General features: G+C 35.8%; 5 protein-coding genes across 7 annotated transcripts; all 5 read left to right on the top strand.

Annotated features, from left to right (window-relative positions):
- Nucleotides 1–7,662: 7,662 nt before the first annotated feature.
- Nucleotides 7,663–11,744, top strand: LOC115705648 (DEAD-box ATP-dependent RNA helicase 18). Its single transcript, XM_030633049.2, has 11 exons — nt 7,663–8,002; nt 8,098–8,334; nt 8,661–8,921; nt 9,015–9,094; nt 9,181–9,286; nt 9,387–9,500; nt 9,657–9,755; nt 9,883–9,972; nt 10,124–10,230; nt 10,307–10,450; nt 10,935–11,744. The coding sequence occupies exons 1-11, from the start codon at nt 7,733–7,735 to the stop codon at nt 11,197–11,199; spliced, it is 1,773 nt and encodes a 590-aa protein (XP_030488909.1). The 5' UTR covers nt 7,663–7,732; the 3' UTR covers nt 11,200–11,744.
- An 8,717-nt stretch (nt 11,745–20,461) lies between these two features.
- LOC133035194 (uncharacterized) lies at nt 20,462–21,798 on the top strand. Its single transcript, XM_061111055.1, has 3 exons — nt 20,462–21,182; nt 21,274–21,722; nt 21,787–21,798. The coding sequence occupies exons 1-3, from the start codon at nt 20,462–20,464 to the stop codon at nt 21,796–21,798; spliced, it is 1,182 nt and encodes a 393-aa protein (XP_060967038.1).
- A 16,389-nt stretch (nt 21,799–38,187) lies between these two features.
- Nucleotides 38,188–43,880, top strand: LOC133033629 (cytosolic endo-beta-N-acetylglucosaminidase 1-like). The gene is made up of 11 exons (XM_061108615.1): nt 38,188–38,808; nt 39,722–39,859; nt 40,084–40,193; nt 40,401–40,512; nt 40,637–40,744; nt 41,040–41,152; nt 41,561–41,642; nt 41,767–41,847; nt 42,222–42,277; nt 42,653–42,788; nt 42,999–43,880. The coding sequence occupies exons 1-11, from the start codon at nt 38,278–38,280 to the stop codon at nt 43,686–43,688; spliced, it is 2,157 nt and encodes a 718-aa protein (XP_060964598.1). The 5' UTR covers nt 38,188–38,277; the 3' UTR covers nt 43,689–43,880.
- Nucleotides 43,881–45,479: 1,599 nt separating this feature from the next.
- On the top strand, nt 45,480–93,468 carry LOC133033628 (cytosolic endo-beta-N-acetylglucosaminidase 1-like). 3 transcript variants are annotated; one of them, XM_061108612.1, is made up of 5 exons: nt 45,480–46,960; nt 47,061–47,204; nt 56,579–56,688; nt 92,113–92,224; nt 92,344–93,468. In XM_061108612.1, the coding sequence occupies exons 1-5, from the start codon at nt 46,577–46,579 to the stop codon at nt 92,491–92,493; spliced, it is 900 nt and encodes a 299-aa protein (XP_060964595.1). In that variant the 5' UTR covers nt 45,480–46,576; the 3' UTR covers nt 92,494–93,468. The 3 variants fall into 3 exon arrangements, with proteins under 3 accessions (XP_060964595.1, XP_060964596.1, XP_060964597.1); XM_061108613.1 differs by having other exon boundaries at nt 92,361–92,443; XM_061108614.1 differs by lacking the exons at nt 92,113–92,224; nt 92,344–93,468 and adding an exon at nt 72,741–74,189.
- Nucleotides 93,469–122,428: 28,960 nt separating this feature from the next.
- Nucleotides 122,429–126,037, top strand: LOC133033627 (cytosolic endo-beta-N-acetylglucosaminidase 1-like). The gene is made up of 5 exons (XM_061108611.1): nt 122,429–122,984; nt 123,128–123,208; nt 123,574–123,629; nt 124,817–124,955; nt 125,152–126,037. The coding sequence occupies exons 1-5, from the start codon at nt 122,865–122,867 to the stop codon at nt 125,839–125,841; spliced, it is 1,086 nt and encodes a 361-aa protein (XP_060964594.1). The 5' UTR covers nt 122,429–122,864; the 3' UTR covers nt 125,842–126,037.
- The last annotated feature ends 18,142 nt before the right edge of the window (nt 126,038–144,179 follow it).

Raw genomic sequence — 144,179 nt, 5'->3', positions numbered from 1 at the left:
ATGGCCATAGAAGGGAAGTTTATCAGAGCTGTATGTATATTATTAAAAAAAAAAAAAAAGAACAGTTTAATATTTAATAAAAGAGAACTGCCTATCAATGCATAGTAACTTAAATTTGTACAGAATAATGAGATTTTTTTTTGGTTAGGGGGGGTTGTAAACCCCCGTTCATTAAAAACGGCAAAGCCGACTGAGTACAACAATAACTAGGAAGACTTAAACAAATTGAAATAACTGAAAATAAAATTAGACTGGAAAGAAAAAAAAAACAACAAACATACACCTCCACATGAGGGACATAACTAAGATCTTAACCAACATTAATCGGGGGACCATTCACGGACATTTGAAAAGATATTCGCATCCATGGTTCCCAAATCAAGAACGCCAAGTGCACTGACTGAAGCAGCCCATTTTGCTGAGTTGTGTGCCATGAAATTGCAATTCCTATCAATCTTTCTCAGCTTGAAATCATCCAATAACCGGACCGTGCTCTTGAAACGATCTGCCACTCCCTTGATGTCAATATTCTGGTTTGTATTGCAAATGTTAGAGCAATTTGCGACCACCACTTTGTTATCACAGTAGAAAACGACTTTCCCCTTCAAATTCACCCTTGCAAACTCTGCTGCACTAGCCAAAATGGTAGCTTCTGCTAACGTAGGGTTCGTAGTAGAGAACCTCTCCGAGTAGATTGCCACAATTCTGTCCATATGATCTCTAAACACAGCCGCTCCAAAAGATTGGTTTGGCTGAATTGAAACATCGGTACAACAGTTCCACCAACCTACTTCAGTAATCCGCTTGTTCACTCTCTTATTAGCATTCGATTTCCATCTGGACAGGTGATCATTGTATAACCGATTCACTGAATTGATGACCTCCATTATAGGGCGGAGTCTCGTTCCGTGAACCACTTCATTTCGAGCTTCCCAGATTACTTTGAATATACAGAGAGCACCTGTCATAAAATCATCAAACGACAAGTGTTGTGGTCTATGTTTTTTGTCATGGAACCAACTCATCCAATCATCGTCCGATTAAGACAAGCTTTAAATGATCAGCTCTCATTCCCCACAGACTGCCAGATTGCCTTTGCAAAATAGCATTCCCAGAACAGATGTAAAGTTGTCTCCTCTCCCTCTTCACAAATAGGACATTCACGTGATTGGAGAGATATAGCTATTCTAATCTTTTCTCTGGTTGGGAGAGCATCTCTCATCAGTTGCCACCAAAGCATCTTCAACCTCCCATGGATAGGAGAATTCCATAGAATCTTCCAATCCCAATTGGATTGGTCCTGCAAAGTTGAGTTCGTCACCAACTTATACGCTGATTTTACCGAGAAAGTGCCCTTAGGATCACCTAACCACCTCTAGGAGTCCGGTTGGTTTTGAGCAGGTAGCTAGCCCAATGTTCAGGATGTTTCTTGAGTCCCTTTCATTGAACCATTGTCTTACCCTTTCTTCATTCCATGACATATTCTCATTGATAAAATAGCTTACTAAATTTGCTCCTTGGGTTGCATCCAACAGGGGATGCGGCATGTGTTCTCCATTTGGCACCCAAGCATTAAACCAAATTGACGTAGATCTGTCGTCAATTTAATCAGATTTACTTATTAATATAGATCAGAAATAACATTTAATGTTGCATGGTTCACATGATTTATTTCATGATTATATGTACATAATGTATAGATTCATCTGAAACCCTTTTCACATACTTGATCCTGTTTATTGTGCCGTCAACACATTGGAAAGTAAACATGACTATGTGAATAAAGTTTCCTAGATTTATCAGACACAGGGTTTTACTGATATGATAATCTACAACAAGAGTTTACTTGTATTTGGAGAAATACTATGTTCTTTCCAGAACATTGGTTAAGGTAAAGCTCAGGTTGGATGCATGGAGTATGCATCGGAAGGGATCGATATTGAACTTTGACTTAGATTTAATTAAACTTACCGTAAACTCTATTCAAGTCAATATCGCCTAGTTGATCCTAGATCAAATGATCTTAATCCTGTTATGATTAAGCTCAATCTTGAAAGGCTATTCGTGTTCCTTGAATTGTTAGTTAAGCCTACTTTTAGGTCAGGGTGATACGTACATTTTGGGAACACGGTAGTGCAATTGAGTGGGAGTGCTAGCATAAACATGGAATCTATAGCTTCTATCTGGCGAATAGTAAGCAAAGGATGATCTCCTTCGAGCTTGACCAAACGAAAATAAATTGTGGAGATCTCATTTCACATAAGTTGAAATATCATTTATACGGGGTCAAGTGTTTTAAGGATAAAATACATAGTAGGGTGTTACGGTAATTTAATCCCTTTACTGTGTAGATCATTCATATAGAGGATAATTGATCAAATTAGGATTATAACAATGGATAACTAATGATGTGTCTATATGGTGGAACATATAGAGCATTCTATATACTGAGAGTGCAATTCTAAGTTCTATGCGTGGATTCAACGAAGAATTAATAAGTTAGTGAATTTTAGTGCTAAATTCTTGATCTACTTATTGGAAGCTCGGTTATATATACCCATGGTCCCCCCACTAGTTGAGATAATATTGCTTGTAAGACTCATGTAATTGATTTTGATTAATCAATTATAATTCACAAATTAGACTATGTCTATTTGTGAAATTTTCACTAAGTAAGGGCGAAATTGTAAAGAAAGAGTTTATAGGGGCATATTTGTTAATTATGATACTTTGTATGGTTCAATTAATAAATATGATAAATGACAATATTATTTAATAATTATTTATAGTTATTAAATAGTTAGAATTGGCATTTAAATGGTTGAATTAGGAAATTGGCATTTTTGAGAAAATCAGATACAAAAGGTGTTAAAATTGCAAAATTGCAAAACCCAAGGCCCAATCCACTAATGCTTGGCCGGCCACCTATTGTAGGTTTTTAAGTTGATTTTTTTTTATTATTTTAATGCCATATAATTCAAATCTAACCCTAGTGGAATGCTATAAATAGATAGTGAAGGCTTCAGGAAAAACACTTCTTCTGATTCAGAAAAACTGAGCCTTCTCTCTCCCTATCTTTAGCTGCCACTTCATCTTTCTCTTCCTCTTGAATTTCGAAATTCTTAGTGTATGAGTAGTGCCCACACACATCAAGTGATACCTCAATCATAGTGAGGAAGATCGTGAAGAAAGATCATCACCAAAGGAGTTTCAGCATCAAAGATTCAGAGAAAGAGATCCAGGTTCAGATATTGATAATGCTCTGCTACAGAAAGGAATCAAGGGCTAGATATCTGAACGGAAGGAGTCATTATATTCCCCTGCACCCAATGTAAGGTTTCTTAAACTTTATATGTGTTTAATTTATCGTTTTAGAAAGTTCTTATTTAGGATGTTAATAAACATACTTGTGAGTAGATCTAAGATCCTGGTAAAATAATTTCCAACAATTTCCACCCATCTATTCTTGCAAGCACTCTTTGCACCAAATATTGCACATCTTTTGATCGTTTCTTGGATCTAAAGAGGGGAATTCCAAGATATGAGTCTTCATTCTTCATCTTGCACATTCCCAGGAGACTTGTGATGTCATTAACTCGATTTCTAGGTACCCGTTTTGAAAAGTATACTGTCGATTTCCGAAGATTTATCGCTTGTCCCGACCAAGCACAATACTTCTGAATGCACTCCATGAAGGCCTGTGCTTCTTTGATAGTGGCTTGACCAAATAAGACTACGTCATCCGCAAACATAAGATGTGTAATTGAGGGAGCTGTAAGAGTAACTTTGAACCCCCCTAATCTTTCCTTTGTTTGTGTAGTCCTGTAGTAGCCGAGATAACAAGTCTGCAGCTAGGATGAAGAGAGTGGGGGATAGCGGGTCACCCTGCCTGAGTCCACTCGTGGGGGTGATAGTGCCTTGTTTCGCCCCATTAATCATCAAATTCATCTTCTTAATTCAGCTCTTGATCCACCCCAGCAGAGGGTTCTTAAAACCATGAAAGCTGAGAGCCTCCATTAAAAAGTCCCAGTCCATCTTGTCGTAAGCCTTCTCCATATCGAGCTTTATCATCATAAAACCTTTCGAACCTTTTTTCCGGGACATAGAATGAATGATTTCTTTGGCAATTGCAGTATTCTCAGTGATGCATCTCCCTTTGATGAAAGTCGTTTGCGTCGGGGAGATTATGGAAGGTAGGATATCTCGAAGCCGAGTGGCAATAATTTTTTATATACATTTGTACACCACATTGCACAAGGCTATTGGCCAAAAATCACAAACCATAGATGGACATTCCTTCTTCGGCACCAGCACTATATTTGTATCATTGATGTAGTGGGGTAATTCTGCAGATTCAAAGAAGTGTAATAAATTTGAGGAAGTCTTCTCTGATTGTGTCCCAATGAGACCGAAAAAAAAACAACTGGGGATCCATCCGGTCCAGGGGCTTTGTCGATTCCCATGGATGCTAAAGCTTTCAATACTTCCTCCTCAGAAGGAGCTTCCATTAGATCTTCCTTTAACATATTGTCCATCCGCATATGAGTCCACTCCTCAGCATCAAACTTAAGTCGTGAGCCATTCTTGGAGAAGGTACTGGTAAATTTCTCAATGAATAACTGGGCTATGTCTTTCATTTCTTCAATCGTCGTCCCCTGTTCATTCTTTAGAAATTAAATATAGTTGTGTCTTCTCCTTGTTACGGTGCTGGCCATGAAGAATTTCGTTGAACGGTCTCCATCTTTTAGCCAGGCCACTCTCGACTTTTGACGCCAAAAGATTTCTTCTCTTCTTAACCCCTCCTCTAGATTGGCTCTAGCTTCGGAGTGAGCCTTCTCATCAAAGTTTTGCGCCTCTTCAATAGACCTGAGTGTTATACGAGCCTCATTTATCTGTGTTGACAGCTTCTTGAATTGGAACTTATTCCACTTGGTTAGGTGAGCCTTTGTGTGTTTGATTTGCGTTATAAGTTAACCATCGGGTGCTCATGAATTATTTCTTTCCATGCTCTCTTTACCACCCAGAAAACCCGTGGGTCTCTTTCCCACATCAGGAATAATGAGATATAGTAATGAAGCTTTGTATAATAAAGCCACAAAGCTATATTGAAACAAAACATAGTATAACATAATTAATTCGATTCTCATTCACCAATGACTTTAAACCCCTTGCAAAATCTAATTTTGGAAAAATATATTTAGTTATTCTATTGTTTAGAAAAGAAAAAAAAACAATAAACAAACTAACTTACCGTTCATCATCCATATTAAAAATAGTCCCAGAACCATTAGTAAGTCATCATCCATATTAAAAATAGTCCCACAACCATTAGTAAGAAAGAGATAGAACAATCCTTTAGGTACATACCAAATCTTTATTGAGAGAGAGGAATTGGAATACCCAAATCAGAAAGAGGGAGAGAGAGTGGTAGGATTGAAAGTGTGAAATGGAAATGTAATATTACTATGCTTCGTGTAATTAAGTTATTGCCACTACCATAATAAATTTCGGTGGAATTTGTAAAACATCATTACTATTGGCACTAGTGGCCCTCAACATTTTTTATTAGAGGTAAGCAAGTTTGATAGGTTTTTTTTTTTTAAAAAAAAAAAAAAAAAAAATCTAAAATTCAGACGACCGACCATTATATAAATAAAAAAAACGACTGTTTTAATTTACGGTTTGGACAGTTTAAACCAACTAAACTGAGATTTATTTTTTTTTTTTAAAAAAAATTAAGTCTTTAAATTTGCTATAATTATTTGAAAACTAAAAAAAATTAGAGTATTGTATTAAATATCATATAATTTAAGAACAAAAACTTTCTTAGTTAAATAAATGATATAAAATAATTTTTTTTTTGAATTTGCTCAAATTATTAGTACTACTAATATGGTAATGAGTTATATTAAAAAACTCGTATTATTTTATAAATGTATGTATATAATACGTAAATACATCAAATTATAATAAAATAAAACAATGAATAATTGAGACAAAAAATAAAAAAGATAAGAAGTAAAACTAGTTTAATAAAATTGTACATTAAATATGTACAAAAATAATTATATTATATATGTATAGTGTATAATATATATGTTCGGTCGGTTCTCAGTTTAATCGGTCGGTTTGCCATTGACGCTAAAACCGACCGTGCAAAGGCAGTTTTTTCAATTTTCGATTTTTTCGATGTTTGGACGGTCGGTGTACTCAGTTTGGTCGATTTCTTGAATTTTTTGCTCAACCCTACTTTTTATGGGAAGCATCCTACGATTGGTTAGCGATATTCCCTAAAATATATTTTCTTAAGTTATATTTGACTTGATATTTAATTATACCAATACCAGTATGACACCTAGGCACTAGTGCCTTTTAGCAATTTTTTTTTTTTTTTTAAAAAAATATTATTTTTTGTTTTATTTATAATTTTACGTCTTCCAATTTTTGTTTACAAAAATATTTTTTTAAAATTTTAAAATTACAAAGATACAAAATTTTCAGCAAAAAGTAAAAAAACAACTACAAAACTATAAGAAATCAATCTCACAACAACTATAAATAAATTATAAAATAGGGTAAATACCATTTTGGACCTTCTGTTTTGCAAAAGTTACCAATTGGACCCTGTGTTTTGTTAAATGACAAAATGGACCCTGTATTTTCTAAAATAGTACAAATAGGACCCTGAATTGATTTTTTGTCAAAATAAAGTTTAATTATAATCCGATCTAAAAGTGTTATGACAAAACTGTTTACATTTTTTGTATCTGTTTGTATTAAGCATTATCTTCAAGTTGGTTGTATTAAAAAAAAAGTTGTCAAATTAAGCTCAGGGTCCTATTTTTACTATTTTAGAAAATACAGGGTCCATTTTGTCATTTAACAAAACACAGGGTCCAATCTGTAACTTTTGCAAAACACAGAGTCCAAAATGATATTTACCCTATAAAATAACTAAAAAAATAATCTAATGACAACTATAAACAAACAATTTATTAATTTTGATGAGAAAGTATTTTTGTAAATAATAAAATTTAAAGGGTAAAAAAAAAATTATTGACTTATTTTTTTAAATATTTTTAATTTTTGTTTTTTTTTTGTCTATTTTGTAAAAAAATCATTCTTATATTTGTAATATTAACATCGCCTTATTGTAGAATAAGTGTTGATAGTGAAATTTCACGTTTTACATCGCCTTCACATTAAATTTACAGGGTGATTCTACAATGCATCCCCTTAAAAGGGATGTAATGATACACTCTTGACTTATTTCAGCATCTAGAAAAATTTTTTAGTCTAATTTTTTTTCAAATTTATGTACGTTATAACTATTTAAGATAACCTACAAAATTTTGAGAAATTCCGAATAATTTACAATATAGAAAACAATGTTCAAACAGTATATTTTACACGCGTATAAAATAAAATAGTCACGCATGCAATACACTGTTTGAACGTAGTTTTCGGCATGTTAAACTTTTCTAAATTTTTTAAAATTTTGCGGGATGTCTTAAATAACTATAACGTACATGACCATGAGAAAAAATTTGATTAAAAAATTATTTCAGATGCTAAAACAGATAAGAGTATATCAATGTATCTATTTTAAGTGGATACATCGTAGAATTTCCCAAATTTACATATAATCTAGTTTTATTTTTAAAACAGAAATAAAACCCTAAAACTAACTGCCTCTGAACCTACCGCCAAAAGAGAGCAGTGAAGTGTTGCCATGGGCGCCGACCCCGAAAACCTTAACCGGGCGCTGACAGAGACCCGCTTTTCCGACCTCAGGCCCGAGCTCTCTGAGTCCGTTCTCGAAGCCTTATCTCAAACAGGGTTCGAGTTCTGCACTCCAGTTCAAGCCGCTACAATCCCTTTGCTATGCAAATTCAAAGACGTAGCAGTAGACGCCGCCACCGGCTCAGGAAAAACTCTAGCCTTCGTAGTTCCACTCGTCGAGATTATCCGTCGCGTTTCCACCCCTCCAAAACCTCACCAGGTTCGTCTTATTCCGCTACTCGTTTCTTAACCTCTGTTTGGATGCCGAGAAAAATAACAGAGAATAATACACTCTTTTTGGTTTGGATTGTGCAGGTAATGGGAGTAATTATTTCTCCCACAAGAGAACTAGCGTCTCAAATATATAAAGTTGCGCAGCCATTCATTGCGACGCTTTCGAATTTCAAGTCCATACTTTTAGTTGGGGGAACCGATGTGAAAGCAGACATGACAATGATAGACGAGGAAGGAGCTAACTTGTTGATTGGCACTCCTGGAAGACTAAACGATATTATGGAAAGAATGGAAATTTTGGACTATAAGAGCTTTGAGGTATATATTTGGTTTCTCTACAGCCCAAGTTCTGTGCTTTTTCGTTTATTCATTCGGTTCAACTTCTAGATTTTAATCTAAATATGTTAAGGAGCTATGCAAAATAGGCGATTAGTTATTCCTTTTTAATTGAATGCTGTAGTGTACGCTTTGTTTGTAGTTGATTTTTTAGGAGAATTGAATTTAGTTTGTAGGTTTGGTTCAATGTCATTTAAATTTCTGAAGAGAACTTTGTGTTTGTTTTGTTGATGGCATTGCGTTGTGGTATGCTGCAATAGTATGAAACATGTGCTTTAAAATGCTATGGTTTTTGTTGCTTTTCACAGGTTTTAATTCTAGATGAGGCAGATAGGCTATTGGATTTGGGATTCCAAACGCAGATAAATGCAATTATATCTCGCTTACCCAAGCTTCGTAGAACTGGCCTCTTTTCAGCAACTCAAACTGAGGCGGTTGAAGAGCTTGCCAAGGCAGGGATGAGAAATCCTGTGAGAGTTGAAGTACGGGCCGAAACAAAGCCGGCAAATGGTACAGTATCATCGGAACAAGCTGCATCTTCAAGAACACCTTCCAGTCTTCACCTTGAGGTATGCTGGATCGTGTTTTGGAAACTTGGAGTGTAGTTGGTGAATGATAATGGTAAATTACAGCACCCACATGCCTTTATTTTTTTCCTGCAGTACTTGGAGTGTGAAGCAGACAAAAAATCATCACAGCTTGTGGATCTTCTTGTTAAGAACAAGAGTCAAAAGATTATAGTGTAAGTTTGATGGAAGTGTTCAAGCGTATTCTTATTATGATGGGGAATGAACTACTCTAGTATGCTAATCGACACTCCTTTTGTAGATACTTCATGACTTGTGCTTGTGTTCAATATTGGGGCCTTGTTCTTCCGCGTCTTGCTCCTCTCAAGGGTTTCAATCTTATTCCACTATGTGGGGATATGAAGCAGGTAAAGTTTTGGAGTTTGGAATACTTGATCAAAAGTAAATTCCACATTCATCATCTTCTAATCATTTATTCTTCTTCTTTGTAACTTTTGTGTCCAATAGGTTGCAAGGGAGAAAGCCTTGGATCGTTTTAGATCACTTTCGAGTGGTATTCTTCTATGCACTGATGTTGCAGCACGTGGGCTGGACATCCCAGGTGTTGATTTTGTGATTCAGGTAATTTCATTTCATAAGTACACAAATACTGTAGGTTATGTTTGTTTACGTTGTCTTCTAAGTTGGGCATGCAACTCATCTATCATATTAATTTCATTTCCATTGCATTGGCTATCTATCTATCTATGCATTTATTTCAACATTCTGCTTTTGCAGTATGATCCCCCTCAAGATCCCAATGTTTTTGTACATAGAGTTGGACGAACAGCTCGCATGGGCAGAGAAGGAAATTCAATCGTTTTCTTATTGCCAAAGGTATGTTCCTCGCTCCTATATCCATTTGAAATGGTTCATTCTTTTGAGTAAAATTTAATTTTGTTCTTAGGGTTACGGGTGTCATTTCAATGATGATGGTTTTCGTGGTTGTTTTCTTTCATTCCAGGAGGAAGCTTATGTAGAATTCCTACGTCTGAGAAGGATTCCTCTTCAAGAAAGAGAAATTTCTGAAGATGCTTCTGATATTATTCCTCAGGTCAACTCAAATCATTCTTATCTTTATTATATAGCCTGACATTTGCATTTATCAAATTATGAATTGTTTTAGATTTTCTTTTTTTTTTTTGAAATGTTCGGTGGTTGTAATTTGTTCTTTCCTGATATTTTTGCTTAATAACTTTGTTTAGATACGATCTGCAGCAACAAAGGACCGTGATGTCATGGAAAAGGGAGTGAGAGCATTTGTTTCTTTTGTTTGTGGATATAAAAATCATAATTGCTCATACATTTTCAGGTGCCTATCTTCTCATACTCTCTCTTTCCCCCTCTCTCTGAATTAAGATTATTTTAAAGTGTTTATTTTAATGCAGGTGGAAAGAACTTGAAATCGGGAGGTTGGCCATGGGATTTGGTCTCTTGAAGCTTCCTTCAATGCCTGAGGTGAAGAGGTTTTCACTTTCCATTGAGGGTTTCACTCCTGCTGAAGATGTCAAATGGGAGGACATTAAGTTCAAGTAAGATAATTTACTCTTTTAGCAATTCAATAGGTTATAAGATGCTTCAATTTGCGTGTGGCATTAGTTGCCGGATGTGGTGCCATTGATAAATCAACTTTTTTTTACTCTCTAAATCTTGATGGTTTCTTAATGCTCTTAAATGTCAGTTTAGTTTTCAAGCTGAATATTTATGAAACAGCTTCATTCCGTAACTAAGCTTGAAGTTCTGACTTACAGGTTTCTTATAGTAGAAGAAGATAAGTATTAAATTTTTTTAAAAAATTATTCATTATATTGTGTAAATGGAAAATTCAATCCACCAGTTTTAGAATTAGAAAGGGAACTATGTATTTTGTGTCACAATCATCAAACGAATATTTTGACTAGTAATTGCAAATTATTTTCCTTATTTGCCTTTGGCAAAACTGCTTTTAGTAGTGAGTTTTCTCATCTTCCAAAATAAATAAATTGATGCTGACTAGAGACAAAAATTATAATTTAGGGATAAATCTCGGGAGAAACAAAGAAAGAAAAATTTGCAAGCAAAGAAAGAAAAGCAGTTGCATGAGCAACCTCGAAAGCCCAGCAAAAGTTCAAATGCTGAACCTAGTGCAATGAGGAAGAAAACAGCTAAACAGAGACGTGCTGTGCAGACAGTTGAAGATGACGATGAGTTGACACGAGATTACCGCCTCCTGAAGAAGCTGAAAAAGGGGACTATTGATGAAAGTGAGTTTGCAAAATTATCAGGGATTGAAGACTTTTGAAATTCATGATACATGATACAGAGGTGATTTTGCAAATACATTCAGAGCCCACCAAAAGAGCAGCTCCAAAGATGAAATGAATCATAACCAGTGGTTGCAAAATTTACCTGAATTAAAGAAATACTTTAAAGTTTACGGGATGAGTATGAAGTTTTCGGAGGATATTAAACCTTGGATCTTCATAGTTTTGAAGGCTAACCAGGTACAACGAACCACCATATTCTATTCTGCTGGGTACCTTGCTGCTGGTGATGAAGAATTATAAATTTATAATTTGTCCTTCTCTGCTCATGCATAGGTTTTTGATATTGCCTTTTGGCTTTGTAATTCAGTTTTTTTCCCTTCCCTATTTAATTCGTTGTTTTTCCGTTGATTTTGATGAATTGATATTTTGCTTAGCTTGACAACAAAAAAAGAAGAGACATTAGTGAATTTGTATTCTGATACAGTGGTAGTGGAAAAAAAACAACATATTTAAAGTTTTACTATATGGTTAGCACTGGAGCAGTTCACTGTATATGGAACCTTAAATTTGTTAGCTGAAATTTCTGTGTATTTGGCTCGACCGGTTAGAAGACGTTAAATGAAGAATAAAGGGGTTACATTGTAGTATAGCATTGTGTTTAAGGTAAACATATACTAGATCATCTGAAAATGTGGTAATAAGATCTATGAATGGACTTCAAAGTATATGAACGTGTCTCATCACAGAATCTAAAGAAACCAATCCAATACTGCCTGCTACTGTTAAGATCCAACTTGATTATGGCTAGGTAATACAAAGGCTATTGTCTTTTTAGCTGGATTAGGCTTGAGGCTATTTGATCTAACATAGAAATGGGAAGAAACATGATTTTTCGCTTGGCTATATAACCACATATTGTGAACTATAAGAGAAACTAACTATTCAATTCTTATAGTAGTAGCATGCAAAGGTCAGAGCACATTAATACATAATTAAATTTTGTCTTATTCAAATAAGTAGTATCCATTTGGTGTGGCATAATAAAATTGGGGTCACATCTAGCGTGGAAGAGCACTAGAAGTTTATTTTCATGTAATTTTGGACGAGGATTTCTGGAAGGTTTTTTTTTTTTTTTTTTTTTTTTGAGGATGAGGATATCTGGAAGTTGCGCTTTTTCCTTTTTGAACGAAAAGGAATATCTCATAGAAAGGCAAACTTGCCAAGAGAGTACAAACTAGGGTCAAAGTGCACTACCATCACACTAGCTAGCTTTAACAAGAGAGTGAGTTATAGCCTAAATATGTTTGTTAGCAAGGAAATAAAATAAGGAAAGAAAGAAAGTCTTGAATGGATAGAAAAGTGTTGTCACAAAATTTGGACAGTACATGTGGTGCTTGAGGGTTGTGCCAGGTGGCAGGAAGAACTTAAGCTCACTAATAATTTAACTTGCTATCAACAATAAAAAAGATTAGCTCTGAGAGCTCCTCACAATTCTTAAAGGTAACTCTCGCCCCTGAGCGAAATAACTTGAGCATCTAGGAGGGAAGGTTTGGGAGGGGCTTGACCCTCAGGATGCCTCCCTAGCCATGTGTGGTCCCCACTTGTCAGCGCACAAGAAGGAAAAAACAGTGTAGCTTGTCCCTTCTGTACCAACGACAAAACGAGTTTCTCATAAAATAAATTGTTGTGAGAATTTCCCCTTACCTTTTCTAACACGTACCGTTCCCATGCGCTTGTAGGCAACTCACGACCTCGCTTGTCACATCACTAGCAAACAAGTCTTGCCCCACGCACCTACTTCTGGACTATAGCCCATTAGCAGAATATACCCTTTTTACCAAGGGAAATATACCTTAAAGATATTACATTTAGGATAACTTTCAGCGAAGGGCTAAATTCAAAAAAAAAAATAATATATTTTTAATTTTCTATAAATAGAAGCATTATGTTCATTGTAAAAGGATCAGAGAATTTTGGACCAAGCCAAAATCCTATTAGATTCTCTAAGTAATTTGCCATTGTTGTAACCTTCAACATCAATACAAGTAATTTGTGGACTAGTACTTATTAACGTTTGAACTTCGTAAAAACTCTCATCTTAAACACATTTTATCATTATTAATTATATATTAAATTAGTTGCTAAAAATTTTCGGTTAACAAAAAAATGTAAAACCTCGCTTCAATTTGAGGTTTGAGATCTTTCACATGGGACAAAGAATTTATAAATGACTTGCTAAAATAGGTTTTGACAACTGGATAGTACACAACTTTTAGTGAGTGAAACAAATTTTTAATATTCTTTCTGTTTTGGATATTAAGTACATTGATGTGTAATTTAATTTTATTGGGTAGATGTATTTACCATTTATAAGAGAGAGTATCTTCCATTAAGGAGTTTGTACATTGATGTGTAATTTAATTTTATTGGGTAGATGTATTTACCATTTATAAGAGAGAGTATTTTCCATTAAGGAGTTTGTATTCTTTGCATATTAGATAGTAATTGCACGTCAACTATAAACTGATATAGTACAAAATTGTGTTTAATTGATAATTTTTTTTATTCTATTTGTTGACTCAGAAATCTAGATTAAATTTTTAAGCCACACTCACTCGCTAAATTGGCGAAAATAAAAAAAAAAGTAGTCAAGAAATTAAGAGAGACACATCTAATTTATAGTAACTCACCCCTATGTCATGATAGTAATGAGATTACGTCTACTTCGAATTTTTATTTCTCATGAGATGGTAATTACATCAATAGACTAATTATCAGAAATTTTCTCACATTGTGGGTAGTTTTCTGAATATGAAAAATGAGCTAAGGGAGCTCTCTTTTTTTATAGGCAAAAGAGATCCACAAAAATTGGAAAAAATTACAAATAAGATAATTTTGACCGTTGATGATGATCTAACAGTAAAAATTAGCTTCTGGTGGTGATGGCCAATTTATGGTACCCGACGAGTCCGGCTGCGGGTAACCCAGAGCTTATTTTTCATAACTCACTTGGGGAGAATTTTGAAAACAATAGCTTCAGAATTACGTTTGGAGTTTGAGGCATAACTTGATAGATCATTGAATTAGCTTTGAAATGCAAGTTGAATCATATCAATTTGATAAAAATTGAGTGAGTTATGGTTGTTTTACTGTAGGTAGTTCATGACCTAGCGTCCAAGTTGACATCCAGCGCCCAAGTTGACATCCCAACGCCTATGTTGACATATGACATCAACCTGGATGTTGGGTAAGTGTATAAACGTACAAGGGATGTCCTTTAAGATGCCTAAGTGATAGTCTGACACTAGTTAGTCCATTTATATGCTCTGGCGAAGCTGATCACTGATTTTCAGAGATGTCGATGTTTTGCAGAATTGAGAGACTGGAAACTCTTCATTTATGGGTGTGTTGGGAATAAGAAATGAAAAGTTGTGAATGTGATTCCTTTGACTTCATATATCATTGTAATTATGAAAAACTAGACGGATGGTCGAAACGACATCAAATTTGGATAAGCAGAACCCAACGCACCAGGCCTGTTGTCAACTTGGGCATTGGGCTATTTCTCTCGAGCTCCCGGGATTTCATTTTTGATACTTTCAAGGCTTTTGAACTTGAGGAAGATGTCTCCTACCCTATTTTTGACCATTCCTACTTCAATGGTTTCATCAGAGTTGACATTTAAGCAATTGAAGGTAGTGTCCTAGGTTGATAGTCAACCTGGGCACTGGGCCCAACCCTAGGTCAACCTAGGCACTGGGCATTATTTCCAGGTTCTCAAGATTATGGTTTTCTCCCTGAGTTTACTTGAATCTTCATTATTTTTTATGACAAAAAAAAAATGCCCGGAACGCTTTCTGCTGAACTTGATCAGAAATAGCCTAGGTTGACAATATGTCAACCTGGGCGCAGGGCCCAACCCCATGTGTCAACCTGGGTGCTGGGCCCCGTTTTTGGCCCTTCAAAAATTCTGTTTGGTCAGCATAAATAGTTGAATATCAATTTTTTTTTTGAAGATGGAGAAGTTGCTCGAAAGAATTCCTGAAAAACTCCATTTTAAATGGCCTAGGTTGACAAAATATCAACCTAGACCCAAGGCCAGTCCCAAGTGTCCACTTGGGCATTGGGCCCTGTTATTTGTACCCAGGAATTGTTGTTTTTCTCCCAGAAGGACTTATTTCCCCGTTTTTGATGAAGAATAATACAATGCAAAAGTCAAATCTTTGATCAGACACTTGAAAGGCACCCAGATTGATAGATTGTCAACTTGGGCGCTTAGTGCTCGGGGTCCCGAGTGCTCAAAAATTAACTTGCTCATATTCTAATTCTCATGCCTCAATATGTATGTGGTATGTCTATTTGATGTCTTAATGAAAGTTTTTACCATTTCGCACTAAGACGGTCCCATATGAAACCCTAGTTGAGGATGTCAACCTGGGTGCCAGGTGAAACCCTAGGTGCCCAAGTTGACTTTCGAGTTTCATGTTTGTGTAATTTTAGCTCCTAGGGCTTAGATTAGGTTGCTTCATGCCTTCATGATACAAAATACTAAAACATAATGGGCTAGATTCAAGTTATTGAAATTTGAATTTCCATCTTGGAGATCCCGGAGAAACCTGGGCGCAGGGCTAGGGTCCCCTCCCAAGTCGACTGCTATGACTCTGGTCTACTCAACTCTGTGATGTCATCCTTCATGCCACATGTCAAACATTGATGTCTATATCACCAGGTAAAATTTTTGGGTTAACACCATTGATTAAGAATTTACATAAAAATTACTTAATATAATTTTAGGTTATATACACTTTATGCAAATTTCCAACATAAAAACGATTAATCCAAGTTCTTCTTTTGTCTTAATCAAGAAAACAAAAAATCGAGGAAATAATAAATTTTACTTTCGGAGAACTATGTAAATATGGGTCGGGTTTTTTGACACTGTACGAAATCGGTACGAATTTGAGAGTTGCGAGCATGACTCGACACGAGAAAAATATGTGCTTAGGCATAACATAGCACGACTTGAAAAAATATGGACTTAGGCACAATGTTGTTAGGATTTTATGCCCTAAATAAAACTCATTTCAATATAATTAGATTTACTAATTAACAAAAGATCAGAAATTATTTTATGTTGCATGGTTCACATGATTGCTTTCATGATTATATGTTTAATGTATAAATTCTACTAAATCCAGATGACATAGTTATTCGTGATTATAGTATTGTAACCACAGTGGAATATAATCATGATTATATTTTTCAAAAGTTTATGTCCCATGATTTGTCAGTACACTGGATTTACATTGACATGATAATCAGCGATAAAATTTACTTACACCTTGGATAAGTGTTATGTCTTTTCCAGGACATTGGCAAAGTATGCTAGTATCAGATGTATGGAGTATACATCGGACTGGACCGATATTGACATTAGATAAGATATCATAAACTTACCATTATATCTATCTAAGGCAATATCAGTTACTTAATCTTAGGTCAATAGATCTTAATCTTGATATGATTAGGTTCGATCTCAACTATATTATTTATGTTCTTAGAGTTATTCGTTAAAGCTGACCAATGGATCGACCCAATACTTACAACTTAGGAACATGATAGTATAATTGAGTGGGAGCGCTAATCATAGATATAGAATCTATAGCTTCTATAAGTATTTAGAAGTGAAACAATGATTTTCTTCGAGCTTGGCTTAATAGAGATAAATGATTGAGATCTCATTCAGGAATTATATTAGTTTACTGAAATATCATTTATAGATAGCTAAGTATTCTAAGAATATAATAAATTGAAGGGTAGAACGGTAAATTTACTATCGTGTCGGGTCAGCAGTACGGGCATAGTATTGGATTTGACTAATATCTAATTTGAGAAAGTATTGATTGATGCTATCATAGCGGTACGAGCACAGTTTTGGGTCGGCAGTACGAGCATAGTACTTGTTAAGAGTGATATTATGGTCAATTGTACCTTACGGTATTATTGATGCTATCATAGCGGTACGTGTTGGAATTAATTTTACCAGGATCTTAGATCTATTCACAAGTATGTTGATTAACAACCTAAATATGAACTTCTAAAACGATAAAAGGAAAACACATATAAAGTTAAGAAAACCTTACATTGATTGCAGCGGAATAATATGTCTCGTTCCACTCAGATCTCTAACTCTTGATTCCTTTCTGTTGCAGAGTATAATCAAGATCTGAGCCCGAATGTCCTTCAGATGGATGTGATCCTTCACAATCTTCCAATCTATGATTGAGGTACTATTTGCTGTGTGTGGGCACTACTCTCTCACTAGGAAATTCGAAATTGTATCTCTCTCTCTCTCTCTCTTGTGTGTTGTGTTGATTTCGTGTGTCACAAGAGGAAGAGGAGAGGGCGGCTATATATAGAGAAAATTGTAATAACCAAAATATTTGATTATTATTAGAATAGTCTAGATATCTCGATGTGGAAGTAGTGAATGGATTAATAAATTAGTAAAAGAGTGACCTTCTTTAAATTTATGATAATAAAGTTATAGTGATTTTATGCTATGCATGAAAAGCATGCACGTGTAGCATGTTATAGTAAACTAAAATGAATTATTAATTAAGAAATTGTTGGGTTTATTTGATGAATTGGGGTTAGTTACTTGTAAGCTACTTCCATACTGTATATGTGTGTAATATAAGTAATGGGGTTGGTTAGTAATTAATTAAGCATAAAATTAAAATCTTACTAGTGGCAATCTATGAATAAGTCTTGCTTTAGCATTAAGTCCTTCTTATAACTTTTATTATTTAAAATTATTATGTGCTTAGTCATATACGATGTGGTCATATTATTAAGTTAAGAAAAAAATTTTATAATTATTCTTATTATTATTGAGTAGCAATATTAGTAGTTGTACAATTGCTTAGGAATAATTATTTTAGAAGATATGATACACGTGGGATAAATGAGTGAAGTTACTAAAAATTGTTAGAAGTTTAAGGAAGTTCGTATATAACCTACTCTAGTAAGCTTGTATACGTGTGGGCTAGAGAGGATAAAGCTCTCAACAATTAACAAGATCAAAACTATTTGTCAGCTTAAATTTGATTCATATAGGGAAATCATTAAAGCTTTGACCGAATAGTCTGGGGCTTAGTTATTTAATTGTTTAATTTAATAGCTTTATAAAGCTTAACCATATTTAGATGGGGATCGTGGCATAGATTAAGGGATATAGTTTAAGGTGTGTTAGCTAAAGCTTAAGGCTATAAATAGGGGTCATTAGTGTAATCATAGCTCACACCAATCTCTATTACAGATTTACATACAAAAATTCCCTTGCAATCACCCTCATATATTCACTTATTTCATTTTAGAATAAAGCCTTAACTCCTTAGCTCGGCTTAATATGTCACCATAAAACCAAACACCACCCACAAACTATTATTTTCTTGTCCCTCATTAAATCAAGGCTAAGACTCTAAGTTAACATCATCCTCTCATATATCTTACATCATATTGGCCTCACCATATATCTATCATTTTAAGTTCAAGTTTTGGTGCCCAACTAGATCTCATTGGAAGCTAATTAAGGTATATCATTCTATGATTTTGGGTTTATAGATTCAACAGTCAAGTTCTCATATATATATATATATATATATTTATATATACCATTGTAATATGTTCTAATTAATAAGTATGAAATTTAGGTTTTTCATAAGATAATTGTTTCTCAAGGGTCACTTTCATTGCAATCAAGGCTAGGACTCCACAATCGAGGTAAGGAAATTAAGTAGAAAAACATAAGTTTTCTGTATGTAATAACATTCATAGGAAGAGTGGGAATAGTAAAAGAGAAGTTAACTAAGGTCTTCTGCCTGACTCTTTATTGTTTGTTATTTAATGTTCTGTATAATATATATTTAAATAATATGTTTATAAGATTCATGTTATTTATGTATGTTTACAGTATTAGAGCATGGCCATTGCCAGATGTATATATTTAAATAATGTGTTTATAAGATTCATGTTATTTAAGTATGTATGTAAATAGTGTGTTTATAAGATTCACATTATTTAATTATGATTGTTATGTTGTTTAAATAATGTATAGTAGTTTGCCATTATTTAAATTAGATAGATTATAGTTTATGTGACATGGTTTGACCGAGAAGATAATGGTTAAATACTTGACTGTTGGGTCTATATGGTAGACAGGGGGCCATTTAGTAGTGGGTACGATTTTACTGAACCCAGCCCTCCGCCATTTAGTCCAATAGCTCAAGTTTATTTGCCAAAATTGGACTCGGGCGTAATCATTATTATGTGAATTAGCTTAGAACCTAATTATTAGTGACTAGTGATATGATTAAGTTTATGTTTTGCTATCTGCCTAAATGTTTGCATGTGCATTTTAATTAAGTTTTGTTTTTATTTATGTGACTACCTGACACACATTTCCTTACTGAGTTTAGTAACTCACCCTTATTAAATTACCATGTGCAGACCAAAGTAATTAAAATTCTAGAATGCCGGTGGCGCGTGGAACTTTGGATGCTTGTGTGTGTGAACTCGCTGAGGGCCATATAACTGCGGGCGGTCTAGGACACTCTATTTATTTATTTACGCTATTAAGTTTATGTCGCAATTATTTTAGTTATTACTTATTATGTTTTTTTTTACGAAAACTGGCCAGTTGTGAACATTTTCAAGTATTAAATAAAAATGCGACATTATAATTTTCCGCATTTAACGCTTGTAAATAAAATTAGTATTTTTATAAAAGTACGGGCGTTACAGTTTGGTATCAGAGCCACAGTTATATCGGTCCCGAACGTTCTCACGAGTTACACACATCAGCCAAAAAGTTTCTGCTTGCCACCAAGTAAGTCCATTATATATACTTGCATTTTATGTGTATTTTTTTGTAATTTTTAAATTTGCATTTTACTTTTTTTTTTTTTTTTTAAAAAAAAAAAAAAAAACCTTAGTACCAATATCCAAGTTTAGGTACTACCCATATGAAATAATTTTTTTTCAAGTTAGTTTAAAATAAAATTTTTGGGTAAAATTTTAGAACTTGATGTTAGATAGCACCATATGACTCTTGAAAAAAAAAAAAAATGTGTGTCTTATTATTTTATGTGATTATTTATTTTATCTTTGAATAAATAGAAATTATTTGTGAACTAGTTATGTAAGTATGGGCTTTTTTTTTAAAATAGTGATATCTTATTTAAGTTTATCTTCTTTTAGAAATTCTTAGAAACAAACAAGGAACATTAGGAAATAATGTCTCCAAGAAGATCAGTTCGAATCAACGGCAATAGAAACATCCACGTGGATGCAGCTCCAGCACCCGCAAGGGGCGGAGGCCGAGGTGATGGTCGACGCGGAGGCCGATGTGGAGGCCAAAGCGGTAGGGGAGGTAGACAAGGAGCATCGGTAGCACCGGTAGATGAAGTAGCACTTGAACAACAACAACCTCCCAATGCTCAAGCTGAGATACTCCGAGAAAACGCTCGTATACGTGAGGAGCTAACTCAAGAAATTTCAAGGCTACGAGCTCAGAATGAGGAGTTACGCCGGAATCAAAATCCACCCGTTAGAAACCTAGCTCTTCAACCAGCTGCAATGAATCCAGAACCAATACAACGTTTTGAACCTGTGTACGAGCGATTCAGGAAACAACAACCACCAATATTCAATGGGAGCTCGGACTCACTTGAAGCTGAGGAATGGTTGCGCTCAGTGGAGTCCATATTGGAATATATGGACCTCAATGATAGGGAAAGAGTATCCTGTGCTGCCAGCCTACTTAAAAAGGATGCACGGATCTGGTGGGAAGTAGTAAGACAGAGTCGCAACATAACAACTATGACCTGGTTGGACTTTGTTGATGTGTTCAACAGGAAGTACTACAGTGCCGCCATACTGGCTGCAAAAGAAGATGAGTTTATGAATCTGAGGCAGAACAATCTCACTGTCACGGAGTATGCTAGGCAATTTGACCGTCTGGCAAAGTTTGCACAAGAGATCGTACCAACCGAGACCCTTCGGGTCAAAAGGTTTTTGAAGGGGATGAACCCCATGATAAAAAAAAGATGTGAAAATCATGGTGGGGACCAACACAGTTTATGCTGAGGTGTTAGAGAAAGCTCTCGAAGCTGAGTTGCTCGAAAATGATATAAAGAAGGAGAATGCTGCTAAGTGGGAAGCCCGAAGAAACAATGGAGGAAATCAAGAGAATAAGAGAAAACACGAGGGAAATCACGGTAATGATCGTGATAAAAAGGGGAAAGCAGTGGTCCAAAATAACAACAATGGGGTGAAAAGGTCCTATGTAGAATTTCCAATTTGCCCCACATGCAATAGAAAACATCTTGGGGAGTGTAAGATGAAGTCAGGGGTGTGCTACAATTGTGGGCAGCCAGGCCATCTGAAGAAAAATTGCCCAAAGGGACAAAAGAAGGAGAACCAAGCCGCTCCCGCTCGAGTGTTTGCTCTCACCAGAGGAGAAGCGGCCACAAGCAACACTGTTGTCTCAGGTCAGGTTTCTATTTACGGATTGCCTTGTAATGTTCTCTTTGATTCTGGAGCTACTCATTCTTATATAGCTACTAGGTTGATTTATAGTATAGATAAGCCATGTGACCTACTTAGATGTGGTATTGTAACGGAATTACCCTCGGGAGAAACCATGTTATCAACAAGAAGAATGCGAGATGTACCTATCATGATCGAAAGCAAAGAACTCATGGGCGACCTAATAGAGCTGGAAATGAAGGAATATGATGTTATACTTGGGATGGATTGGCTATCTAGTCACGGTGCGACAATCAATTGCCGAAAGAAACTGGTCGTTTTTGAAACAAAGGCTGGGGATCGGTTTACTTTCAAGGGCGACAAGCTGGCCTTGAGGACTCCATTAATCTCTTCCCTAAAAGCTAGTCAGCTAATGAAGGCGGGGTGTCTGGCATTCTTGGTCAGCGTAGTGGATCAAGCAATAGAGACGCAACTAAATGTGGAGAATGTGCACATAGTCTGTGAGTTTCCAGAGGTCTTTCCAGAAGATTTACCGGGACTACCTCCAGACAGAGAGATGGCGTTCATCATCGAATTAGCCCCAGGGACTAATCCAATTTCAAAGGCTCCATACAGAATGGCACCTAATGAGTTAAAAGAGCTTAAAATACAACTACAAGAGCTCTTAGACAAAGGGTTCATTAGACCGAGTTACTCACCTTGGGGTGCGCCGGTACTCTTTGTCAAGAAGAAAGATGGAAGTATGAGGATGTGCGTAGACTACCGTGAGCTCAACAAGGTGACCATCAAGAATAAGTATCCTTTGCCAAGGATTGACGATCTCTTTGATCAATTGCAAGGCTCGGCTGTGTTCTCAAAGATAGATCTAAGATCTGGGTATCACCAGCTGAAGGTCCGGAAGGAAGATATACCCAAGACTGCATTCAGAACACGGTATGGACACTATGAGTTCTTAGTAATGTCTTTCGGACTAACTAACGCCCCAGCAGCCTTCATGGATATGATGAATAGGGTGTTCAAGGAGTACCTAGATAAGTTTGTTGTTGTATTCATTGATGACATTCTTATCTACTCCAAAACTATGGAGGAACATGAGGAACACCTGAGGATGACTCTAAACCGACTTAAGGAGAACCAACTATATGCCAAATTCAAGAAATGTGAATTCTGGTTAGAGAAGGTGGCATTCCTAGGCCATATAGTTTCCAAAGATGGAGTCGAGGTGGATCCTACAAAGATTGAAGCGGTCAAGAGCTGGCCAACACCTAAGACTGCAAGTGAAGTAAGAAGCTTCTTGGGTCTAGCTGGTTACTATAGACGCTTTGTTGAAGGATTTTCCAAGATCGCAACTCCTCTAACCAACTTGACTCGAAAGACGCAGAAGTTTGTCTGGTCAGAAAAGTGTGAGGGTAGCTTCCAAACACTTAAGGACAAACTAATAACAGCCCCTGTATTATGTGTTCCCAATAACAAGGATAAGTTTGTGGTGTACTGCGATGCATCGAAACAAGGGCTGGGATGCGTGTTGATGCAAAATGACAAAGTAGTAGCGTATGCCTCAAGACAACTTAAGGAGTATGAACAAAGGTACCCAACACACGATCTGGAGTTGGCAGCAGTAGTTTTTGCGCTAAAAATATGGAGACACTATCTCTACGGGGAGAAATGTGAAATTTATACCGACCATAAGAGTCTGAAGTACTTCTTTACGCAAAAGGAACTCAACATGAGGCAGAGGCGATGGCTAGAGCTTGTTAAGGACTATGATTGTGAAATCCACTACCATCCGGGGAAGGCCAACGTAGTAGCAGACGCGCTAAGTAGACGCAGTTATGCCAGCTTGGCAATACTGGCACAAATGGAAATGCCACTACAACAGGAACTCCAAAGAAGTGGTATAGAGATCATTACACAAAAACTAGCTAACCTAACCATTGTCTCAACGCTGCTACAGGAACTTAAAGATGCACAGATTGTTGATGAGTTCTTACAGAAGAAAAGAGCAGGCTTGCCAGAGAAAGAGGCAGAAAATTTCTCCGAAGGTACAGACAGCATGTTGAGGTATAAGGGAAGAGTGTGTGTAGCCAACGACAAAGAGCTTAGAAGAAAGATCATGATGGAAGCACACACTACACCCTACTCAATGCATCCAGGGTCAACCAAAATGTACAATGACTTAAAAACCTTGTATTGGTGGCCAGGGATGAAGAAGGATGTAGCTGAATTTGTAGCTAGATGCCTCACATGTCAACAAGTTAAGGCTGAACATCAAAGACCAGCAGGGATGTTGCAACCCCTGGAAATCCCTGAATGGAAGTGGGAAGATATAGCCATGGATTTTGTGACAGGACTACCTCGAACAACCAAGCAACACGACTCAATTTGGGTAATTATAGATAGACTCACAAAGTCAGCACACTTTGTTCCAGTAAAGTCTACTTACAACGCAGAGCAGTACGCTGACTTGTACGTGCAGGAGATATTGAGGTTGCATGGAGTTCCAAAGACAATAGTCTCTGATAGAGGTTCAGTATTCACCTCCAAGTTCTGGGAGAGTCTACATAAGGCAATGGGGACACGATTGAAATTAAGTACAGCATTTCATCCCCAAACAGATGGACAATCTGAACGCACCATCCAAATACTCGAGGATATGCTTCGAGCGTGTGCACTGGACTTCACTGGCTCGTGGAGTAAATATTTACCCCTAATGGAGTTCTCCTACAATAATAGCTATCAAGCCACAATCAAAATGGCCCCATATGAGATGTTGTATGGACGAAAATGTAGATCACCGCTTCATTGGGATGAAGTAGGAGAAAGACGCTACTTAGGTCCAGAAGCAGTAAAAGAAGCTTCAGAAGCAGTTGAAAAGATACGACAAAGGATGCTCACCGCCCAAAGTAGACAGAAAAGTTATGCAGATTTGAAAAGACGGGAGGTTGAGTTTTCCGTAGGGGACTTAGTGTTCTTGAAGGTATCACCTATGAAGGGGATTATGCGTTTCGGAAAAAGGGGAAAGTTAAGCCCAAGATTTATAGGTCCTTTTGAAATACTGGACAGAGTTGGTCAGGTAGCTTACCGTTTGGCCCTACCGCCAACATTAGCAGAAACGCATAATGTTTTCCACATTTCCATGTTACGGAAGTATGTACCTGATCCGACACATGTGCTTAAATACGAGAACTTGAACTTGCGGCAGGACATGAGTTATATGGCACGCCCTGTGCGCATGATAGAAAAAGGAATAAAAGTCTTAAGAAATAAGACTATACCCTTAGTCAAAATCCTGTGGAGTGATAGTTCTGATAGAGAAGCGACATGGGAGTTGGAAAAGGACATGCAGAATCAGTACCCAGAGTTATTCTCAAGTAAGTAAATTTCGAGGACGAAATTCCTTTAAGGAGGGTAGATTGTAATAACCAAAATATTTGATTATTATTAGAATAGTCTAGATATCTCGATGTGGAAGTAGTGAATGGATTAATAAATTAGTAAAAGAGTGACCTTCTTTAAATTTATGATAATAAAGTTATAGTGATTTTATGCTATGCATGAAAAGCATGCACGTGTAGCATGTTATAGTAAACTAAAATGAATTATTAATTAAGAAATTGTTGGGTTTATTTGATGAATTGGGGTTAGTTACTTGTAAGCTACTTCCATACTGTATATGTGTGTAATATAAGTAATGGGGTTGGTTAGTAATTAATTAAGCATAAAATTAAAATCTTACTAGTGGCAATCTATGAATAAGTCTTGCTTTAGCATTAAGTCCTTCTTATAACTTTTATTATTTAAAATTATTATGTGCTTAGTCATATACGATGTGGTCATATTATTAAGTTAAGAAAAGATTTTTATAATTATTCTTATTATTATTGAGTAGCAATATTAGTAGTTGTACAATTGCTTAGGAATAATTATTTTAGAAGATATGATACACGTGGGATAAATGAGTGAAGTTACTAAAAATTGTTAGAAGTTTAAGGAAGTTCGTATATAACCTACTCTAGTAAGCTTGTATACGTGTGGGCTAGAGAGGATAAAGCTCTCAACAATTAACAAGATCAAAACTATTTGTCAGCTTAAATTTGATTCATATAGGGAAATCATTGAAGCTTTGACCGAATAGTCTGGGGCTTAGTTATTTAATTGTTTAATTTAATAGCTTTATAAAGCTTAACCATATTTAGATGGGGATCGTGGCATAGATTAAGGGATATAGTTTAAGGTGTGTTAGCTAAAGCTTAAGGCTATAAATAGGGGTCATTAGTGTAATCATAGCTCACACCAATCTCTATTACAGATTTACATACAAAAATTCCCTTGCAATCACCCTCATATATTCACTTATTTCATTTTAGAATAAAGCCTTAACTCCTTAGCTCGGCTTAATATGTCACCATAAAACCAAACACCACCCACAAACTATTGTTTTCTTGTCCCTCATTAACTCAAGGCTAAGACTCTAAGTTAACATCATCCTCTCATATATCTTACATCATATTGGCCTCACCATATATCTATCATTTTAAGTTCAAGTTTTGGTGCCCAACTAGATCTCATTGGAAGCTAATTAAGGTATATCATTCTATGATTTTGGGTTTATAGATTCAACAGTCAAGTTCTCATATATATATTTATATATACCATTGTAATATGTTCTAATTAATAAGTATGAAATTTAGGTTTTTTATAAGATAATTGTTTCTCAAGGGTCACTTTCATTGCAATCAAGGCTAGGACTCCACAATCGAGGTAAGGAAATTAAGTAGAAAAACATAAGTTTTCTGTATGTAATAACATTCATAGGAAGAGTGGGAATAGTAAAAGAGAAGTTAACTAAGGTCTTCTGCCTGACTCTTTATTGTTTGTTATTTAATGTTCTGTATAATATATATTTAAATAATATGTTTATAAGATTCATGTTATTTATGTATGTTTACAGTATTAGAGCATGGCCATTGCTAGATGTATATATTTAAATAATGTGTTTATAAGATTCATGTTATTTAAGTATGTATGTAAATAGTGTGTTTATAAGATTCACATTATTTAATTATGATTGTTATGTTGTTTAAATAATGTATAGTAGTTTGCCATTATTTAAATTAGATAGATTATAGTTTATGTGACATGGTTTGACCGAGAAGATAATGGTTAAATACTTGACTGTTGGGTCTATATGGTAGACAGGGGGCCATTTAGTAGTGGGTACGATTTTACTGAACCCGACCCTCCGCCATTTAGTCCAATAGCTCAAGTTTATTTGCCAAAATTGGACTCGGGCGTAATCATTATTATGTGAATTAGCTTAGAACCTAATTATTAGTGACTAGTGATATGATTAAGTTTATGTTTTGCTATCTGCCTAAATGTTTGCATGTGCATTTTAATTAAGTTTTGTTTTTATTTATGTGACTACCTGACACACATTTCCTTACTGAGTTTAGTAACTCACCCTTATTAAATTACCATGTGCAGACCAAAGTAATTAAAATTCTAGAATGCCGGTGGCGCGTGGAACTTTGGATGCTTGTGTGTGTGAACTCGCTGAGGGCCATATAACTGCGGGCGGTCTAGAACACTCTATTTATTTAATTACGCTATTAAGTTTATGTCGCAATTATTTTAGTTATTAATTATTATGTTTTTTTTTACGAAAACTGGCCAGTTGTGAACATTTTCAAGTATTAAATAAAAATGCGACATTATAATTTTCCGCATTTAACGCTTGTAAATAAAATTAGTATTTTTATAAAAGTACGGGCGTTACAAAAATGGAAGCTCAACTTTCTAAAAGAGGCAGTTTCCTGAATTACAGAGTAATTGATTAATTGCCTTATTTAGTGTGAGCCACCACTTTCCACTTATAGATAACTGCTAGGTTGAGGTTAGTAATTATTTTTCATTTAAAAATTGAAAAAAATAATTGGGAAACACAATCAAGTGGCCGACCATAGGTGTGATGGGCCTCACTTGGATTTTGCAGTTTCCACAATTTTATTTCTATTTTCCCAAAAATGCCAATTTTTCAATTCTAACCATTTAAATACCAAGACTAATTATTGAACAACTAAAATAGATTATTAAATAATATTGTCATTTAACATAATTATTAATTAGACATATAGAGTCTCTTAATTAATAAATAAACCTAGAATCTCTTTTCTTTACAATTTCACCCCTGCTTAGTGAAAATTCACAAATTAGACACAGTCTAACTTTTAGAATTATAATTGATTAAACATAAATCAATTATTGAGTCTTACAAACAGTATGGTCTCAACTAGAATGGGGACCATGGATCTATATTGCTGAGCTTTCAATAAGTTGAACCGAATTTACCAAGTAAATCCCTAACTTATTAATTCCTTGTTGAATCCACTCTTAGAACTTGGAATTGCACTCTCAGACTTATACAGAGCATTCTATATGTTCCACGATATAGATATGCTATCTCATTTAACCATTGTTATCATCTTGATGTGATCAAAGATCCTCTATATAGATGATTTACATCGAGATGGGATAAATTTACCGTTTTCACCCCTCAATGTATTTGGCCCCTTAAAACACTTAGCTACCTGTAAATGATGTTTTAGTGATCTAAGATAAATAGTCACTGAAACACGAGCTCATCCATTTACTTCTATTTAGCTAAGCTCGAAGGGAATCATCACTTGACTTCTATACATCAGTAGAAGCTATAGATTCCATATTTATGTTCAGCGCTCCCACTCAATCATACTATCATGTTCCCAAAATATACGTATCACCCTGACCCAAAAGTAGGCTTAACTAATAAATCAAAGAACATGAATAGCACTCCTGAGATTGAGCCTAAGCATATCAAGATTTAGATTCTTTTAATCTAAGATCAACTACTAATATTGACTTGGAAAGATACAACGGTAAGTTTATAATATCTTGACCAAGTTCAATATCGGTCCAGTCCAATGCATACTCCATACATTCAAAACTAGTATACTTTACCAATGTCCTGGAAAGAACATAACACTTACTCCAAGTGTAAGTATACTTCATCGCTGATTATCACATTAGTGTAAATCCGAAACTCTGATGAACAGGGACTTAGTCTTTTGAATCATATAATCACAATCACTTTCCACTGTGTTGACAATACTGTAATTGTGAATAAATATATGTTCTGGACTTAACTGATTTTATGCACATATTAAATATATATATATTAAACCATAAGCATGTAAAATACATGTTAACATAATCACTTCAAAACTCTTAAATTGATAACTAATCAGATTGTAATGGGTTTTATTTAGGGCACAAAACCCAACAGTACGAACATAGTACTGGGCCTGTAGTGCGATCACAGCACTGGTAGTGACTGACTGATATCATGGTCGATAATACCAAATGTAAAGAATGTTCTTACTCATCTGTTAAGCCTTGTGGATAGGTGTATGGGCGCCTAAATACAAGTCGGTGATATATTATGTGTTATGTAATTTTCTTACTGAGTTTGTTGACTCACAAATATTATTTTTGTGTGTAGGTAAAGGAAATGCGAAGACTGAACATGAGTGAATTTTGAGCTCGGGGGATGATTGTACATGCCGAGACGACGCGACCTGGACTATTTAGTCTCGGGACCACTTGGGTTGTATTTTGTAGTCACTGTGCGACAAGTTTGTAAAAGTATTTTTGCAAAGATTGTAAAAATTTATACACGAGATCTCGGTTTATGTAAAAAAAATATATATGTCTATAAAGTTTATATAAATTTGCATATTTTTGAGGAAAACCTTTTGATTAGAAGAGGTGGTACATTGATTAAAAAATTATTATAACGAGTCTAAGTATCAGGGCATCACAATTTCGGTATCAAAGCCACCAAGGTGTCTACCGAGGATCGTCAAGACATGTACAATCATCGTCAGAGAAAAGCTTGACTCATGGTTCAGTAAGCCTTTACTTGTTTAGCAATTTATGTATTAGAAAACAATGTTAGGAAGCATGCTAGTTTTAAATAATTTATTTAAGTGCATTGTCTTAAAATCCCTAAGTGCAGTACATAGAGTTTATGTGATCGCTATCTGACCTACTTAACTTATGAGTTCGCAGGCTAGTCCTATTAAATGGACGCCCAACATAATACAAAGAGTTAGGATAACATGGTCGAGACCGGAGGCAGTTGGGGAGATTAAATGTTGGGTTTTGTGCCCTAAATAAAAACCATTTCAATATAATCATATTTACTAATAAAGATCAGAAATAATATTTTATGTTGCATGGTTCACATGATTTATTTCATGATTATATATATATAATGTATAAATTCTATTTAAGTCCAGAACATATATTTTAGTTAATGATTATAGTGTTGTCAGCACAGTGGAATATAATCTTGATTATATGTTCAAAAGTTTATTCCCTGATTTGTCAGTTCACTGGATTTAGACTGGCATGATAATCAGCGATAGGTATTCTTACACCCTGGATAAGTGGTATGTCCTTTCTAGGGCATTGGCAAAGTTTACCAGTATCGGATGTATGGAGTATACATCGGAAGGTACCGATATTGAACTTTGATTAGATATGTTAAAATTTACCGTAATATCTATTCAATTCAATATTACCTGTTGATCCTAGATCAAATGATCTTAATCTTGATATGGTTAGGTTCGATCTCAAGAGTATTATACATGTTCTTTGATTTGTTAGTTAAGCCTACTTTTCGGTCAGGGTGATACGTACATTTTGGGAACATGATAGTATAATTGAGTGGGAGCGCTAACATAAATATGGAATCTATAACTTCTATAGGAATTTAGAAGTGAAACGATGATATCCTTCGAGCTTCGCTAAACAGAGATAAATGGTTGAGATCTCATTTCACTTCGCTGAAATATCATTTATACGGAGCTAAGTGTTTTAAGGATAAAATACATTTAAGGTGTAACGGTAATTTAGTCCCTATTCAATGTAGATCATCTATTAGAGGGTCATTGATCAAATTAGGATTATAACAATGGATAATTAATAGCGTATCTATATCGTGGAACATATAGAGCGTTCTATATAACTGAGAGTGCAATTCTAAGTTCTAAGAGTGGATTCAATAAGGAATTAATAAGTTAGGGAATTTACTTGGTAAATTTGGTTCAGATTATTGGAAGCTCGGTTATATAGGCCCATGGTCCCCATACTAGTTGAGACCATACTTCTTGTAAGACTCAGTGAATTGATTTTGATTAATCAATTATAATTCTAAAGTTAGACTATGTCTAGTTTATGAATTTTCACTAAGCAAGGGCAAAATTGTGAAGGAAAAGTTTTTAGGGTACATTTGTTAATTAAGAGACTTTGATTAGTCTAATTAATAAATATATTAAATGAAATTATTATTTAATAATTAATTTTTAGTTATTAAATAATTGGAACTAGCATTTAAATGGTTAAATTGAAAAATTGGCGTTTTTGAGAAAATGAGATGCAAAAATGATAAAACAGCAAATTGCAAAAGTGGGACCCATTATCCACTAATATGGCCGGCCACTCTTATAGGGTTTTATCATTTATTTTTTCATTATTTTAATGCCAAATAATTCTAACCTAAACCTACGTGGTTACCTATAAATAGATAGTGATGGCTCACATTCACACTTAACTCTGTCAGATGAAAGTTGAGCCTCCTATTCTATACCATAGCCGCCACCCTCTTCTTCTCTTTTCTTCTCTAAATTTTCGAACCTTGAGTGAATGAGTGAGTGCCCACACACATCAAGTGATATCTCAATCATAGTGTGGAAGATTGTGAAGAATCCAATCAACAAGAAGGAGAATCAACATCAAGGAAGGAGAGAAAGAGATCCAGGTTCAGATCTTGGTGATGCTCTGCTACAGAAAGGAATCAAGGGCTAGAGATCTGAACGGAAGGAGTCATTATATTCCGCTGCACCCAATGTAAGGTTTCCTAAACTTTATATGTGTTTATTTCATTGTTTTAGAATTCATATTAGGATGTTAATGAAACATACATGGTAGTAAATCTAGATCCTGGTAAAATATTTCCAACAATAAATTCCCCCAAAACCTCGTGTACACAACAGAAGTTGTGGAAGGTTTCAAGAAGATGGTTATGAAATCTCCCACAGGCTCTGCTAGATTCGGAGTAAAGGTTTGTAGAGATGGAAGCTAGGATTCAATGTCAAGATGAGGAGATTCAGAGGTTGAGACAACAAGGATCTCCTGACGTACCTTTACCTCATATGCCAATCATTTTTGTTCTATTGTTACCAGCAGAATAATGTATGGCTGGTAACCAAGTGGGACCTTTGCATGGGAGAATTTGGATGCAAGGACCCCTAGCCCTTTAAGGAGACTTAGATGTGAAGGATGCTCTTTGGGTCGAGAGCCCTACAGAATTTGTTTTAAGGTCTTAGAAGATTATAGCAGATGGTGGGATCATTGTTCCTTTTATTTCCAATTATGGCAGAGGTTGTAGTGTCTCCTTGGTTGAGCAAAAGAGGAAACCTGCATTGACATTGGTGGGTTCAAGATGGAACAAGAGGTTTCAGGGGACCCAAGGTCAAGGTGGTTCGTGGTCAAGGTGGTTCGCAGGGTGGTTTTTGGAGACGTTATACTTATCTATAGAGCTTTCACTATAAGAAGCATCATCTAGGAGAATGTAATCGTAAGGCATGTTTTCAATGCGGTCTGGTAGGCCACTACAAGAAAGATTGTCCTTTACTGAAAGGAGAGGAATTAGAACAAGAGACAAAGTCCGTACCTTCTCGAGTGCTTATCATTACTCAAATAGATGTTGCAGCCAGTCTTTCTATGGTAACAGGTTAGCTTCTTGTCAACGACTCCTATTTTTACTGTATTGTTTGACTTTGGGGCTACAAACTCATATGTGGTGTCACGAGTAATTAATCAATTGGGTAGACCTTATGATTACATTAAGAGAGGGTTTGGAACCCTAATGCCTAGAGGGAAATTAGTTATCTCTAAAGGGCAGATTATGTCTATGCCAATTAGGGTGAAAATAGGGAGTTGTGTGTTGACTTAGTAGAGCTAGAACCAACAGAGTTTGATATCATACTTGGGATGGATTTTCTGTCCAAGTATTCAGTCAGTATTGACTGTAAGCAAAAAATAGTAATTTTTCAACCTGAGGACGAAGATCCATTTGTTTATGTTAGATTTGTTCAGGGTCTCGAATCCCGATTATTTCAATTTTAAGGGCTAAAGATTTATGACACAATGGATGTGTAGGATTCTTGGCGGTTGTAATTAATTCTAGAAAATCTGAAACATTTGGCCCCGAGGAGGTCAAAGTTGTAAAAAAATTTCTTGATGTTTTTCCTTAGGAGTTACCGGGATCACCGCCATAGCGAGTGATAGATTTTGTAATTGATCTGGCACCTAGGGACAAAACCTGTTTCAAAGGCACCATATAGAATGACTCCAACAGAACTTAAGGAGCTAAAAATACAACTTCAAGGGATGGTGGATTTAAGGTTTACCCAACCCAGTGTGTTGCCCTGGGGAGCTCTGATTTTGTTTGTGAGAAAGAAGGATGGGCCCCTCTGAATGTGCATTGATTACCGGGAATCAAACAAGCTGACAATCAAAAATAAGTATGCATTGCCTAAGATTGATGATTTGTTCGATCAACTCCAGGGGAAGACTGAATTTTCAAAGATTGACTTGCAATTTGATTATCATCAACTGAGAATTCAAGAGGAAGATATTTCAAAAAATACATTTCGGACCAAGTATGGTCATTATGAGTTTTTGGTGATGTCATTCGGATTGACTAATGCTCCAACCACCTTTATAGATCTCATGAATAGAGTATTCAAGGATTTCCTCGATAACTGCATCATCGACGACATCCTTGTGTACTCACAGATAGAAGAAGAACATGAGCAACATCTCCAAATGGTATTACATCGACTCAACAATCACAAGCTGTATGCAAAATTTAAAATGTGTAAATTTATGTTGTCGGAAGTGTCCTTCCTAGGGCATATTGCCGGAAAAGATGGAATTATGGTTGATTTCCGAAAGATCGATCAGTCAAAAATTGGCCAAGGCCAAGAACAGTGACTGAAGTGCAAAGTTTTCTCAGATTGGTAGGGTATTATTGATGTTTTGTCGAAGGATTTTCTAAGATTTGAATACCACTAACAGTTTAACTAAGAAAAACTAACGGGTTGTATGGTCCAAAAAATGTGAAACAAGTTTCCAAGAATTAAATCAACGGTTGATCACAACACCAGTGTTAGCTTTGTCATCAGACCAAAAAAAGTTCATCGTTTACTATGATGGACCCAGACAGGGTCTGGGATGTGTTCTGATGCAAGCTGACATGCTTATAGCATATTCTTCCTGGCCACTAAAGGAATATGAACAACATTACCCAACGCATAATTTAGAGCTTGCTACTTTAGTATTCACTCTAAAGATATGGCGACACTACTTGTATGGAGAAAAATGTGAGATTTACACGGATCACAAGAGTCTCAAGTATTTCTTCACTCAAAAGGATTTGAATATGAGTTAGAGGCGGTGGCTGGAATTAGTCAAGGATTATTATTGTGAGATTCTAAATCATCTCAGGAAGGTCAATGTTGGGCGAATGCTTTGAACAGAAAAAGTCTCGGACATGTCTTAAATACTGTAATGATAGCTCCTTAGTTAGCCTCAGAAATGGTTAAGTCTGAAATTGAATTTGTGGTTGAAAAGTTACATAACATGATACTTCAATCAGATTTGTTGGAAAGGATCAGAAAAACACAATTGGAAGATGCTGAGTTAGTTAAAATTTGAGATGAGGTATTGGCCTGTCGACCTAAGGACTTTTCAGTCTCGAATAACAGAATGTTACTTTACAAAGCTCGAGTTTGTGTTCAAAATAGGGTTGAGCTCAGAATAGAAATACTTGATGAAGCTCATACTATACCTATTCGTTGCACTCAAGAACCACAAAAATGTATCATGATGTGAAACCCTTTTATTGGTGGTGTTGAATGAAGAAAGATGTAGTGGATTACGTGTCTAAATGTCTAACATGTCATCATATCAACCTGAGAACTAGACGCTGACAGGGTTACTACAACCATTAGCACTCCTGAATGGAAGTGGGAGGATATTACAATGGACATTGTGGGTTCGCTTAGAATCACTGAAATGTATGACTCAATATGGGTCATAGTGGAATGTTTCATGAAGTCAACACATTTTCTGCCAGTAAAAAGCAACCTATACGGTGGATCAGTATGCAGAGTTGTATGTGAAAGAGATAGTTCACCTCCATATAGCTCCAAAATCCATTGTTTCAGACAGGGATCCAAAGTTTATATTGAAATTCTGGGTAAATCTTCGGAGAGCTATGGGTACAAAGCTAAAATTCAGTACAACTTTTCACCCTCAGACTGATGGACAATCAGAGAGAATAATTCAAATATTAGAAGACTTACCACGAGCCTGTGTCATGGACTTTGAGGGTTCATGGAGAAAATACTTACCTTTGATAGAATCTTCCTACAACAACTACCAAAGTATAATAGGAATGGCTCCCTATTAAATGATGTACGGTAGGAAGTGTCGTTCTCCAATTCATTGGGACAAAATAGGAGAAAAGAAGTATCTGGATCCTTAGTTAGTTTAAAGGACCAATGAAGCAATAGACAAGATCTAGGCTCGGATGTTTGCTTTACAAACTAGGCAGAAAAGTTACGCTGATCTGAAGCGTAGAGACATTGCATTTCAAGTAGGAGAACATGTTTTCCTGCAAGTTGCACCAATTTGGAAAGAGGGGCAAGTTAAGCCCTAAGTTTATAAGGCCATTTGAGATACTTGAGAAGGTCGGGCAAGTAGCGTATAGGCTAGCCATACCACCAACGTTATCGGCTGTTCATAATGTATTTCATATTTCAAAAATGTTTTAGACCCAACTCATGTCTTGAGTTACGAAGCCCTAGAACTAACTTGTCTTATGAGGAACGGTCAGTTCAAATCCTTGATAGTAAAGAAAAAGTTCTTCGAAACAAGACCATAGTTTTGGTCAAGGTACTCTGGAGGAACAGTAAGGTAGAAGAAGCCACCTGGGAATTAGAGTCCAACATGAAGGCTCAATACCCAAAATTATTCAGGTTAGATTTCGAGGACAAAATCCTTTTAATAGGGGAATAATTGTAATGACCGCATATTAGATTATAGATAAGTAAAGGCAAATAGCGTTAATTATTAATATTTTATAATTATGCATGATTATATATTGTTGTGGGCCCCATTTTAGAAATGAGCATTAGAGTTATAATTTCTTAATTTTGGAGATTTTATTAAACTGTAAGAATATTATTTAAGCTTAATATGAAATATGTAATTTTTATGATTTTTGCTCGGTGACGACGAAAAAATGCGATGGATGGCCGTATGTGTCACATGGGTAAGTTTAGAACCTATTTCTTAGCGGGGCAAATATTTGAGATATTTAGAATGTTGGGTTTAAGCGGAGTTATGGTTTTGGACCATTTTACCCCTAAGCTTATAAGTTGCTTAAATTGGACATAAGGGTCTTTTGGACATTTATTTTTGGAGGTTTAGGTGGCTAGCTTTTATTTTGATAGCTGGCACTAATATATTTCAGCCTATGCTATTGTTTGATGTTGGATTTTATCTAATTAAGGAAAAGACAAGAACAATTAGGAAGTTCTAGCTTGTTCCCCATCTCTCTTTCGACCCTAGCAAAAACCAAGAGACATCTTGGTGTTTTTCTGCTGTTCTTTGAGGATTTTTGAAGGATTGGGGTAGTTCAAGCCAAAAGTAAGCTCTAGAAACCCTTAATCTTTATTTTCTCTAGGTTGTAGTTGGTTGTGGCTTGCAATATGTGGTTTTAGGTGCTATTAGATTTAGGTTTGATTTTATGTCGAATTCTGAGTTTGTTTTAAATTAATTTTGGTTGTTAAATGTTGGTGTTGTTGGTTTGAAAAGAGATTGTTTGAGTTTGAAAACTCAAACTTGACTCATTAATGGCACTTTTGGTTTTAGCTTGTTTCTCTTTCTGCTATTGTTTGGAAATCATTTTCGGATGTTAGCACATGTATTTTGGAAAGTTTGGTGGAAATTGGGTTTAATTTGAGTGAGTTTTGAACTGATTTGTGGAGCCTGGTATGAACCGATTAACTGGTTCTACATGTCCTGTAGATCGGTTAACCGGATCAGTGGCAGGATTCTCAAAAAATCTATTTTGTCGATTCGTGTTATTTTCAGAGCCTTAGTTTGTTGTTTCCTCAATAAATAGGATATTTTTATGTTATTTATCGATAGCAGAATTTATAGTTGTGAGTTTAGGTCCTTGGTTCGGGTTTTAGCGTATTATTTACCTATTTACGTAAATGTGACATAGGGCATTCATCCAGCACATGATTTTCTGTTCAAGTCGACCAACACACTTGAATTCCAAAATGAGATAAGATTAGCATTGAACATATTTATATATGAATATATGTATGTATGTAAGTTGCATAAAATTATGAACTGATATCACAACGGCACAACTATCGTGTCAGGTCAGCAGTACGGGTATAGTACTAGGTTTGACTGATATCCAATTCTAGAAAGTATTAATTGACGCTATCATAGCGGTACGAGCATAGTACAAGGTCGGTAGTATGAGCATAGTACTTGTTAAGAGTGATATTATGGTTAATTATACTTTTGGATATTATTAATGCTATCATGGCGGTATGAACATAGTACCGGACCCGCAGTGCGATCATAGCACTGGTAGTGGCTGATATCATGGTCGATAGTACCAAATGTAAAGAACGTTCTTACTCATCTGTTAAGCCTTGTGGATTGGTGTATGGGCGCCTAAATACAAGGCGGTGATATATTATGTGTTATGTGCTTTTCTTACTAAGTTTGTCGACTCACAGATATTATTTCTGTGTGCTAGTAAAGGAAAGACGAAAGCTGAACAGGAGTGAGTTCTGATCTCGAGGGATAATTGTACATGTCGAGACGGCGCGACCTAAAGTATTTAGCCTTGGGATGACTTGAGCTATATTTTTTAGTTGCTGTGCGATATGTTTGTAAAAGTATTTTGATAAAAATTGTAAAAATTTAAACACGGGATCGCAATTCATGTAAATATATATGTTTATAAAATATAATAGACATGATTTTTAAGGAAAACCATTTAATTAACAAAGACATACATTAATTAGAAAATCAAATTTAGTGCACCTAAATATCAAATATCAGGGCGTCACACAAACATTAATTACTTATTTACTATTTACTCATTTTACTTTAATAAAAATTATAATTTACCCCTAACCTATGCTAGGCAGCCCATGGCTTAACTGAGTTTATTGTTTTGAATAATAAAAAAAATATTAAAAGTGCCTTTTTCAATTTATATATGGCGAAGTAAAAAAAGCAACTACTAATAACTGATTTTTCATAAAATCCAAACTGCGGTTCCCGACGTAGAAGTTGACTCATCGACTTAGTTACATTATATACTTGTTCAATCCTATTTAAACCCACCATCAACAATGTTCTTGCAGAAACTTCTTACTCTAATTCACCAAACTCTTAAAAAGCTCTTCTTATTCATCATCAGAAAAATGTCAACACCCACTTCAATTCCAGAGCTCAAATCACCCAATCCAGACCCAGAGCTCAAAACACCACCAAGTTCAGACCCACAGCCCAAGTCACTTGCTTCTGAGCCCCCATCCTTCGACCCCACTCGACCATCGGTGCCCGTGTCTTACCCGATCAAAACCCTTGAAGAGCTTGAGTCCAGATCTTACTTTGATTCATTTCACTACCCATTCAACAAAGCTTCGGTTCCATTTCCACGTGGAGCGACGTCATCGCCACCAGATAGACCTCAGCTGCTTGTGTGCCATGATATGGCTGGTGGGTATGGAGACGATAAATGGGTTCAGGGAGGGACTAATGGCGAGGCTTATTCTATATGGCATTGGCATCTCATCGATGTTTTTGTTTACTTCTCTCATAATCTTGTTGCTCTTCCTCCTGTTTCATGGGTTAATACAGCTCATCAGCATGGCGTTAAGGTAAAATATAAATTATTATCAGACAATTTTTGTTTATTTATTTGGTAAAATCCATGATTGATTTAGCTTATTCGGTGTAGATGAAATGTTTGATAAATTTGCTTTGAAGGACTTCTTGGGATATATGTGAATGATGATATTGTAGCTGGTGTTTGTGAAATTCAAGATGTTTAATTGGTGAGAGAAAGAATGTGATCTAACTAAGAATTGTGCAATGATGAACGTACGTTTAACCCAAAATTTGGTTTTCACGGTTGACTTAAACTTCTTAAAGAGAAAGACTGGTTGACCCAGTCAAGCTAATAAAATTTGGACTAATGGGGTTTGGCCCTGTGAATTTACCCTGTTTTTTGTTTTTATTAAATTTCACAGAAAGATAGTGCAAATGTTATATTTTACTAGATATTGCAGGCTAGTCATAGTCATAGTACTAACGTCTAGCTTTGTCTAATAAAGTTACAAGAATGGTTGGTGGAGAACATAAATGATTAAATTAAGAAAAAAATCAGTGCCAGTACTCTTGCTTTTCTTTTTTTGAACCAAGTACTATTACTCTTGTTGTTACTAGTGGGCCAATGGCTTTTATGGTACCAGTTAACGAAGATTAATTTTTCCAAAAAGCGAAATCCCTTCATGGTTTCAGAACATGATCTTAGTAATCTAATTTAACTGAAACTAACGAAACGAAAATACTGTGAGTAAAGTACTATGGTTGAGTTGTTGAATACACATTTACACGATTCTTATCAATTGATTTTTTTTTTTGGTTCTCCCTATTTGCTTAGCTTCAAGTTTCAATATAAATTTGATCCTAGTGGATTACTACACATTTTGGATTGAGCTCATTTATGAATTCATTAATAGAAGAATTTTTAAGTAACATTTTTTTTTTGTTTTTACAATTTAATTCAAGGTACTGGCGACTTTCATTGTCGAATGGGATGCAGGGATAGCTATTGCTGACAAGTTGCTTGAAACAGAAGAGTCATCTCAAATGTACGCTGAGAGGTTGACAGAGCTCGCTGTAGCTTTGGGCTTTGATGGATGGCTGGTAGATAAAAATTATTGTCACTAAAACTTGACATGTGGAAATGCATCTTAAAATGCTTTTCTCACCTCCATTAACTGCTGTTTTGTTGCTTCTTTCGTTATTCTGTAGTAACAAAAACTAAAAAAGACCTTCAACTTAAAAAATTTCCTTGGTATTTGGTTTTGGCAATTCAATATATTGTCCTCCCATTCTTTGTATTTGACATTAGAATGTGTTATTTGCAGCTCAATATGGAAGTTAAATTGAACGTGAACCAAATTCCTAATTTGAAAACATTTATCAGCCATTTGACCCAGACTATGCATTCGAAAATTCCAGGCTCTTTAGTCATATGGTGAGAATAAGATTTATCATGTTAAATTTATGTTTTTTCCTTGAATCTTTTGCGCCAAGCAACACGCTTGTTTCTTTTGTTTCCAGTTAGTCTTTTGTGCTTTTCTTTCTTTGAGGATAAAGCATCTTCTACTTTCTGTATCTTTGATTTATAAAAAGGTTTAGAGTACCTACTAAAATTTGTCCGAATATACCATTGGCTATATAGGTATGACAGTGTCACAGTTGACGGCTCTGTTCTTTATCAAAATCAACTGACTGAAAAAAATAAGCCTTTCTTTGATATTTGTGATGGAATCTTTCTCAATTACTGGTGGCGGGTATGGTTCTCTCTAACTTGCTTACATTTTCTTGGAAGGTCTTTTCTACCTTTCTTGAACTTGTAGTTAATATTTCCAGTTCATTATGCTTGAACGTCTGTTCTTTCATTGATGATCTATGCAGGAACACTATCCTAGTAGATCAGCTGCTGTTGCCGGGAATAGAAAGTACGATGTCTACTTCGGCATAGATGTGTTTGGAAGGAACACTTTTGGCGGTGGACATTGGAATGTATGAGTCTCATCTCCTCTCTGGCATTGTCATATATGCAAAGTTTCATGTATTACAAAAAAGAACTCCGTTGCTGTCTGTCTCACATCCATAACTTCTGACAGATTTAAAGCATTAACTTTTAAAGTTGCAATTATATGAACCTTTTCGATGGAATAAAAATAATGTCCTATCTTGCATGCTTTGTATAAATATGAGGTTGTGGTACTGTTTGTTAAGTGCTTTCTCTACACTTTTTTTCAATCTATTTCTCTTTTATGTATAGTCGTAAACTAACAACTTATAAACATAACAGACAAGTTTCGCACTTGATGTGCTGAAAAAGGGTGATGTGTCAGCAGCTGTTTTTGCTCCTGGATGGGTCTATGAGACTAACCAACCACCAGATTTTCAGACTGCTCAAAATCAGTAATGTCCTGATTGCATCTTTTCCCAAATTCTTGTTTATAATTGTTTCCATTTTCTTAGTTTTATTTTTTGAATCTCTATTTCTGATTGTATGAACCTTTTACTTGCTTCTTTTTAATTTCTTTAAGAAGAATTCTGCGAAACTGAAATTTGCTTGCATCCAGATCCTTTCCTGCTATTAATGCTGTGTCCCTTTCACTTTTTTGTATTCAAATCAGGTTTATAAATTAATGTTGTATTTGTACGTAGACTTTATTTGCATACCATTACTGTGAAAATACATGATTTTAATTCTCAAGTTCTCTATAATTAATCATAATAATGTACCTTCTGCTCTAGGCTCAGATACTTAAGCATTGTAATGTTATCTATAAGAGTACTTCATTGTCATGCATTTGTGTTCTGCAGTTGGTGGAGCCTTGTGGAGAAATCGTGGGGAATAGCACAACGTTATCCTAGAGTCCTACCATTCTACTCTAATTTCGATCAGGTTGCAGCCAACTTTAAACAAAATGTCTTTTGAGTTCTTACATCAATTTGTATGAATAGGTTCACCTGGTCAGCAGAAGAAGAAATCTAATTCCAGTAAAAAAAACTTGATATTTATTTTTCAGGGCCGGGGTCACCATTTCTCTGTCGATGGACTACAAGTTCTAGATTCTTCATGGAACAACCTTTCAAGTCAAGGTTTTCAGGTCTGTCTGTTACAATATAACCTTTTAGCCTTTTCTTCTACTGTGATATTTTCTAAACCTTCTCATGTAATTATTTCTAGACCTTATTTCAACATTTCAAGTCAAGGTTATGATGTGCTCAAATAGCCAAGGGTTTCAATGGTTGTTTTGGTAGATTTAGAATCATGGGATTACCTATTGGAAATAGTTCATTATGGTTTATCATTTGGTTACTGGTACAAAATTAAGCAATTAAATGAATCCACGCATTGAGTGAAACTGAAATCTGGATGGTAAATACTCTTATTATATGCGCTTCCTTTTCTCTGCACGATGTTAGAGTTTTGTTGTTCAATAAGCTTCAGTTTGCTTTTTAACTCATGCATTTGTTGCAGCCACTGCTTGAGTACAAGGACAGCTCTACCACAGATGGCATAAAAGTGCTTGTTGAGTAAGTTTGATGATTCTTTTGAGATTTTGTGCTCATTACTGTATTTTTCAAAGGGGAAGTGTCAAAAATAAATAGTATGTCGGTATTATTAATAGTATGCATGGATTTTCAGTTATTAGCTCTCTCTTTTGCTACTCTAATTATTCCAGTCATGAAAAATCTAAAAAAGTGCATGAATACCTGTTTACAAACTATTTTTTATGAATTTCTTATCGTGATGGGTAACCACAGTATAGACTCCATTTTAAAAGGGCTAGTCCACTCACTGTAGTAAGGAAAAAGATTGCAGCTAGACCTGAATTCCTGAACTTTTACGATTTATATTTCCTTGATTGTGTAACAAGCTTAATATACTAAACAAAAACTGTGAATTAGTCTCAAGGAAGGATCTTATAGAGGTGGAAGTAATATTACATTCAAAGGAAGTCTTAAAGGCAGTGGCGATTTCACAGCAAGACTCTTCCTGGGAGAGCTTCCTTTGGGGAACTCACCTCTTTACTTTACTTATTCCGTAAGCTTCTCATCTGTTGATTTGAACTTTGATTATTCAAGGAAGTCACTATGCATAAGTTGTTCAAATCCTGATATCAACTCGATCTGAATAAACTGTTTATAAACATGATATTACATTTCAAGCACAAATGCATAGCATTATCCAATCTGATAATATATTTTATAAATTCCATTTTTTTTCTGTACTGATCCAATTTTATCAATGCAGGTGAAATCTAAGGCAAATTCTCTGCTTGGCCTAAATCTCAATTTCTCTTCTGGGGCAGGAGAGAAAAAGTCTGTACTTCTTGCACCAGCAAAAGTAGATCATCTCTCAGGCAAATTTAGTACCGTGGTCACAACACGTCAACTAGAAAATCTTGGAGCTTCTTCAGAATGGACCATACAGGAGAGCAGCATCTCACTTAGTGGACACACATTAACAGAAATCTCTGCTTATTGCTACAGGTCTGACCATCGGATTGTGAAATTAGACGACGATAACACTTCAGATCAAAGTACAGCCTCAGCTGAGTACTATGCTGTGCTTGGCCACATAACAGTCAAAAGTTCAGAACAGAAATCAAATTTTCCACCCTCTTCTTCATGGGTTGTCGAAGGTGAACACATCAAATGGACTCCATCCTCTGAGGATTCTAAGACTGTGAGTGTAAAGATTATTTGGAAATTGAAAGATGGGAATGATTCTACATTCCCAAAATACAATATTTATGCAAAGAAAGCAGAATCAGCAAGTGAGTTCCTTGGAGTGGCGCGAGTTCAAGCGTTTTATGTTGGTGACTATGCAGTTCCCTCTGGTAGTTCTGGTGTCAAATTTTTCATTCAAGTGTGTGATGTTGATGGGAGCAGCCAGACACTAGATGATTCTCCTTCTCTCCTATTGGAACCAACCACCTAAAGATCACTGTCATTATTATGTGTTACTAGTTCTTTTATTATATCTTCAATAAGCAGCATTATCTAAAATAACAATAAAAATGCTTTAATAATAAGGACTTTAATAAAAAATATGATGGTTCACAAAACCCATCAATTTAAATTGTATCTTTCCCACCTTGTGAAAATAAAAAATTGTATCTTTCTTTCTTCATTATTGTGTTATTAGCATTACTAATTTCCCATCTTAAGGAGGTTGCTATGGTTGTTATACTTTCGGACACATATAGAGAAGAGGCACATGGTGAAAACTTTGAGAGTTAAAAAATTAGTTGCAACATAACATTGTCAAGAGGTCACTTTATGTAATCGATTGGAAATTTTAGGGTGTTGTAATTTATTGTTCTAAATTTTGAGCCTGCATTCAAAATGATCAAACCACACATGCACAGGGAACCATGGTAAAGGAATTTTAGTAGAGAATTTTAATTTTATATACTTAAAAAATTAAAAAAATTTATTATTAAACCAAAAATCTAAACCCTAAAAATTATGACATTTTTTTCAAAACCTCAAAAATATCCCCTCACAATTCACCCATTCTCTCTCTGCATCATCTCTCTCTCTATCTCGCATCCCAACCGCCCACCCTCACCACCACCTCCGACCTCCATCCTCCGACCTCCGACCCTCACCACCACCTCCGACCACCCGCACCAACACCCTCGACCCAGCCCCACTCTCTCGGACCACCCAAAAGTCGCACCCCCTCAGCCCAATCTCTCTTCCTCTTTCTGAAATCGTAGAAAAAAAAAAAAAATTTCCCCCAGGTCCGATGGTCGGACCCCATGGTCCGACCATCAGACCTTAAGCTCTCTTCCTCTCTCTGAAAACGCAATATATATATATATATATATATATTTATAGGTCCGATGGTCGGACCATGGGTCCGATCATCGAACCTGGGGAATTTTTTTTTTTTTCTGCGATTTCAGAGAGAGGAAGAGAGCTTAGGGTCCGATTGGTCGGACCCCATCGGACCCCATGGTCCGACCATCGAACCTGGGGGAAATATTTTTTTTTTCCTGCGATTTCAGAGAGAGGAAGAGAGATTGGGCGGAGGGGGTGCGACTTTTGGGTGGTCCGAGAGAGTGGGGCTGGGTCGAGGGTGTTGGTGCGGGTGGTCGGAGGTCGGAGGATGGAGGTCGGAGGTGGTGGTGAGGGTGGGCGGTTGGGATGAGAGAGAGAGAGAGAGAGAGAGAGAGAGAGAGAGAGAGAGAGAGAGAGAGAGAGAGAGAGAGAGAGAGAGAGAGATGATGCAGAGAGAGAATGGTTGAATTGTGAGGGGGTATTTTTGGGGTTTTAAAAAAAATGTCATAGTTTTTTTAGAGTTTAGAGTTTTGGTTTAATAATAAATTTTTTTAATTTTTTAAATATATAAAATCAAATGGGAAATTTGATTTTCTATACTTAGAAAATCTTAAATTTTTTTTCTAAACCAATAATTTAAACCCTAACAAAACTATACCTTTTTTTTCAAAACCCCAAAAATACCCTCAAACTCTCACAGCATCTCTCTTTCTCTCTCTATCTCGGCATCCCACACTCCAGGTCCGATGGTCGGACCATGGGGTCCGACCAATCGGACCCATCGGACCCCATGGTCCGACCATCGGACCTGTTTTTTTTTTTTTTTCATTCGATTTGAGAGAGACGAAGAGAGAGGGGGTCCGATGGTCGGACCATGCATCCGATTGGTTGGACCCCATGGTCCGACCATCGGACCTGGGGCTTTTTTTCCTTTTCCTTTTTTTTTTTGCTTTCGATTTGATGGACCGGCGGTGAAGAGGGGGCCTGGGATTCGTGGGCTTCGACCGCCGGTGATGGGGGGCCTGGGATTCGTGGGACCGGCGGTGAACTGGGCTTCGACCGTCGTTCGGGTTGGGGTTGGGATTCGTGGGTGAGGGTGGTTCGGGTTGGGGTTTTCGTGGGTGAGGGTGGTTCGGGTTGGGGTTGATCGTTGGTGAGGGTGGTCGACGGCCGTGGGTGAGGGTGGTTCGGGTTGGGGTTGATCGTGGGTGAGGGTTTTCGTGGGTGAGGGTGGTTCGGGTGAGGGTGGGCGGTTGGGGTGAGATAGAGAGAGAGAGAGATGATGCAGAGAGAGAATATTGTGAGGGGGGTATTTTTGGGGTTTTGAAAAAAAAGTATAGTTTTTTTAGGTTTTAAATTTTTGGTTTAGGGAAAAAATTTTAAGATTTTCTTAGTATAGAAAATCAAATTATTTCCCTTTTAGTAAAAGTAATTTAACATCAAAACACACATACATGCACACCATCAATATCTTGTGAATCCACTATGAAACAAGAAAAGAATACACCCATTGACAGTGGTGGCGGACCTTAGAATTTTCACCAGTGGGATGCAAAATTTAAATAAAAGGATTGTTTTTTTTTTTTTGAAAAGAATAAAAAGATTATTAATTGCGATATTTTATTACATTTTTTTTTTTTTAAATTTTATACATAGTAATAGTAGTGTTTGTTATATTTATAACATCTTTAAAGAATTGTCTTTAACAAGTTTTTTTGGAATTTTCTAAAAGTATATAGGATGTATCCTGTACGAGTACCCTAAAAAAAGGGTGTACTTACTACAGCGTACGACCATGAACTTTTACTAAAATTCTTCTTAACGAAACAAACAAAAGGGTGAACAATAGAATTTTTTTTTATATTATATACTATTTTTAGTAGTCGTATTTTTTGTTGATATACTTTTCGATCAAATCATAATTTAATTTATAACTTCCTTCCACTAAAGGAGGAATGACTTTCGGCAGAAACTTCTTAGTATAATTCACCAAAAACTAGAACATCTCTCTTCTTCTCCATCTTATTATTCTTCTTAAAAATGTTATCACTTGCTTCTGAACCCCCACCATTAATCAATCCCACACAACCATCGGTGCCCGTGTCTTACCCGATCAAAACCCTTGAAGAGCTTGAGTCGAGATCTTACTTTGACTCATTTCACTACCCATTCAACAAAGCTTCGGTTCCAGTAATTCAACATGGAACGACGTCGTCCGATAGGCCTCAGCTGCTTGTGTGCCATGATATGGCTGGTGGGTATGGAGACGATAAATGGGTCCAGGGGCAGGGAGGGACTAATGGCCGCAAGGCTTATTCTATATGGCATTGGCATCTCATCGATATTTTTGTCTACTTCTCCCATAATCTTGTTTCTCTTCCTCCTGTTTCATGGGTTAATACAGCTCACCAACATGGCGTTAAGGTAACATAATTATAAGTTTATTTAATTAATATCTATTAATTTCTTTTTGTTGTAATTAAATACAAATTTGTATATTACAATGGAATCCAATTATAAGTAGGTACTGGGGACTTTCATTGTTGAAGGGGATAGTGGTGAAGAGAGAGCTATTGTTGAGAAGTTGCTCGAAACAGAAGAATCATCTCAAATGTATGCTGACAGGTTGACAGAACTAGCTCTCAATTTGGGCTTTGATGGATGGCTGGTAATTATTGCTAATAATATTGCCACTTTATTAATTTACTTTCTTATCATTTTTTTTATTATTTTTTTTTTAAAAAATAATGATATTCATTAAAAACCAGCCTTAGCCAATAGAATGTTTTTCAAATCAATAGAAGCATTCAGCTTATTGAACATACAACCTGACATAAAACAAGACCTTCTAACAACACAGTGAATAGACTTAGCAGATTGATAAACAAAAAAATCTAAAACATTCTTTAAAGTAGATAAAACTAAGCGACAATCCTCCTCCAACAAACCAAACTAAGACGGCATATGAACGAAGCTATTAATTGCCTGAATCATAACTAAATCATCTGGTTCAATGATCACATCTTCCCAACCTTTTATTTTTATCCAACTCAACGCCTCCTTCATTGTAATTGCTTCAGCTATTTCAGGGAGAACAACACCACTTCAAGGTGCTGAAATAGCTTCAATAAGACCTCCATTCTCATCTAAGGACACACACCCAAAACCAAACTTTTGTTGAGCTTCAAAAATTGTACCGTCAACATTAATTTTGACCTTAAAATTAACCAGTTTACTCAAATGGTTGCTGCTAAAGGACACACCAATAGCAAATAGGGATCCTGACGAGTGAAACTTAGCAACCCTGCATTGGCCAAGGACTGACTTTGCTCACTTAACCACTTCTAAAGCAGAACAAGTTTTTTTGCTGCCAAAATATCTCATTTTGAGTCTTCCAAATGCTTTAACTAACCATAGCAGCATCAATACATTTTATTATTTGTTGATATGCACTTATAATAAAATATGATATATATTTATATATGAAAAAATATATAAATAAATATATATTATCACCATAATTAATTATTCTTTTGTAGTTATTTTGTAACTTTTATTTAAATAAAATTATTAGATTAATTTGTTCAAATAAAAAAATTATCTGATTAATGAAAATATAAAAGAAGGAGAACATATGACTGTGTGATTGGACAAGAATATTGGTTGCAATGGAATATTCTTGTTTTATGCTTTGTTTTGAAAAATTAAATTACTTAATATATATATATATATATCTTTATATATTAAAAGAATATTCTATTAAATTTAACGATTACGTTTGATCTCCCGTTAATAAATAAATCCAATAATTAAACCAAAAAAATTAAACAATCTTTTAAATATTAATAATCTCTTTTTAAATTAAAAAAATCATCTTACCCACATCTTTCTCTAACAAACTTATCTTGGAAGAATATTAATAATTTTTTTTATTTATCTTTTAAAAAAGAAAAATATAGATAAAATGTCTTGAAAAGATAATATAGATGTGAGACTGAGTATTTACCTTATATATTTGTGCTTATTTTTAGTTTTATTTTTAATTTTACCACCAAGAGGAGAAGGTTGAAAAATATTAGAATATGAAAATATTATTGGTGCTTATTAGTAATTTGCAAAGAATGTGAAAGTCTATAAATATATAGTTGTGTAACTATTATTAGATATGAAATGAGATAATAGAACTTTTTTCAATTAGAAGATTAATGTACATTTTACTATTAATAACATACATTATTATAACACAATTATGTTTTAATTACTAAATATACTGACACATATTTTATTTTTATAAAACAAGTCATTCAAATAATTATACTATTTTAATTATTAATTAAAATAAAAAACTAAAATATTAAATAAAACTAACACTACGTGGCTTGGCACGTAACAATCACCTAGTATATTTATAGGCAGTGACACAGACCTAGAATTTTTAGTTTGTGAGGGTTTATTTATCATAAAAAATATTTATACTTACATTATAACTACTATTACTAGATTTATTTATTTTTGTGGGGGCTTTTCTACTATTTTAGTTCATAATTATCAATTTAAACAATTTACATTTAATTTTTTAAAAGACAATATTTTTGTTAGCGGGGCTATATATAGCCCCCACAATAATATAACTAGGTCCGTCACTGTTTATAGAAAATGTGATCTAGCATATTATTAGAGTATATTTTACAAGCTACATTACACTAAATTGGTGGAGAATCTTCACACAATTTCACTTCAATAGAACACCAAATTATATATCAACTAGGGAACTAAGCTGCGCTTCGCGTGGTGTTTCTAAACTTTTATAATCTTTATATATAAATATATATATTGTACTTATAATAAGTGATATAATCTAAAACATAATATTTTCATGCATGTTTATATTATTATTAATTACTATAAAAGAATTGATTGTAAATTTATTAATTTAATTATATAATTAGATTTTATTATATCATTAATTATAATTTATTATTTTATATAATTTTTTTGGTAAGCATATCAAATATTGAATAAAAAATATGGAAAAAATAATAATAGGTTGCTAACTCATATTTTTTGGCTTATAAATATATAGATATATTATATAAATATATAAATTTAATTTGATGACATAAAATAATAACAAAAAATTAAATTATAATTAAGTGAGCAAGATCAAGTTATCAATCACTCATATATTTTTGGACGATTGAGAAGAATGTAAGAATACTTTGTTTATAGTATAGAAGTATACTAATAATGTAGTTCTTAATACATGTGGAATTTTTACAAATAATAATAATAATAACAAATATATAAGATAAACTAAATTTATTAAAATTCTTTTAAAATAAATTAAAATATTGAAGGATGTTCCCTCATTTTCTTTAATACTTTCCTTTATATAAATATATAGAAATTAGATATTGATTTACAAAAATACTTAGACCGATAGATTTTATAATAATGTGTGAGATTTGGACTAAAGTAAAAATAGTGCAACTTGTAATTTTTATAAGATTTTGTTATTAAAAAATAATTACTATGAAAAGTAATTATATTTTAAAAATTATAAAATAAATTATTAAAAATTTAAATTGTTTTATATAGGTAATAATTTCATACATATTTAACTAAGATTAGTAGTACAAAATAAAAATAAAAATCTAAAAAAATATGTATTTTTTATTAATAATTATAGGTTTTAATTATTTTACATACGTAATAATACTATATATCTTCAACAAAAATTAATAATTTAAAATAAAAATTTTAAAAAATATATTTTTAATTTGTTAAAATATTTTAAGAATTTTTTTTTTAAATTTTAAATATTTGACAAAGACTAAAAAAAATATAAAAATATATGTAAATAAATAATATCAATCACCCACATATTTTGATCACTAATTGGGGAAGATTATATTTATCAATCACCCACATATAAAATAAATAATACTAATTTTGAATAAACAATAGTAAGATATATATTCTATAAGTTTAACATTCACAATAGTATCATATCACTAAAAGTATATATGAAAAATATATAGTTAAGGAATCTTATTATTCTTAGTTTTTTTATTTTTTTTGAAAAGAGAAGCCTTATTATTCTAATGTGATCCCCGCCTAAAGTGCAGTGAGTTGAATACTGTCATTCAAGTTTATGACCTTTGCAGTGGCTGTGCTAAAGTGACTCAAGTAAGCCTTGAGTGACTCGCCTGGTTGTTGCTTTATGTTGGTTAATGATGATACTTCAAGTCATCTGTCTCTAGCGGCTTGAAATTGCTTTTTAAAGTTATCAGACAAATGTTTCCATGATGTTATAGAATGATGAGTATATTTGTCGAACCAACTGCTCGGAGCTCTTGTTAAAGAAGTTGGGAATAAAATGCAACATAGATTATTCGTGACATTGTTAGCTTGCATTATAGTATTAAAGTTTTTCAAGTGAGTGACTGGGTCCATAGTCCCATCATACTGCGAAACATGTGGGTTTTTGAATGCCTGAGGAAACTCGGAATTTAAGATATCAAGATGAAACGGCTCAGTTTCTTCATCCGAGTCGTAACCAGGCAATTTTCCATGTTCTCCATCCTGACACTTTCTGAACTTATCCTCTAGTTCAATTATTCGCAATTGGATGGGATCTCCTTGTTGTTGATTTGCATTTTGATTGAGTTGATGGCGCAAATCAGGTGCATTTTGATTCAAACGCTCATGAAGATCTGGCTATCTTTGATTTAAGCATTCTCGAAGGTCAGACTGCCTTCGCTCATAATTACTCATAGATCTTGTCTCCGAGTAACTTTCGGATTGATAACTTCGTGAATTGCTGATACTTTCTTGGTCAGCATAACGTCGAGCGCGCTTTACTTCCTTCTCGAATTTGCCTACCCGATCGACTATGTCCTCGAGACCTTGAATGTCCCAGACTTGAACTTGCTTCATCTTGTATCAGCCTTCTCCTTCAAAAGAGGTTAGATACACGTCCTCTATTCAAGTATGTGTGTACATCCTCTCTCTCTGATCGAGAAGGACGTTGAGGGTGACTTGGAGGTAGCCCACCTGACCTTGGTTGATTTCGAGGGTTTCTCTCATTACCATGAGGGATTTCTTGGTTCCCTGGTCGAGGCTGTCTCGTATCCTCATTCTTGCGAGATGCTTCTGGTACATCATTTTGCTCATTCTCTTGGTTTATAAATCCTTGGGAAACTTGAGGAACATCTCGCCGTTGCTCTTGATTATCTGTTTGATTATCTATTGGAAGATCCCTTGTACCCTCAGGTTGTTCTTCCTAGGCGTTTTGGGGATTTCCCTAGTTTGTTTCTTATCTCTTGGTTCTCGACCCTCAAGGTCAACCTCGTGGTCTTCTTACCGAAGGATCAGGTTGATTCTAAGGATTTATTCCTTGTACCCAGGCCGCCACATCCTCTCTTTCAAACTCAGTATTTCATTGGTTAGATTCGGCTAAGCATTCTTGAAGTTTCCTATTTTCTAATTCCATCAATGATATATATCTAGTTGGGTCGTAAGCATCCTCGCTTTTAGGCACGTATCTAGCAGAATTATTGACATCTTCAGTCCTTCTTTCTGAATTTCGATCACCACCACTATCGTTCTTCCTTGAACGTGATGTTTCAATGGTATGGGGTCTTTGAGATCCCATTGGCTCTTTTCCAGGGCGACATGTTGTTTCTTCAGGGCAATTTTCATCATTTTGATTGTTATCAGCCATTGAATATGGACAAATTTCTGTTTGTAAGGAGGGATTTTTCTGAGTTTTATCACTAAGGCTCTCAATAAAAGCACCAAATTGTTATGCAAATTTTTGTTAACCAAAAATAAATAGCCTTTTAGTAATAAATTATCAATAGAAATTAATAAGTTATAAATGATAGTATAATTCCACATATTTTTACGTAGTTTTGTAGTGAAAATCTACCTACTCTATGAGTCCTTATTATTAGGGATATTTTTAAAGTACAGAATACAATATCTGATTTTGAATAATAGTCTTTCTCCCTGGCACTCAAGACTGGGATGAGACTTTGATTAACCGTTGTTTTACTCAAGAAGTGGCTCGGGCCATTCTACAAATCAAGCCTATTGTAAACCAAGATGACATTCTCTTTTGGAGGGGCAGCAGGAATGGAACTTTTTCTTTGAAAAGTGCGTTGTGGAAGGCTCAGAGTGATAGATTTCATCCTAAAAAAGATGTTTGGAAACTGCTATGGAAGTTGAAGCTGCATCCTAGACAATCACTACTCATATGGAAAGCACTGACTAGCAGTCTTCCTACAAAAAATCGGCTGGGATTTTTGCATAGCAGGGATAATTTGTGCTGCTTCTGTGGTGTAGAGCCTGAGACTGAGTGCCATGTTTTCCGAGATTGTCACTTCACACCGAATTTGTGGTTCCTTAGTCCTTGGGGTATCAGAACGGATCGTTTAGTCTCGCTATCATTTGAGGAGTTCTTCATCTGGTTATGCAATTGCAATGATGATAAACTCATCATTTTCGGGCCTTGTCTGTTTGAGACGGTTTGGAATAGCAGAAATGGAGTGGTATTCAGAGCTGTATCCCCGAGGGTGGATCTCATCCTTAGGTCCATCCTGATTCGTGCTGAAGAGTTTTATAACTCAGAGGATGTGGATGAGAGTCTCCGAGATCATGAGGCTGCTGATATTCTCAAGGATTGTGATCGGTGGGATATTAAGTTGGCTGTGGATGCTTCTATCCTTGACAACTCGGCTGGATTGGGAGTTGTTCAGATGGATGTGCTTAGGGATGAGGCCATCACAGTAATGCAAGCTCTATCGGTGTCGGGGGTGCTGGAGGCTGAGTTACTAGCAATCCGCGAGGCCCTGCGGCTAGCACTGGAAAAAAACTGCTGCTCTGTGCAAATTTCTTCTGAGTCAGCTCAAGCTGTCCAAGCTCTGTAGGTGAGGGAAATTCCGTTTGCTTGGGGTTCCTATCCCATCTTTGTTGATTGTTTAAGTTTAATATCTCTTTTTGCGTTCTGTTCTGTTGTTTTTATTCCTTGTGCGGATAATTCTTTGGCGGACTCTGTGGCTAGATATGCCAGAATTAATCGTTTGAACTCGAGATATGTTTTCAGGGAGGTTGCCCCTTTTGTGGCAATCAGTTAGTGTGTGTTTTTTGTGTTGAATAAAGTTCTTACTTACCAAAAAAAAATATACAACTCTAGCATTGTCTAACACCTTAATAATGTCTCTTAATATCAAATTCATTAGTGACATATTTTGTGAATGAAAACTTACAGTGTAAACAAAAATGATTGCTATACAATATGAGGAGACTAAGTTTGTCAAGGTTTACAAGTATTTTTGCCAATACCTGTGCACTTTGACGAACCCCTTCACCTCAAACAGTCTAACAATATTAAATTACTAATCCATGAATACATAAACACTACTAGGTCTTTGAATAAAAGTGTAGCAAATTATACATTCATCATTATCTTCACAATGACTCCACCATAATAAGCGTGGAGGTGGAACAAGGTGGTAACCACCACCTTGGCTGGTTTGTGTTAGAATATATTAACTGTAAAAATTAGGAATAATTGTAGTTATTTAGTTTCCTATTTTGTCTCTCTAGTTTTCTATATAAATATATTTTATTCTATTGATTAATATACACAATTGATTACCATTTTCTACATGATATCAGAGCAATTTGATTAGGGTTGAGAATTCAAAATTTCAGTTGATTCCAAAATTAGGGTTTATGTTTGAAGTTTGGTTCTTTCTTTATTTTAGGATTTCTTTTTCAATAACCCTATTTGGAGTGTGTTTTAGTTCTCACCACCTACACAGGAGGGCTGCCTAGCTGTTCATCGTGAAAACCCAAAAGTCCAACCACCAGAAACATCGCATGTGAGGCTCACATGCCACCCCTAGCCGCACTAATCTTACCCATGCAGTAGTGCGTAGGTCGAGTGGGACCATGAATCTGGCACCGATTCACTTATGCTCCTTATTTGACAATCTCTTATTCTTTTCTCTTTGTTATTCTTCTTTGTTTGTGGTTTGGTAATTCTCACTTAGTGTTTGGATGTTCTTTCGTTTTTAGTTTTTCCCTAGTCTTTTTTAATATTTGCTTTTGAGATTATGGCCGAGACAAAACCATATCCAAAACTAGTGGTTGTTTCTGATCTGGTTCCCATGATGTCTAATATCACGAACTATAAATTGATTGGTTCAAATTAATTAGAATGGAGTAAGACGATTTAACTTTATCTTAAAAGTATTGACAAAGGTAATCACTTGATTGATGGTCCTCCCCAAGAAAAAGATGATTCAAGAAAACTGGCTACAAGAGGATGCTTACTTGTTTCCTCAAATTCAAAATTCTATTGATAATGAGGTAATTAGTTTGGTCAATAAGAACTAATAGATTACTTAGAATTTTTGTATTATGAAAAAGACAATCTATGTCGCATGTATGATGTTTACAAAGCCTTTTATCATGATGAGAAACAAGATTATTCTCTTATGAACTACTTTATGGAATTTAAGAGAATATATGAAGAGCTTAATGTGATGTTGCCATTTAGTCCTGATGTGAAGGTTCAACAACACCAGCAAGAGAAGATGGTTATCATGAGCTTTCTAGCAGGTTTTTCATCTGAATTTGACTCTGCAAAGTCATAGGTTCTTCTAGGTATGATGTCTCCTCTTAACAAGATGCCTTTAGCTGTGATCTTTGCACGAAAACTACTCCATATTTTACTTTTAACAATACTTTGGTTAGTCATAATAATCGTGCACTATAGAAAAACTCTACTCCAAGTGGTTACAAAGGAGGCAATTCACAAGAATCTAATAATCAAACACCAAAATCTAGAAGCATTATGTGCAACTATTGTAACAAACCAGACCACACCAAGTCTTAGTGTAAAAAGGTACAGTTTAAAAATCAGTAAAAAACAATATGCTAACATTGCAAGCACTAGTGATGCATCTAAACCCCACGACCTAAGCACCTAAACTTCCTAGAATTGAGCGTACACTCAACCCTAGCCTGACACACCAAGCCGAGCACTCAATATAAGCCACCTCAAGTTGTACCCTTAAACACTACCTCATTATCGCTCAAGACTTCATGGAAGCTACTGGTGCATTAAGTTTAATAGCCTCCATAAAATTCAACCAAAACTCAAAGCTAAGCATCAAAGAACATCCTAGCATTATTTCTAACATAACATAACAACACTTCATTATACAGACTATGATTCAAGTTGAGGGGGTGTACTTTTTTTTTTTGTAAGAGAGGGGACATACTTCGTTTTCTAAGTAAAAAAAATAAAAAAGTAAAGCTTCAATGGTTAAGGACTAATTATATCTCTTAGTTGTATGGGTTTAATTCCTAGAGCCATCTTTTTTAAAAAGTAAAATGTAAATATTAAAAACAAAAATACTTTTATGAGATTTGAAGCTTTATTTTCTAGTAAAAATATAAGATGGCTTAACTAATAAAACAAGGTTAATATTTTATTAATATATATCACCTTTAATTATAAATTTATAATCTAACTAAATAAAATATAAATTCTTTATCCTATTTTATTTACTTGCCACATAACGTTTACATTAATTGTGTTATAAAAATACATTTTGTGCAAATTAATCTAAAAAGTTAATAAATATATACTTTTTTTTAATGAAATTATATAAAAAAAATTATTAAATTATTAAATAAAAAAGTTTAAAGCGGTTAAATACATTAATTAATGGTAAAAAAAGTAACTAGGTATACGTAATTTCTATTACGTTGCAAATTTGACCTATATTATATATTGTTCAAATTTCATACAACTTTTAACATGTGAGAATTTTGACACATATTCTTTACTACTATTGGAGCATCATTTGATTAGAGTAAGCTAAATATAATAATGCACCACTTTTATAGAGTTTTATTAAAAATGTTCTTACTATTTTTTATTTGCTTGTGTCATTCAATCTATTATTCAGTCTCTTATTCTCTCTTTAAATATATGTTGACTATAAAATATGTCATTTGTAGCTCAATATGGAAGTTACATTAATGAGGAGCCAAATTCTTGTTCTGAAAACATTTATAAGCCATTTGACTCAAACTATGCATTCAAAAATTTCAGGTTCTTTAGTCATATGGTGAGAAATATGTTTTTAAATAAACAATTTATTTATTTTTGTTTCCTGTTTTGCACCTTTTTTTTTTTTTTTAATATTGTCACCAATAAGACCAAGATTTTTCTACTAAAAATTGCAAAAAATAATCACAATAACATTATTCAAATATGAAGCTGTAAGAACAACAAGAAGATAATAATGTCACACATTATTTATACTATTAGCATTATAAATATAGGGAAAATTTTGAAGTATCACTGAATCACAAAAAAGTAAGTTATAATACAATAGTATAGATAGTAATGACACTTAAAATCTAATTTTTTATAAAAAGAACAAAGCATATGGAGGGTTTTTTTTGAGCTTTTTCACAGAGGCTCTCAATGAAAGCACCAAACTGTTAATGTAGATTTTCGTTAACCAAATTTGAGCCTCAAAATATTGATTTCACACAGAAAAATTAAATCTATCAAAATAAAGAATATAAACACAGGGTTTTTACGTGGTTTTGCAGTTAAAATTCTACATAGTCCACGAGTCAATCTTATTCAAATTTCTGAGTATTTTTCAGGGCCTCTTTTGTATAAGATTTTTCGTCCCTTTTTTTGAGCTTGTCGGCCACTATTTATAATTACATAGTGGGAAGTTAATTACAAAGTTGACCGAAATAATTTTACAGCAATCATCCCTAAAATTGTGGGATTTGTTTACATATTATGTAATGTAAATGCGGTTTATGATTTAAAAATCGTATAGCTGTGATTTTTCCGCTTTTATTGGGTCAAAACTATCGTGTATAAAACACACCTTTAACTGTTGAATCTGGAGATGTCTCGATAGAAACTTGATTATAGTGATCTCAATAGCGAGCTGGGGCCATTCTTCCTTCCTAGGTTGACAATGTATGTCTTGTGTCGATCGCGGTTATTTATAAAGAAGTCTTCTAACTCGCCAAGGTTGTAAGCCTCGCTCCTGTTAAATGGATGAAGCTATAGGAAGTCTTCCCATAGCGAGATGGTTATCTCGCTTACTTGTTTCTTTGAGCGAATTCGGCTTTTATACTTAGCTTGTTTATTGCATCCTAAGGATTTTCTCGGTTAATAAGTGTCGCTTTCTCGGGTGCCTCGCTATTCATATTTAGCGATATATGGTTTCTTGCTAATACACTAAGTGCCAGTTTGTACATTGATTCCTCGCCTAAGACCTTAAGTGTAACGCCCTGTCCAACAGGGACGCCACGTGTGTGCACTTTATTTAAAATACCAATAATTATATAAGATGTAATTATACTAAAAGTGTGGGTAATTAAATTTTTGATAGTTAAAACTCAACCTTTAAACTATTTAACAAAAGATAAGTAACATGATTTATGGGGTCCCCCTGTTTTCAAAATATTTACAAACTGGTTTCAAAGTATTTTACAACATAAGCTTTATATTTTCCAAAATACAATCAAAATAGAGCATCCTGTAAACTGGGCTGCCTGCGGCTGGTATGTACATTGCTGCTGCGACCATAAACTCATGGTTGCTCGACTTTAGCCTTTCCTTTGCCTGCACCATAAAGCACCAGTGAGTCACAGTGACTCAGCAAGAAAGTGGTCAAAACAATAATTGAAAGAAAATGATTATCAACTTAATCTCATGCCATTATGCATACTCACTATTTGATAATAACAAGCATTCCCTTAAACATCTCACATTCCTGGTACTTAATAAAGTACCACTTTGTTACCACTCGTTACATACGAGCTGAATATGTCACTATCGTTGCCCGATAAAGCAAACGATAAGTAAGAAACCTAACCGCGGTTTCAAGAGTAATTACTCATAACGGTAATAACCGTTTCCAACCCTAGGTAATAACCTAGGCTTAATAAGCTTTAATCAACATCATAATAATAATTTAGGTCACCTCCATTCATTCATCAATTTTTAACCACATACGGTGCTTACCACTTTTCTTACCTTAATTCAGGAGTCAAGAATATGGCCGACCTGGGTGGAAAAACAAGCTAGGCAATCCCGGTCCTATGTCACGACAATTGAAACACAATAAATACCTTAACATAATATTCCGGATTAAAACCCTAATTTAAAATCGATTAGACTTAGGCTTCACCACCTATATAATAATTCAAATAACTCAAAATTATTCAAAGGGTGTACTAGGTTCATCCCCGAGCTAAACACGATTCGTAGAAAAACCCGAGAATTTTTCCTCGCTCGTAACCTGGCCGACCGGTTTCCGATACAAGAACCAACCAGCCGACCGGTTGTTGCCGTACAGAAAAATTTCGGTTTTTCTCCTCCAGCTCGAACCAAAACCATTTCAGACCTAATTTGCACTTCCAGAACAGTTCAATATACCAAATACAACATATTCAACACATCATTTAATCACAATTCACCATTTAACTCAAAATCAACATCTCACTTGACAATTTGCATAAAAACATCACTTTCAACACCTATTTAATTGAACAGCCCTCAATCTCACTCAATCTTCATTCAAACAAGTTTCAAATCAACCCTAAGAACCTACCCTAACCTCAGTTTATACCCCAGCTCAGGATTTAAAGAAAACCTTACCAAAACCTAACTAAACTCAAGGAAATCAATTAAGGGAAGAGTAGAAGGATCATACCTCCACTTAGCTAGCTTCTAGGGTTAGGATTTGCTCAAGAAATTGAAGAAAATAAATGAGTTTTCCCCTGGTTTCCAGCAGCTTCAAAGATCGGCAAGAGAAGAAGAAAAGAAGGAAGCTTGAAGTTGATTATTTTGCTTTCTTGCCTTGGAAGCAACTTAAATAAGGTTGCACTCTTTTTTTTTTTTTGTTTTTTTTTTTTTTTTTTATTAACAATCAGCCCACAAGGAGTCAAAGGTCAAAAGTCAAGCATAGAGAAAAAAATGACTAACTTACCCTTAAAAAAAACTTAAACTAAAATTATAACCTAGGGGCATTTTGGTAATTTTAATAATTTCCCAATCCGACATTCTAATAAAATTCTAACTTAATCCGGGATATTCTCAAAATAATTCTTTCATTTAATGTCGTGACATTGCTAACCACATAGCTAAATTTCCACAATTACCGGGCCCAAAATAACGTATTTCATTAATTAATTTCTCAAAAATTCATCTAAGTAAGATCATAATCCTACTTCATTTTCCAAGTAATTACATATTTAATAAAATATGTCCATTTAAATATTATTTATTTTCTGGGATATTACAACTATCCCCCACTTATAGGAATTTCGTCCTCGAAATTTACCTGAAAAGCTCGGGATACAACTCCCGCATCTGCGACTCTAACTCCCAAGTCGCTTCTTCAACTTTACTGTTCCGCCACAGCACTTTAACTAGTGGAATAGTCTTGTTCCGCAATACCTTTTCTTTCCTGTCTAAGATCTGTACTGGCTGTTCTTCATATGACAAGTCGGTTTGAAGCTCAATGTCTTCATAACTTAAGATATGAGTTGTATCAGATACATATTTCCGAAACATCGAGACATGAAACACGTTATGAACTCCAGATAAAGCAGGAGGTAGAGCCAACCGATAAGCTACCTGACCTACTTTCTCAAGAATCTCAAATGGACCAATAAATCTGGGACTCAACTTTCCCTTCTTCCCGAACCTCCGAATTCCCTTCATTGGGGACACCCGAAGAAAAACAAAATCCCCAACTTGGAATTCAACATCTCTACGCTTTGGATCTGCGTAGCTTTTCTGTCTACTTTGGGAAGCAAGCATACGAGCTCGAATCTTCTCAATAGCCTCGCTCGTTCTTTGGAAAGCTTCAGGTCCAAGGTACCTACGTTCACCAGCCTCATCCCAGTGAATAGGTGATCGACATTTCCTTCCATAAAGCATCTCATACGGAGCCATGCCAATGGTACTCTGATAACTATTGTTATAAGAAAACTCAATCAGAGGTAGGTACTTGTTCCAAGAACCTTCAAAGTCCATTACACATGCCCTCAACATATCCTCAAGTATCTGGATAGTCCTTTCAGATTGACCATCGGTTTGAGGATGAAAAGCTGTACTGAATTTCAACTTAGTACCCATTGCTTGCTGTAAACTTTCCCAGAATTTGGATGTAAATTTTGGATCTCGATCTGAAACTATCGACTTTGGGGCACCATGAAGTCGAACTATCTCCTTAATATACAAATCAGCATATTGATCCACTGTATACGTTGTCCTCACCGGGAGAAAGTGAGCAGACTTCGTATATCGATCCACTATCACCCAAATAGAATCATAATACCCTACTGTTCTGGGCAATCCTACCACAAAATCCATGGTGATGTCTTCCCATTTCCATTCAGGAATCTTTAGAGGTTGAAGCAAACCTCGCCGCCTTTGATGTTCGCTTTAATTTGTTGACAGGTTAAGCATTTTGACACATATTCAACAATATCCTTCTTCATACCCGCCACCGTATAAAGCTTTCACATCATGGTACATCTTGGTTGTTCCGGGTGTAAGGAGTACGGTGTAGTATGAGATTCATCAAGAATCTCTTGTCCGATTTCTTTATCAACCTACATACGTATCTGTTTTTGTATCGCAACAACCCATCAGATAAGCACGAAAAGTCTCTTGCCATCCCAGCCTCTAATTTCTCCTTATGTCCCTGTAGCTCAAGGTCACTTTGTTGGGCTACTCTAATTCTTTCCAACAGATTAGATTGTATGGTGATATTAGCAAGTTTTCCGATTACAAATTCAATTCCCGCTCTCGTCATATCCTCAGCCAACTTGGCTGAAATTTCCTTTAGTTCACAAACTTGCCCTGGTCCTTTCCGACTTAGAGCATCCGCTACCACATTTGCTTTACTGTGGTGGTAGAGAATCTCGCAGTCATAATCTTTGACCATTTCTAACCATCGTCGTTGCCTCATATTTAAATCCTTCTGAGTGAAAAAGTACTTGAGGCTTTTGTGATCTGTATAAATTTCACACTTTTCACCGTACAGATAGTGACGCCAAACTTTTAGTGCAAAGACAACCGCTGCTAATTCAATATCATGGGTAGGATATCGTTGTTCATACTCCTTCAATTGCCTGGATGCATAAGCAATCACTTTCCCTGACTGCATAAGAACACAACCTAATCCTTGTTTGGACGCATCACAATAAATCACAAACTTTTCGTCACCTTTTGGTAAGGTTAGCACAGGAGCGGTAATCAACCTTTGCTTCAATTCCTGGAAACTACCTTCACACTTGTCAGTCCAAACAAACTTACAATTCTTTCGGGTCAACTCAGTTAAAGGCGTAGAAATCTTTGCAAAGCCCTCAACAAATCTTCGGTAATACCCTGCTAACCCCAGGAAACTTCTAACTTCAGTTGCTGATTTAGGTCGAGGCCAGTCACGCACTGCTTCAATCTTTACTGGATCCACTAAAATACCATTTTTACTCACCACATGCCCCAAGAAACTCACCTGAGGTAACAAGAATTCACATTTCTTAAACTTGGCATACAACTTATGCTCCCTGAGACGTTGTAATACCATTCGAAGATGTCTTTCGTGAGTCTCTTCCGAATCTGAATAAATTAGAATATCATCGATAAAGACAATAACAAAATCATCCAGAAAATCTTTGAACACTCGGTTCATCAAATCCATAAATGCTGCCGGGGCATTTGTTAATCCGAAGGACATTACTAGGAATTCATAATGACCATACCGGGTCCGAAAAGCTGTCTTGGGAATATCTTCCTCTCGAATCCTCAGTTGGTGATAACCAGATCGAAGATCAATCTTAGAAAAGACAGTTTTACCCTGCAACTGATCAAATAAATCATCTATTCTTGGCAGAGGGTACTTGTTCTTCACTGTTAATTTGTTTAACTCCCGATAATCTATACACATTCGTAATGTTCCATCTTTCTTTTTCACAAACAAAACTGGTGCACCCCATGGTGAAGTACTAGGTCTAGTAAATTTTAAATCCATCATCCCCTGTAATTGAACTTTTAACTCTTTCAGCTGCAGTGCCATCTGTAGGGAGCTTTCGATACAGGCTCAGCTCCTGGTATTAAATCAATCTCAAAATCAATTTCACGTTTTGGTGGCAACCCCGGTAACTCTTCCGGGAACACATCCGTAAATTCTCGAACCACTGGGACATGCTCCGGTCCCGCTAGTGGTTCCCTGGAAATATCCACAACACTTGCCAAGAAACCAATGCACCCCTCACACAACAAATCCCTTGCCTTAAGGGCTGAAATTAAGGGAATCCGAGATCCTTGCATCTTACCCACAAATACAAAGGGGTCCTCGCCCTCAGGCTGAAAAGTCACCATCTTTCTTTTACAATCAATGGTGGCGTTGTATTTAGCAAGCCAATCCATCCCCAAAATAACATCAAAATCCTCCAGATTTAATTCTATCAGATCAACTGATAACTCCCTTCCTTCCACAAATACTGGAAGGGATCGAACCCACTCCGCCGGAGATAACCAACTCCCCAAAGAGGGCAACAAGGTTCCAAAACCTCTAGAAAGCACATCACTAGGTTTATTCAGGCTTCTCAATTATTCTACTTGAAATATAAGAATGCGTCGCACCGTAATCAATTAACACAAATCAATAAAGTACCAAAGAACGAAAGCCGACCCGTCACGCAGAAGGACCAGCATCAGCCTCAGCTTGAGTCAGGGCAAATACTCGGGCAGGAGCGGGTGTATCATCCTTCTTTTGCTCTATCCGCAACAATTGAGGACAATTTCTCTTCATGTGACCCACTATTCCACAGTGGAAACAGGCCCTAGCCTGACACTCGCCCAGGTGATGCCTTTTACACCTCGGACATTCAGGAAAAGTCCGCCAGTTTTCATTCCCACTACGACGGAAACCTTGGTTACCCTGGAATCTTTTGTTTGGGCCTCGCCGCCGATGTTTCACTAGGTCTTTTCCCCGCGGTCACCAAGATCGGTACCCCTACCCGAACCAAAGACTCCGCCGTTTGCTTCCATGAATCTCTTCTGGCAATATTTTTCTTTCGTATCTGGGCCTCTGCACCCTCAGAAACTAAAGCCAACTCAACTATCTGAGCATAAGTTCGGGCAACCCCCGGTTGTTTAGAAGCAACAATCACATCCCGGGCGATGTGTTCATCCAGCCCCCGAATAAACTTTGCTTTTCTAGCAGCTTCAGTAGCCACCTCATCTGAGGCAAACTTTGCCAGTCGATCAAACTTAGTAGCATACTCGTCACGGTCATACTACCCCGAGTTAACCGTATAAACTCTTCTCCGCCTTTGCCGCCTTAATAGACTCATTATAATACTTCTCATAAAATAAGGCCCGAAAAGTTTCCTGTGTCATATTATTCGTATCATGGCCCTGAGATACAATCTCCCACCAAATACGGGCATCATCTCGTAGCATATAGGTAGCACACCTGACCCGGTCATTATCTTCAACTCGCATAAAATCGAAAATGGATGTTATCATACTCATCCATTGCTCCGCTTTGAGTGGATCAGCACCACCCTCAAACACTGGCGGATTCTGCTTCCTGAACCGCTCATACAATGGTTCCAAGCGATTCCCTGCATCCGGTGGCACTACAAGAGGTGCCGGAGGATCAGGATTAAGATTTAGAGCAGGCTGAGCTCGCTGCTCTCTTAATTCTCTCGATTTGCTCACCCCGCCGCCGAATAGTTTCTTGCATAGCGGCATATAACCGTTCCCAATTAGGTGGTGGTAAAGGGTTCTCACCTTCACCGGCAGCCCCGAGCCTGGGCCTAGCTCGCGGGCACCCCTACCAGTCCGCCTTGGGTGCATAACTATACACCTGCGATCACATTCCAAGTAATAACAATACTGATAAGTATTTCCATATATTATAATCCTTCCCACAACATTCTGATATCAACATAATTCAAATAATCAGGTAATCAGAAAATTAACAAGCTATCTTTTAACTTAAAGCTTACTAAACCATGAGTCGATCAGGTCCTTGCAGCCAATGTACATATCAACCGCCTTCGTGGATCTAAAAACCTTGGCGCTCTGATACCATGTTGTAACGCCCTGTCCAACAGGGACGCCACGTGTGTGCACTTTATTTAAAATACCAATAATTATATAAGATGTAATTATACTAAAAGTGTGGGTAATTAAATTTTTGATAGTTAAAACTCAACCTTTAAACTATTTAACAAAAGATAAGTAACATGATTTATGGGGTCCCCCTGTTTTCAAAATATTTACAAATTGGTTTCAAAGTATTTTACAACATAAGCTTTATATTTTCCAAAATACAATCAAAATAGAGCATCCGTAACCTGGGCTGCACTGCGGCCGGTATGTACATTGCCGTCGCGACCATAAACTCATGGTTGCTCGACTTTAGCCTTTCCTTTGCCTGCACCATAAAGCACCAGTGAGTCACAGTGACTCAGCAAGAAAGTGGTCAAAACAATAATTGAAAGAAAATGATTATCAACTTAATCTCATGCCATTATGCATACTCACTATTTGATAATAACAAGCATTCCCTTAAACATCTCACATTCCTGGTACTTAATAAAGTACCACTTTGTTACCACTCGTTACATACGAGCTGAATATGTCACTATCGTTGCCCGATAAAGCAAACGATAAGTAAGAAACCTAACCGCGGTTTCAAGAGTAATTACTCATAACGGTAATAACCGTTTCCAACCCTAGGTAATAACCTAGGCTTAATAAGCTTTAATCAACATCATAATAATAATTTAGGTCACCTCCATTCATTCATCAATTTTTAACCACATACGGTGCTTACCACTTTTCTTACCTTAATTCAGGAGTCAAGAATATGGCCGACCTGGGTGGAAAAACAAGCTAGGCAATCCCGGTCCTATGTCACGACAATTGAAACACAATAAATACCTTAACATAATATTCCGGATTAAAACCCTAATTTAAAATCGATTAGACTTAGGCTTCACCACCTATATAATAATTCAAATAACTCAAAATTATTCAAAGGCAGGTACTAGGTTCATCCCCGAGCTAAACACGATTCAGAGAAAAACCCGAGAATTTTTCCCCTGCTGTAACCGGTCGACCGGTTCTGATACAGCAGAACCAACCTGGCCGACCGGTTCTTGCCGCTGCAGAAAAATTCTGGTTTTTCTCCTCCAGCTCGAACCAAAACCATTTCAGACCTAATTTGCACTTCCAGAACAGTTCAATATACCAAATACAACATATTCAACACATCATTTAATCACAATTCACCATTTAACTCAAAATCAACATCTCACTTGACAATTTGCATAAAAACATCACTTTCAACACCTATTTAATTGAACAGCCCTCAATCTCACTCAATCTTCATTCAAACAAGTTTCAAATCAACCCTAAGAACCTACCCTAACCTCAGTTTATACCCCAGCTCAGGATTTAAAGAAAACCTTACCAAAACCTAACTAAACTCAAGGAAATCAATTAAGGGAAGAGTAGAAGGATCATACCTCCACTTAGCTAGCTTCTAGGGTTAGGATTTGCTCAAGAAATTGAAGAAAATAAATGAGTTTTCCCCTGGTTTCCAGCAGCTTCAAAGATCGGCAAGAGAAGAAGAAAAGAAGGAAGCTTGAAGTTGATTATTTTGCTTTCTTGCCTTGGAAGCAACTTAAATAAGGTTGCACTCTTTTTTTTTTTTTTTTTTTTTTTTTTTTCTAACAATCAGCCCACAAGGAGTCAAAGGTCAAAAGTCAAGCATAGAGAAAAAAATGACTAACTTACCCTTAAAAAAAACTTAAACTAAAATTATAACCTAGGGGCATTTTGGTAATTTTAATAATTTCCCAATCCGACATTCTAATAAAATTCTAACTTAATCCGGGATATTCTCAAAATAATTCTTTCATTTAATGTCGTGACATTGCTAACCACATAGCTAAATTTCCACAATTACCGGGCCCAAAATAACGTATTTCATTAATTAATTTCTCAAAAATTCATCTAAGTAAGATCATAATCCTACTTCATTTTCCAAGTAATTACATATTTAATAAAATATGTCCATTTAAATATTATTTATTTTCTGGGATATTACATTAAGTCAGCGTGTTACAAATATACTTTGATACTGACGTAATTAATGAGTTATTCCATAAAAAGATATTGTATCGATTCTGATTCCCTTAATCTTGACACGTGTCCTTCAGCCGAATTTTGAGTATAACAAGGAGGATTTTAGGACACAAGTATACTCTTAATTTTTGGGGTAGAATTTATCGTGGTATTAAGAGCTTAGGGAGATCTTAGGAGAAACATAATCTATTTAACAATATTATAGCTTCAACGAGGGATCATAGCTAGCAAAGAGAGAGCAAAAAGAAGATGATAATAAGGTGGAAAATATCATTACTCTGATTTAATTAAATGGTGAGAACCACGATGAATGTGTGAGGGCAATTTGAACCTTATTAAGGTGAACAGGTACTTTGTGTAGGGCAATTTGAACCTTATTAAATGTGAGGGCAATTTAAACATTATGTGTGAGGAAAATTTGTGCAGTAAACGACACTCATATATGCTAACTAAAAAATTTCATTGGGGGAGTGCAAGCAAGGAAAAACTGAGAATGTGGAAAAATCACACAACCTGTTTTTGAGATTGTTGTGCATCATCATATTCGCCAAGGATTGACTGAACAAACAACTCAATGGTATTGGCCATCCATGACACCAACATCAAGTGAACAACTATCTAACCCTCAAATTTCTCCTCTATTGTTGGCTTCAAAACCTTCCCTTCCATAAAGCCAATTTTCTCATTCATCGTGGCTCTTACCATGTTATTCAATCAGAGTAATGATGTTTCCCACTTTATTATCACAATCTCCTTTTGTTTACCCAGAAACTAACCCTGGTGACATAGATATCAATATTTGACATGTGGCAAGAAAGAAAACATTCTAGAGTTGAGTAGTCCAAAGTCATAACAGTCGACCTGGGAGGGGTCCCTAGCCCTACGGCCAGGTTGACTGCAAGAACTCTTGAATTGGTGTTTGGATCCCGCTACGTTGTTTCCAACTTATGATCTTTCAGTATTCTAAATCAAGAAGACAAGAAAAATCAAGTCTAAGGCCAAGAAACTAAAAAAGAGATGAAATAGCACCCCAAAAGTTAACCCTGGTGCCTAGGGTTTTCACCTAGTGCCCAGGTTGACATCTCAACTAGGGTTTCGATTTTCGGGCCCATCTTAGTGCAAATGGCTCAAAATTTGTACATTGACATGAATAAGACATCTCACGATCTTATTTGAGGCATTGGAATCAAAAATTGGAACACTTTCAATTTTGAGCACTTAAGGTACCAAGTGCTTAGGGCACCTATCGCCCAGGTTGAATATGCCATTTCCAATCACTTTTTCCAAGAAGTCTTCTAGGCATATTTTGTGTTTTCACAAATAACTGAGATACAAGTGTTTTTGAGAATCATGATTGACCTAGACGTCATCTTTCATAACCTCAATATAGATCCTCTTCATTTACGGAGACAATAAAGAAATTGTCTCCTTGACCCTGAAATATAAAATGCATAGAAGGACAAAGTCAACAAACTTTTGACTAACGACTTTATCCAAGAAGAATTTTATCTAACTTGGGTTTCGAATCCAATTTTAGTTCTAAAGCCAAACGACAATTGGAGAACTTGTATAGACTTCTCTGATCTAAATAAATCATGTCCAAAGGACTGTTTCACTTTTCCAAGAATAGATGAACTCATTAATGCCACTGTAGAGCATGAGCTCATGACTTTCATGGATGCTTATTCTAGATATAACTAGATTAAAATGCATGTTCCAGACAAGGAACACATGAGCTTCATCACAAACATTAGCTTTATTGTTATAAGGTTATGTCATTCGGGCTAAACGCAAAAGCAATATATCAAGAACTAGTGAATGGAATGTTTTAATGATCAAATCAGTCGTAATATAGAGGTTTATGTGGATGATATGCTAGTGAAATCAGTGGAAAGTAAGGATCATGTGGGCAACATCATTGAATGCTTCTCAAGTCTGAGAAAATTCAATATGAAGTTAAATCCAAAGAAGTGTTTGTTTAAAGTATCATATGGGAAGTTCCTTAGATTTATAGTACATGCAAGAGGAATCGAGGAAAATCCAGTGCAGATAAAAGCTTTCCTCCAAATGCCATCTCCCAAAAAGTCAAAACAAGTCTAGTCTTTACTGGAATAATGGTCACACTTTATAGATTCATTTCAAAATTGACTGATAAGTGCCTTCCAATCTTTAACATATTGCGAGATAATAAGAAATTTGAATGGACAAAAGAATGTAATAAAACTTTGTAGATTATTATACAACACTTATCGACCCCACTGGTATTGTCAAAACCAGTGACAAATGAGATTCTTTTCCTATACTTAGCAGTTTTAGAAAATGCTATGAGTGTTGCCTTAGTGTGAGAAGATGGGAAAGTCTAGCGACCAGTATATTACATAAGTAAATGGTTACCGGGGTTAGAATCAAGATATCCACCACTTGAACACACTAAGACTAGTACATGCCTCAAGAAGATTGCAACCATATTTTCAGACACACCCAAATTAAGTCCTAACGAATCAACCACTAACACAAGTCATTTCAAAACCAGATGCTTCACGATGACTAACAAAATGGTCAATTGATATGGGACAGTTTGAATCTCACACTATCCACGTGTGGCCATAAAAGGGAAAGCTTTAGCATATTTTTTGGTAGAAAGAATTAACCTCAAAGAAAATGTTGAGGAGGATTTAGACCAAAAGACCAAGAAACTGTTTGTAGACGACTTGTCAAATGATAGCGGCTCGGGCGAGGAATCATTTTGATTTCTTCTTAGAGCCTTAGATTTCACTATGCATTGAGATTTCTATTCATGCTTCTAACAACGAGGACGAGTATGAAGCGTTACTAGCAGGACTAGGGATTGCAAAAGTCATAAAAGTTAAAGCAATCTATTATTTTAGCAACTCAGTTTATAGTAAATTAGGTACTCGAGGATTATCAAGAAAAAGGAATTAAAATGGCTAAATATTTAGAGAAGGTTGAGAAGAACTTGGTAAAATTAAATTATTACAAAATCAAGAGAGTTTCAAGAGAGCAAAATTATAATGTTGATGCGTTAGCAAAGCTAGCTTCACAGTTTGAGATGGATAACCTCAATTTGGTTCCTATTGAAAAAAAAACCAAATATTGTCAAAAGACCGGGATGTGGAGATAATTGATGCAAATCCAACTTGGATGACACCAATAATAAACTATTTATTGACTAGGAAACTTCCATCTAATAAAAATGAGGCCGGAAAACTTATGTACAAGGTCCCAAAGTACTATACAATCGTAGAAGGTAAGCTTTATTGACAAGAAGCTATTCCATGCCACTATTACAGTGTGTATTACTAGAAGAAGCCAAAAGAATCATAAAAGAAATACATGAAGGTTTCTGTGGAGACCATGCTAGATGGCAAATTTTATCAAAGAAAATAATTCGATAAAGTTACTACTGGCCAACCATTAATAAAGATACTCATGAGTTCATGAAAAAGTGTGAGAAATGTCAGAGATTCTTGCATATCCCTTGAACACATCTAGTAAAACTTTGAATGATGACCTTGTCTTATCCCTTTTTCTTTTAGGGAATAAATCTAATGGGTTCATTACCAACAAGGCGAGGATGAGCATAATATGCAGTAGTTGCGGTCAATTTCTTCACAAAATGGACAGAATTTTAACCTTTAGTCTCTATCACTTTGAAGAAAGTCATAGACTTTGTGATGAAGAACATAATTTGTCAATTTAGAATACCCATTAAGAGTCTGGGATAATGGAACTCAATTTGACAGTGATCTATTCACATAATTTTACGAGAGGAACAAGATCATAAAAAGTTTCTCATTTGTGTGTCGGGCGCACGCTAATGGCCAGTTGGAGACAGTAAACAAAACTCTCAAATACACTATCAAGAAGAAGCTCAACACAGCACAAGGAAGATGGTTAAACGAGTTACTACAAGTGCTTTAGGCCCATCAAACAACTGAAAAGACAGTAACAGGGCACACTCTATTCTCACTGACATTTGGCTCTGAGGCAGTGCTCCTAGTAAAAGTGAATATTGCGACCGACAAATGTGAATTATATGATTAGGAAAAAACTAAGAATTGTTGATGGAATCCTTAGACCTGCTCGAAGAAAAATGTACCGAGTCACAAATACGCAATGCAACATATCAACTAAAAATCACGAGGTATTTTATTAAAAGAATCTGCGAGAGACTCTTTAATATCAGTGATTTAGTCTTGCAATGAGTATTCAACAGTATGCAAGATCCTACAGTTGGAGTGTTTAATCCAAATTAGAAAGGTCCTTATATAATAGAGTTTTAATAAGACCAGGAGTGTATAAATTGGCTTAGCTAAATGGATCACTAGTAAAAAATACTTGGAACAACAAGCATTTGTGACCTTATTACCAATGATTAAAGTGCTTTTAAGTAATTTTTTAATTATGAAATTATGTAATATGTTTCATATTTATGGAATCTATACCTTTCATTTCTGAAGCAATCATAAAGTCTTTACTTTAAAATTAATTGAGAGCATATTATTGATAACTAACCAAATTTTCATAACCATATTATTTATGTATGGGGCTAAGGGTTAAAATATTAATATAAAAATACTAGCAAAATATTTTTTTGAAAAATTAATAAAATATCATCAGTATTTATTCTTGATGTATGTATCTTATCTTTAAACAAAAAATAATAAGTAGCAGTTATCATAACGAGATTTCCAAGGTCAATTTTGATAATAGTACAAAAGCTAAGTGTGAACAAAAGAACAAATTGCTTGCATATTTAAAACAAAAACATCAAAAAAAAATTGAAATAGTTGTATGAGATGTTTACACTTATTTTATTACTTGATGGAAAATGAGTAATAAATTTGAGATACCATATGAATGACGTAAAGATTTAAATCATTAGTGCTTCATAGAAATGATTAAGCCGTGAATTGTTTTTGGCATAACTCACCTAAGTTTTATACAAGTAAAGTGGAAAACATATTTTAAGAAGCATGTATAAAGTGAAAATATGCATATAAGTTAATATATTTAAATATAAGTAACTGAATTGGCATCTAACTAGGTAAAATTAATTACATAATAAAAATATGGTCAAGAAATAACCAAGTAATTTGTCTTGGCTCGAAGGCCATTGTCTTAAAATTGACAAAATAAAATAAAAACTAAGCTTCCTTTTGAAGAGGCTTAGAAGCAGCAACTTTTGTTTCATCATCATCCTTGGCTTCTATCTCTTGGACAAATTCTTCAGTCGGCATGCCCTTCTCTTCTGCTTCCATCTTCTCAAAAAATTTAATGCTATCCTCGACATATGGCTCTAAGAATGATGTGTTCATGGTTTTGTTATATAAATCAACTGAAAAATTTGAGGAAAAATATTAAAAAATTTGAGAAGATGGAAGCAAAAAATATTAATTTACTGATGCCATCTATTATCTTTTAAAAATATATTTTGTTGGTCTTTTTATATTAACATTTTAACCATTAGCCCCATAAATAATATGGTTATGCAGGTTTGGTTAATTATCAATAATATGCCCCCAAATAATTTTAAAGTAAAGACTTTATGATTACTTGAGAAATGAAAGATATAGATTCTATTAATATGAAACATATTACAAAATCTTGTAATTTAAAAATTACTTAAAAGAAATTTAATTTTTGGTAATAAGGTTGCAAATGTTTGTTGTTCTAAGTATTTTTAACTAGCAAGTCATTTGGCCAAGCCAATTTATACACTCTTGGTCCTATCACAGCTTCTATTATATAAGAATCTTCCCAATTTTAATTAAACACTCCAGCTATAGAATCTTTCATATTGATGAATACTCATCGCAATACTAAATCACTGATATTAAAGAGTCTCTCGTAGACTTTTTTTTTATTAAAATGCCTCGTGATTTTTTACTGATATTTTGCATTGCGTATTTACGACTCGATTTGATTTTCTTTGAGCAGGTCCAAGGATTCCATCAACAATTCTTGGTTTTTATCCTGATCATAGAATTCACGTCTCTAAGTCACGATATTCACTTCTACTAGTAGCATTGACTCCAAGCCATATGCTAGCGAGAACGAAGTGTGCCTTATTGCTATTTTTTTTAGTTGTCTAATGGGCCCAAAGAACTTGTGGTAACTCGCCTATCCATCTTCTTTTTTTTGCACCAAGCTTCTTGTTTTGCACCAAGCTTCTTTTTTATAATGTTTTTAAGATTTTTGTTTGCTGCCTCTACCTGTCTGCGGCCGAGACATAGATGAGAAACTTTTTGTAATCTTGTTCCACTCATAAGACTTTGTGAATAGATCACTGTCAAATTGAGTTCCATTATCCAACACTATCTTAATGGGTATTTCAAACTGACAAATTATGTTTTTCATTACAAAGTCTACGACTTTCTTCAAAATGATAGAGACTAAAGGTTCAAATTTGTCCATTTTGTGAAGAAATCAACCGCAACTACTGCATATTTAGCTCTTCCTCGCCTTTTTGGTAATGAAAATTAGATCTATTCCCTAAAATGTAAAGGGATAAGGTAAGTTCATCATTCAAAGTTTTGTTGGAGATGTTCGAGGGATATGAGAGAATCTCTGACATTTGTCACACTTCTTCATGAACTCGTGAGTATCTTTATTAATAGTTGGCCAGTAGTATCCTTGTCGAATTATAATCTTGGATAAACTTTTCCATCCAGCATGGTCCTCACAGAAACCTTCATGTATTTCTTTTATGATGCTTTTGGCTTTTTCTAGTAATACGTGGCATGAAATAGCTTCTTCGATAAAGCTTACCTTCTACGATTGTATACCTTGGGACCTTGTACATGAGTTTTTTGGCCTCATTTTTATTAGATAGAAGCTTCCCTGTCAATAAATAGTTTATTATTGATGTCATTCAAGTTGGATTTGCATCAATTATCTCCACATCCTGGTCATCCATTTTGACAATACTTGGTTCTTTGAGTTTTTCAATGGGAACCAAATTGAGGTTATCCATCTTAAGCTGTGAAGTTAGCTTTGCCAACACATCAGCATTAGAGTTGTGCTCTCTTGGAACTCTCTTGATATTGTAATAATCGAATTTTCTAAGTTTTTTTGAACCTTCTCTAAATATTTAGCCATTTTAATATCTTTTGCTTGATATTCCCCAAGTACTTGATTTACTGTCAGCTGAGAGTTGTTGAAATAATAGATTTCTTTAACTTTTATGACTTTTGGAATCCTTAGTCCTACCAGTAATGCTTCATACTCGTCCTTATTGTTAGAAGCATGAAATTGAAATATCAATGCATAGTGAAATCTAAAGCTCTCAAGAGAAATCAAAATGATTCCTGCCCCCGAGCCACTATCATTTGACAAGCCGTCTACAAAAAGTTTTCAGATCTTTTGGTCTAAGTCCTCCCCAACATTTCTTCAAAGTTAATTCCTTCTACCAAAATCTACTAAAGCTTGCCCTTTTATGGTTGCTCGTGGATGGTATTGTTAGAAATAATTGGGGTCACAATTGTATATATAAAATGTGTGTTAGGTCATCAAATAAATAAGTCAAATTTATGTGGTCTATTTTGAAATAAAGTTTATGACTTAAGGGCATGATTGTCATGATTTTAATATGTGGATACCAATTAGATAGTTTCTGATTTGATGAGGGGCCAAATTAGAAATTATTAATAAATATTACCAACTGTTGTAACAGTTGGTAATATAACAGGTATGGGTCCCCATTTTGCATCGTATCAATAATTTTACAGAACTCTTGTATCCCCATCACCAAGAGAAAAACTTTCAGAGAAAGGTTTTGATGCAAATGAAATTGAAATATCAATGCATAGTGAAATCTAAAGCTCTCAAGAGAAATCAAAATGATTCCTGCCCCCGAGCCACTATCATTTGACAAGCCGTCTACAAAAAGTTTTCAGATCTTTTGGTCTAAGTCCTCCCCAACATTTCTTCAAAGTTAATTCCTTCTACCAAAATCTACTAAAGCTTGCCCTTTTATGGTTGCTCGTGGATGGTATTGTTAGAAATAATTGGGGTCACAATTGTATATATAAAATGTGTGTTAGGTCATCAAATAAATAAGTCAAATTTATGTGGTCTATTTTGAAATAAAGTTTATGACTTAAGGGCATGATTGTCATGATTTTAATATGTGGATACCAATTAGATAGTTTCTGATTTGATGAGGGGCCAAATTAGAAATTATTAATAAATATTACCAACTGTTGTAACAGTTGGTAATATAACAGGTATGGGTCCCCATTTTGCATCGTATCAGTATTTTTCCAGAGTTCTTGAATCCCCATCATCAAGAAAATAAGGTTTCAAAGGTTTTGATGCAAAATTGGAAGATCATACCAATCAAAGATCGATTCTATGGACTCCGGTACGCTTCCGCTATTCCTTAATCTTATTGTTTGATTCTCTTGAATTAATTAGGGCTATATTCAGAGTTTACAGTATTTCTAACATGTGGTATCAAGAGCATCCCTAAGTTAATTCTTGAGAATTTATGGTAGTATTGATCTTCCATTAAATTATTGTTTTTGCATTTAGAATATTTTGTAAATCATGCTATATATATAGTATCTATCTGCGATTGAAGTTCAATCGTAATCGTTGTTATATATATTATCTATCTGCGATTGAAGTTTATTTTTGCGTATATATATTGCTGCGATTGAAGTGTTTTGTGTAATCAATCGTTTGATTACTGTAATACTGTATATATATCTCTCTCCGAAGGAAAAGACAAATTTAAGTCTTTTATTTTATATATAGTCAAAATGTCAAAAAAAATTATATATATATATTGTGTGTGTGCATTATGTGTGCGCATGTGATGCATTTAATATAAATATTACAGTATTTTTTGATTAAGTCAGTGCGATTGAATTGTTACAGTATGTTTTGGTTTGTTCCCTTGCGAGAGAGAATGCATCTTCTGATGCATTTATTTTCTTCCTTTTCTTTATTATTATTATTATTATTTATTATTATTATTATTATTATTATTAAAATAAATAATAATTTTAAAATAATAATAATAATTCAGTAACAATTAATTCAAATTTTGGTTTAGAAATTTATTAAGGATATTTAATATTTTAGTTAAATTAATTGAAACAAAATATCACCAAAGTGATCTCTTTTGTGTAGATTAATTTAATAAAAATATTAAGATAATTGTGTGTATGTAATTCATAAATTTATTAACTAACCCAAAGGTGAGTTAATATTTGGATGAATTTCATGCATGTTTGTGGTGATAAATGTGTGACAATTATAAGGTATTTTGTGTGAATAATATGTTAGTCTAAAGATTGCATATTATTTGACATAATTTATTGTCAATGTTTGATCACTACAACAAGAGTACCGCTTACAATTAATATTACTGTCCAAAGACTTAATATTAATGTTGTGTTTGGTATCTTGAGATGGGATTAACCATTATTTGAATTTATTGTTTTATTTGGATTCTTATATGAGCATGTTATTTATGTAATTGTATTGTTCTTTTCAGCTGTTGCTAGTGTATCTGCTAACCTTAATTCGGTACCGGTCCTTAATGGTAATAACTTTAAGGACTGGAAGGAGAACATTTTTATTGTTCTTGGCTGCATGGATCTTGACCTTGCATTAAGGATGGATCGTCCTGCTTCTCTTACGGATACTAGTACCTCCGAGCAAAGGAGGATTTATGAGAAGTGGGACCGTTCAAACCGCATGAGTCTTATGATCATTAAGCGCGGCATACCTGAGGCTTTTAGGGGTGCGGTGTCCGAGGAGGTCACCGATGCCACAACTTTCCTTGCTGAAATTGAGAAGCGCTTTGCAAAAAGCGATAAGGCGGAAACAAGTACTCTTTTAAAGAAACTTATTTCCATGAAGTTTAAGGGCAAGGAAAATATAAGGGAGTACATTATGGAAATGTCTCACCTTGCTTCAAAGTTGAAGGCACTAAAGCTTGAGCTTTCGGATGACTTGCTTGTGCATTTAGTGCTTATCTCTCTTCCTCCACAATTCAGTCAATTTAAGGTCAGTTACAACTGCCAAAGGGAGAAGTGGACTCTTAATGAGCTCATTTCATTTTGTGTTCAAGAGGAAGAAAGATTGAAGCAAGAAAAGACTGAAAGTGCTCATTTGGCAAGCACCTCTAAGGATAAGGGCAAGAAAAGAAAGAATGAGGCTGCTAAGGATAAATGTCCTGCACATAAGAAACAAACTCAAACCAACAGTGACGATGGTTGTTTCTTTTGCAACATGAAAGGACACATGAAGAAGGAATGTGCTAAGTATATTGCATGGCGAGCAAAGAAAGGTACATTTCTTACTTTGGTCTGTTCTGAGGTAAATTTAGCTTCAGTACCAAGAAACACTTGGTGGTTAGATTCCGGTGCTACTACTAACATCAGTGTTTCTATGCAGGGTTGCCTGAGTTACCGAAAGCCAAATGATGCTGAAAGAAGCATTTATGTGGGAGATGGCAAGTCGGTAAATGTGGAAGCAATAGGGCATTTTAGGTTGTTATTAAGTACTGGTTACTATTTGGATTTGATAGATACTTTTGTTGTACCGTCATTTAGACGGAATTTGGTTTCTGTTTCTTGTTTGGACAAATTAGGTTATTGTTGTTCATTTGGAAACAATTGTTTCAGTTTATCTATTAATTCAAATACTGTTGGAACTGGTTCTCTTATGGTTTATGACAACTTATATTTGCTTGACACCGTTGCTTCTTATAATGAAACCTTGAATGTTGAATCACGTGGTACTAAGCGTAAAATGGATTATGAAAAATCAAGTTCCTTATGGCACAAACGGTTAGGTCACATCTCTAGAAATAGAGTTGAGCGACTTGTATCTGATGGAATTTTAGATTCAATTGATTTTTCAGACTTTGATGTTTGTATTGAATGCATCAAAGGCAAACAGACCAAAACAAAGAAATTGGGTGCGAAAAGAGCTACCGATGTCTTAGAGTTGATACATACAGATATTTGTGGGCCATTTCCTACACCTTCTTGGAATGGTCAACGATATTTTGTATCATTCATAGATGATTACTCAAGATATGCGTACCTATTTCTACTTCATGAAAAGTCTCAAGTGTTGGACGTGTTCAAATCTTTTAAGGCTGAAGTTGAGAATCAGCTTAGCAAAAGAATAAAGCAAGTCAGGTCTGACCGTGGTGGTGAGTACTATGGCAGATATGACGGATCAGGTGAACAACGTCCAGGACCTTTTGCTAGATATCTAGAGGAGTGTGGAATTGTCCCACAGTACACTATGCCAGGATCTCCTAGCATGAATGGTGTTGCTGAAAGACGAAACCGTACTCTTAAAGATATGGTAAGGAGTATGATCAGTCATTCAACCTTACCAGAATCACTCTGGGGAGAGGCACTTAAGACAGCAGCCTACATTTTGAATAGGGTACCAACTAAAGCAGCTGCAAAAACACCTTATGAGCTTTGGACAGGGCGAAAGCCTAGTCTTAAGCACTTTCATGTTTGGGGATGTCCAGCTGAGGCTAGGCCTTATAGGCCAAATGAAAAGAAGAGTTTGGAACCCAAAACCGTGAGCAGCTACTTTATTGGATATTCTGAACGATCTAGGGGTTTCAAGTTTTATGATCCCAAAGTAAAGAATATATTTGAAACGGGAACTGCAAAGTTTTTTGAGGATATTGAGTTTGGGGGGAGAAATACGGTTAAAGACTTTGTTTTTGAGGAGGATTTAGAATCACCCACTTCTCTTGAAGATGAGTTGATTCCTATTCCAATAGTTGCTTTTGACAATGTTCAGGATTCTAATCCTAATATTGATCAAGTTTTAGATCAAGAGCAACCAAACATAGTCAATCAAACCCCAGAGGTACAAACTCAACAACCTCAAGAACAAGTGCCTTTGCGACGATCCACTAGAGAAAGAAGAAATGCTATTAATCCAGATGAATACATAGTGTATCTTCAAGAACATGAGGATGGCATTGGAATGATGGAAGATGATCCAATCAATTTTCATCAGGCCATGAAAAGTTCTAACTCTCAAAAGTGGAATGATGCCATGAATGAAGAGAATAAGTCTATGCAAGACAATAAAGTTTGGGAAGTTGTCCCATTACCAGAAGGTGTAAAACCAATTGGTTGTAAATGGATATTTAAAACCAAGAGGGATGAAAATGGTAATGTGGTGAGGTTTAAGGCACGTCTTGTAGCAAAAGGCTATACTCAGAAAGAAGGCATTGATTATAAAGAGACTTTCTCTCCGGTTTCATCGAAAGACTCTTTTAGGATAATAATGGCACTTGTTGCTCAGTTTGATCTTGAGTTACATCAGATGGATGTTAAAACAGCGTTTCTCAATGGCGACATTGATGAGACAATTTATATGGAGCAACCAGAAAACTTTGTGGTTGGTGACCCAAAGAATATGGTTTGCAAATTAAAGAAATCCATCTATGGACTCAAGCAAGCTTCCCGTCAATGGTACCGCAAATTTCATCAAGTGGTTCTCTTATTTGGTTTTGAGATGAATGCTGTTGATGATTGTGTGTATCATAAGTTTAGTGGGAGTAAGTGTATATTTCTGGTTCTATATGTCGATGACATATTGCTTGCCACTAATGATATAGGCTTATTGCACGAAACCAAGAGATTTCTATCGAAGCATTTTGAGATGAAAGATCTTGGTGACGCCTCTTTTGTTTTAGGAATTCAAATACTTCGAGACCGTTCTCGGGGTATTCTTGGATTATCACAAAAGAGCTATATCGATAAAGTACTCAAACGGTTTGGCATGCAAGATTGTAGACCAGGTGATACCCCTGTCGTTAAAGGAGACAAATTTTGTCTTAAACAATGCCCTAAAGGAAGCCTTGAAATTCAAGAAATGCAAAAGATTCCTTATGCTTCAGCTGTTGGGAGTCTTATGTATGCTCAAGTTTGTACGCGTCCGGATATAGCGTACATTGTTGGAGTGTTAGGCAGATACTTAAGCAATCCAGGAATTGATCACTGGAAAGCAGCCAAAAAGGTTATGAGATATTTGAAGAGAACAAGAGAGTACATGCTCACATATAGGAGGTCAGATCAATTTGAGATCATTGGATACTCTGACTCTGACTTTGCGGGATGCCAAGATAGTAGGAGATCTACTTCGGGCTACATATATCTGTTAGGTGGTGGAGCTATATCATGGAGGAGTGCAAAACAAACACTCATAGCTTCATCCACCATGGCAGCAGAATTTGTTGCATGTTATGAGGCATCCAACCATGGTATATGGCTGAGGAACTTTGTCACTGGGCTGCGCATTGTGGATGGAATTGAAAGACCACTTAAGTTGTATTGTGACAATAAATCAGCTGTATTGTATTCCAACAACAATAGGAGCTCGACGAAGTCAAAACACATTGACATCAAGTTCCTTGTTGTAAAAGAAAGGGTACAAAGTGGACAGATTTGTATAGAACACTTAGGTACAAACTCCATGATTGCAGACCCCCTTACTAAGGGTTTGCCACCCAAGGTCTTTCATGAGCACACTGCTCGTATGGGTGTTTTAGATTATGAGGATATCTAGATTCAGTGGGAGTTTGTCTTTAATGTGTTTTATTTGTTTTATAAAACATGTGTATTTGGATATTTTTCTGATCAGAAATTATGTTATTCAGTTTATTTCACTTTGTACATTTAAGCTAAAGTTTTGATCTCCATAAAGTAAAGTAGGACCAATTGAAAATTGACATGAATAGATCACCATGCATGTAATTTTCATACCACATTATCATGATTGATCTATGTCATTTGGCTATGTTGATATATGTGACCATTGATGGGTTTAGTTGTGATTGATACAACGAAAATCGCTTTGATCCTATGTTGATATAGTTAATGAACGAGATTGCACATGCCTATGGTTATGATGACAAAGTTATGAGCTCAATAAGGTTAACACATTTATATGTATACATATGTGACCCAGTGGGAGATTGTTAGAAATAATTGGGGTCACAATTGTATATATAAAATGTGTGTTAGGTCATCAAATAAATAAGTCAAATTTATGTGGTCTATTTTGAAATAAAGTTTATGACTTAAGGGCATGATTGTCATGATTTTAATATGTGGATACCAATTAGATAGTTTCTGATTTGATGAGGGGCCAAATTAGAAATTATTAATAAATATTACCAACTGTTGTAACAGTTGGTAATATAACAGGTATGGGTCCCCATTTTGCATCGTATCAATAATTTTACAGAACTCTTGTATCCCCATCACCAAGAGAAAAACTTTCAGAGAAAGGTTTTGATGCAAATTGGAAGATCATACTAATAAAGATCATTTAAAGGTCGATTCTATGGACTCCGGTACGCTTCCGCTATTCCTTAATCTTATTGTTTGATTCTCTTGAATTAATTAGGGCTATATTCAGAGTTTACAGTATTCTAACAGGTATGAGATTCAAATTGTTCCACTTCAATTAACCATTTCATTAGTCATATCGAAGCATCTGGTTTTGAAAGGACTTACGTTAGTGGTTGATAAGTTAGGACTTTAATTGGGCATGCCTAAATATATGGTTACAATCTTCTTGAGGCATTGACTAGGCTTAGCGCGAGTTTTTCAAGTTGTGGATATCTTGTTTCTACCCCCCACATTTCATGTTATTTTCACACGTGGGAATAATAATGAGTAACTGTCTAAAATTAAATTATACACTTAATAACTGTTACTTTTGATCTTATCTTTGAATGATTATTAACTGGGTCATCTTTCTGTTTAATACTTGTGCTTCTCGCAAATAATATGAATGAATTGGTCCTTCTTATTGGTTGCTAAAAAAGTGAGCTTCAACTGATAGAATCCTCTCCTTGTAAGTGAGCTTTCTTAAATTGTATCTCTTGTGCTTCTTGAGATGAAATCATTCCACCTCCCAGTCAACTTGGTCTTCCTCTTGTCGTTTATTTCATTTAACATGAGTCTTTGGAACTCACATCTCATTAGTGTTTCCAGAGCAGGTTATTGTGTGGCTCTAAGGTTTTGCTTACCTACCATTCTTATGATCAATATTTTTAGCTTACCCTTAAGGCGTAAGGCAAGACTTAAATTCTAAATTATATAGGTATTTTCAAAGACAAATTAAATAGCACGTTATTTCTTTTAACATGTGATCCTACTTATCTTCGAGTTCCTGTACACATGTTACAGCCATATTTACTGCTCGAATTATGGGCATAACAATAGATTGAACCTCACTATTTCAATGACCATTAAGAAGGACAAATTCATCCATGTTATTTGCAAGAAACACAAGTATTGAACAGAAAGACGGCTCAGTCAAGAATTGTTCAAAGATAAAATCAAGATTAGCAGTTATTAAGTGTATTATTAAATTTTAGACGGTTACTCATTGTTACTCTCACATGTTAAAATAACATGAAACGTGGGGAATGTCTACGTTTTATGAACTGTCATTAAGATAAGATCAAAAAGAATAACTGACATTGAAGATCCTTATAAATAGTTGCATCAATCATTGCAAAAGCGACGACCTATTCTTTCCTTACAAAAAGAATATTCACTAAGTTATTTCTTGTAAACAGAAAACTCAGAAAGAAGAGTGACTTGTGGAGTATATAAATTATAACTACAAAATCACGTAAAAATTCATTGTCCTGATAGATATACAATTAATTTCCTTACTTTATTTATTACAGATTCATTAATTGTCAAGAGTCTCATTTATGTTAATGAAATTCTAAGTTGAGAGTTACAGTTCCATCTCAGAATGTAACTCCTCTAATGTTACAACTATGTGTTATTACACTTAATATATGATGTAATATTTCTTATGTCACAAAATGTGTAATTTACATCATATATATATTATTCACTTAATAATATATTTTATATCACAATTTTATTTCATAAATAATATAATATTCTCTCACTAGATTAAAATTTGTGATACCTCATTGTAACACTTATTTAATCAATCAAATAATATCTCATTTATCCCTCACTTTTACAGAATAAATTAACACTCTTATAAAGTTCTTACTCAAATGCGTAACTGTAATCATCACGAATTTTATTAAAAATTTGGTTGACAAAGCATTAAACCAACTTTTCTTTATAATAAAATGATGATGACACACACAAACCTTTGTTAGGTTCGCCCAATACCTCATGTCTCATTTTGCATCGTTAATGGCCTTGTGCACATTCTATTTGTTGACCTTTATGAGAAAATACACTCCCAATTCTCAGTTAGGGCAGCACCACCCTTAGGTCAACATAGGTTGAATTTTAACAGTATTTGTTACTAAATTGTTTTCCAAACTGAATTCTATTAAGGACTTTAAAAAGTCTAACCCTCGTATTGGCAACTCACTAGGTACTTCACACATTTGTATGATGAGACAATTAGTACGTATTACATTTGTTCACATATTGATTTGTTCTTACGTATTGAACCTAACACTAGTAAAATTAGTATCAAGATAGGTTACCCTCAATTGTGAACAACTTTAGAGAGTTTCAATCCCATCTCTTCAGAAGTCTTTTTCACTAAATTTCTAATTAGTGGCTTCGTAAACAGATCTATCATGTTTTCACTTGATCTCACATAAGATATTGAGATAACTGCTCTTTGAATCAACTATCTCACATATTCATGTCTTAGACTAATTTGTCTAGACTTCCCATTGTATACCTTCCACTATACACTCTAGCCAACGTTGCTTGGCTATCATAATGTATCAAAATTGTAGATACATTCTCTTTGATTATTGGTATCTCAACTAAAACATCTCTTAACCATCCGCCCTCCTTTCTAGTGGTTGTTAAAGCTATAAACTTTGCTTCTATTGTAGAATGAGAAATTCAAGTTTGTTTCTTGGACCCTTAAGAAACTGCCCCTCCATAAAGGGTAAATACCTAACCTATTATGCATAAATTATCCCCAAGGTTAGCTATCCAACTTGCATCAGTATAAACTTCCAAAAGTGAAGGAAATTTTGAGTAGTGAAGGCATAGGTTTTTGGTTTTATTTAGATAGCCCAAAACTCTCCATATTGCCTTCCTATGATCCACACTCGGATTACTTGTAAACCTACTAAGTTTACTCACCACAAATGATATATCGGCCTTGTATATTGTGAAACATACATAAAGCTCCCTATAGCACTTGTATACTCCAACTGAGTCACTGCTCTACCACTATGTTTAACTAATGGTTTATTATGATCAAATAGTGTGTTGGCCTCTTTAGCCTTTAGATGGATAAATTTATTCAACGCTTTCTCAATATAGTTTGCTTTCCCTAAAGCAAAGCCCCACTATGCCTTGTCATTTTGATACCCAAAATAGTATCCATTTCTCCAAGTTCTTTGATTTTAATGGTTGAAGAAAGAAACCTCTTAGTTTCTTCTATTCTTTTCATGTTACAACTAAAGATTAACATGTCATCCACATATAGACAAAAAATTATCACATAATTTTTACAAGTATTTGAATATAAACACCTATCTCTATTGTTATGCCTAAAGCAATTTGAAAGAACAACATTGTCAAACTTTACATGCCATTATTTCAGGGCTTGTTTTAATCCATATAAAGATTTTTTTTCAACTTACACACTTTATGTTTATTATTTAGTAGGAAAAATCCCTCGCGTTGTTCTATATAGACCTCCTCATCAAGGTCACCATTTAAGAATGTCATTTTGATATCCATTTGATGAACATATAAGTTGTGTAATGAAGCCAAATCAAACAATACTTTCATGGTTGTTATTCTAGCAACATGAGCATAAGTATCAAAATAATCAATACCCTCTTTTTGCCTAAAACCTTTAGCTACTAGCCTAGCTTTAAATGTTTTTATGGTGCCATCAGTGTGGTATTTCTTTTTAAATACCCACTTACACCCTATTGCTTTGGATCTTTGTGGAAGATCCACCAAATCATCATCGACTGCTTCTTTCCAAAATACACTATCTCTAAATTACATGGCTTCTAAGAAAGTCTTAGGATCATCTTTAATAAGAACTATTAAAGCAACTCTCCTTATTACTTCTTTTCTACTTCCTTTTACCATGTAGAAAGAAATTATTTGAGAATCTACATCATCCTCATTTAGAATTTTGTCTTTTTTCACCCTTTGACATCTCTTAGGTTCAATGGGTTGTTCTACAACTTTAGGAGTATTCTCCTCTTCAGATTGCCTTTTAGAAGTAGAAGCTTGAGAATTATTTTCATAGAAAATATTCTCACCTAGAGATGTTGAGCCTTGAGGGTTGTCCCCATACAACTTATTCTCAAAAAATTCTACTTCTCTAGGTTCAATCACAATATTGGATTACACATCCAATAGCCTATATGTCTTATGATTGTTGGCATAACCAACAAATACACATTTTATGGCCCTTAAACCCAACTTGGTTCTATATGGTTTGGTCTTCTTGCAATAAGAAGATACCCCCACACTTTGAAGTAACCAATATAATTGGCTTCCTTCCCCTACATAACTTATATGAAAACATGTCAGGCTTCTTCATGTGTATTCTATTAATTATATGGCACACAATTAAGAGTGCCTCCTCCCATAATTTAGATTTTTACTTTGAGTATACAATCATATAATTTACCATTTTAAGAATATTCTATTCTTTTTTTTTTTGGCTACACCATTTTATTGTGGTCTATGTGGTACCGAACACTCATGAATTTTACTATTTTGCTCACAAAAATAGATAAATTATTAGAGAAGTACTCACCTCCTCTATCACTTCTCAACACTTTTATTCTCTTGTTGAGTTGATTTTTAACCTCCACTTGAAAAATCTTCAAAGTATGAAAGACTTCATCCTTTTTCTTTAGCAAATACACATAAGTATATCTATTATAATCAGCAATAAAAGTTGTAAAATACATTTTACCACCTCTAGTTAGAATTCCTTTCAATTCACATAAATCATAATGAATTAAATCTAGCAAATTAGAACTTCTAACAACACTTGAAAATGTTTTTTTTAATCATTTTTGCTTCTACATGTGTTTCACATTTACTATAATTTTTTATGTCACATTCAATCATGCCACATTTTTTAACTCTTTTATAGTAGAATTACCTATGTGAGATAATCTAAGATGCCATAAAAATAAAGAATCATTCTCAATCATATAAGTTGATGTAAAAGCTTTATTATTGCTAACATTGAAAGGTACATCATTAGTGTACAATTTCACCATTCTCTCACAAGAGTATCCTTTGCCTACAAATACAATAGACTTGGTAAGTATGAGCTTACTGGACGCATAAATGACCTTAGTGCCTATTTTTCTAAGTAAGTCACCACTAATCAAGTTTCTATTTATGTCGAGCACATGAAGCACATTCACTAGTGTGACTTTCTTACTGGAGGTGAGAAACGCATCAATGGTACCTTTTCATAGTATCTTTGATTTGACTTCATTGTCCATTTGTATCTCATGGTTACCCTTTGTCTCTTCAAAGGACTTGAATAATGATTTGGCATATGTGATATGAACGGTAACACATGTATCATACCGCCATCCCTTCACTTTCCCTTGCATATAATTCACCTCACTAAGAGCAGCAATGAAATCCTTCTCGATAGCATTCACTTTGGGTCTTATCAAGTCTTTTTATGCTTACAATGGTTAGCATAGTATCTACTTTTGCCACAGACAAAACATGGACCATTTCTACCTTTGAATTGGTTAGGATTAGGCTTTGGACTCAAGTTTTTACTCTTTTCCCTTTTTTCATTGTTCTTATTAGGAACTTTACAAATTGCATTTACTTTGGAAGTCTCTCCATTAGACCCCTCCATAAGCTTATCCCAACATATCAATTCCTCCTCTATTCGAATATATTTTTGGATTTCTTCCAAAGAATAATTCTCATTTTTAGGAAGGATTCTCTTCCTATAAATCTTCCAAGATGATCATAATTTTTCTACTATTGCACCAACTTGGAACGCCTCTCGAATTTAAATTTTTAGCACTTTTAATTTGTTAATAATTACTTACAATTCATGAAGTGCGGGTAGAAGAGGTTTACCATCAAGAAATTTCCAATCAAAAATTTCTTAGTACCTTTCTCCTCAACCTTGAACTTCTTTTCAAGGTGATTCCAAATTTCCTTGGCATCTTTAGTGTTGCTGCATAGGTTGTAGAGCCTATCTGAGAGTGAGTTGAGGATAGGTCCTCTACAAAGAAGATTGTCATCTTCTCTCTTCTTTCTTTGTGCTTTCATCACATCGATGTCCTTGTCGGTAGGTGCAAGCAAAGGCTCCAAGGTGGACTCAAGAATGTAGTCGGTCTTTATTGTGGTTATAAGGAACCTCACTTTATCTTGCCACCAAGGAAAATTGGTGCCATCAAAATGGTCCAACCTTACCAAGTCTTGGTTCATCATCTTGATAGTCTCTCCTTCCATTGGAAACTAAGATAAGCTTTTTGAATGTTAGAAAATATAGAGTTCAATTAAAGAATAATAATAATAAAAAGAAAATTACAACTCTTATCCAAAATATTACAATGACTAAAAAAATAAAATAAAATAAAACTTACAATCCCAAAGCACAAAGTTACAAGTAAATAGAAAAGATGAGAAGAGGATAAGAGTAACAACTCAAAGCAAGAACACAAAAATAAATGTAAAGTAATATGAGAATATGTATAATAGATTATATATACATATATATATATGATATATAAGAAATATGTAGATATATATAGGAGTGTATATAGTAGAATATATATAAATATACTATATAGAAGAGATGAAGAAGAACCCAAAATGATTAAAGGATGATCACCAAATAGCTTGAACAAGGTTTCAACACCTTTGTCCAAAAAACTTATTTCCCCCTCTACTAAATACTTAGGGTTTTATGGAAATGCTTCTGAAAATTATCAAGCCTTAAAGAACTCTCTAGATTAGTGTTTGAAGATAGGAAAGTAGTGTGTCAAAGAGTGAACCATAAGACCATATTTATAGTGTTTAGGAGAACTAAACTTTGAAATTAAATCACACTCACCAATGGCAGTTACCACCAGTGTAGAAGATCTTTTCCATAATGGCTTCAATGAAACTCCATTCCACTTTGTCGAATGCCTTAGCCATGTCTAATTTTAAGGCCATCCAAACTTTTTTACCACTCGATTTGAGTTTTATGGAGTAAGTAATTTCTTGGGCCACAAGGATACTATTAGAGAGGAGACGACCTTGGAGAAAGGCACTCTGGTTGGGACAAATTAATTTATTGATGACTAATTTTAACCTATTAGCGATTGTTTTTGACATGATTTTGTAAGAGACATTGCAAAGGCTAATAGGTCTGAAGTTTTTGACTGTGGTGGGTTGCTTGACCTTAGGAATAAGTGTGATGAGAGTTTGATTTAGCGGGGTGATATCACTCCCTGCATTAAGGGCAAGAAGAATAGCAGCCACCACATCATGCTTAACAAAAGACCAGTTCTTTCTGTAGAAGTTGGTATTAAAACCATCTATGCTAGGAGCTTTATCCATTGGGAGTTGAAAGAAAGCTTTTTCCACTTCTTCTTCTGTGTAGGTTTCCTGGAGCATTTGTATGTCATCTTCTGAAAGAGAAGTGGCAATGCCATCCAAGGTATGATTTATGTCTTCGATAGTGGGGTTCGAAGACATGAACAAAGTAAGGAAATAGTGCTCAATTTCTTTGGTGATATCCTCAAAGGATGGAACGGTCGTCCCATGGGCACTTTCAAGATTGTGGATCTGATTGGTTTTCTTTCTAGAGGAAGCATGATGGTGGAAGAATTTAGTATTTCTATCTCCTTGAGACGGCCATTGGGTTCTGGCTCTTGACTTCCAGTAGGTCTCTTCTTTGAGTAAGAGTCTATCAAGTTGGGACTGAAGGGTTTATATTCTATGGATAGTGTTCTCATCCCAGCAACAACAACTCTTGGCAAGGTCAAGTTCTTTCTCCAAGATGTTAATCCAATTTTTGAATTGGAACCCTGACTTGTGGTTCCATTCATTGAGGCGACTGCCACAGGTGGACTGGGTGGCAACAAGGTGGGAGATGGTGCAAGGTGTATCCCATTGAGTAACGTAAGAGGACTCAAGGGCCTTAGACTAATTTGGATCATTTAACCAAACATTTTCAAAGAGAAAACATTTAGTTTTGTTGTGAGAAGGTTTAGAGGGAACGCCAATAGTGTCGAGCAGTAAAGCTCGATGGTCAGATCCAAAGAAACCTTTGTGATGAAGGCGGGCCTTAGGAAAAATATTCATCTAGGGCGCATTAACAATACACCAATCTAAATGCTCCTGGATGTTTTTGTTGTTTGCATTGTGGTTATTCTAGGTAAAGTTGGGGCCTACGAGTTCAAAATGGGACATTTAAAAAAGATCTAAAAAATGTTTGAAATTGTTGGAAGTTCCCCTGTCAGGATTGCCACCAATTTTATCATCCATAGTAAGGATGGCATTAAAATCAATAATGATGATCAACAGGTCAACAAGATTATTTTCACCTATTCTATGCAAAATCTTTGAAGTGTGGATTCTTTGAGCCTCATTGGGAGAGTCATAAAAACAAGTAAGGTGAAAAGGAAGAAAATTATTAATAGTTGACGAGACATAAAAATCAAAGTAACTCATAGAAGATAACAAAGTTAAAATAACATCATTGTTCCAAAATAAAAGGAGACCACCTATAACACCCTACTAGTTTAGGCGTGTTAACATAATTTTTAACTTAAATGTGCAGCTCGTTGCTAATCAACGAGTTTATTGAAAATCGTGAATAATTCAAACCTTATTTAACTATTTATAATTATCAAAATAACATACTTATATTTAACCGGGATCTCGTTTTATAAATATTTACAAAAGTTTTATAATGCATAATAAAAAAGTTTGTTGCCCAGCGACTATACAAAACAAGCTCAACTGTCCCTAAAACCGTACGCTCCAAGCCTAACCGCCCCGACATGTACAATCTTCATCTGCTCGCTCTCACAGTTGCTCAACCTTAGCTTTGCCCTTACTTACACATGCAAACAATATTTGTGAGTCGACAGACCCAGTAAGATAAGCATAAATAATAACATAGCAATAACCCAGCATGTAATAAGGTGCCCATACACCCAACCATAACTGTATCCCCGTGTCCAATACGGTACTGAGTCTAGAACGTTCGTACAAAAATATTATCGACCATAATATCAACCTATACTTAGTAGGCTAGTCATACTATAGTCGTACTGATGTGATAGCGTCGATCAGTATCTGAGCCAAATATACATCTATCAGTATCCAATATAATTCTACGTATACTGATACCGCTATCGATGTAATCTAACAGGCTTAATAAACATGTATGCTAAACACGTAAACATATATGCATATTTTTATACTAATCTTACCTCGTTACCGAATTCATGTGCGTCGGCCAACCTGAGTGAAACAGCTGTTCGATGAATTACAGGCCCCTAAATCACATAATTCATAAAATTGGTAAGTGACACACTAAATTACTTTTTGGGGACTTAAAATTGAAAACAAAAGTTTTTCTATCGATGGACAACATGGTAATAACCTAAATATTGCAAAAAAAAAAAAAAAAAAAAAAAAAAAAACTAGGGTTCCCAAAAATGCCCTAACTTGTAGACCGGTTTTTCAACCAGAATTCCGATTCTGTGGGGTTTCCTAGGGACCAACCAGTCGACCAGTTCCTACAGGTCCTCCTGAATCAGTCGACCGAATCAGTGCAGGAAATACCAAAAACTTCACTACAACCTCAAATCAAACCCAAACTTTACCATAACTTTCAGACCTGCTATTTATACCACAATAGACATAAGCCAAGCAATAAAACAGGAATAAACCCAAAGGAGCAAAATCCACTGTGAGAGCAAAGCTTGAACTCTAAGTTCAAACTTAGCTCAAACACATCAACAATCCCCCAAACAAAACAACATCAGCTCAAAACATAATTAATAACCTTTGAAAACCTAACACAACAAACTTAACATCACAGAACCTAAACTCCAAGAAAATCATGCAAAACATAGCTTGAAACTTAAGGAATTCATAAGAGAAGGGCTAGGGAGTTATACCTTGGATTGGAATTACTAAAACCTTGTCTAATTCACTGATTTGCACAAGGAAAATTCTCCAAAAGCTGTTGATCGTTGAGGGTTCAAACAAAAGGAGAGAGAAAGAGAAGACTCCTCTTGATTTTTCCTATTTCCTCTAATTTCTATAATTTACTAAAAAATAATAATAAACTTAGAATTATTAAACAAATAGTGGCGAGCTGCCACTCTAAAAAATCAGTCACCACACCTTAAGGTAAAATACCTCTTCCCACAAGCTTAACTCATAAAATAGTGTAAGGGTAAAATGGTCATTTCAAACCCTCACATCTTCCTTTTTACTCTATCTTTTAAAATATCTCCCCAAAACCTTAATTTCTTTATTTTTACCTCACATCATACATCCACTTCTATATATCTTTCTTTACATCATTTACATATTATATTTTTTTTATATATTATACTAATTAAAATTAAAAAGAATGACCAAAAAAAGTAAGAAAAATACAATTAATTAAAGAATAAGAAGATAAAAAGACATAAATATGTTTAGTTCACTACTATTAAAGCATTCACTTCTCATGAGCTAAAATAGCTCAAAATGTAAATATATATATATATATATATATATATAAAAAAAAAAGTTGTTAAAAATGAATTCCATCAAGTGAGCTAAAATAACTCATGAATAGTGTTTCTCTACATGTAGAGAAACACTATTCATTCTTTAAATATTATTTTAATAATTTCTCTCTCATTTTTTAATGTTTTTTCATTTAATTTTAATTTTTTTGTTTATAAAAGAAAATGTATCAAAAAATATAATATTTAAATGGTATAGAGAAAAAATAAAAATGTATGTATGATGTAATGTAAAAATGTAAAAAAAAAAAAAAATTGATTAGATATTTTGAATAATACAATAGAGAAGCTAATGTGAGTGCATGCTCTCATTGAAAAAAATAATTTTTAGAATTTGAAATCAGCTATAATAACTAAATTATTAGAACATTAGATGAAGATCAATTTTAAATCTTCAGCTAATTTTTTTAACTTTTAACTATTATAAATCACTTGATTTTTTTTTTTTTTTTGAAAAGGTAAATCACTTGATTAAAATTCTTTTAAGTATTAAAATTTGTTAGAATTGGTATTTTTTTATTTTTTTTTTTATGGTAGAATTAATGATTGGATGTATTATAGGTACGATGGTGTGACAGTGGACGGCTTCACTATTTATCAAAATCAACTGAATGATAAAAATAAACCTTTCTTTGATATTTGTGACGGAATCTTTCTCAATTACTACTGGGAGGTAAGCTTTTTTAGCTATGTTTTCTTTTATATATATAATATATATGAATGTTTTTTCTATAGCTTAATGTCTTGAACTTGCAGTAAGTAATATTTTGAGGTCATCTTAATTAATAATAGAAAGACTACCCTAATAGCTCTGCTGCTGTTGCCGGAGATAGAAAGCATGATGTCTACTTTGGCATAGATGTATTTGGAAGGGACACTTTTGGAGGTGGACAATGGAAGGTAATAAATTATATTAAAAACAAAAATAAAAAAATCTTATAAAGTTATGTAATTTGACCCGATATTGTTACTGTATTACAAGCAATAACTCCATAGCTGTCACATTTTCAATTAAAGCATAAACTTTTAAAGGTAGGAATATCAGAAAATGATTAGTAGAATAGACATAGCATATTGTCATCTCTTTATTCTCTTGATGGTTTGGGAAATTATAGGACTCGTTTGGTACGTCGTATAAGGGTCATATTGTATTAAATAATAAATAATATTATATTTGAATAAAATAATATATTGTATTAATTATTACGATCAATTTTTTTAATACAATATATGTTGTATTATTTAATATATAACAAATGGTCCGTATTAGCTTGTATTATAATATTTACAAAAAATTTCGGGTCAACACTAATCTCCGACTAGAATCCGGACTTGGAACCCAAACCCGGGACTCGAAGCTGGACCTGGACACAGACCAGACCCGGACCCCAGACCTACACCCCGAACTCAAAGTCGGACAGGGACCCAGGACTCGGGACCCATACCCAGGACTTGGGACTCGAGACCCGAATCCAGACCAAGGATTTAGAGCTGGACCGGGACCGGGACTGGGACCCAAACCCCGACCTGAGGCCCGGACCCAGACCCGAACTCAAACCCCGACCCAAACCTAAACCCGAACCCGACTCGGACCCCGACCCGAACTCAGACCCGGACCCCAACCCTGAACCTAACCCGAACCCGGACCTAGGACCCGGGACCCCGACACGTAGTTGGTGTTAGGGTCGAGTGTATTGAAAATATATTATAACTTTACACGATCAATTAATACAAGTCAATACCAAACATTCTATTGTATTTAATAATATTAATACAATACAACACGACACAATCTAACGCAATACAATACAATACTGTTAGATGCATTTGATCTCTTAGGCATGAAGAACAGCAAGTAAAGAAAGAAGAAGAAACAGATCAAAGGCAGAGAAAGACAGAGAAAGAAGAGAGAGAGAAAGACAACTCTTCATTGATTTAGAAAATGAATACAAGAGTGTTTATATAAGAGTACAACAAACACTAACAACCATAACAAACCAATGACAGCTGTCTAACCACCAAACCGAAATAAGTAACAGAAAACTAACTATCTCTAACACACCCCCTCAAACTTAGCATTGGTGGAATCACCAATGGTGAGTTTGTATCTGAAATTAGAGAATAGTTGGCTTGAAATCGGTTTGGTAAAACCATCAGCAACTTGATCAAAGGCTAGGACATGCTTAACTTGAACTTGTTGCTGAACAATTTTCTCTCTGACAAAATATAAATCCAATTCTATATGCTTTGTTCGAGCATGTAAAACTGGATTAGCAGTGAGGAGAATGGTGCTTAAGTTGTCACACCACACAGTTGGGACTTTGGGAAGCATGATGTGTAACTCTGTGAACAAGGAATGAAGCCATGTGAGTTCGGTTACAGTGTGAGCTAAGCTTCGAAACTCAGCTTCTGTGCTGCTGCGGGAGACAGTGTGCTGCTTTTTACACTGGCAGGCAATAAGATTGTTGCCAAAATAGATGGCAAAACCAGATGTCGATCGCCTGTCATCGGGGTCCGTGGCCCAGTCGGCATCACAAAAGGCAGTAAGTTCATAGTGTGGTGGTTTTCTGAGATGAAGACCATAGTCCCGAGTGCCACTTAGATACCTAAGAATGCGTTTGACAGCATTCCAATGGGATTGTAGAGGGCTGGCCATGAACTGACACACTTTGTTCACACTATAGGAAATCTCAGGCCGAGTGATCACAAGATATTGTAAAGCACCCACAATTGATCGATAATGTTGAGGATCATCAACAGGTGGGCTGCCATAGGCAGATAACTTGAGACCACTAACCATTGGGGTGTTAGATGGCTTGGCCTCATCCATATCAGCTTTGTGAAGTAAGTCCCGAATGTATTTGGCCTGAGATAAGAGTAAACCAGCTTCAGTATTAGTCACTTCAATGGCAAGAAAGAAATGAAGCTTGCCAAGATCCTTAAGAGCAAATTGAGCATTGAGGGCTGCTGTGTAATGGGAGATCAAGTTGGGATCACTGCCCGTGATGATGATATCATCCACATAAACAAGGATGAAAGTGACAGATAATGGTGTATGTCTAATGAATAGACTATGGTCAGATTTGGAAGAAACAAAGCCAAGATGCAGCAGACTAGTGTGAAGTTTCTCAAACCAAGCTCGAGGAGCTTGTTTGAGACCATACAAGGCTTTATGGAGCTTACAAACAAGATCAGGAGAGTCGGGATCCTCAAAGCCAGGAGGTTGAACCATATAAACTTCCTCTTGAAGTTCACCATTTAGAAAAGCGTTATTGACATCAAGTTGGCGTATTTCCCAATCTTTAGAAAGAGCAAGAGTGAGAACAACTCTTATTGTAACGGGTTTGACAACCGGGCTAAAAGTTTCTGTAAAATCAAAACCCGGTTGTTGGTGAAACCCTTTGGCAACTAAGCGAGCTTTGAGTTTATCAACACTTCCATCAGGATTTTCTTTAATTCGATACACCCATTTACAACCAATTGCAGTTCTACCAGGTGGTAGCTTGACAAGGGTGTAAGTCTTATTCCGTTTAAGTGCAAGCACTTCATCAGCCATAGCGTTATTCCATTGTATTTGCTGCAATGCCTGTTTGAGGGATGTAGGAAGTTGAGTGACAAGTAGAGCTTTAGGCTTTTTGATTCCATTTTTAGCTCGAGTTGTCATAGTGTGACTGTTTCTTGGCACTGTGGAGACAGGTGGGGCATTGTTTCGTGGCACTGTGGTGCTGATGGAAGGATCAGGTGGTGTTGTTGCAGCACTGGTGTGATCATTAAGACCAGTAGCAGTGTGTGGTTCACTAGGAACATGAGATGAACATTCTGTAGGTTGAAGAACCTGGTGCTCAGGGACAGAAGGCAGCTGATGAGGGGCTGAAACACAGTTAGTTGGAAGGATTTGAGAACTGGATTCCTGCAACATATTACTTGGAGCCTCATCAGAGAGATGAGAACAAGTAGTGGGAAAAACAGATGTGTCAGTTGACAAAATAGCAGTATCATCAGGAAAAAGAGAGCCAACAGTGTAGAGTTTAGATGCAAGGGGTATTGTAGCAGAAGTGGCAGACAAAGTATGAGTAGATGAATTAGGTTCAATGCTAATGGAATTATGAGGAAATGTATTTTCATCAAAAATAACATCACGAGAAATGTATAGCCTGCCATTTTTGTCAATGCATTTATAGCCCTTATGATTTAAACTATAGCCAATGAAAGTACAAGGGGAAGATCTAAACTCTAACTTATGCTTGTTATATGGCCGAATGTTGGGAAAACATGTGCAACCAAAGGTGTAACACCCTAACTACCTTAGGCGTTTTACGTGATTTTTAAACGTACTGTGCAGCTCGTTGCTAATCAACGAGGTTTATGGAAAAACGTGATTAATTAAAATTTTGCTTTTTAATTAAACTTATAAAACAGTATTACAAAAGACTCGGGATCCCGATTATAAAAATATTTACAAAAAGTTTAACTGTTTAACTGTTACATAAAAATAAAGGTCGTCTAACAACCAGTTACAAAATCAGCCTTGCTGTCCCGAGGATCGTACGCTCCAGGCCTAACCGCCCCGACATGTACAATCTCATAAGCTCGCTCACGGTCCATCAGCTACAGCCTTGCCTTTACCTACACATGAACGTAAACTGTGAGTCGACAGACTCAGTAAGAAAAGCATAATAATACTCATACATAATACTAACTGCCGTGTCCAACACGATACTGAGTCCCGCTACTGCCATGTCCAACATGGTACTGAGCCACTACTGCCATGTCCAACATGGTACTGAGTTCTGAACGTTCATAGGGACGGTACTATTGACACGTAACAACCTGATCGGTCGAACCGGTCATACTCCGGCTGCTGGTCATACTCCAGCCTGTACCGACGTGTTACTATATCCTCCTGATCGGTCGAACCGGTCATACTCCGGCTGCTGGTCATACTCCAGCCTGTACCGACGGGATACGTCAATAGCACGGAACCACCAACCAAGTGTCAGCCTGATCGGTCAAACCGGTCATACTCCGGCTGCTGGTCATACTCCAGCCTGTACCGACGTGACAAGGTTGGATGGTTCGAAGCCAACATACAACTAATGTAATCTAATAGGCTTCCTACATGCACGCTAAACATGTAATCTACATATGCATACTGTTATACTAATCTTACCTGGATTCCGATTTCAGGTGTGCCGGTCAACCTGACTGGAACTGAAGCTGAGCGGCGGATTACTGGCTCCTAAACCATAAAAATCACAACGCTATAAGTGACACGCTAAATCACTTCCCGGGGACTAAAACTAGGAACTAAAAGTTTCCCTATCGATAAAAAGCATGGCAATACCCCTAAAAACATAAAAACGAGGAAAACTAGGGTTTCTGAAAATTCCCCAACCGGTAGACCGGTTGCCCAACCGGAATTCCGGTTCCGGTTCCGGTTCCTCGCAGGAATTTTTCAAAAATTCCTAACTTGATCAAATCAAACCCAAATGGTTCCAAAACTTCCAGACCTGCTCTAAATACCCCAAAGAACAAATCTAAGGCAACAAACTAACCCAGAAACCACAGAAACAAAAATCACCATTGAAGCTCAAGCTTTGAGTTCTAAACTCAAACTTGAGCAAATCCCACAAACATGCAATCAAACCTGGTTAATTCTACTTAAACATGCTTAAACTAGCTTCTGAAATCAAATAAAAACATCAACAACAACCCAGCAACAGATTCAATCAATTCTCTTTGAAAACCATATTTGAGCTAAAACTTCCAATTTTGAGTAAAGCACTTAACATTCATTACTAACAACCTAAATAATCACAAATCAACATACTTAAATCTCAGAAACAACAACAATATTTCAGCAGCAACAAAATCAAAGAATCAAGCATGCATCACATTAAAACTCATCCAAAATTTCAAAGAACATGTAGAGAAGCTAGAGCAAGGTTTACCTTGTCTAGGATTACTTAGATCTTGCTAAAATAACTTGAATTCAACAAAGAAATCCAGCCCTAGCTGCTCCCTATGCTTGGCCGAAAATGAGAGAGAAATGAGAGTGTGTGAATTTGGACTTTTCTTTCTAATTTTGACTAAGTGTAGAATTTTTGTGGGAAAAGGAATATAAGCCACATATCACATTTTATTTCAGCCAACAAATAATCAAATAAACACTTATTTTCCATTTCATAAAATCACAAAAGACAAAATACTAATGGGGCAAAAAGACCATTTTGCCCCTCCACCATAAAATCAAATAAATCATACTAAAGGGGTATTTTTGGGAAATTCTAAATTCCCGGCCATTCCCGACATTCCCAATGTCTAAAACCCGTCCCCAAACTACTAACATACTAAGTTGTGATTTCTACTGAGCCAAACGCCGAGTTCCAAAATACCGGACACCGGAAATGCAAAATATGCAAGATACTGAATAACATAAATAACAGTATAATAAATTATTTAAATAGCTATAAATAATTTCATAATTAATCATAAACAACTGCTAATTTCTAAATTAACTAAGCGGGCTTTACAACTATCCCCCCCTTAAAAGGATTTCGTCCCCGAAATCTAACCTGAATAACTCTGGATATTGAGCTCTCATATTTGACTCTAGCTCCCAGGTGGCTTCTTCCACCTTACTGTTTCTCCAGAGAACCTTGACCAATGCTATGGTCTTATTCCGAAGGACTTTATCCTTTTTATCCAGGATCTGCACTGGTTGTTCCTCATAGGTCATGTCTGGCTGTAGCTGAAGGCTCTCATAACTGAGTATATGAGAGGGGTCTGAAACGTATTTTCTCAACATCGAGACATGGAATACATTGTGAACTGCTGATAAGGCTGGAGGCAATGCTAACCGATATGCCACTTGACCTATTTTCTCGAGAATCTCGAAAGGTCCTGTAAATCTAGGGCATAACTTGCCTCTTTTCCCGAAACGTTTAATCCCCTTCATCGGAGATACCCGTAAAAACACATGTTCCCCTACTTGGAACTCAACATCTCTGCGTTTCGGATCTGCGTAACTCTTACGTCTCGCTTCCGTGAGGCAAGCATTCTAGCTTTTATCTTTTCTATCGCCTCATTGGTCCGCTGAACTGACTCTGGACCTAGGTATTTCCTCTCCCCCTTCTCATCCCAGTGGATAGGGGATCTACATTTCCTACCGTACAACAGTTCATAGGGAGCCATCCCTATCGTACTCTGATAACTGTTGTTGTAAGAAAATTCTATTAACGGTAGATACTTACTCCATGAGCCTTCAAAGTCCATAACACAGGCTCTCAACATGTCCTCCAATATCTGAATTGTCCTTTCGGACTGACCATCTATCTGAGGTTGGAATGCTGTACTAAATTTCAGCTTTGTACCCATTGCCCGTTGCAAACTTTGCCAAAATTTGGAGGTAAACTTCGGATCCCTGTCCGAAACTATAGACTTCGGTACCCCGTGAAGTCTCACTATCTCTCTGACATATAACTCTGCCAACTGATCCACTGTAAATGTTGTTCTAACCGGCAGAAAATGAGCAGATTTCGTAAATCGATCCACCACTACCCAGATGGAATCAAATAAACCCGTGGTCCTAGGTAACCCGACCACAAAATCCATCGTAATATCCTCCCATTTCCATTCTGGTAGGGTTAGAGGCTGCAACAACCCTGCTGGTCTCTGATGTTCAGCCTTAATCTGCTGACAAGTGAGGCATCTCGACACGAATTCTACCAAATTCTTCTTCATACCGCTCCACCAGAAGTACGGTTTCAAATCTTGGTACATCTTGGTGGTGCCGGGATGCAGAGAATACGGGGTAGAATGAGCCTCCTCAAAGATCTCATTTCTCAGTTCCACACTGTTCGGAACACAAACCCTGGCTTTATACAAAAGCATCCCACTATCTGACACTGAAAAGTCTTTGGCTTGACCAGCCAATACCTCATCTCGGATCTTCACTAACTCCGGATCTGTCATCTGAGCGACTTTTATTCTTTCCAATAGATCAGATTGCAGCGTCAAGTTGTGAAGCTGACCTACCACAAACTCAATGGTGGATCTAACCATATCCTCTGCTAGTTGAGGTGAGATCTGAATCATATTAGCTACTTGCCCGGGACCCTTTCTGCTCAGGGCATCAGCCACTACATTTGTAACACCCTAACTATCTTAGGCGTATTACGTGATTTTTAAACGTACTGTGCAGCTCGTTGCTAATCAACGAGGTTTATGGAAAAACGTGATTAATTAAAATTTTGCTTTTTCATTAAACTTATAAACCATTTTACAAAAGTCTCGGGATCCCGATTTATAAAAATATTTACAAACGTTTTAACTGTTTAACTTTTACATCAAAATGAAAGTCGTCTAACGACAGTTACAAAAATCTCGGCCCCGTCGTCCCGAGGATCGTACGCTCCAGTGCCTAACCGCCCCGACATGTACAATCTCATATGCTCTGGTCACGGTCCATCGCCTACATGCCTTGCCTTTACCTACACATGAACGTAAACCGTGAGTCGACGTACTCGCAAGAAAAGCATAATAATATCATACATAACTAACCGCCGTGTCCAACACGATACCGAGTCCCGCTTACCGCCATGTCCAACATGGTACCGAGCTACTACCGCCATGTCCAACATGGTACCGAGTTTTGAACGTTCGGGACGGTACTATTGACAAGTATCCTCCCGATCGGCCGAACCGGTCATACTCCGCCGCCGGTCATACTCCGGCTCGTACCGACGGGATAGGTCAATAGCACCGAACCACCAACCAAGTGTCGACTGATCGGCCGAACCGGTCATACTCCGCCGTCGGTCATACTCCACTCGTACCGACGTGACAGGGTTGGGTGGTTCGAAGCCTAAATACATATCTAATGTAATCTAGCAGGCTTCCTACATGCACGCTAAACATGTAATCTACATATGCATACGGTTAGACTAATCTGACCTGGATTCCGATTTCGTGTGTGCTTGGTCAACCCGACCGGAACCGAAGCCGAACGGCGGACATCGGCTCCTAAACCATAAAAATCACAACGCTATAAGTGACACGCTAAATCACTTCCCGGACTAAAACTTGAAACTAAAAGTTTCCCTATCGATAAAAAGCATGGCAATACCCCTAAAACCCAAAAACGAGGAAAACTAGGGTTACGAAAAATCCCCCAACCTACAGACGGTTGCCCAACCGAATTCGGTTCGGGAAATTCGAACCCCCATCCGAATTCCGGATGCACAACCGAATTCCGGTTCCTCGCAGCGACAACCATAAAATCTCATAACTTGACCAATTCAACCCCAATTGGTCCCAAACTTTCCAGACCTGTTCTATATGCCCCAAATAACAATTCTAGAGCATCAAACCTACCCAGAAATCACACATGCAAAATTCACCATTGGAGCTCAAGCTTTGAGTTCCAAACTCAAGCTTGAGCAAAACCACCTAACATGCATCCTAACCTATTTAATTCTACTCAAGTAAGCATATAATCATCTCTGAAAACATACAGAAACATCCAGCAATTCACAGAAACCAAACATAGCATTTTCTCTCAAAATTCATAACTTTTGCAATAATAAACCTCTAGCATGCTCAACCTAGTAATCAAGCATCAAAACAACCCTAAACTAACATGCTTAAACTCAAAATAATAATCAGATTACAGCAGCAACAACAACAACTATTCAAGCATGCATTTCATCTATTTTCACTTAAAATTCAAGAAAACAAAGTAGGAGATTAAGGCCAAGAATTACCTCAACTAAAAATCACAATGATCTAGCACAATCACTAGAAATCACCAACCAAAAATCCCAGCTTTGAACCCCCAAGCTCAGCCGAAAAAGAGAGGAAAAGAGAGAGAGAGTTGGAGTGTTTTTTCTAATTTCTTTTAAAATTTGACTAAGTGTGAAATGCTTGAGAAAAGAGGAATTTAAATCATATTTTTCATTTATTTCAGCCAACATTTAAATCCAAATAAACATTTAATTTCCAAATAAAAACTCACATAAGACAAAACACTAATGGGGCAAAAAGACCATTTTGCCCCTCCACCATAAAATCATGAAAATCATACTAAAGGGGTATTTTTGGGACATTCTAAATTCCCGGCCATTCCCGACATTCCCAATGTCTAAAACCCGTCCCCAAAATACTAACATACTAAGTTGTGATTTCTACTGAGCCAAACGCCGCGTTCCAAAATACCGGACACCGGAAATGCGAAATATAAAAGCTACTGATAACATACTCATGCATATCTGAATTCCATAAATATCAATACCAAATTATTTAAATAGCTATAAATAATTTCATGATTAACATAAACAACTGCTAATTTCCAAATTAACTAAGCGGGCTTTACAACTATCCCCCCCTTAAAAGGATTTCGTCCCCGAAATCTAACCTGAATAACTCTGGATATTGAGCTCGCATATCTGACTCAAGCTCCCATGTGGCTTCTTCCACCTTACTGTTTCTCCAGAGAACCTTGACCAATGCTATGGTCTTATTCCGAAGGACTTTATCCTTTCTATCCAGGATCTGCACTGGCTGTTCCTCATATGACATGTCTGGCTGAAGCTGTAGACTCTCATAACTGAGTATATGAGAGGGGTCTGAAACGTATTTTCTCAACATTGAGACATGGAATACGTTGTGCACTGCTGATAAGGCTGGAGGCAATGCTAACCGATATGCCACTTGACCTATCTTCTCGAGAATCTCGAAAGGTCCTGTAAACCTAGGGCATAACTTGTCTCTTTTCCCGAAACGTTTAATCCCCTTCATCGGAGATACTCGCAAAAACACATGGTCCCCTACTCGGAACTCAATATCTCTACGTTTCGGATCTGCGTAACTCTTACGTCCGCTTCCGTGAGGCAAGCATTCTAGCTTTTATCTTCTCTATTGCCTCATTGGTCCGCTGAACTGACTCTGGACCTAGGTATTTCCTCTCCCCTGTCTCATCCCAGTGGATAGGGGATCTACATTTCCTACCGTACAACAGTTCATAGGGTGCCATCCCTATCGTACTCTGGTAACTGTTGTTGTAAGAGACTTCTATCAACGGTAGATATTTGCTCCATGAACCCTCAAAGTCCATAACACAGGCTCTCAACATATCCTCCAATATCTGAATTGTCCTTTCGGACTGACCATCTGTCTGAGGATGGAATGCTGTACTGAATTTTAGCTTCGTACCCATTGCCCGTTGCAAACTCTGCCAAAATTTGGAGGTGAATTTCGGATCCCTGTCCGAAACTATAGATTTCGGTACCCCGTGAAGTCTCACTATCTCCCTGACATATAACTCTGCCAACTGATCCACTGAAAATGTCGTTCTAACCGGCAGAAAATGAGCAGATTTCGTAAATCGATCCACCACTACCCAGATGGAATCATACATACCCGTGGTCCTAGGTAACCCGACCACAAAATCCATAGTAATATCCTCCCATTTCCATTCTGGTAGGGTTAGAGGCTGCAACAACCCTGCTGGTCTCTGATGTTCAGCCTTGATCTGCTGACACGTGAGGCATCTCGATACGAATTCTACCAAATTCTTCTTCATACCGCTCCACCAGAAGTACGGTTTCAAATCTTGGTACATCTTGGTGGTGCCGGGATGCAGAGAATATGGAGTAGAATGAGCCTCCTCAAAGATCTCGTTTCTCAATTCCACACGGTTCGGAACACACACCCTGGCTTTATACAAAAGCATCCCACTATCTGACACTGAAAAGTCTTTGGCTTGACCAGCCAATACATCATCTCGGATTTTCACTAACTCCGGATCTGTCGTCTGAGCAACCTTTATTCTTTCTAACAGGTCAGATTGCAGCGTCAAGTTGTGAAGCTGACCTACCACAAACTCAATGCTGGATCTAACCATGTCCTCTGCTAGCTGAGGTGAGATCTGAACCATGCTAGCTACTTGCCCGGGACCCTTTCTGCTCAGGGCATCGGCCACTACATTGGCTTTCCCGGGATGGTAAAGGATCTCACAATCATAATCCTTCACTAATTCCAACCAACGCCTTTGTCTCATGTTCAAATCTTTCTGAGTGAAGAAATACTTGAGACTTTTATGGTCGGTATAGATCTTGCACTTCTCCCCATATAGGTAATGCCGCCAAATCTTCAGTGCAAAAACCACTGCGGCCAATTCTAAATCATGAGTCGGGTATCGCTGTTCATAATCCTTTAACTGACGGGAGGCATAAGCGATAACCCGATCGGCTTGCATCAATACGCACCCCAAACCCTGTTTGGATGCGTCACAATAGATCATGAACTTCTCCTCGTCCGAAGGCAAAGCTAGCACCGGAGCAGTAATCAACCTCTGCTTCAGCTCCTGGAAGCTAGCTTCACATTTATCTGACCAGATAAATCGCTGATTCTTCTTTGTAAGCTCGGTTAGGGGCATTGAAATTTTGGAGAACCCCTCCACGAACCTACGGTAGTACCCAGCTAATCCCAAGAAGCTTCTGATCTCTGTCACTGTCTTCGGTCTCGGCCAATCCCTGACGGATTCAATCTTCCCGGGATCCACCTTGATCCCATCCTTACTCACAATGTGCCCTAGGAAGGACACCTGAGACAACCAGAACTCACATTTCTTGAACTTGGCGTAGAGCTTGTGTTCTCGAAGTCGTTGTAGCACCATCTGAAGATGTAACTCATGCTCCTCTTCTGACTGAGAGTACACGAGGATGTCGTCGATAAACACAATCACACAGATATCGAGGAAATCCTTGAATACTCTATTCATCAGGTCCATGAATGCTGCAGGAGCATTGGTTAGTCCGAATGACATAACCAGAAACTCGTAGTGTCCATACCTAGTGCGGAAAGCCGTCTTTGGAATGTCCTCCTCTCGAATTCTCAACTGATGATAACCCGAACGGAGATCAATCTTAGAAAAGACCGTCTTCCCCTGAAGCTGATCGAACAAGTCATCGATCCTAGGTAATGGATATTTATTCTTCACCGTCAGCTTGTTCAACTCTCTGTAGTCGATGCACATCCTCATAGATCCATCCTTCTTCTTCACGAACAAAACCGGGGCTCCCCAAGGTGACACACTGGGCCGAATGAACCCTATGTCAAGCAACCCTTGGAGCTGAATCTTTAACTCCTTAAGTTCAGCTGGAGCCATCCTATACGGGGCTTTGGAAACCGGATCCACCCCTGGTGCCAAGTCAATCACGAAGTCAATCTCCCGCTGAGGTGGTAACCCTGGAAGTTCTTCGGGAAAAACGTCCAAAAATTCCCGAACCACTCTGATGTCCTCTGGCCGAATGGTGTCTGGCCGAGTGGTGTCCACCACCACGGCCAGAAACCCTAAGCACCCGCCGTGCAATAATTCTCTCGCTGACATAGTCGAGAGCACCGGGATCCGAGATCCCTGAACCGAACCCACAAACACGAACGGTTCTTCACTTTCCGGTTGGAAGACCACCATCTTCCTCTTACAGTCAATGCTCGCCGAATATTTAGATAGGAAATCCATTCCTAAAATAATATCGAATTCGACTAAGCTCATCTCTATCAGATCAGCGCTTAACTCTCTACCATCTATCCTGATCGGCATAGACCTAATCCACCTATTGGAGATAACCAATTCTCCGCAAGGTAACAGGGTTCCAAACCCTGATTCATATCTATCAAAGGGTCTACCCAACTTACTAAAGACTCTGGCCGCCACATAAGAACGTGTAGCCCCAGAATCAAACAGCACAGAATAAAGCGAGTTGTTAATAAAAAGCTGACCTGTAACAACTGATGGGCTGGCATCTGCATCAGTCTGCGTGATGGCGAATACCCTGGCTGGAGTGGGTATCGCTGGAGCTCTCGGTGCCTCTGGCCGGAGCTGGGGACATTCCCTCTTGAAGTGCCCGGGCATGCCACAATGAAAGCATCCCTGCCCCTTGCACTCGCCCCGATGGTGCCTCTTGCAGCTAGGGCACTCGGGATAGGAGAATCGGGTCTCATTACCACCAGGACGACTCCCTCTGTTCTGGTTCCCCCGGAACCTCTTGTTCTGACTCGAGCCGCCGGAAGCAAAGGGTTCCCTCTTCCTCTGATCAATGGCCGAACCACTACTCCCCGCTAAAGCCCGATGCGTAGGGGTAGGAGCTCCGCCACTAACCGGAGTACTGGCTGATTCTGACATACACCCCACTGCGCCCTCAGCTCGCAGTGCCTTCTCCACCATCTGAGCATAGGTGGTGCTGTCGTCTGTGGTAATCATCAGGTCATGCCTGATCTTGGGATTCAACCCGTCCAAATACTTCTCCTTCCTGCTGAAGTCGGTCGGCACAATTCCCGAGGCTAACCTCGCCAACCCACAACTGAGTAGTATACTCAGTGACGCTCATGTTCTCCCGCTGGGTCAGGTGAACGAACTCTTTCCTCTTGGCGCTTCTGACCGCCTCATTGTAGTATTTCGCGTTGAAGAGTTCCTGGAACCTTTCCCAGGTCATGGTGGTGACATCGTGAATCTGAGACACCATGTCCCACCATACCAGGGCATCCTCCTGGAACTGAAATGTGGCGCACACCACTCTGTCGTTACCGGTGACACCCATGAAGTTCAAGATTCTGGTGATCACCGTCAGCCACTGCTCGGCTTTCGATACATCTGGACCTCCCAGGAATACCGGAGGTGCTTGCTTCCGGAACCGCTCATACAATGGTTCCAATCTATGGGCCGCCACCACTATCTCGGCCTGGGCAGCAGGGGCAGGTGCCACTGGAACTACGGGCACGGGAACTGCAGGAGCACCCTGCTGTCTCAACCTCTGAATCTCGAGGTCTTGTTCTTCGATCCGGGCTTGCATCTCCGCAAACCGCAACTCCCAATTCGGGGCTCCCTGATCGGCTGGGGGAGCCTGGGCAGCCTGTGGCGGGTCCTCAACACCCCGACCACGAGCCCTGCCTCGGGGACCTCTACCTCGGCCCCTAGCAGGTGGGGGAAACCGAGCTCCCTCTCCCTGATTTGACCCCACGGAGTTGCCCCGACTCCTGGTAGTCCGCCTGGCGTCCATCCAATTAGAACCGCCTGCGAAACCAAGAGTTGGCATATCAGGTCGTATTCAAGGCGAGCTTACTAATGCCGCTTAATTTGGAAATTAGAAATGAAACATGCGCCTATTCTACTATCAGGCTACTAACATGCTTCCTAACAGGCTTTTCTTTTTCATAACTGAATAAAATAAACTACTAAAGCAATAAAGGCTTACTGAACCGTGAACCGAGCTAACTGCTGATGATGATTGTACATGTCGTGACGATCTTCGGAAGACAACCTGGCGGCTCTGATACCAAATTGTAACACCCTAACTATCTTAGGCGTATTACGTGATTTTTAAACGTACTGTGCAGCTCGTTGCTAATCAACGAGGTTTATGGAAAAACGTGATTAATTAAAATTTTGCTTTTTCATTAAACTTATAAACCATTTTACAAAAGTCTCGGGATCCCGATTTATAAAAATATTTACAAACGTTTTAACTGTTTAACTTTTACATCAAAATGAAAGTCGTCTAACGACAGTTACAAAAATCTCAGCCCTGCTGTCCCGAGGATCGTACGCTCCAGGCCTAACCGCCCCGACATGTACAATCTCATATGCTCGGTCACGGTCCATCAGCTACAGCCTTGCCTTTACCTACACATGAACGTAAACTGTGAGTCGACAGACTCAGTAAGAAAAGCATAATAATATCATACATAACTAACTGCCGTGTCCAACACGATACTGAGTCCCGCTACTGCCATGTCCAACATGGTACTGAGCTACTACTGCCATGTCCAACATGGTACTGAGTTTTGAACGTTCAGGGGACGGTACTATTGACAAGTATCCTCCTGATCGGTCGAACCGGTCATACTCCGGCTGCTGGTCATACTCCAGCCTGTACCGACGGGATAGGTCAATAGCACTGAACCACCAACCAAGTGTCAGCCTGATCGGTCGAACCGGTCATACTCCGGCTGCTGGTCATACTCCAGCCTGTACCGACGTGACAGGGTTGGGTGGTTCGAAGCCTAAATACATATCTAATGTAATCTAGCAGGCTTCCTACATGCACGCTAAACATGTAATCTACATATGCATACTGTTATACTAATCTTACCTGGATTCCGATTTCAGGTGTGCCGGTCAACCTGACTGGAACTGAAGCTGAACGGCGGATTACTGGCTCCTAAACCATAAAAATCACAACGCTATAAGTGACACGCTAAATCACTTCCCGGGGACTAAAACTTGAAACTAAAAGTTTCCCTATCGATAAAAAGCATGGCAATACCCCTAAAAACCCAAAAACGAGGAAAACTAGGGTTCTGAAAAATCCCCCAACCGGCAGACCGGTTGCCCAACCGGAATTCCGGTTCTGGGAAATTCTGAACCCCCATCCGGAATTCCGGATGCACAACCGGAATTCCGGTTCCTCGCAGGCAGCAACCATAAAATCTCATAACTTGACCAATTCAACCCCAATTGGTCCCAAACTTTCCAGACCTGTTCTATATGCCCCAAATAACAATTCTAGAGCATCAAACCTACCCAGAAATCACACATGCAAAATTCACCATTGGAGCTCAAGCTTTGAGTTCCAAACTCAAGCTTGAGCAAAACCACCTAACATGCATCCTAACCTATTTAATTCTACTCAAGTAAGCATATAATCATCTCTGAAAACATACAGAAACATCCAGCAATTCACAGAAACCAAACATAGCATTTTCTCTCAAAATTCATAACTTTTGCAATAATAAACCTCTAGCATGCTCAACCTAGTAATCAAGCATCAAAACAACCCTAAACTAACATGCTTAAACTCAAAATAATAATCAGATTACAGCAGCAACAACAACAACTATTCAAGCATGCATTTCATCTATTTTCACTTAAAATTCAAGAAAACAAAGTAGGAGATTAAGGCCAAGAATTACCTCAACTAAAAATCACAAAGATCTAGCAAAATCACTAGAAATCACCAACCAAAAATCCCAGCTTTGAACCCCCAAGCTCAGCCGAAAAAGAGAGGAAAAGAGAGAGAGAGTTGGAGTGTTTTTTCTAATTTCTTTTAAAATTTGACTAAGTGTGAAATGCTTGAGAAAAGAGGAATTTAAATCATATTTTTCATTTATTTCAGCCAACATTTAAATCCAAATAAACATTTAATTTCCAAATAAAAACTCACATAAGACAAAACACTAATGGGGCAAAAAGACCATTTTGCCCCTCCACCATAAAATCATGAAAATCATACTAAAGGGGTATTTTTGGGACATTCTAAATTCCCGGCCATTCCCGACATTCCCAATGTCTAAAACCCGTCCCCAAAATACTAACATACTAAGTTGTGATTTCTACTGAGCCAAACGCCGCGTTCCAAAATACCGGACACCGGAAATGCGAAATATAAAAGCTACTGATAACATACTCATGCATATCTGAATTCCATAAATATCAATACCAAATTATTTAAATAGCTATAAATAATTTCATGATTAACATAAACAACTGCTAATTTCCAAATTAACTAAGCGGGCTTTACAACATTGGCTTTTCCGGGATGATAGAGGATCTCACAATCATAATCCTTCACTAATTCCAACCAACGCCTTTGTCTCATGTTCAAATCTTTCTGAGTAAAGAAATACTTGAGACTTTTATGGTCGGTATAGATCTCACACTTCTCCCCATAAAGGTAATGCCGCCAAATCTTCAGTGCAAAAACCACTGCGGCCAATTCTAAATCATGAGTCGGGTATCGCTGTTCATAATCCTTTAACTGACGGGAGGCATAAGCGATAACCCGGTCGGCTTGCATCAATACACACCCCAAACCCTGTTTGGATGCGTCACAATAGACTACGAACTTCTCCTTGTCCGAAGGCAAAGCTAGCACCGGAGCAGTAATCAACCTCTGCTTCAGCTCCTGAAAGCTAGCTTCGCACTTATCTGACCCAATAAACCGTTGATTCTTCTTTGTAAGCTCGGTTAGGGGCATTGAAATTTTGGAGAACCCCTCCACGAACCTACGGTAGTACCCAGCTAATCCCAAGAAGCTTCTGATCTCTGTCACTGTCTTCGGTCTCGGCCAATCCCTGACGGATTCAATTTTCCCGGGATCCACCTTGATCCCATCTTTACTCACAATGTGCCCTAGGAAGGACACCTGAGATAGCCAGAACTCACATTTCTTGAACTTGGCGTAAAGCTTATGTTCTCGAAGTCGTTGCAGTACCATCTTGTTGCGATATTTTTGCACACGCAAGTGTACGTATCGTTTAAAGTAGTAGACTCACTAGGAGTGAGGTCGATCCCACAGGGAGTGTAGTTAAGTACGTTAAAATTAAACTTTTACTTCTATTTGGTTAAATAAAAAATAAAGAAAGAATTAAGAATAAGAAACTAGTAAGAAACAATTATACAAGAAAATTTAAAGTTAATAAAAACTAGGGTGTCGATTTCAATTGTTTCTATTGAATATGGTCTAATATGATTATTTCCCTAATATTAATTCCAATGCAATAGCAGGTTTACTAAGGTAATTTATAGTCTTCTCAGATATATAAACCTCAATTACATGCAAACTTTCTACTCTCGTGATAAATTTAACATGCAACAGGCATTAAACACAGAAACCCTATAAGCTATCTAAACCATATAGGTACTCTCGTCCTATATCGAAATTCAGTTCTATTCTACTATAGCATATTTGACACTCACTTCTCAGATCTCGCATCAAAATCATAGACAGTTAATTGGTGATCAGGCAATTAAAAGTAATTAAGCACAAATAAAATAGAATACATAGAAATTAGGGGGAAAATTAATCATATTAAAACCATAAACAATGTTAAACAATATCCATCTAACCCTAATTAAAGTGTTTAGCTACACATGTTCATGAGAGCACAATCACACATATTAACTTTAAGAAAAGAGATAAAAATAGAGAAGAGAAGAATGCTGAAAACCCTCTGAAGAATGCCTCCAATATTGCAGTTGATCTCTCCACTTTCCATCTGTATTCTCTCTGTTTTTCTCTCTAAAATTGCTTGATGAAATCAACTCCCTTCTTCCCTTTATATAGGCATTGAAGGCCTAAAAATATGGAAAAAACGCAATATTTAAATTCCCACTCGAATTTAAATTTTTGGGAAACCTCAAACGAGATATTTTTTTCTGCTGCGTCCACTGATAGTATTTGGACCATAACTCTCTCAATATTGCTCGGAATTGAACGATTCAAGATGTTCCGGAAAGATAAAAGAGAGATCTAGAACTTTTATGTTTTGACTTTTTCCAAAATCCAATCAGAAAACCGTCGAATTTAGGCTTGAAGTTTCGGCTTCCACAATTTTCTCTATTTTAAATATCATGATATTTTTTATCTTTTTCCCATCTTTTTCTCTGATATTTTTCTAATCTTCTTCTATTTTAAATCTGTAAAAATAAAAGATAACAAGCGTAAAAATGCTCCAAACACGATTAAAACTTAATTAAAAATATACTAAACTTAATCTAAAATTAATACTAAAAATAACCTAACAAATTCCCCCAAACTAAGCTTTTACTCGTCCTCGAGTAAAACACTAAATAAACATTAAACAAGTCAATCTCCAAAACATGAGTAATTTTCAAGTAGGTTCAATAATATGATTATGAAAAAAATTCACTTATACATACAATCCAGAATTTCAGTTCAATTACACCCTTGACATATTTCAATTTATTTTCATTTAGCTCATCAAACCATAGAATGCAATTAACTAACAATTAAACCACTTTATGTATGCCAATTACAATCATCAATCCACTAACCATAAATTCCATATGCTTGCAATACTTACTATTCTCCACTAATATAGATTAATGCACAACCAAGAATCAGAAGGTTTTTCTAGGCTTGTAATGTTAGGCTTAGGGTAAAGGTAGTTGAAATGGTCATTTAGGCTTTACTATACCATAAGCTTCTCCAATCATGTCACCCACAATATTTTTCACACAATCCCAATACCCTTTTTTCTAATTACATGAGAGATATATTCTTCAACAAGGGTGCAACAACTTTATATTTATCCTTTTTTTTTTTTTCTAGATTTGACACTAGTTGTCAGATTTTTCTTTCTTTTCTCCTTTTTTTCAAGTTGTTGCCAATCAATTTTTTTTTTTTTTTTTTTTATATTCTCTCAATTTTCACACTTTTTTCACACACATACAACAAACTTCCCATCCAAATTCCCCCAAACTAAAGATCTACTTATGGTATGATTAGGGTCAAATTGTGGATATTCATGGATTTATCTTTTTATGCTCAATATGTGTAAAACAAAGAATAGGTTAAGGCTCAAAAAAAGGTAACTAGGATAAAAATTACAAGGATGGCTTGAAAGGTACAATCGATCCAAAAAATTGCTTAAATCACTTTCCTAATCATGCATAATTTATTATTTCGCCTCAAATAGCAAGCAAGCAGCAAGTTCTAGAATTTTCCAAACAACTTTCCAAATTCCACAATCAACATGCATAAAACAATTCAATTACTAGCAAATTACCTAATATGATTCCATGCTCAAAATTGAAATTAGTCAAGAATGTAATATCACCAAGCACACGGATTTTTCGAAAATAAGTGAACTTTTCAAATCATGCTATCTACCTACTTTTAAATTGGCTCACATTAAGAAAATTGACTCAAAACAATAAAAACTAAAAACTAAAAATTAAAAGACATAAAACTTAAAAAAAAACTCAAAATAAAAATTAAGTCACTGCTCCCCCCAAACTAAAGTGACACATTGTCCCCAATGTGACATTAAAGAAAAAGGAAAGGAAACTTACCTGGGTGCCACATCAATAAGCGGTTGACGCCCATAATAAGCGTCATGCAAGACAACTTGAAAATTGTTGTTGTACTTGCCTTCAAGCTTGGCAAGTGATGAGTTTGAATCAAAGTCAGTACCAACAACACAAGACTTTGGATGATGAGCTTGGGGAGAAGCCTTTCGTAGCTCGCAGAGGATGTAATATGGTGTTGATGAAATATATAGATTTATTGGTGGTTTATTAGTCAATATCATTGATGAAGTCGAATCAGTGATGCCATGTTCTTCCTCATCCCCCAATGTCACAGTATCTACTCTTTCATCTAACAAACCTTCTTCTTGTTGCTCACTCTCCACGTGGCTATTCATACCCTCACTTGTGATTTCATATTCAATGAGTTCCTCTTCACAAGGATCTTGATCTTCAATTGTAGGCTCATTATCTTCCTTGTACTCAACTAATGACCCTTCTTTATTGTAGCAATAACTCTCATAACTTTCATCATTGGAATTATTACATTCTGAATCATGAGCCATTGAATTATCACATAAGGATCTCACCATGTCAGTTAAGCGATTAATCTCTCCTGGAAGTGATTGCATAAGTGCTAGTAGTTGTTCCTCTTTTTCAGATTGTTGAGATGAATTTGGGCAATAAGGTGGGTATTGGTGACTCCAACCCTGAAGTGATGGATCCCAATGCCAGTCGTAATCAAAATCTGCCATATTATTCAATAGATCTATTATGCCATAGCCTCTCATTAATAGAGGCGCTCCAGTGACCTCTGCTCCATAATTAACCCAGCTTTTTGTTTCATCATTAAGTCCATTATAAAATAGCCACGTAAAACACCCACTTGAGAAAGTGGGATAACATCTCTCTCCATACTCTTTAAATCTCCTCCAAGCAGAATAGAATGGCTCATTGTGTTGTTGGGCAAAATCCTCAAGGTATAGCATCTGGATTTACCTTGCAGGTCAAGCTCATCAATAAAACATTAGTAAAATAAAATAAAACTAAATTAGTACTAAAAAGATAAAAATTTGAAACAACAAAATTAATACTAAAACTAAAAAGAAAAACCAAATTAGAAATTTTAATTTTTAATAATATTAACTATCACTCCCCGGCAACGGCGCCAAAAACTTGTTGCGATATTTTTGCACACGCAAGTGTACGTATCGTTTAAAGTAGTAGACTCACTAGGAGTGAGGTCGATCCCACAGGGAGTGTAGTTAAGTACGTTAAAATTAAACTTTTACTTCTATTTGGTTAAATAAAAAATAAAGAAAGAATTAAGAATAAGAAACTAGTAAGAAACAATTATACAAGAAAATTTAAAGTTAATAAAAACTAGGGTGTCGATTTCAATTGTTTCTATTGAATATGGTCTAATATGATTATTTCCCTAATATTAATTCCAATGCAATAGCAGGTTTACTAAGGTAATTTATAGTCTTCTCAGATATATAAACCTCAATTACATGCAAACTTTCTACTCTCGTGATAAATTTAACATGCAACAGGCATTAAACACAGAAACCCTATAAGCTATCTAAACCATATAGGTACTCTCGTCCTATATCGAAATTCAGTTCTATTCTACTATAGCATATTTGACACTCACTTCTCAGATCTCGCATCAAAATCATAGACAGTTAATTGGTGATCAGGCAATTAAAAGTAATTAAGCACAAATAAAATAGAATACATAGAAATTAGGAGGAAAATTAATCATATTAAAACCATAAACAATGTTAAACAATATCCATCTAACCCTAATTAAAGTGTTTAGCTACACATGTTCATGAGAGCACAATCACACATATTAACTTTAAGAAAAGAGATAAAAATAGAGAAGAGAAGAATGCTGAAAACCCTCTGAAGAATGCCTCCAATATTGCAGTTGATCTCTCCACTTTCCATCTGTATTCTCTCTGTTTTTCTCTCTAAAATTGCTTGATGAAATCAACTCCCTTCTTCCCTTTATATAGGCATTGAAGGCCTAAAAATATGGAAAAAAACGCAATATTTAAATTCCCACTCGAATTTAAATTTTTGGGAAACCTCAAACGAGATATTTTTTTCTGCTGCGTCCACTGATAGTATTTGGACCATAACTCTCTCAATATTGCTCGGAATTGAACGATTCAAGATGTTCCGGAAAGATAAAAGAGAGATCTAGAACTTTCATGTTTTGACTTTTTCCAAAATCCAATCAGAAAACCGTCGAATTTAGGCTTGAAGTTTCGGCTTCCACAATTTTCTCTATTTTAAATATCATGATATTTTTTATCTTTTTCCCATCTTTTTCTCTGATATTTTTCTAATCTTCTTCTATTTTAAATCTGTAAAAATAAAAGATAACAAGCGTAAAAATGCTCCAAACACGATTAAAACTTAATTAAAAATATACTAAACTTAATCTAAAATTAATACTAAAAATAACCTAACACATCTGAAGATGTAACTCATGCTCCTCTTCTGATCGAGAGTACACGAGGATGTCGTCGATAAACACAATCACACAGATATCGAGGAAATCCTTGAATACTCTATTCATCAGGTCCATGAATGCTGCAGGAGCATTGGTTAGTCCGAATGACATAACCAGAACCTCATAATGTCCATACCTAGTGCGGAAAGCCGTCTTTGGAATGTCCTCCTCTCGGATTCTCAACTGATGATAACCCGAACGGAGATCAATCTTAGAAAAGACCGTCTTCCCCTGAAATTGATCGAACAAGTCATCGATCCTAGGTAATGGGTATTTATTCTTCACCGTCAGCTTGTTCAACTCCCTGTAGTCGATGCACATCCTCATAGATCCATCCTTCTTCTTGACGAACAAAACCGGGGCTCCCCAGGGTGACACACTGGGCCGAATGAACCCTATGTCAAGCAACCCTTGGAGCTGAATCTTTAATTCCTTAAGTTCAGCTGGAGCCATTCTATACGGGGCTTTGGAAACCGGATCCACCCCTGGTGTCAAGTCAATTACGAAGTCAATCTCCCGCTGAGGTGGTAACCCTGGAAGTTCTTCGGGAAAAACGTCCGAAAATTCCCGAACCACTCTGATGTCCTCTGGCCGAATGGTATCTGGCCGTGTGGTGTCCACCACCACGGCCAGAAACCCTAAGCAACCGCCGTGCAACAATTCTCTTGCTGACATAGCCGAGATCATCGGGATCCGAGATCCCTGAACTGAACCCACAAATACAAACGGTTCTTCACTCTCCGGTTGGAAGACCACCATCTTCCTTTCACAATCAATGCTCGCCGAATATTTAGATAGGAAATCCATTCCTAAAATAATATCGAATTCGACTAAACTCATCTCTATCAGATCAGCGCTTAACTCTCTACCATCTATCCTGATCGGCATAGACCTAATCCACCTATTGGAGATAACCAATTCTCCGCCAGGTAACAGGGTTCCAAACCCTGATTCATATCTATCAAAGGGTCTACCCAATTTACTAAAGACTCTGGCCGCCACATAAGAATGTGTATCCCCAGAATCAAACAGCACTGAATATAGCGAGTTGTTAATAGAAAGCTGACCTGTGACTACTGATGGGCTGGCATCTGCATCAGCCTGCGTGATAGCGAATACCCTGGCTGGAGTGGGTATCGCTGGAGCTCTCGGTGCCTCTGGTCGGAGCTGGGGACATTCCCTCTTGAAGTGTCCGGGCATGCCACAATGAAAGCATCCCTGACCTTTGCACTCACCCCGATGGTGCCTCTTGCAGCTAGGGCACTCGGGATAGGAGAATCGGGTCTCATTACCACCAGGACGACTTCCTCGGTTCTGGTTCCCCCGGAACCTCTTGTTCTGACTCGAGCCACCGGAAGCAGTGGGTGCTCTCTTCCTCTGATCAATGGCCGAACCACTACTCCCTCTGCTAAAGCCTGATGCAGGAGGGGTAGGAGCTCCGCCACTCACCGGAGTACTGGCTGATTCTGACATACACCCCACTGCGCCCTCAGCTCGCAGTGCCTTCTCCACCATCTGAGCATAGGTGGTGCTGTCGTCGGTGGTGATCATCAGGTCATGCCTGATCTTGGGATTCAACCCGTCTAGATACTTCTCCTTCTTGCTGAAATCGGTCGGCACAATTCCCGAGGCTAACCTCGCCAACCGATCAAACTGAGTAGTATACTCAGTGACGCTCATGTTCTCCCGCTGGGTCAGGTGAACGAACTCTTTCCTCTTGGCGCTTCTGACCGCCTCATTGTTGTATTTCTCATTAAAGACTTCCTGGAACCTTTCCCAGGTCATGGTGGTGACGTCATGGATCTGAGACACCATGTCCCACCATACCAAAGCGTCCTCCTGGAACTGAAACGTGGCGCACACCACTCTGTCGTTACCGGTGACACCCATAAAATTCAGTATCTCTGTGATCACCGTCAGCCACTGCTTGGCTTTCATTACATCCGGACCTCCCAGGAATACCGGAGGTGCTTGCTTCCGGAACCGCTCATACAATGGTTCCAATCTATGGGCCGCCACCACTATCTCGGCCTGGGCAGCAGGGGCAGGTGCCACTGGAACTATGGGCACGAGGCTGCAGGAGCACCCTGCTGTCTCAACCTCTGAATCTCGAGGTCTTGTTCTTCGATCCGGGCTTGCATCTCCGCAAACCGTAACTCCCAGTTCGGGGCTCCCTGATCGGCTGGGGGAGCCTGGGCAGCCTGTGGCGGGTTCTCATCACCCCGGCCACGAGCCCTGCCTCGGGGACCTCTACCTCGGCCCCTAGCAGGTGGGGGAAACTGAGCTCCCTGACCTTGATTCGACCCTACGGAGTTGCCCTGACTCCTGGTAGTCCGCCTGGCGTCCATCTAGTTAGAACCGCCTGCGAAACCAAGAGTTGGCATATCAGGTCGTATTCAAGGAGAGCTTACTAATGCCGCTTAATTTGGAAATTAAAAACGAAACATGCGCCTATTCTACTATCAGGCTGCTAACATGCTTCCTAACAGGATTTTCTTTTTCATAACTGAATAAAATAAACTACTAAAGCAATAAAGGCTTACTGAATCGTGAACCGAGCTAACTGCTGATGATGATTGTACATGTCGTGACGATCTTCGGAAGACAACCTGGCGGCTCTGATACCAAATTGTAACACCCTAACTAACTTAGGCGTATTACGTGATTTTTAAACGTACTGTGCAGCTCGTTGCTAATCAACGAGGTTTATGGAAAAACGTGATTAATTAAAATTTTGCTTTTTAATTAAACTTATAAAACAGTATTACAAAAGACTCGGGATCCCGATTATAAAAATATTTACAAAAAGTTTAACTGTTTAACTGTTACATAAAAATAAAGGTCGTCTAACGACCAGTTACAAAATCAGCCTTGCTGTCCCGAGGATCGTACGCTCCAGGCCTAACCGCCCCGACATGTACAATCTCATAAGCTCGCTCACGGTCCATCAGCTACAGCCTTGCCTTTACCTACACATGAACGTAAACTGTGAGTCGACAGACTCAGTAAGAAAAGCATAATAATACTCATACATAATACTAACTGCCGTGTCCAACACGATACTGAGTCCCGCTACTGCCATGTCCAACATGGTACTGAGCCACTACTGCCATGTCCAACATGGTACCGAGTTCTGAACGTTCATAGGGACGGTACTATTGACACGTAACAACCTGATCGGTCGAACCGGTCATACTCCGGCTGCTTGGTCATACTCCGGCTGTACCGACGTGTTACTATATCCTCCTGATCGGTCGAACCGGTCATACTCCGGCTGCTGGTCATACTCCAGCCTGTACCGACGGGATACGTCAATAGCACGGAACCACCAACCAAGTGTCAGCCTGATCGGTCAAACCGGTCATACTCCGGCTGCTGGTCATACTCCAGCCTGTACCGACGTGACAGGGTTGGATGGTTCGAAGCCAACATACAACTAATGTAATCTAATAGGCTTCCTACATGCACGCTAAACATGTAATCTACATATGCATACTGTTATACTAATCTTACCTGGATTCCGATTTCGTGTCTTAGGTCAACCCGACCGGAATCGAAGCCGAGCGACGGACATTGCGGCTCCTAAACCATAAAAATCACAACGCTATAAGTGACACGCTAAATCACTTCCCGGGGACTAAAACTAGGAACTAAAAGTTTCCCTATCGATAAAAAGCATGGCAATACCCCTAAAAACATAAAAACGAGGAAAACTAGGGTTTCTGAAAATTCCCCAACCGGTAGACCGGTTGCCCAACCGGAATTCCGGTTAGGGAATTCTTGGACACCCATCCGAATTCGGTTGCACAACCGGAATTCGGTTCCTCGCAGGAATTTTTCAAAAATTCCTAACTTGATCAAATCAAACCCAAATGGTTCCAAAACTTCCGGACACTGCTCTAAATACCCCAAAGAACAAATCTAAGGCAACAAACTAACCCAGAAACCACAGAAACAAAAATCACCATTGAAGCTCAAGCTTTGAGTTCTAAACTCAAACTTGAGCAAATCCCACAAACATGCAATCAAACCTGGTTAATTCTACTTAAACATGCTTAAACTAGCTTCTGAAATCAAATAAAAACATCAACAACAACCCAGCAACAGATTCAATCAATTCTCTTTGAAAACCATATTTGAGCTAAAACTTCCAATTTTGAGTAAAGCACTTAACATTCATTACTAACAACCTAAATAATCACAAATCAACATACTTAAATCTCAGAAACAACAACAATATTTCAGCAGCAACAAAATCAAAGAATCAAGCATGCATCACATTAAAACTCATCCAAAATTTCAAAGAACATGTAGAGAAGCTAGAGCAAGGTTTACCTTGTCTAGGATTACTTAGATCTTGCTAAAATAACTTGAATTCAACAAAGAAATCCAGCCCTAGCTGCTCCCTATGCTTGGCCGAAAATGAGAGAGAAATGAGAGTGTGTGAATTTGGACTTTTCTTTCTAATTTTGACTAAGTGTAGAATTTTTGTGGGAAAAGGAATATAAGCCACATATCACATTTTATTTCAGCCAACAAATAATCAAATAAACACTTATTTTCCATTTCATAAAATCACAAAAGACAAAATACTAATGGGGCAAAAAGACCATTTTGCCCCTCCACCATAAAATCAAATAAATCATACTAAAGGGGTATTTTTGGGAAATTCTAAATTCCCGGCCATTCCCGACATTCCCAATGTCTAAAACCCGTCCCCAAACTACTAACATACTAAGTTGTAATTTCTCTTTGAGCCAAACGTTGTGGGTTCCAAAATACCGGACACCGGAAATGCAAAATATGCAAGATACTGAATAACATAAATAACAGTATAATAAATTATTTAAATAGCTATAAATAATTTCATAATTAATCATAAACAACTGCTAATTTCCAAATTAACTAAGCGGGCTTTACAAAAGGTCTTAAGAATACTATAATCGGGTTTAAGGTTGAACAAGACTTCAATGGGAGATTTTTGAGAAAGGACAGGAGTGGGAAGTCGGTTATGAAGATACACTGCTGTCCTAAAGGCTTCATCCCAGTATTTTAGAGGTAAATTAGCATGAGCTAAGAGGGCAAGACCATGCTCAACAATGTGCCTATGTTTTCTTTCAGCAATTCCATTTTGCTCATGAGTAGTGGGACAAGGTTTTCTATGCACTATACCAGATTGCTGAAGTAAGTCAGTAAACGATCGATATTCACCCCCCCCAATCTGATTGAAACACTTTAATTTTGGTGCCTAATTGTAACTCAACCTCAGCTTTGAAAATCTAAAACACTTTGATGGCATCATGTTTATTTTTAAGAAGATAAAGCCAAGTGAATCTAGAGTAGGCATCTATAAAGTGGATACAATATTTGTAACCATTATGTGAAGTGGTGAATGAGGGACCCCATAAATCCGAATGCACAAGTTGTAATGGAGCATTATAGCATGTGTCAGACACTTTGGGAAAAGGGAATTTGTGTATTTTTCCCAAACAACAAGCTTTGCAAATGGAATTTGAAATTTTATTAATATGAGGAAGGTTACATTGAGAGAGAACAGACTTCACCACCCTTTCAGAGGGGTGGCCAAGCCGATTGTGCCAAAGTTCAAAGTTATTATTGCTACTGCTACATTGAAAACAAAGAGAAGATTGAACATGATGTGGCTCGGGTTGAGAAGGATCAGCAGTGACCATATGAGCAGATGGTATAGCAGTTTGTGGACTGTTTGGGGAGGAGGTGGCAGACAAGTGAAGTTGGCTAGAGTCAAAAGTATATAGGCCATTGTGATGTCTCCCAATCAGCAGTGTGATATTGCTCACCTGATCCTTGACATAACACATATCGGGATAGAACACAAAGTAAACATTATTATCAGCAGCAAACTTAGAAACACTAAGTAAATTCTTTGTGAGTTCAGGCACATGAAGCAAATTGGTAAGAACAAGAGGTTTATTAGAAGAATTGGATAAAAGATAGGAATTACCAATTTGGGAGATAGGCAAACCAGCTCCATTTTCAACAAATAACTGGTCAGGACCCTCATATTCAGCTGGTGTCATGATGTTTTGCCCATTTGGAGTGCAGTGATTGGTAGCACCCGAATCGGGGTACCAATTGTCATCTGTCCCTTAAGAAGTTTGAGCAATATGAGCTTGTGCTTGTGACTGTCTAGTAGCAGGAAAAACACTTGTGAAACTCTTATCAAATCGATAAAAACAGTATATCACAGTATGGTCAGTTTTATGACACAATTGGCATTGAACTTTGTTTTGCCCTGGAATTTGTCGAGTGCCTCTTCCTCTTGCCACAACAAAGAATTGATTGCTGCTGGTTCCTCTAGCAGGGTAGCTTCAAAAATTTCCTCTGGTGTTGGGAACAGAAGTAGGAAAGTTAGAGAAATTGTAATTATTAGGATTATACTGACCTCGGGTGGAAGGATAAGGTCTGTAATTGCGATTTGACTGAGCAAGAAAAGCTTCCATAGCTGGATCTTGATCTTGATCTTGTTCAGCAGTGGCTAGATTTGCACTAAATTCCATTTCTTGATCCTCCTTCTCAATAGGAGATTCGGATGCAAGAAGGAGTGCTTCCATTTCTCCAACAGTGTAACCTTCGATCCTAGTGTTGGTGGAGATAATGAAGGTATCGTATTCACTAGGTAGGCCTTTGAAGATAGCAGCAATGTGATCTCGATCAGAAAGAATCTCCCCTACAGAAGCCAATAAATCGACATGTTGCTTAACTTTGAGAAGATAATTGTTTAAGCTCAAGGTGCCTTTCTTTAATTTCTGCAATTTGGTTCTGAACTCCAGGATTTTTGAGGAAACCTTCAATGTGTAATGCTGTTCAAGAGCTTTCCAGATCTGTCTAGCAGAGTTGCAGCCTACCATTCTTGTGAGAAGACTTTCTGTCATGGAAGAGAGAAGCCATGAAACCAACAATTGATCTTGAACGTCCCAATTAACAAACGCTGGATTTAGTCTTCTTGCAGCTTGATCAGCATCACTGAGATATTGTGGAGGTGGAGGAGTGTCTTCAATGAATTTCATCAGTCGATTACCTCGAATTGCAGCAAGGATCTGCTGCTTCCAAAGGAGGTAATTGTGATCGTTTAATTTGATCGAGATTGTGTGATTGAAGTACACAGTGGTGTCATCTGGTTCTCTGGTTTGGTTTCTTGTTGTTGCAGCAGGGGCACCTTGTTGAGTAGGGTGAGAATTCGAGTTTCCAGGATCAATGGTAGCCATGTTCGCCAGCAATGGCGGCCATGGCTCTGATACCATGTTAGATGCATTTGATCTCTTAGGCATGAAGAACAGCAAGTAAAGAAAGAAGAAGAAACAGATCAAAGGCAGAGAAAGACAGAGAAAGAAGAGAGAGAGAAAGACAACTCTTCATTGATTTAGAAAATGAATACAAGAGTGTTTATATAAGAGTACAACAAACACTAACAACCATAACAAACCAATGACAGCTGTCTAACCACCAAACCGAAATAAGTAACAGAAAACTAACTATCCCTAACAAATACGATACAATAGGACGTACCAAACGAGCCCATAATTGTATAATTACTTCATGAGTTTGTTTAGAAATTGGTTCAGGCCTTAACATAAAGGTGCTGGTAGGATGTAATTTGAAGTACTCAATGAAGTTTTTTGATTCACCAAATAAATATATAACGTGAGGTGGTGCAATTAGTTCAGTGCTAATTACTTTTAACGACTTATAAATATAACAGACACACTTTGCTCTTGATGTGCTGAAAAGGGGCGATGTCTCAGCTGCTCTGTTTGCTCCTGGATGGGTCTATGAGACTAAACAACCACCAGATTTTCAAACTGCACAAAATCAGTAATACATTTCCTTGGACTAAATCCAAAATCCTATACTGCTACATTAATTATGTTTTACACTTTACCATTGTAGTTGTTGAACACGGTTTATTTTACAATTATGAGTATTACTCATAGTCATGTATTTGGGTTTTGCAGTTGGTGGAGCCTTGTGGAGAAATCATGGGGAATAGGAAAACATTATCCTAGAGGCCTACCATTCTACTCAAATTTTGATCAGGTTTAAACTAACTAGAAAGAAAATATTGTTTTTATCTTTTGGGTTCCTATTACAGCACTTTTGTATGAATTAGGTTCACTTTTGGTCAACAGAAATTAAATCTGATTCACCGGTAAATGAAAAGCTTGATACTTATTTTCTAGGGCCGTGCTCATCATTTTTCTGTTGATGGAGTGCATATTCTAGATTCTTCATGGAATAACCTTTCAACTCGAGGCTTTCAGGTTTGTAATAAAGCTTTAACCCTTTGACCTTTCTTTCACAATGATGTTTTCTAACCTTGTCAAGAGTAACTAGTTTCTTAATATAACATTTTAAGTAAAGTTATTATGATGTGCTCAAAGAGCCAAAAGTTATAATGATTATTGATTTGGCAACTTTATTAGTTTTAGAGTGGCTGGTTCTGTACCTATAAAAAATCATTCATTGTGGTTAATTATTTGGTATATTACTCAACAAATGATGTGATAATAAACCAAAGATACTATTATGTTCTTGCATATTAATCCACACACTCTGCTTGGGATTTGAATTTTATAATTCAAGTAAGCTAATTGAGTTTGCTATCTAATTCCTGAATTTGTTGCAGCCATTTCTCGAGTACAAGGATAATTCTACCTTAAATGACATGAAAGTGCTTGTTAAGTAAGTTTAACGCTGTTTTTGAGATTATAAAATTAACAGTACATATAGGGCCCGTTTAGTACGCAGGATTGGACTAGATTGGACTGAAAATGATTAGACTGGACTGGACAAGATTGGATTATGCTGAAAGTAATCCTGTGTTTGGTTTAAGAATGGACTGGACTATTTTATTTATTTCCTTTTAGAAAAAAAAAAACTTAAATTAAATAAAAATATATAATAATAAATTAAAATTAAAATTTATAATAATAAATAAATATAAATAAATAATTCGTAGCAAAAAAAATAATATATCACAAATATATTATAAAATATTTTGTCATATTTTTTATTTAATAAATAATTTAAATAGTAAAATAAAAATACTTGAATAATATAAAATTGTTTATCTTAAACACTAATTTAATCACTAATTTAATATAAATATTAATTTTTTAAAATATTTATATAAATTTTTTAGTAATTTAAAAATAATATATAATTTTATTGTCATATTTTTTTCTTAAAATCAATTTAAGTAACTATTATTTAATTAATAATATTCTAAATTTAAAAAACTTATGTATAATAATTCAAAATTATACATTTTCACTAATTTTAATGAATAAGTTTTTTAAAAAATAAATATATAAATAAATGTGAGATAATTATTTCCTTTAAATTCTTATTAAATTTAAAATATATTAATAAAATTTAAATTAAAAAACGATAAAAAAAAAAACTCTCACCTGCATGGGATTATTTATCCCACCCTGTTGGATGGGATAAATAATCCCAGACAGATGAGGTTAACTGGATTAGTTATCCAGACTTCTAACATGCCCAAACACTGGATTGGACAAATTAGCCTGTCTAATCCAATCCAGTCCTGCGTACCAAACGGGACCATAGGTAAAGAGATTGGTTAAATTTTGATTAATTTGCATGCATGAATTTTTCAGTTATTAAATCTCTTTTATTCATAAGTGTACTTGTGATTAATGCCCTGGAAAATCTAAAAGCAAAATTCAAAAAGAGCCAATCAAAACCTGTTTACAAACAACTAGGAATTATTGGCCTTTATAAGATTTGAGTAGTGCTGCCATTTTATATTGCCTAGTCTAGTCTATTCACTTTAAAAAAAGAAAAGATTGAAGTCTTACCACAATGTTAGCATGTCTAATGCAATAACAACATTTGTGAACTAGTTTCAATGGAGCATCTTACGGTGGCGGAAGTAACATCACTTTCAAAGGAAGACTTAATAAAGGCAATGCTTATTTCACGACAAGACTATTTCATGGGAAGCTTCCTTTGGGGAACTCACCTCTTTACTTTACATACTCTGTAAGCTTCTCAAACAAAAGTCCTTTCATATTAATTCTTTATTACTTAGTAGAGTATCTAGAAAAACACTATGAATTAGTTTATTGTCCAAATTCTGATACCAGGATAATTTGAATTTGTAACTGTCCAATCTGAGGATATTTAATTTCTAAAATCTCAGAAGAATTTCTTTACTGATCTAATTTGACTAATGCAGGTGAAATCTAAGGCAAATTCTCTGCTTGGCCTAATTCTCAATTTCTCTTCTGGGGCAGGGGAGAAAAAGTCTGTACTTCTTGCACCAGCTAAAGTAGATCATCTCTCAGGCAAATTTAGTACCGTGGTCACAACACGTCAACTAGAAAATCTTGGAGCTTCTTCAGAATGGACCATACAGGAGAGCAGCATCTCACTTTGTGGACACACATTAACAGAAATCTCTGCTTGTTGCTACAGGCCTGATCCTCAAATTGTGAAATTAGACGACGATAACACTTCCGATCAAAGTACAGCCTCAGTCGAGTACTATGCTGTGCTTGGCCACATAACAGTCAAAAGTTCAGAACAGAAATCAAATTTTCCACCCTCTTCTTCATGGGTTGTCGAGGGTGAACACATCAAATGGACTCCATCCTCTGAAGATTCTAAGTCTGTGAGTGTAAAGATTATTTGGAAATTGAAAGATGGGAATGATTCTACATTCCCAAAATACAATATTTATGCAAAGAAAGCAGAATCAGCAAGTGAGTTCCTTGGAGTGGCGCGAGTTCAAGCGTTTTATGTTGGTGACTATGCAGTTCCCTCTGGTAGTTCTGGTGTCAAATTTTTCATTCAAGTGTGTGATGTTGATGGGAGCAGCCAGACACTAGATGATTCCCCTTCTCTCCTATTGAAGCCAACCACCTAAAGATAACTCTCATTATTATGTCTTGCTAGTTCTTTTATTACATCTTCAATAAGCAGCATTATCCAAAATAACAATAAGAATGCTTTAATAATAAGGACTTTGATCCAAAAATATGATGGTTCGCAAAACCCATCAATTTAAATTGTATCTTTCCCACCTTGCCATAATAAGAAATTGTATCTTTCTTTCTTCATTATTGTGGTTGAGCATTACTAATTTTTCCATCTTAAGGAGGTTGCTAAGGTTGTTATACTACATATATATATATATATATATATATATAGAGAGAGAGAGAGAGAGAGAGAGAGAGAGAGAGAAGAGACGTACATGGTGAAAACCTGGAGAGTAAAAAGATTATTTGCAGCATTGTCAAGAGGTAACTTATGTAATCGCTTGAAAATGTCAGGGTGTTGTAATTTATTGCTCTAATTTATGAACTTGCAATGTCTCAAAATTAGCAAGAATAAGAACTTAAAGGACCAAAACACACGTGTTAGAATTTTAAGATAGATGAGTTCTATTTTAAAACTATTTATGCATATCTTATATGTGTTCTGTTATATTTTTACATCTTAACAATATGGGACTCTAACTACACTCGAAACATAATAAAAAAATTTAGTAAAAGTAATTAAGCATCAAAACATACATGCATCCACACAGATTATTTTCTTTCTCCAAATTGTGTCTCTCCCCATGTCACACCAATAATACTCTCATAAGTTATAATTTATAAATTATATATTTATTAATTTAGGTGGTGTTTAGTAACACTTTTATTTTTTAATTTTTTAATCACAAAATTAAAAGTAAAATTGTTGTATTTTAAAAACAAAAATGTGTTCTATAACCACTTTTATTTTTTAATTTCAAAAACGAAAAAACAAAATGTGTTCTTTAAATTTTATTTTTATTTTCATTTTTTTATTTTATTTAAGTCAGGTTTGGGTTTGGGTCTGGGTCTGGGGCCGAGGTCGGGGTTCGGGTCCAGGGCTAGATCTAGGTTCGGGTCTAGGGTCGGGGTTTGGATTTGGGCTCCTATCCCAGGGTTGGGTCTAGGTCTGGGGTTTGGGTTGGGGTTTGGATCGGAGGCCAGGTCTAGGTCCAGGTCGGGGTTGGGGTCCGAGTTCGAGTTTAGGTCAGGGGTCGAGGGCCAGATCCGGGGTTTGGGTCTTAGTCCAAGGCCGAGGCTGGGATTCGGGTCCAGGTCAGGGGCTAGGTCCAAGTCTAGGTCCAGGGTCGGGGTCTAGGTTTGGGTTCCGGGTTTAGGGTCCAGTTTTGGGTCCCAAAGTCCGACTGGGGTTGAAGCCCAAAATATTGATTAAGAAAAAAACTATTTAAAAAAATTGAAAGTGACTATTTTTTCCAAAATTTTGATTCTTAATTAATAATTGAAAAGTAAAAACAGTTTTATAAAACATGTTTTTAGAAAATATTTTCACTTTTCTAATTAGAAAAAATAACTTATTAAAAAAGTGTTACCAAACGCACCTCCAGTTAACCTCAATTAATTAACAAATATGGAAAGTGTAAGTGCTATGTTTTCTTTGACAAATTATGCTTGTTATTAGTTTATTTGTTGGTTGTCTAGTTGCATCTGTGTTGTTCTTATTAGTGTTGATTTTTTATTGTTGTTAATTGTATCTATTTTATCTGCTCACTTTGTTTTTGCCAAGTCAACGTTTCATCTATTTATACGTTGTTTTGTTTCTTGCCAGCATGACAAAGGTATTGAGGGTTGTTGTGTTTAGTCGTTATTTAGCTTTGTTAGTATAAAAAGCTAAGCTAGCTTTTTCTAACCAACTCTCATCTTTGATAGAATCGTTCTTAGATTCTTGCTCTAGTAGGATAAAATTCTTCTGTGTGTATTATGTGGTTTTGAGGTTGTAAATCATTGGATCTTCAAGTTTGAAAAAGGAATGTTGATCTGCGATGTTTGATGGGAGTTCAGCTTGTTGGAAGAAAGGGGATCTTGTCTTCCTAGATTTGAGTGGTCTTAGATCTTTGTTCTTGAAGTGTATTCAAGTTCTTTTAGTATCTTCTGTATGAAATCATTTAAGTTTACATTGTTTGATGTATATATAAAAATTGGAGAATGTATGTTTGAATGATTTCTTAGAGGAGAGAAGCGAGGACGGAGGGACTTTAGCCCATATGTGGGCTAAAGCCCTCACTCAAATATAAACATCAAATTTTTTATATGTAGATATATACATATATTAATTCACTTTGCTCAATTTATTAAAGTCCAATTCACAAAAGCCCTCACTCAATATCTTATGATTCATGAGCCTACTCTTATTCTAATCAAGCCCATTTTAAAAGTAGTCCAATACAAATAATAAAAAAAATAATACTTTATTAAAAAATAAATTAATACCATTGACAATATTTTATTTTATTTTTGTCAATAGTATTATTTTATTTTGTTGAAGATGAAAATTTGAAAGATACATTTATTATTATTTTTATTAGTTTTGACTTAATATTTATTCAAGCCCTCACTCAACTAAATTTCTAGCTTCGTCACTGAGAGGAGGTTATCTTCTTACCCAGTTCTTGGGGATCTAGGCTCTACAAATGAGTTTCCAATGCAGGGGAAGCTTGTAATTTCAGTGTGTAATTGATTTACTATTTTTTATACTTGTGACAGAATACCTAATTGTGATTTAGTAGCCTTTGACACATAAAGAAATTGTGATCATGTAGCTAAGTAATTCTAGTTAGGTTTTTTTTTTGGTTATCTGGTTAGGTTTAGGAGTAACGTTTTTGTCTTCCTTCTTGATCAGTTACTTTTTTGAAATTTAATCCTCCCTAAGATTCATATCGAAGTTTAAAATAGTTTTTTGTTGTGATTTGTGTAGGTTGAGCAAATTTTAATTCTAAAGCTTTACATGCTCTTTTTAATGTTGTCTCTACAAATCAGTTGAAGGTGTTTTTGAATTGTGAGATTGCTACGTATGCTTGGGAGAAGTTGAAGAAAAAGAATGAAGAAACTGAGGAAGTTAAAAAGGCTAGGTTAAGAGTGTTGGCCAAGTCTTTTGAAAATCTGTCCATGGATGAAAATGAATCAGTCTTTGAATTTCATGCTAAAATTTGTGATATATTGAATGAATCTTATGCCATTGGAAAGGTTTATTCCAATAAAAAATTGGTCAGAAAAGTTTCTTGGAGTCCTACCTAAAAGATTCATGTCTAAAGTAACTTTGATTGAGGAAAGTTGAGATATTGAGGCTCTTGATTTAGATGAGTTAATTGGTTCCCTATAGAATTATGAGCTGGCCTTACAGAGATGGGACAAGGGTAAGAAGATCAAAAATTTTGAAAACGACAAAGTTGAGACAGGAGTGGCTTTATTCACAAGGAAGAAATTCATAAAGATTCAAACTTATCTAAAGGCTTTTCTGATGCCAACTTTACTCTATTGGCTAAAAATTATGCTCGATTTCTCAAAAAGAATTTCAAGAAAAACATTCCAGGCAGAAAAGAGAACTCTTCCAATAAAAACTTCTCTAATGCAAACAAGCATCCTTAGCAGAATGAGATGAATAGCAGACCTGCTATCAAATTTTGTGAATGTGAACATTATGGCCACATTCAGGTCGAATGTGCTAACACGCTGAAGAAGAAATAGAAGTCGTGGGTGAAGAAGATGATGTGGGTGATGAGTCTACACAAGATAAGTCAGTCATAGCATTTATGGCTAAAGAAACTATGTCTGAAGCATCTAATGGTGATGAGTCTTTTTCTAATTCAAATTTCGTTGTTGTAAAAAAAAATAAGGCCTATGAAGAGATGTTTGCTTAGTGGAGTTACATGGCCAAGAGAGTTAAAGAACTACAAGATCTAAACAAGGCTCTTGATGATAGTAAGATTGAACTTGAGGAGAAACTGAAGTGCATGACAATAAAGCTATGTTCTAAAGATAGTGAAATATATAAGTTGACTGCTGAACTTGTGAGAGCCAAGCAGCCTTTGTCCTACATATCTCTTGGGATAGATGCTTTGAATTAAACCCTTCAAAATCAGAAGCCCTTTGGTGTTTAGACTTAAATTGGATATAAGATGCTTTACAAACAAGGTCAAGATTTGTAGATTGATGGACCTAGTTCATCTTCTTCAGATGGAAAGGTGAAGTTTGTGTATACTGTAGTAAATAAGGAAGGTGAATCTGACAATAACTTAGTTGAATATGAGAAGATTGCTAAAAAGGAATTACCTTTAAAAGGAGAGCATACTACCAGACAACCAGAACGCTTCATTCCCATTTATCATTTTTGCAACAAAAGAGGTCATACAAAACCTAGGTGCAATAAACTCAGAACATATCTAACTAACATCATAAATAATCAATCAACTTCTAGTAAGTTCCCTCTACTTTTAACAAGATTCATCTAAGACATGGAAATCCAAGGTTGCAAATCTTGCTTTGGTGGCACACACTTCTCTATCTACTATGAAGGAGAATCACTGGAACTTTGATAGTGGTTACTCGTGGCATTTGACAGGCTCTAGAGAAACCTTACAAAATTTTCAAGATTCTAAAGAAGGTTTGGTGACTTTTGGTGATGGTAATAAAGGGAAAATTTTGGGACAAAGAGATAAAAATCTCTCAAGTACATTTCAGTTAATTGGAGTCCTATTTGTTAAAGGATTCAAAGGAAATTTGATCAGTATCAATCAGTTATTTGATGTTAATTATGATGTTCAATTCACTAAGTCTTAATGTTTAGTTTCATTAGATGGGAATTCAGTTCTTACAGGTGACAGAACCTCAGATCATTGTTATGTTATGTCCAGCCAAGTGAAATATCACACGGTTTTTCTAGACAAACCTGATTTGTGGCATTATAGGTTGGGTCACTTGAATTATCGAGACTTGAGAAGGATTTGTTGGGTTTTATGCCCTAAATAAAACTCATTTCAATATAATCAGATTTACTTATTAATATAGATCAGAAATAACATTTAATGTTGCATGGTTCACATGATTTATTTCATGATTATATGTACATAATGTATAAATTCATCTGAAACCCTTTTCACATACTTGATCCTGTTTATTGTGCCGTCAACACATTGGAAAGTAAACATGACTATGTGAATAAAGTTTCCTAGATTTATCAGACACAGGGTTTTACTGATATGATAATCTACAACAATAGTTTACTTGTATTTGGAGAAATACTATGTTCTTTCCAGAACATTGGTTAAAGTAAAGCTCAGGTTGGATGCATGGAGTATGCATCGGAAGGGACCGATATTGAACTTTGACTTAGATTTATTAAACTTACCGTAAAATCTATTCAAGTCAATATCGCCAAGTTGATCCTAGATCAAATGATCTTAATCCTGTTATGATTAGGCTCAATCTTGAAAGGCTATTCGTGTTCTTTGATTTGTTAGTTAAGCCTACTTTTAGGTCAGGGTGATACGTATATTTGGGAACACGGTAGTGCAATTGAGTGGGAGCGCTAGCATAAACATGGAATCTATAGCTTCTATCTGGCGAATAGTAAGCAAAGGATGATCTCCTTCGAGCTTGACCAAACAAAAATAAATGGTGGAGATCTCATTTCACATAAGCTGAAATATCATTTATACGGGGTCAAGTGTTTTAAGGATAAAATACATAGTAGGGTGTTACGGTAATCTAATCCCTTTACAGTGTAGATCATTCATATAGAGGATCATTGATCACATTAGGATTATAACAATGGATAACTAATGATGTGTCTACATGGTGGAACATATAGAGCATTCTATATACTGAGAGTGCAATTCTAAGTTCTATGCGTGGATTCAACGAAGAATTAATAAGTTAGTGAATTTTAGTGCTAAATTCTTGATCTACTTATTGGAAGCTCGGTTATATAGACCCATGGTCCCCCCACTAGTTGAGATAATATTGCTTGTAAGACTCATGTAATTGGTTTTGATTAATCAATTATAATTCTCAAATTAGACTATGTCTATTTGTGAATTTTTCACTAAGTAAGGGCGAAATTGTAAAGAAAGAGTTTTAGGGGCATATTTGTTAATTATGATACTTTGTATGGTTCAATTAATAAATATGATAAATGACAATATTATTTAATAATTATTTATAGTTATTAAATAGTTACAATTGGCATTTAAATGGTTGAATTAGGAAATTGGCATTTTTGAGAAAATCAGATACAAAAGGTGTTAAAATTGCAAAATTGCAAAAAGCAAGGCCCAATCCACTAAGTGCATGGCCGGCCACCTTTGTAGGTATTTTAAGTTGATTTTTTCATTATTTTAATGCCATATAATTCAAATCTAACCCTAGTGGAATGCTATAAATAGATAGTGAAGGCTTCAGGAAAATTACACTTTTCTTCTGACACTTCTGATTCAGAAAACCTGAGCCTCTCTCTCTACCTTGGCCGCCACCCTCACTCTCTCTTCTTCCTTGATAATTTCGACTTACCTTAGTGATTAGAGTAGTGCCCACACACATCAAGGAATACCTCAATCATAGTGAGGAAGATCGTGAAGAAAGATCATCAACAAAGGAGATTCAGCATCAAGGAATCAGAGAAAGAGATCCAGGTTCAGATATTGATAATGCTCTGCTACAGAAAGGAATCAATGGCTAGATATCTGAACGGAAGGAGTCATTATATTCCGCTGCACCCAATGTAAGGTTTCTTAAACTTTATATGTGTTTAATTTATCGTTTTAGAAAGTTCTTATTTAGGATGTTAATAAACATACTTGTGAGTAGATCTAAGATCCTGGTAAAATAAATTCCAACAACTGGTATCAGAGCCATGGTAATTGATTTACTTGCAAGAAATTTGGACTTTAAAACAATTGTTTGTATGTTTTTTGGATGGTATCATGTTGTATTGAGTGTTATTTGATGATTGATTGATGTTTGTAAATTTTCGTGAAAAATAATTGCGATTCTGTTACTGGCATTATTTTTATTGGATAGTATGGAAAAAATTAAGCAAGTTAGCCTTTTACAGAACTCTCGAAAAAATCGGAGCTGTGCTGAAATTTTCCTGCGATCGCGAAAACTGTCCGTACAGCTCACAATTTTTTCGTTTTTCTTCGATTTTTCATGCTTTTTCATGGAATTAACTTCCGATTTTTTGTATAGTTTTGTATTTATACTATTACTATTCCTAATTCAATTCTAATTATCATTTTGAATTAATTTATTATTTTTTAAATTTAATTCAAGATATTAGTGTAATTTGAATTTGAATAGAATTAGTATCTATCTTCTTGCTTAAAAATCTATCTTATTTTTAAATTTGATTATATCTTATCGTAATTTTAAATTTAAGGTCAGATTTTATATATATTTTTAAATTAAATCTTTTTTTAGATATTTTTACCTTATTTAAATTTAAAATAAGATAATTATAATCATGTAATTTTAAATAGATGTAAGATATTTTGCTAACTTTTAAATTTTGTTATTTTATTTATTTAAATTAAATTTAAAATGTGATAAAGATATTTAACTTATCTTTTCTAATTTTTATTTAATTTTTATTTATAAAATAACATTTAAATTTTAAAAGTAGTTAGCAAATTTTGAAATGATATTTAGGTTGGTTGAAACCTAATTTTTCAAAATTGTAGGTTTAATTTTAAATTTAAATTTTTTTTTAAATTTTGAATGATTCAAATTTTTTTTAAATTTTTGAAAAATTATTTTTTAATTAATTAATTATTTCGAAATTAATTATTTAATTTAAAATTAAATAAATCCTACATCCAACTATCCAGCTAACCTTGTTGCAGGAGTATGTGTTTTAGCTTGTTTGTAAGTTTTCAAAACCTATTATTACTTGATTGCAAATAGCCATGGTTACTTTTTGCCAGATCTAATGATCTGATGGCTCCCTTGGTCAAGTAAATAATTTGTAACAGGTATATTTACAATCTTCTTTCATCTGTGTATGACCTAGCAACATGATAGGACCCATCCAAAGTGTGCCTGTGTGAGCCTATGTGTTTAATTTTATTATAGATGCATATAGGTTGCTGTTGCTAAAATAAATTATCATAGTTCGTGATAGAATTTATTTAGGCCCATTTAGTTTTTGGGCCTATTCAATTAATAACAGTTGTTCATTTTAAGGTTAAATTCCTCTCTTTTGGGCCTTGTGTGAGAGTTGGGAGCCATAGAAGTGGTTACGACATACTGAACCCAGCAGCCCCTCACATGAACCACCCCAATTGTGAAGGCCCATTTGCCTGATTTGAATAAATGTACTAGGTTAATTAAACTAGTTTAACCTAATAAAATTGATTAGCAACATAATTAATTTCATTTATTTTGAAATTAATTTAAGAAAATTATAGTTTAAAGAATTCTTTATTCTAAGCTAAACTATATGTATTTTCTTGTATTTAATTAAATATAGAATTATAACCATCTAGATTCTTTCTGGAACTTAATTTAAATTTTTCATTAAATATTCTTATTTAAGTTGATATTTAGTTATCTACAACTAACCAACTTAAATCTGAATATCTTTTGAATTTCAAATTTCAAAATTAAGTTGAGGAATTTTAGGCATTGGTTATTAAGATTCTTTAGATATTTTTTAAGTTAATATCTTTTCGAATATTAACTTAAAATGGAATATTTTCAAATTAAGTGGTTACAACTTAATTTTTGATATTTAATTAAATTTAAATTTGAAAAATATTTAAGTTCTAGATTTTTTCTAATACAACTTAAATTAGATATTTTTTTCAAATTTTGTGGAAAAGATACTTAGTCAAATAAGATATTTTCTAGATAGTTATTTCTAGACTACTTATTATTTCTAATATTAAATAGGAAAATATTATACATTGTGAAATTAATTATTTATATAATTAATTTTGGTACAATTTATTTTAAGTATATTTTTCCTAGTATTAAACTAGAGACTAATAATTAAGCCTTCTCTACACTTAATTATTTATTTCTTGAATTTAATACATTTAATTAATTTGAAAATTGAATATCCAAGTTGATTTTTATCATCATACTTAAATATTTCCTTTTCATGACATTTAATTAAATAGAAAATTATTTTTAGTTGAAATTTATTTTTTCAACTAAATTTAAATAATTTTCAAAATATATTTTTTCTTTATTTTATTAATCAATTTTCGAAATTGCATTTCTTAAATGCTAGAATTTCGAATTTTATCTTGAAAAATAGATTAAGTTGTAAATTAATTATTTATTTTAATTAATTCTTGGATCAACTTAAATCAATGATTTTTTCATTTATTGATTAATTTAAAATAAATTGAATTAAAGTATATTATTAGAAATTGAATTAATTAGTCAAAGGAAAATCTAGATAGATGATATTTTTGCTTGAAGTATTTTTCTAGTGTATTTAATTAAATAGAAAATTAATATTTAAGTTGATTTTCATCATCATACTTAAATATTTGAAATTTTTCTTTTATATTTAATTAAATAGGAAAATTATATTTTTTGTTGTAAATTAATTTTATTAATTAATTTTGGGCCAACATTAAATTAGAATAATTTTTCCAGGATTAATTTTTTATTTTAACATGCATTTTCGAAAATTGTATTCTTAAATACTTTAATTTTTCGAAATGCAATATATATTTATAGAAAATTAAATTTGAGTTGTAAATTAATTTATGTTAATTTTGTAACAACTTAAATTGAATATTTTTCTAAATATTTATTGGAAATTATTACTAAGATGGAAATAATTCATGTTATTTTCATATCCATCTAAGTAAAATTTATAAATATTAAATTAAAATTTATATTTAGAATTTTTCATTCTAAATTGGAAATTTTAAATAAATTAAATAAAGAGAATCAAAGAAAATACAACTCACTTTAAATAATGAGTTTGATTATTATTAAGATATTCGATCTCCATTGTTGGTCTTACAAAAGTTAAATGTTTTCAATATAACCTCGAGACGTTAGACTTCGTCCCCCTATGGATGGTTATTCGTTGAACGCATTTAACACCGTAAGATTTCATTTGATAAATGTTTTGTGAGTTTTCGTCTCTCTTTAGACTCTCCCCTACGGTGACTACTTAGAGATAAACTCATAAAACATGAAACAATGGTGGAAGCTCATAAAATGAGAATAACCTTGACTCTCGCCTACCCGGACAACGTTGGATTCTTATTTTGATCGAATAAAAGGTTGCTAGAATGGTTTCTATTTTAGATGAGCTGACAACTCTATTCAATAAATGATGCTTTGACTCTCGCCTACCGGGACAACGTATCGGTTGTTGAAAACCTTGGAAATTATTTAGGATTGTATGTTTTAGTATTTTCACTAGTCATTCCTACTTGCTATATGTTTATAATTTCTGAATTGTGTATGAATTTATATTGAACCATGTTATTTTCTGTTATTAAGTTGTAGTTTAATTTCGAATCTTCATTGTTGGTCCAACATGTTTGTTTATCTAATGAGATAAATTCCTAGTGGATTTTCACCATTAGACATACATAATAGTGTTAGATCTCGAAAGATAAATATTGTATATGCAACATCTAATTTGTTCATCAATTGATGACACCTTAGACTAGTATTTTTACAATATGAAACAAGAAGATTACATAAATAAGATTACTTTGTCTTTCGCTAATCGAAGCATCGTTGGATTCTTATTTATAAACGAAATTATCCTAATTCCTCAAAGCTTATTCATTTCGAATTAGCTTCAAAACATATCATTGGATGAATGGTCTATAAATCATTTCATGTCATTCTATATTTTCTCTTAAGAAATTAAATGACGCATATGATTATAATCCCGAAATTCTATTCCCAATTGATATAAATCCTCAGTCTTAGAAATCTCCTACTTGTATGGGCAAATCTGACTTAGAATTTAAATAGTAGTGGTGGTCCAAGAAAGAATTACTCATTATATTTGGTTAAATTTAAGTCTTTGACTTTAATTTTAGAATCCAAACAGAAATTTTCTTATATTTCTAATTCCAGAATACAATATAGTTGTACTTTCTCAGGTGTTTAACATCTATCTTCTATTAATGGATTAAAACTGTATGGAATATGAGTTAGGTATTCTGTGACCAGGATCCACTTGCAGTATTCTAAGAACTCTTTGATGTAACTAAACCTATGTCATCATAGACACTACCACAATTTTTTAATCTATGTCATTTGTATCTTGTTCATAGTGGATTTGACAAGATCAATCTCTGCAAAGAGTTAATATGCCTATATCCACTGAAAGTAGTTCATCTCATTCGCAGATGGATGTACATTCAGGGGTGGATATGAGTTTTTCGTTGAATTCTTAAAACGATAACTCTAGATTATACCTTTTAGCAAAGAAATTTGAAATGTTTGAAAAATTTCATTAATTTCTAGAAATGGTTAAAACCATTAAGGTAAGTGGTTAAAGATCTTGCTAACTGATAGGGGTGGAGAAATAGTTAGTAGATATGCAGTTCAAAGATCATTAAATTGATTTTTTAATTATATCCAAACTTACCTCCCCAGAAATTTCGAGTTGCATGTTGATGATTAGTTACTAGTCGTTGCCTAATTCCTTCTATGGTAATACAATTTCAGAATGATGTAATGGTTGTATACTTAATGTAAATCATTACTAGATTCATGGATGACCTAATCAAAATCTTAAGAAAAGCTAGAACTGTTAACCATGGTTTCTTAGCTATTCTAAGTGAGTAGGGGTGGACCATCCCATTGTCAATAGATAAGAAAGTGTTTGTTCAAACAAATACTACTTTTCTAAGAAAAAGACTAAGTCTGAAAATCAAGTAGCAAATAAAGGAGATATTTAATTCTTGATTCCAAAAGTGTTCTACCATCTTACATATGATGATCCCACTGCCTCTGTTGTCTTGTCACAACCGAAGAGTTCAATACCATTTTCTTAGACATAATTCACGGTACCTTGTCGTAGTGGGAGAGTTTCTAGGAACTCACCTTCTTATGACTTGGGAGACACTAGTGATTAAAATCCATTGTGAGTTTAAACAAGTAATGGATTGTCAAGATAAGAAACTAAGAAGAAAGCCAATAGAACTATGGTTTAATCCATTCACATGGAATAACCTAAAGTTTTCTATTACAAGGACATAAAAGGAAATTTTAGTTAATAAGTCTATTCTATGGACTTAACAAACTTCCTGTTCCTAGTATTATAGGTTTGAGTTTATCTAAACCTATGGCTTGTGGTATACCTGGTAATTACTTACTCTAATGCAAGAAACTTACTTTAGTAAGATGCTGAAGCATTTTCTTTCTAATGGCAATCTATAGAAGCTTCACAACTTCTTAGGTATAGATTTTATTTATCCAAGGAAAAGTCTTAACTATTCCAGAAAAGATAAAGCCATGAAAGAATTTCTTATATCAACAGTGAGAGGTCTTAGATATGCTTTTGTATGCCTTAGACCAGACACCTGCTGTTGAGTGGGAGTAATGAGTAGGTATCAGATTAATCCAAGAGAAGAACATTGGAAGACAATCAAGTAAATCCTAAGATTAAGAAGAGGAACTATATGTTAGTCTATAAGAGTGTGTTTAAAACTCTTAGACTACACCACATCAGATTTCGAAATTTGCCTATGTGCTAGTAAATATTTATGATAAGATGGTGGTTACTCTGGGGGTGGAATAGTTATTTTGGAGAAGTGTAAAAACCTATCTGAAGTCTCTAGGTCTACCAGAGAGGGACTGAATGTTAAGGTTGCAGGAAAGGTACTTATTTAGTCTAAGGAAAGTTCTATACATTTTTGGCATCATTCCAAATTGCCTTAAACTACTAGTGTTAATTTCCTGATTAACCAAAAGTAGTTGCCAAAGATATAGAATCCAGTATCCCAAGAGAGTAGACATATAGAGAGGAATTTCACATTATCAATGATTTTGTGATTAAGGAAGAGTAATGGTGGAGAAAAGGTTGTGGTTAATTCAACCTTTCAGATCCTATTACGAGGAGTTTACTACTACTACACTTGATTTGTATATCAAGGTGTTGAGATTATTTGAAACGCACTTTTTGTTTTATATTAGTGCAAGTGGGAGTTTGTTGGGTTTTATGCCCTAAATAAAACTCATTTCAATATAATCAGATTTACTTATTAATATAGATCAGAAATAACATTTAATGTTGCATGGTTCACATGATTTATTTCATGATTATATGTACATAATGTATAAATTCATACGAAACCCTTTTCACATACTTGATCTTTTGTTTATTGTGCCGTCAACACATTGGAAAGTAAACATGACTATGTGAATAAAGTTTCCTAGAATTATCGGACACGGGGTTTTGCGATATGATAATCTACAACAAGAGTTTACTTGTATTTGGAGAAATACTATGTTCTTTCCAGAACATTGGTTAAAGTAAAGCTCAGGTTGGATGCATGGAGTATGCATCGAAAGGGACCGATATTGAACTTTGACTTAGATTTATTAAACTTACCGTAAAATCTATTCAAGTCAATATCGCCAAGTTGATCCTAAATCAAATGATCTTAATCCTATTATGATTAGGCTCAATCTTGAAAGGCTATTCGTGTTCTTTGATTTGTTAGTTAAGCCTACTTTTAGGTCAGGGTGATACGTACATTTTGGGAACACGGTAGTGCAATTGAGTGGGAGCGCTAGCATAAACATGGAATCTATAGCTTCTATCTGGCGAATAGTAAGCAAAGGATGATCTCCTTCGAGCTTGACGAAACGAAAATAAATGGTGGAGATCTCATTTCACATAAGCTGAAATATCATTTATACGGGGTCAAGTGTTTTAAGGATAAAATACATAGTAGGGTGTTACGGTAATCTAATCCCTTTACAGTGTAGATCATTCATATAGAGGATCATTGATCACATTAGGATTATAACAATGGATAACTAATGATGTGTCTATATGGTGGAACATATAGAGCATTCTATATACTGAGAGTGTAATTCTAAGTTCTATGCGTGGATTCAACGAAGAATTAATAAGTTAGTGAATTTTAGTGCTAAATTCTTGATCTACTTATTGGAAGCTCGGTTATATAGACCCATGGTCCCCCCACTAGTTGAGATAATATTGCTTGTAAGACTCATGTAATTGGTTTTGATTAATCAATTATAATTCTCAAATTAGACTATGTCTATTTGTGAATTTTTCACTAAGTAAGGGCGAAATTGTAAAGAAAGAGTTTTAGGGGCATATTTGTTAATTATGATACTTTGTATGGTTCAATTAATAAATATGATAAATGACAATATTATTTAATAATTATTTATAGTTATTAAATAGTTAGAATTGGCATTTAAATGGTTGAATTAGGAAATTGGCATTTTTGAGAAAATCAGATACAAAAGGTGTTAAAATTGTAAAATTGCAAAAAGCAAGGCCCAATCCACTAAGTGCATGTCCGGCCACCTTTGTAGGTATTTTAAGTTGATTTTTTCATTATTTTAATGCCATATAATTCAAATCTAACCCTAGTGGAATGCTATAAATAGATAGTGAAGGCTTCAGGAAAATTACACTTTTCTTCTGACACTTTTGATTCAGAAAACCTGAGCCTCTCTCTCTACCTTGGCCGCCACCCTCACTCTCTCTTCTTCCTTGATAATTTTGACTTACCTTAGTGATTAGAGTAGTGCCCACACACATCAAGCAATACCTCAATCATAGTGAGGAAGATCGTGAAGAAAGATCATCAGCAAAGGAGATTCAGCATCAAGGATTCAGAGAAAGAGATCCAGGTTCAGATATTGACAATGCTCTGCTACAGAAAGGAATCAAGGGCTAGATATCTGAACGGAAGGAGTCATTATATTCCGCTGCACCCAATGTAAGGTTTCTTAAACTTTATATGTGTTTAATTTATCGTTTTAGAAAGTTCTTATTTAGGATGTTAATAAACATACTTGTGAGTAGATCTAAGATCCTGGTAAAATAAATTCCAACAACAGGATTGTCACTGTATAAGTAGTTCATGGTGTTCTTGAGTTTAAATTAGGAGGAGATCGAATGTGTGGTCCATGTCAACAAGGAAAGCAAATTAAGGCCTCTCATTCTCCAATAAATGCTCTGCTTACATGAGGAGTATTGGAACTTTTCCATATTGATTTGACGAGACCTATGCAAACTTAGTGCTGGCAAACGTTATATCATGGTGTGTGTGGATGACTTCTCAAGATTTACTTAGGTAAATTTTCTTAAGGACAAGTCTGACTTTTTGTGCTTTCTCTGCTCTTTGTTTGAAATTTCAAACTGAAAAAGATGTCACGATTGGAAAAGTGTACCGGGTCAAAAGTGACCATGGGAAAGAGTTTGAGAATGCTATATTTGCTCAATTCTGTGAACATATGGGGATTTTTCATGAGTTTTTTTCTCCCAAAACCCCTCAAGAAAATGGGGTTGTGGAAAGGAATAATAGAACTCTTCATGAGATGGCTAGAGTCATGTTGTGTGCCAAAGGTGTTGAAACTCGTTTTTGGGCTAAAGCAGTTAATACTGCTTGCTACATATGTAATCATGTTCATTTAAGGATTAGTACTACTCAAACAACCTATGAACTTTGGAAAGGAAAGACTCCTAACTTAAGTCATTTGCATATTTTTGGCTGCATTTACTATAAACTAAATGATCATGATCACCTTGGAAAATTTAATGCACGAAGTGATGAAGGGGTATTTCTAGGTTACTCCTCAAATAGTCATGCATATCGAGTTTATAACAAAAGAACTTCCATGGTAATGGAGTCCATGAATGTGAAATTTGATGACTTAGAAGTGTCAAATGATGTCACTATTGATGATGAAACTCTTAGTTCCACGTTGAAATATATCCTTTTGTGCCAAATCTTTTAGAAGCTTCTAAATTCTCAAATGCTAAATCATTTGGACATCACCCTGTCTTATCTGACTGTGTTCCAAGTCCTTTTGCAGATGTTGTAGATATTGTAAATGTTACAAATGTTGTAGATCTTGCAGGTGGTCAATCTACAAATAGATCATTTGATGATTCAACTCATGCTCGACTGTATAAGAAAGGGTCTTCATTGTGGATACAAAGGGCCTCAAATACTACAATGGTAACTCATTGCAAAGTACTGAATGTCATAGATTTTGCTTGTTATGTGTCTCGTTGAATCACGAAATGTCATTGAGGCTCTTCTACATGAATTTTGGAACAATGCTATGCAAGATGAGATGGGTCAATTCAAGAGAAACAAGGTGTGGATTTTGGTTCCTAAGCTAGATGGACTAAACATTATTGGGACTGAGTGGCTTTTTAAGAACAAGTCTGATGAGTTTGGAACTATGGTCAGGAATAAGGCTCGGCTTATGGCCCATGGATACAATCAAGTTGAGAGAGTGGATTTTGAGGAAACTTTTGTATCTGTTGCTCAGCTTGAATCAATTCGATAACTGCTGCCCGTGGCTTTTTTTTTAAATTCAAGTTACACCAAATGGATGTAAAAAGTGTTTCTTAATGGGTTTCTCCAAAAAGAAGTCTATGTGAAACAACCCCAAGGATTCGAGGACTCAAAGTATCCTAATCATGTTTACAAACTCAAAAAAACATTGTATGGACTCAATCAAGTTCCACGAGGTATGACAAGTTAACATCTTTTCTCATTTCTCATAAATTTGTGTGAGGTAATGCTGATAACACATTGTTTATTAAGCATTTGAATCCTGGTATTTTTGTTGTCCAAATTTATGTTGATGACATTATCTTTGGGTCCACATGTGATAAAGAAGTTACCAAATTTGTTGATCTCATGACCAGTGAGTTTGAAATGAGTCTTATAAGCGATCTTACCTTATTTCTAGGATTATAAGTTTGACAAAATGACCATGGAATTTTTATTTCATAGTCTAAATATATCAAAAACATGCTTGAAAAATTTGGTTTATATCAATCTAAACATGCTCCTACACCTTTAAGCACCACTACTAAATTTTATAGAGACGAGTTTGGTGAGTCAGTTGATCAAACCATGTATAGGGCCATAATAGGGAGTCTTTTGTACCTTACAGCTAGTCAACTTGATATTTGTTTTAGTGCCAGTTTATGTGCTCGGTACCAAGCTAATCCCAAACAATTCCATTTGTATGATGTGAAACGTAAATTTAAATATCTGGCTGGTACCTTTGAGTATGGCTTATGGTACTCGAGGGATACCAGCATGTCTATTGTTGTTTTTAGTGACTCGGACCGAGTTGGGAGTATAGATGATAGAAAAAGCACCATTGGAGGGTGTTTTTATCTTAGCAATAATCTTGTTTCATGGGTGAGTAAGAAACAAAATTCCATCTCTCTTTCATTGTCAAGTTTGAGTATATTGTGACTGGAAGTTGTTGTACTCAACTCATCTAGTTGAACAAAATGGTAACTGATTATGGATTTTCACGGGCTTCCTTGGCTCTATTTTATGATAGCACAAGTGCTATTAACATGTCAAAAAATCTAGTCCCACATTCTCGAACCAAACACATTGACATACAATATTATTTTATTAGAGAGCTTATGGAATCTAAAATTTTAACTATTTCACATGTATCCACAAGTGCTCAACTTGCTGATTTATTCACCAAAGCACTTGATGCCCACACTTTTGCTCATCTCAAAAATTTTATTGGTGTGTGCACCATCTAACCTGGATAGAGTTGCATCTGGCTGACATCTTAACGTTGTATGTGGTTGTATTCTATTTTTCAATTGTAGTTTGTTTATCTTTGAGTCAGATCACTTATGTCTTACTTGGTTTAGTAGTGAACATTGAGTTGTCTCAGCTGAAAAGGCTACCCTCTATGGATGCAATGGGAAGAGCTACCCTTGTACCAATATATGACTTGAGTAGTCTGCTCAACATCTCAGTGGGGGCGTAAAAGCTACATCTGGTTGGAAAAAGTCATTGAGTGTAGTTTTCATCAAAAGATATTTTTTTACAACATATTAAACAAAAATCTTCATTGGCTTTTCTCTTGGTCTTTGCTCTAGAGAGATGAGTGTGTTGTCTTAATTAATTTTTTGGTTCCTCACATGAGGACACTTCATACACTAATGACGATCTCAATGTTTATTTTTTTTATTTTGGTTGATTACATGTAATCTTGACAAAGTGTTAAATAAATTACAATTGTTCGATATGTTATTGTCTATCTCACCCACTTTTGGTATTATTCATCTTCTTCCTCTCGTGATTGTTTTGTGTGTCTCTGTTGCTTAGTTATGGGGAAGAAAGCATGTCACAAGATCAAAGGATCTTCAGCTGGTGTGGGATCATCCTCATTACCCAAGGGGATTAGTTCTAGC

This window comes from Cannabis sativa, chromosome 1 (genome assembly GCF_029168945.1).
Source record: "Cannabis sativa cultivar Pink pepper isolate KNU-18-1 chromosome 1, ASM2916894v1, whole genome shotgun sequence".
NCBI classification, from domain to species: Eukaryota; Viridiplantae; Streptophyta; class Magnoliopsida; order Rosales; family Cannabaceae; genus Cannabis; species Cannabis sativa.
The sequence above is the reverse complement of the archived record's forward strand: the minus strand, read 5'-3'. Positions and strand labels throughout refer to the sequence as shown.

Excerpts from the sequence above, each read along its gene's own strand:
- LOC133033627 (XM_061108611.1), top strand. The coding sequence starts at position 122,865 with ATGAGTATTACTCATAGTCATGTATTTGGGTTTTGCAGTTGGTGGAGC. Across the intron at positions 123,209-123,573 it reads TTTCAACTCGAGGCTTTCAG|CCATTTCTCGAGTACAAGGA; the intron begins GTTTGTAATAAA and ends AATTTGTTGCAG. Across the intron at positions 123,630-124,816 it reads GACATGAAAGTGCTTGTTAA|TTTCAATGGAGCATCTTACG; the intron begins GTAAGTTTAACG and ends TTTGTGAACTAG.
- LOC133033629 (XM_061108615.1), top strand. The coding sequence starts at position 38,278 with ATGTTCTTGCAGAAACTTCTTACTCTAATTCACCAAACTCTTAAAAAG. Across the intron at positions 41,848-42,221 it reads TTTCAAGTCAAGGTTTTCAG|CCACTGCTTGAGTACAAGGA; the intron begins GTCTGTCTGTTA and ends CATTTGTTGCAG. Across the intron at positions 42,278-42,652 it reads GGCATAAAAGTGCTTGTTGA|TCTCAAGGAAGGATCTTATA; the intron begins GTAAGTTTGATG and ends ACTGTGAATTAG.
- LOC115705648 (XM_030633049.2), top strand. The coding sequence starts at position 7,733 with ATGGGCGCCGACCCCGAAAACCTTAACCGGGCGCTGACAGAGACCCGC. Across the intron at positions 8,335-8,660 it reads TGGACTATAAGAGCTTTGAG|GTTTTAATTCTAGATGAGGC; the intron begins GTATATATTTGG and ends TGCTTTTCACAG. Across the intron at positions 9,287-9,386 it reads TATGTGGGGATATGAAGCAG|GTTGCAAGGGAGAAAGCCTT; the intron begins GTAAAGTTTTGG and ends TGTGTCCAATAG.
- LOC133035194 (XM_061111055.1), top strand. The coding sequence starts at position 20,462 with ATGTCTCCAAGAAGATCAGTTCGAATCAACGGCAATAGAAACATCCAC. Across the intron at positions 21,183-21,273 it reads GTATGCTAGGCAATTTGACC|ATGTGAAAATCATGGTGGGG; the intron begins GTCTGGCAAAGT and ends GATAAAAAAAAG.
- LOC133033628 (XM_061108612.1), top strand. The coding sequence starts at position 46,577 with ATGTTATCACTTGCTTCTGAACCCCCACCATTAATCAATCCCACACAA. Across the intron at positions 47,205-56,578 it reads TGGGCTTTGATGGATGGCTG|CTCAATATGGAAGTTACATT; the intron begins GTAATTATTGCT and ends TGTCATTTGTAG. Across the intron at positions 56,689-92,112 it reads TCAGGTTCTTTAGTCATATG|GTACGATGGTGTGACAGTGG; the intron begins GTGAGAAATATG and ends GATGTATTATAG.